This window comes from Salmo trutta, chromosome 31 (assembly GCF_901001165.1).
Source record: "Salmo trutta chromosome 31, fSalTru1.1, whole genome shotgun sequence".
Lineage (NCBI taxonomy): Eukaryota > Metazoa > Chordata > Actinopteri > Salmoniformes > Salmonidae > Salmo > Salmo trutta.
Genome location: NC_042987.1, coordinates 33128899 through 33257566, shown reverse-complemented (window position 1 = coordinate 33257566; position 128668 = coordinate 33128899). Strand labels below are relative to the sequence as shown.

Here is a 128668-nt window from a genome sequence, read left to right as displayed (position 1 = left end):
GTAAGCATTTCACTGTAAGGTCTACACCTGTATTAGGTGCACGTGACAAATAAACTTTGATTGGCTGGTTGGTCTTAGATGATCCCACAGGTGAAGAAGCCGGATGTGGAGGTCCTGGGATGGCATGGTTATATGTGGTCTGCTGCTGTGAGCCCGGTTGGATGTACGGCCAAATTCTTATGGTCAAGAAATTAACATTAAATTCTCTGGCAACAGCTCTGTTGGACATTCCTGCAGTCAGCATACCAATTGCATGCTCCCTCAAAACTTGAGATATCTGTTGCATTGTGTTGTGTGACAAAACTGCACATTTTAGGGTTGCCTTTTATTGTCCCCAGCACAAGGTGCACCTGTGTAATGATCATACTGTTTAATCAGCTTATTGATATGCCACACCTGTCAGGTGGATGGATTAACTTGGCAAAGGAGAAATGCTCACTAACAGGGAAGTAAAAATAAATAAGCTTTTTCTGCTATTGGAAATTTCGGGGATCTTTTATTTCAGCTTATGAAACATGAGACCGACACGTTACATGTTGCATTTATATTTTTGTTCAGTATGTATATAAATGTACAGTACCAGTCAAAAGTTTGAACACACCTACTCATTCAAGGGTTTTTCTTAATTTTTTCTATTTTCTACATTGTCGAATAATAGTGAAGAAACCAAAAATCTCAAATTTGGTTTCTTCACTAGGACAGATTTCCACCAGTCTAATGTTCATTGCTTGTGTTTCTTGGTCCAAGCAAGTCTCTTCTTATTATTGGTGTCCTTTAGTAATGGTTTCTTTGCAGCAATTCAACCATGAAGGCCTGATTCACGCAGTCTCCTCTGAAAAGTTGATGTTGAGATGTGTCTGTTACTTGAATTCTGTGAAGCATTTATTTGGGCTGCAATTTCTGAGGCTGATAACTCTAATGAACTTATCCTCTGCAGCAGGAATAACTCTGGGTCTTCCTTTCCTGTGGCGGTCCTCATGAGAGACAGTTTCATCATAGCGCTTGATGGTTTTTGCGATTGCACTTGAAGAAACTTTTAAAGTTCATGAAATGTTCCAGATTGACTGACCTTCAAATAAAATCAAATAAAATGTATTTATATAGCCCTTCTTACATCAGCTGATATCGCAAAGTGCTGTACAGAAACCCAGCCTAAAACCCCAAACAGCAAGCAATGCAGGTGTAGAAGCACGGTGGCTAGGAAAAACTCCCTAGAAAGGCCAAAACCTAGGAAGAAACCTAGAGAGGAACCAGGCTATGACGGGTGGCCAGTCCTCTTCTGGCTGTGTCGGGTGGAGATTATAACAGAACATGGCCAAGATGTTCAAATGTTCATAAATGACCAGCATGGTCAAATAATAATAATCAGGGTGCAACAGGTTAGCACCTCTACCGCTGTCTCTAGAGAGTTGAAAACAACAGGTCTGGGACAGGTAGCACGTCCGGTGAACAGGTCAGGGTTCCATAGCCGCAGGCAGAACAGTTGAAACTGGAGCAGCAGCACGGCCAGGTGGACTGGGGACAGCAAGGAGTCATCATGCCAGGTAGTCCTGAGGCATGGTCCTAGGGCTCAGGTCCTCCAAGAGAGAGAAAGAAAGAGAGAAAGAGAGATTAGAGAGAGCATACTTAAATTCCCACAGGACACCGGATAAGACAGGAGAAATACTCCAGATATAACAGACTAACCCTAGCCCCCTGACACATAAACTACTGCAGTATAAATACTGGAGGCTGAGACAGGAGGGGTCAGGAGACACTGTGGCCCCATCCGATGAAACCCCCGGACAGGTCCAAACAGGCAGGATATAACCCCACCCACTTTGCCAAAGCACAGCCCCCCACACCACTAGAGGGTTATCTTCAACCACCAACTTACCATCCTGAGACAAGGCTGAGTATAGCCCACAAAGATCTCCCCCACAGCACAACCCAAGGGGGGGCGCCAACCCAAACAGGAAGACCACGTCAGTGACTCAACCTACTCAAGTGACGCACCCCTCCTAGGGACGGCATGGAAAAGCACCAGTAGGCCAGTGACTCAGCCCCTGTAATAGGGTTAGAGGCAGAGAATCCCAGTGGAGAGAGGGGAACCGGCCAGGCAGAGACAGTAAGGGCGGTTCGTTGCTCCAGTGCCTTTCCGTTCACCTTCACACTCCTGGGCCAGACTACACTCAATCATAGGACCTACTAAAGAGATGAGTCTTCAATAAAGACTTAAAGGTTGAGACCGAGTCTGTGTCTCTCACATGGGTAGGCAGACCATTCCATAAAAATGGAGCTCTATAGGAGAAAGCCCTACCTCCAGCTGTTTGCTTAGAATTTCTAGGGACAATTAGGAGGCCTGTGTCTTGTGACCATAGAGTACGTGTAGGTATGTATGGCAGGACCAAATCGGAAAGATAGGCAGGAGCAAGCCCATATAATGCTTTGTAGGTTAGCAGTAAAACCTTGAAATCAACCCTTGCCTTAACAGGAAGCCAGTGTAGGGAGGCTAGCGCTGGAGTAATATGATCACATTTTTTGGTTCTAGTCAGGATTCTAGCAGCCGTATTTATGTCTTAAAGTAATGATGGACTGTCATTTCTCTGCTTATTTGAGCTGTTCTTGCCATTATATGGACTTGGTCTTTTACCAAATAGGGCTATCTTCTGTATACCACCCCTACCTTGTCACAACACAACTGACTGGCTCAAATGCATTAAAGAAAAAAATACTACAAATGAAGTTTTAACAAGGCACACCTGTTAATTGAAATGCATTCCAGGTGACTACCTCATGAAGCTGGTTGAGAGAATGCCAAGAGTGTGCAAAGCTGTCAAGGCAAAGGTTGGCTACTTTGAATAATCTTAAATATAAAATATGATTTAACACTTTTTTGGTTAGTACTTGATTCCATATGTGTTAATTTAGTGTTGAGGTCTTCACTACTATTCTACAATGTAGAAAATAGCAAAAATAAAAACCCTTGAATGAGTAGGTGTGTCCGAACGTTTGACCGGTATTGTATATATGGGTGATTTTGTGGAAAAGTTAACCTGAGCCGGTACAAAAAAAGTTGTCATTTCCAAATGAAACCATGTTCATAATTATCCTTAAAAGGCCAATTGGTTTCTCTTTTCATTGTCAGTATCCTTTTTCAGCATTATGATATCCGTAACGGTTATGGATTTGGACATTGCTGTATCATATCTTAGCTTCATTCACCAAATGTGTGCTTTTTCAGAGCTAGTCTTCAGACTCACTGAAGCAACTGCTGCTATCTTGAAAATTATGTGTTCTAGCTAAGCTTCTTGGAAAATATGCTAAAATGTGTTTCTCATACATGGCAGAACTGTTCTTTTGATAGAAAGTTGTGTTTTATCAACTAATTAGTTCAGCAATGTCCTTCTGAAATGAAAGCCCCCCCCAAATTATACTGACTTCATTCAGTGTCCAGAGAAGTGGACTGTCACTAAGTATAGGCAGTTTAATTAGCATATTTCCATTTTGAATACAAATTAAATTCTGGTCTACATTCAACTGGTAAAGTAAACTTTTCATACACAGTACGTGTACAAAACACCAGGAACACCTTCCTACTATTGAGCTGCACCCCCTTTTTGTCCTCAGAATAGCCTCAATTTGTCAGGGCATGGACTCTACAAGGTGCCGATAGCATTCCACAGGGACGCTGGCCCATGTTGACTCCAATGCTTCCCACAGATGTCAAGTTGTCTGGATGTCCTTTGGGTAGTGGACCATTCTTGATTCTCACAGGAAACTGCAGAGCGTGTGAAACCCAGCAGTTTCGCAATTCTTGACAAAAAAAAAACAGTGCGGCTGGCACCTACTACCATACCCCGTTTTAAGTCTGGTCTTGCCCATTCACCCTCTGAATGGCACACATACACAATCCATGTCTCAATGCTTAAACATCCTTCTTTAACCCGTCTCCCCTTCATTAACACTGATTGAAGGATTTAACAAGTGATCATAGACTGACCAGGTGAAAGCTATGTCATGGAAAGAGCAGGTGTTCCTGAATGTTTTGTACATTGTATACATACATTTTTTTTAAGAAAGAATTGTTTGAGACAAAAACACAAGCTCCCCCTAAAAATGACAGACAAAATAGAAAAAGACCCAGAAAATCTGAAATTTGGGGACCTTTTAATTGCCCAGTCTTCAATAAAGTCTTTACATGAAATTAACAATTAAAAAAGGTAAACTAAAGTAAAAGACAAAAACATTACATGTACAGTACAATGTGTCAGAATCTTTTCACATATATCTCTAAACAAATTGGTTTGTTTCTTATAATCGTTAGGTGCCCATCACAAACTTGTCAGGAAATGTAGACGTTGAATTAGAGCTGTTGCAGCAGTCCATTGTAAAAAAAAATATATAAAAAAAAAAGCGCCTTCCTTTACTTTTCTTTTTTTAAGTCCTCTTTCCGCCGCCACTACCTCTGCCTGAAAAACAATAACAAACGAAAGCATCTTACAAGGCTGGTAGAATTGTTGGTAGATAAAGTGGAGTAAAGAGAATACATCAAGTATCAATTGACATGTCCTCATCAGTTTGCAACTTCAATTCAACCTATATCAACCCCCCCAAAATAATCTGAACTTATCACAAGGGGCCACAGTGGCTCTTGTATCTGCTTACCCACATCCATACCCACACAAGCAGTAAGAGTTCGCCCTAGCCTTTTGGGGGCCCCAAGCAAAATTCTGTTCATGGAAAATATATTTCACAGTGGTTTAAGATGGTACAATGATTCTCTACGCTATACTTGCTAGTTTTGCATAGTGCATCTTTAATTTCCTGACATTTTGCCATGGGACGGAGAGAAATGTTCGCAGTTTTCCCCCCCATAAGATCTCTGATGATTTACATTTATGATCAATGCCCTCCCCCAGACAGTAATGCTTAACACAAGTTTAGATAGCTGGCCGCTAGACAAAATATACCATTCTGAAAATAATAAAAAAAATGACATAATAGAAAAACATCTGACACACAACCAAATTGCCCCTTATGTATTCTATCACTAACTCAACAGTAAGTTGAGACCCCGGCTAGGTTCCTCCTGGCGGAAATTGATCTACGGGCCTACAAAAGGCAGGCCGCCAGTTAACCATCCCTGACCTAGATGATCTCACCTCCTCGTCCACCCCTGAAGCCGCCACCTCTGCCTCTAAAGCCACCTCTAGCACCGGGTTTCCCTCTGAAGCGCCTGTTGAAGCCCGCTCCTTCTCCACGAGGTCCTCTTTCACCCTGGGGTTTGGCATAGACCAGGGTCACCTTGCTCCCATCAATCTGAAGGTCTGCCATGGCATCCTTGACAACCTTGCAGACCTCTGGGCTCTCAAAGTCCACAAAGCCAAACCTTAGGAAGTGGCCAACTGTGAGTATTCAAAGGACATCTGAATGTAAAAATGTGATTTGAAGGGGGTAGGTTTTCACCACATACCCTCTAGATATGCCAGTCTCCTTGTCTTTGGTGACTCGAGCTTCAATGGCACCTTCAAAGACACTTTTCAAAGTCTCCTCACTCGTCTCCTCGGCAAGATTCCTGACCATCAACGTCTTCGAAGGAACTACAAGAGAACACACACATTAAAGAAGTATGCACGATCACACAGCCAAACAACCTCAAATCATTCGCCAACCAATTCTCTGCTATGAGACGTTCATTGGGCAAGTCTAATAGTAATATTTACCAGAGTTCCCTTTGTCACCTTCTGGCCTCTTCTGGTTGAACTCTACTCTGATGGCTTTTCCACTAATCTCTTTGTTTACCGATGATTCCAGGGCTTCTTTGGCATCTTCCACACTTTCAAACTGAATGAAGGCATGACTTTTGAAAGAAAAAATGCCTAATTGTTAGAATTAAATTATTTCCAGTCAGAACATGAAATTAATCGCATGAATACTTAATAATTGAATTTAAAAAAAAAAAATGCAATTTGATGGCGTTCAACATTTTCAATAGAGCTCAACAAAGCAGATGCAGCAACAACATGCGCCTTCACTCACCCTCTTGGTTTACCATTGCTCTGTGGTATCTTGACACTGACTGCTTTGAGAAAGATTTCCTTCAGGGCATCCTCTTTTGCAGCATAAGCCAGGTTGGTCACCAGTAATTCGTTATTTGGTGTGACCTCAGCTATGGAACAGAACATGTTAACTTCATTCACTTTTCAGAGAACTATGATAAACAAAATGTCTCAACTAATCACTGAATTACAACATACTTTAATCTTGAAGATGCTAACAAGCAACATGACTAGCCATATAGCTAGCTATTGAAGTACCTTGTGCTTCTACAGTAATTTAATTCCCATTGACCTCATTTCTTTCCATCTTTACCTGGAGCTTTGATTATTTTTTGTTGTTGGCTCTTTTCTCCCAAAAAGTCAATAACGATTACACGGCCTTGGACATCAATCCCCTGCTTCTCCTCCAGCACTTTCTCAGCAATGGCCTCCGTTTTGAACTCTATGTAGGCAATTCTGTCACAACAAAATAGATGCAATAGACGTGTTTAGAACAGAATCCTGGGATAGACATAACTAGCAATTTCACGTGAATATCAAATGGACACGGCATCTCACCCTTTGCTTGGGGTGCCAATGCCTCCAGGAAACCTGATTTCGACAGCCGTGTCAAAGACTTTCTTCAAGTCCTCCTTTGTTGCTGCAAATGGGATATTCTTGACAAACAAGGTCCTGGCATCTTTAGCTGTGAGGAAAAAGACTGTCACTACATGGAAATCAATCAATTCTAGAAATGACTAATATAACAGTAGCAAGGATAACTCACTCAAGATGAGACTAGTACCTTTTTTGTCATCTACTGTGGGGTCTTTGACCTTGGCCTTGCCTAGCCTCATCTTTCGGTCCAGGATCGTCTCCCCATTCAGCTCAAGGGCTTTTGTCAAGTTTTCCTCTGTGTAAAAGTCGACATATGCAAATTTCCTATAGAATGGACAAAAACATGGGGAAGAATCTGGATCATGAAGAAATCTACAAACATTTGTAGAGGTTAAGTTTATGCAGTGCATAAAAATGCCATGTACTCACTTTGTAATGTCCACTCGAATATCCTGAAACAACAGACTATGCGATGTGAAGAAGTTTGCCAAGGCATCATTAATTTCCTCCATTTTCTTGGACGCGTTCAAGCTTCCAACAAAAAGACAAAAACCTAAAAAAAAAATAAAAAAAACAAGATGCATGATAGCACACTGAAACCATCAATCGCTCAAACAGAGAGGGTGCCATTTACTGCCGTTCACCATCGTACCATCATTAATGCACTTTGTCTTCTTCGCTGGAGAAGTCTCATCCTCTGCTTCCGCTTTTCTCTTTACTGGGGTTGCTGCAACAGCTGGAGAGAGAAATGCAGACATGTATTAAAACACTATTCCATAGATACCCGGATGAAAAATAACTAATGGGTGACATCTGGCAAATATTGGTTACAATTCCGTTCTGTTCTTTGACCTCACCCTGGACCTTAACCTTTTCCGCATCAGTAGTTGTGTCCATCTGTTCCGCTCCTGAAGCTACACAAACAATATTCATTGACATTGGAAATACCTACTGAATTTAAAAACATCGTTTTTTTGTGTTTTGCATTTAAGAAATTTCATATGAACATTATCACCATTCCAATTAGGCTACATGTTGGAATTTGATGTCATACGCCGATTTCCTGTCTACGCTTATTTACCACCCCTCAAAGCATTTGTTACCTGGGGCATCTTTGACCTTGTTCTCTTCAGGTTCTGTGGAAACGATGACCTGTGGAGTAGTGGCAGCTTCCTCCTCTGTCGATGCTGGAGAATCAGTCTGGCCCTCTGCAAGACATCATGTTGTATCAAAGGCCGATTTAATGTCATTTTAATTTTCTTTATAGCCAAAGTTACATTGGCCCACTTACCAGAGTTATTGTCCTCGCTGATCTTTCCAGTTTTCTTTTTAGAGGTCTTTAATTGGGTTGCCTATAAAACATTTTTGGGGAATGAGCATTTCAGTACATTGCAAGTCATGGTGTGGACTTTGGTGATTAGTTAATAATCGTCAATCAAACAGAACAGGCCGATACTGAGTATTCGAAATAGATACATTATAACTCATTACGTTCAACACGTGTTTCTATTAAACTGTGATACAAAGTAGCTAGTTAAACATTCAATGAACACACAGTTAGGCAGAGTAACATTGGAGTTCAGCAATAGCTACTTAACGTTAACTTAGCTAATTAGCTAGCGACAAACAATATCATTTCACGTGTGGCCATGTGAGACTAACTGCAGTGAGCCAGTTCGCCTTTAACAATAAGTATATTTTAGATGTCGTTCTTACTTTGCCTGACTTTGCCATGTTTTCTGTGTATTATTTTCTTTCTGCTAACAGTTGCTGTACAGCGAACACGACTGTTCACATGTGGGGAGCAGCGATTAAATATTTACTTTCCCGGCATGCAAGTTGACCTAACGCCCGGATATGGTTTCATATTTTCACTGGGATATTCGGGATCCTTGGAACGTCCCTACGGATATTAAGGTTAATAAGTAAGGATTGTGCTTTTGAATCAGATGTGTAGTGCTAGGGCAAAAAAACAAAACGTGCACCCCTTGGGGTCCCCAGGACCGAGTTTGGGAAAGTAAGTTTAGGGGTTAAGGGTTTTAGCTAAATAAAATAAAAGGTTTAGGGCATGTACGTCCTAAGGATTCCAGATTGCAATTACCAGTCATTTACACAGTGGTTATTTAAGGTCTCCACTAGATAGCACAGCCACAAAGCTATATCTTGACTCAAATAAGCTTTTTGGTCTTAATGTAAGATTAGGCATATGGTTAAGGTTGGTTTTAAAATGAATTTTTAATAAGATTAATTGTAGAAATATGACTCTGGTAACAACCGATATTTAAGTAACTAGCTAGCTAAATATATCAGTAGTTAGTCAATTTCACGAAGCGAACATGGTTCAGGTAGCTAATGCTATCTGGTTGTTAGCGTCTATAGCTAGCTAACGTACTTTCCAGCTTACCAACAAATAGATATCATTCACAACTGATTTGTTATTCAAAGTCCAAGTTTGATTCAAATCAAATTGTATTTCTCACATGCGCCAAATACAACAAGAAGCCCTTATTAACCAACAATGCAGTTTAAAGAAAAATACGTGTGAAGTAATAGATAATTATAGCAGAAGTAAAATAACTAACGAGGCCAAAAACACAGGTAGTGGTAAAGAGTCAATGTGCGGGGGCACAGGTTAGTTGAGGTAATATGTACATGTAGGTAGAGTTAAAGTGACTATGCATAGATAATAATAAACAGAGTAGCAGCAGCGGCGTAAAAGGGGGAGCAATGCAAATAGTCTGGGTGGCCATTTGATTAGCTGTTCAGGAGTCTTATGGCCTGGGGGTAAAAGCTGTTAAGCCTTTTGGACCTAGACTTGGTGCTCCGGTACCGCTTGCCGTGCGGTAACATAGAAAACAGTCTGACTGGGGAGTCTTCGACGATTATTAAGGCCTTTCTCCGATACCGTCTGGTGTCAGAGAAAGGCGTTAGCTAGCACTAAACAGATGCAACATTGCATTGGCGAGTTAGCCAGCTAGGCTTGCTAGCTGTATATTTAGCTCAACCTCATGAGGAAAATCGAAACCTCTAGCTGGTCAAGTGAACATTTTAAACGCGAGGCTGCTTGTATTGCTAGGTAATGTAGAGTTGGCTAGCCAAGTTGTCTTTAGCTATGTAACTTGATGCCATGTAAATTAGTGTTTGCAGCTGTGTCAACTTGGCCACAATCTCTGACTTGGTGATCCTGATGATGAAGCGAGGTAACCACACATCAGTGGATGGAGGAGGCATGGAGCAAAATAACCTTGGTGGCGCTAGGCATCTAACCATCCTTCCAGTCTATGACATTGGTTAAGGTGACTACTAACTAGCTAGCTAGTCTGCATAACATTCACTACCTATATCTGTACGTTTCTGTATGTTTTCTCTGGTTAATTGTATAGCTAAATACAAAATCTGAGCACTGTCTTTTCAGCCATTTCACTGCTAAATGGTTCCTCGTCAATTCAAGGCAGGCAATAGGTCTCGGAATGGCAAACGTGGACCCAGCCAGTCCAGCACCCCACATCAGAACGATGCTTATGCCAGACTCCTCGGCCAACATCACAGTAGAAAGTTCTGCCCAACAGCAGGGGGAAAAGAATGGGCCAAACGCACAGAGGCAGGGTCTAGCCCACAGCAACAAACATGACATACCGCTGAGAAAAAGGGACCAGGCATTTATCGAGTGCTCTGACTCAAGTGACTTCTCGCCTTCTCCTATGAAAGGTAAGGGAGGAAAAGAGGGCTCTCTGTCCTTGTACATGGACAAGTGGTGCGCTGCAGGGGGTTTCCGAAAAGCAACCACAGGTGTGCGTAGGGACACCAAAACCAGTCAGGACAGAGATGTGGAGTCCGGGGAGTAGTTGTGCTCTCTCAAACAGAGGGACTCCCAGCACGAGATGACAAAACGAAGACTACAAAGACCATGCTTCCAAAGTGCCCACAGGTAACCAAAGAACATGAGTCATGGGACGTCTCCCCCAAAAGCCGGTTTAACAGATGTTTTTTTTTTTTTAAATGAACCTTTATTTTAACTAGGCAAGTCGGTTAACTACAAATTCTTATTTACAATGACGGCCTACACCGGACGACGCTGGGCCAATTGTGTGCAGCCTTATGGGGACTCCTAATCACGGCCAGATGTGATACAGCCCAGATTCGAACCAGGGTCTCTTGCACTGAGATGCAGTGACTTAGACCGCTGCACCACTCGGAAGCCCACTCAGGATGCCGAGGAGGACCAAAGAAGACGGTGTTTGAAACGTACATGACCATGGAGGACATTTCCGGCGGCCTAAAGAGAGGAGAGCACATTCAGGTGAAGACATTCCCAAAAATAAAGATTAGTACGATGAATACTTATATCAAACCAAGGAACCACGGTAATCATATGGCTACTTGTTTACCAAAGAACACTGGCTTTCAGACAATGCTGACCAAAAGCTGTATCTATCAAAGATGATCTAAAGCGCTAGGCATCTAACCATTCTTCCAGTCTAAGAGATTGGTCAAGGTGACTACTAACAAGTTAAGCAAAGCTGTAGCATACTAATAGAAACATTTCCATCTTCTTTGCAGGGATCAAGAAGAATCAACCCCAAAAAGTATCATGAGGCTTTCATTGCAGCACCTGTGTGTGTGTACACAAACTGAGAAATACATGTTTGGTTGGACTGTGTGTGTGTCTACACAAACATGTATCTCTCTGTTTGTGTGTGTACACATTTATACATTTTTTTTTATAAGCTGGGCGGTTCCAGCCCTGAATGCTGATTGGCTGACAACCGTGGTATATCAGACCGTATGCCACAGGTATGACATTTATTTTTACTACTCCAATTACATTGGTAACCAGTTTATAATAGTAATAAGGCACCTAGGGGGTTTGTGCTATATGGCCAATGCAGTGTGTGTGTGTGTGTGTCCCTCAAGAAAGCAAGCGAACTGGATTCAAAGTGACCTTAACGGCATCTAGAGATCTGGTTGTATAAAATGTGTTGCCAGTATTTTTTTGTCTAATTTCTTTATTTTCCTCTTTCATTCCTCTTCCAGGTTGGTGGAGGAGTTCATGTTGCTGGCCAACATGCTCTTCTACAGACTACAGACACTTCACCTCGCTGCAACGCTGATGTCATCGTCCACAGGCTGGCAGACTCTGGGTGGGTGGCGAGAGGAGAGGACACTGGGCTGTGTGTGTGTTTACCCCATAGAGGACAATGGCTTTGTTGTAGAATGAGGGCAAGGAGGCAGTGTCTCTGCTGTCTTGTAGCACACAGAGAAGATTGGGTCTGTGGTGGAATAGTAATGTGTTAAAAGACCAGAGAAGATTGGGTCTGTGGTGGAATAGTAATGTGTTAAAAGACCAGAGAAGATTGGGTCTGTGGTGGAATAGTAATGTGTTAAAAGACCAGAGAAGATTGGGTCTGTGGTGGAATAGTAATGTGTTGAAAGACAAAGCTTCCCTTAGATTCCAAAACACCCTGAATCTCAGATGAGGCTTTGTTTCTCCTGGTGTTCTCTCTGAGAGATTGATTGCCTTTGATGGTGTTGTGCTGCCCTCTCTGTAAGAAAAAAGTAGTTCAAGTTGACGTGTGTGCTTGCCCGCGTGTCTTGTCTTTACAGTACATTCTCTGCCTCTTTGTGACATTGGTGTGTAGGCTGTGGTCCTCTTCTGAAGCGGAGGTGCAGAAGCAGGCGTCCCGCTGTAACGATGACGTGACTGCCTCCGAGAGAGTCCAGGAGCTCAGCTCTGAGCTGTTCTTCATCAAGGTACAACCAAGACACTGCTTAATGTTCCCACTAGAGCATGGGCACTCAACTCTTACCCTACAAGGTCCGGAGCCTGCTTATTCTGTTTTACCTGCCAAGGAATTTCATCCACCTGCTGTCCCAGTTCTAAATCACATTTTATTTGTCACATACACATCTTTAGCAGATGTTATTGTGGGTGTAGTGAAATGCTTGTGTTTCTAGCTCCAACAGTGCAGTTATATCTAACAATTTCACAACAATACACACCAATCTAAAGTAAAGGAATGGAATTAAGAATATGTAAATATTTGGACAAGCAATGTCAGAGCGGCATAGACTAAGATACAGTATATACATATGAGATGAGTAATGCAAAATATGTAAACATTAAAGTGGCCTGTGATTTCAAGTCTATGCATATAGGGCAGCAGCCTCTATTGTGCTAGTAATGGATGTTTTAACAGTCTGATGGCCTTGAGAAAGAAGCTGTTTTTCAGTCACTCGGTTCCAGCTTTGATGCACCTGTACTGACCTCGCCTTCTGGATGATAGCGGGGTAAACAGGCAATTGCTCAGGTGGTTGTTGTCCTTGATGAGCTTTTTGGCCTCCCTGTGACAATGGGTGCTGTAGGTGTCCTGGAGGGCAGGTAGTTTGCCCCCGGTGACGCATTGGGCAGACCGCACCACCCTCTGGAGAGCCCTGCGGTTGCGGGCGTTGCAGTTGCCGTACCAGGCGGTGATACAGCCTGACAGGATGCTCTCAATTGTGCATCTGTAAAAAAAATAAAAATAGTCGCCAAACCAAATTTCTTCAGCCTCCTGAGGTTGAAGAGGCACGGTTGCACCTTCACCACACTGTCTGTGTGGGTGGACCATTTCAGTTGTATGCTGAAGAACTTGGAAGATTTCCACCTTCTCCACTGTTGTCCCGTCAATGTGGATAGGGGGGTGCGCCCTCTGCTGTTTCCTGAAGTCCACGATCAGCTCCTTTGTTTTGTTGACTTTGGATGAGAGGATATTTTCCTGGCACCACACTCCCAGGGCCCTCACCACCTCCCTGCAGACTGTCATGTCATTTTTGGTAATTAAGCCAACTACTGTTGTGTCGTCAGCAAACTTGATGATTGAGTTGGAGGCGTGCGAGGCCACGTAGTCATGGGTGAACAGGGAGTACAGGAGGGGGATGAGAACGCATCATTGTGGGGTCCCAGTGTTGAGTATCAGCGACGTGGAGGTGTTGTTTCCTACCTTCACCACCTGGGGGCGGCCTGTCCAGAACCCAGTTGCACAGGGTGGGGTTCGTTCAGACCAGGGCCTCAAGCTTAATAATGAGCTTGGAGGGTACTATGGTATTGAATGTTGGGATAGGGCAGTGTGCCAAATCAAATTGCATTTGTCACATGCGCCGAATACAACAGGTGTAGAATTTACGGTGAAATGCTTACTTACAAGCCCTTAACCAACAATGCAATATTCAGAAAATACTGAAAAAAAGTAAGAGATTAATTGTTATTTTTAGAGCAGCAGGAAAATAGCGGGGCTATATACATGGGGATCCGGTACAGAATCGATGTTTGGGGACACTGGTGTCGAGGTAATATGTACATGTGGGTAGAGTTATTAAAGTTACTATGCATAGATGATAACAAAGAATAGCAGCAGTGTGGGGGGGGGGGGGGGGGGCAGGGGGGCAATGCAAATTTGCTTAGATGTTCAGGAGTCTTATGGCTTGGGGGTAGAAGCTTTTTAGAATCCTCTTGGATCTAGACTTGGTGCTCCAGTACCGCTTGTCGTGCGGTGCAGAGGGAACAGTCTATGACTAGGGTGGCTGGAGTCTTTGACAATTTTTAGAGCCTTCCTAATGACACCGCCTAGTATAGAGGTCCTGAATGGCAGCAAGCTTCCCCCCGGTGATGTACAGGGCCATGCGCACTACCCTCTGTAGTGCCTTGCGGTCGGAGGCCAAGCAGTTGCCATACCAGGCAGTGACGCAACCCGTCAGGATGCTCTCGATGGTGCAGCTGTAAAACCTTTTGAGGATCTGAGGACCCAATGCCAGCTCTTTTCAGTCTCCTGAGGGCAAATAGATTTTGCCCTCTTCATGACTGTCTTTGTGTGCTTGGACCATGTTAATTTGTTGGTGATGTGGACGCCAAGGAAGTTGTCGATGAGAATGGGGGCGTGCTCGGTCCTGCTTTTCCTGTAGTCCACAATCATCTCCTTTGTCTTGATCACGATGAGGGAGGTTGTTGTCCTTGCACCACACGGTCAGGTCTCTGGCCTCCCTATAGGCTTGTCTCATTGTTGTCGGTGATTAGGCCTACCGCTATTGTGTCATCGGGAAACTTAATGATGGTGTTGGAGTCATGCCTGGCCGTGCAGTCATGAGTGAACAGGGGTTATAGGAGGGGACTGGGCACACACCCCTGAGGGGCCCCCATGTTGAGGATCAGCGTGGTGGGAATGTTATTACCTACCCTTACCACCTAGGAGCAGCCTGTCAGGAAGTCCAGGATCCAGTTGCAGAGGGAGGTGTTTAGTCCCAGGGTCCTTCGCTTAGTGATGAGCTTTGAGGGCACTATGGTGTTGAATGCTGAGCTGTAGTCAATTAATAGCATTCTCACATAGGGGTTCCGTTTGTCCAAGTGGGAAAGGGCAGTGTGGAGTGCAATAGAGATTGCATCATCTGTGGATCTGTTGGGGCAGTATGCAAATTAGAGTGGGTCTAGGGTTTCTGGGATAATGGTGTTGATGTGAGCCATGGCCAGCATTTCAAAGCATTTCATGGCTACAGACGTGAATGCTACGGGTCGGTAGTCATTTTCGCAGGTTACCTTAGTGTTCTTGGGCATGGGGACTATGGTGGTCTGCTTGAAACATGTTGGTATTACAGACTCAGACAGGGAGAGGTTGAAAATGTCAGTGAAGACACTTGCCAGTTGGTCAGCGCAAGCTCCGAGTACATGTCCTGGTAATCCGTCTGGCCCTGTGGTCTTGTGAATGTAGACCTGTTTCTAGGTTTTACTCACATCGACTGCGGAGAACGTGATCACACAGTCGTCTGGAACAGCTCATGCTCTCATGCATGTTTCAGTGTTACTTACCTCAAAGCGAGCATAGAAGTTATTTAGCTCGTCTGGTAGGCTTGTGTCACTGGGCAGCTCTTGGCTGTGCTTCCCTTTGTAGTCTGTAATAGTTTGCAAGCCCTGCTACATCCGACGAACGTCGGAGCCAGTGTAGTACGATTTGATCTTAGTCCTGTATTGACATTTTTCTTTTCTGATGGTTTGTCGGTGGGCATAGCGGGATTTCTTATAAGCTTCCGGGTTAGTCCCGCTCCTTGAAAGCGACATCTCTACCCTTTAGCTCAGTTGCGAATGTTGCCTGTAATCCATGACTTCTGGTTGGGGTATGTACTAGAGGTCGACCGATTATGATTTTTCAACGTCGATATCGGTTATTGGAGGACCAAAAAAAGCCGATATCGATTAATCGGACGATTGTTTTATATATTTGTAATGACAATTACAACAATACTGAATTAACAATAAACACTTATATTTTAACTTAATATAATACAGAAATAAAATCTATTTAGTCTCAAATAAATAATGAAACATGCTCAATTTGGTTTAAATAATGCAAAAACAGTGTTGAAGAAAGTAAAAGTGCAGTATGTGCCATGTAAAAAAGCTAACGTTTAAGTTCCGTGCTCAGAACATATGAAAGCTGGTGGTTCAATATTCCCAGTAAATAAATATTAGGTTGCAGTTATTATAGGAATTATGACGTGTCGACTTTCTCTCTATACCATTTGTATTTCATATACCTTTGACTATTGGATGTCCTAATAGGCAATTTAGTATTGCCAGCCTAATCTCTGGAGTTATAAACAGCACTGTGATCAAGCATTTCGAAGAGCTGCTGGAAAACACAGTAAAGTTTGAATGAATTCTTACGAGCCTGCTGCTGCCTACCACCGCTCAGTCAGACTGCTATATGAAATCATAAACTAAATTATAGTATAATGAACACAGAAATACGAGCCTTTGGTCATTAATATGGTCAAATCCGGAAACTATCATTTCGAATACAAAAGGTTTATTCTTTCAGTGAAATACGGACCGTTGCGTATTTTATTGAACGGGTGGCATCCCTAAGTCTAAATATTGCTGTTACATTGCACAAACTTCAATGTTATGTCATAATTATGTACAATTCTGACAAATTAGTTTGCAACGAGCCAGGCGGCCCAAACTGTTGCATATACCCTGTGCAATGAACACAAGAGAAGTGACACAATTTCCCTAGTTAATATTGCCTGCTAACATGAATTTCTTCCAACTAAATATGCAGTTTAAAAAAATATACTTCTGTGTATTGATTTTTAAATAGGCAAAACATGTTTATGGTTAGGTACATTCGTGCAACGATTGTGCTTTTTTTGCAAATGCTCCTTTGTTAAATCATCAGCCGTTTAGCGAAGAAGGCTGTGATTCGATGATAAATTACCAGGCACCGCACTGATTATATGCAACACAGGACAAGCTAGTTAACCTAGTAATATCATTAACTATGTGTAGTTAACTAGTGATTATGTTAAGATTTATTCTTTTTTTATAAGATAAGTTTAATGCTAGCTAGCAACTTACCTTGGCTCCTTGCTACACTTGCGTATCAGGTGGTCAGCCTGCCACGCAGTTTCCTTGTGGAATGCAATATAAGCGGCCATAATTACTGATTGTTGTAAAAACTTGAATTGGCCATGCCGGTCGACCTCCAATATGTACGTACAGTCACTGTGGACAACGTCATCGATGCGCTTATTGATGAAGTCAGTGACTGATGTGGTGTACTCCTCAATCCCATCGGACGAATCCCGGAACATATTCCAGTCTGTGCTAGCAAAACAGTCCACTAGTTTAGCATCTGCTTCAAATGACCATTTGGTGCTTCCTGCTTTAATTTTTGCTTGTAAGCAGGAATCGGGAGGATAGAATCATGGTCAGATTTGCTAAATGGAGGTCGAGGGAGAGCTTTGTACGCGTCTCTGTGTGTGGAGTTAAGGTGGTCTAGAGTTTTATTTTATATTATTATTTTTCTCTGGATGCTCATTTAACATGTTGATAGAAATTAGGTAAAATGGATTTAAGTTTCCCTGCATTAAAGTCCCCGGCCAATAGGAGCGCCGCCTCTGGATGAGTGTTTTCCTGTTTGCTTATGGCGGTATACAGCTCATTGAGTGCGGTCTTAGTACCAGCATCGGTCTGTGGTGGTATGAAGACAGTTAAGAAAAAACAGATAAACTCTCTAGGTAGATAGTGTGGTCTACAGTTTACCATGAGATACTCTACCAACTGAGGCGAGCAAAACCTCGAGACTTCCTTAGATATCGTGCACCAGCTGTTGTTTACAAATATACATAGACCGCCGCCCCGTGTCTTACCAGAGGCTGCTGTTTTATCCTGCCGATACAGTGTATAACCCGCCAGCTGTATGTTATTAATGTCGTCGTTCAGCCACGACTCTGTGAAACATAAGATATTACAGTTTTTAATGTCCCGTTGGTAGGATATACATGCTTTCAGTTTGTCCCGTTTATTTTCCAGCAATTGAACATTGGCTAATAGTACGGATGGCAAAGGCAGATTACCCACTTGTTGCCTGATCCTCACAAGGCACCCCGATCTTTTTCTTTCTCCAGCGATGGACTGGTTTGAGGCCCTGTTCGGGTGTTTGGAGTATATCCTTCCCATCTGACTCATTAAAGAAAAATGATTCATCCAACTTGAGGTGTGTAATCGCTGTTCTGATGTCCAGAAGCTCTTTTCGGTCATAAGAGACAGTAGCAGCAACATTATGTACAAAATAAGTTACAAACAAAATGGCACGGTTGGTTAAGAGCCAATAAAACAGCAGCCATCCTCTCCTGCGCCATCACTGCAGTGCGATGGCGATTGCATCGTCTGGGGCTCTATTGGGGTGATAAGCAAATTGAAGTGAGTCTAGGGTGTCGGATAAGGTAGAGGTGATATGATCCTTATCTAGCCTCTCAAAGCACTTCCACGATGACAAGTGAGTGCTATGGGGCGATAGTCATTTAGTTCAGTTACCTATTGCTTTCTTGGGTACAGGACCAATGGTGGACATCTTGATGCATGTGGGGACAGTAGATTGAATATGTCCGTAAACACTCCAGCCAGCTGGTCTGCGCATGCTCTGAGGATGCAGCTAGGGGGGGCAGTGGAACTGACTTCGAGGTCCAGTTGAGTTAGAGGGTATACCAGGCCTGATTTGAAATAGTATTTGTTTTCTTTCAAATACCTTTGGCATTTGATTGAGTCTATTTATTGTTAGATGGTGATGTAGTTTTGGGACTTGTCTATTGGTTCCATCTGTTTGAAAGAAAACAAATACGATTTGAACCCAGGGCTGTTACACAAAGATCTCCAGTTAGGACTCAGCCTCTGGGGTTGCGTTCAGGGCAGTCCCAGCATTGCACTCTGCTGACTGTTATTTGCCCCCCTGCAGGAGAGTGGTCCTTTGGACTCTGGGGCCATGGTGATGGGAATTCTGGACCAGGCAGTTGACGTCCTCGTGCTGCACTACTAGTTGCAGAAACCGATCTACTACAAAGTGCGTGCCACTCAAACCAATTACAGTATTCATTTAGCCAAATTGTTATCTGGTTGTTATGCGCTGCTTGAGTCCGTTTAGGGACAAACACAACCGGTGTTCTTTGGAGCCCCTCAGGTGTATTCCCTAGGAACCATGCAGGAGAAAACGGGGCTGGGGCGGGACTTATCTGAATTTTCAATAAGAAATGCTAGTTTAAGTTGCAAAACGTTTTGCTATGGCGTGCACTTATCAATACAACCACGGTCTTGTTCATTAGGGCAGACAGTAGCAAAACTTTATTTGATAAGTTAAGATAGAACCTACATTTCTGTTTTCTTCCATGTTGTGCCTAGCGAACGCGACCCAGGTTACCATCCACGAGTGACTCCTCTCCATTGATACAACGTCAAGCTTTATAAGCTTGCTATAGTGCTACAATCTGCATGAGAAGTTCCAACAATAGTCTATAGAGCGAAGACGGATGCATGTTAGGTAAACATAGTTTAGTCAGCATTTCATAACTAAGACCTTGACAAACAGCTTGATAGCATCCAAATATCAACTATTGCAACCAATCTTAACCCTAAAATCAAATCAAAATCAAATTTTATTGGTCACATACACACATTTAGCAGATGTTATTGTGGGTGTAGTGAAATGCTTGTGTTCCTAGCTCCAACAGTGCAGTAACATCTAACAATACACTCAAATCTAATAGAACTGTTTTGTGAATACTAGGTTGAATTAAATGAGGTTCATATTCAATCTTAACCAAAAAGTAGAAAATGGAAACTGGGGAGGTACTACCCGGATAACAAACACTCATTTACGTTTTCTGTTGAACGTTTTTGCGTTCCCTCCCCGAATAAACATGACCCAGATAAATGATCAGGAAGAGATTCTCATGTTTGGGATGAACAGAATGAATGCAGAGGTGTGTAGTTGATGTGTAAAGTTGTGTTATTGTCATGTTCTTAAGGGTTTACAGGGTCTGGTGACATTCCATTTCCACAAGGGAGTTGACTAGAGCCAGCGAGCCTAGTGTATGGCAGGTAAGAAGACACGGAGGGACGCACGCAAACTACCTGCCCTCCAGGACACCTACAGCACCCGATTTCACAGGAAGGCCTTAAAGCTCATCAAGGACAACAACCACCCGAGCCACTGCCTGTTCACCCCGCTATCATCCAGAAGGTGAGGTCAGTAAAGGTGCCTTAAAGCTGGGACCGAGAGACAGAAGCTGTTTTTCAATCTCAAGGCCATCGGACTGTTAAATAGCCATCACTATCGCATTAGAGGCTGCTGCCTTCAGTATGTACACTAAAAGTTTGTGGTCACTTAGAAATTTCCGTGTTTTTGAAAGAAAAACTTTTTTTTTGTCTATTTCAAATAACATCAAATTGATCATAAATGCAGTGTAGACATTGTTAATGTTATAAATGACTATTGTAGCTGGACATGGCAGATTATTTTTTTTTAAAGGAATATCTACATAGGCGTAGAGAGGCCCATTATCAGCAAACATCACTCCTGTGTTCCAATGGCATGTTGTTGGCTAATCCACGAGTTTCAGAAGAAAGTTCTTTGTTTCTAGCCATTTTGTTCTTTGTTTCTAGCCATAGAGCCAGTAATCGAATCCACAAATGCTGATGCTCCAGATACTCAACTAGTATAAAGAAGGTCAGTTTTATTGCTCCTCTAATTCGCACAAGTTTTCAGCTGTGATAACAAAATTGCAAAAGGTTTTTGTTATGATTAATTAGCATTTTAAAATGATAAACTTGGATTAGCTAACACAACGTGCCATTGGAACACAGGAGTGATGGTTGCTGATAATGGGCCTATGTAGATATTCCATAAAAGAAATCTGCCGTTTCTAGCTACAAAAGTCATTTACAACATTAACAATGTCTACACTGTATTTCTGATCAATTTGATGTTATTTTAATGGGCCAAAAATGTTATTTTCTTTCAAAAACAAGAACATTTCTCAGTGACCCCAAACTTTTGAGTGGTAGTGTACAAAATCACTGGCCACTTTAATGTTTACATATTTTGCATTACGGATCTCATATGTAGATACTGTATTCTCTTGTACTGTATCTTAGTCTATGCTGCTCTCACATTGCTCGTCCAAATATTTATATATTCTTAATTCCATTCCTTTACTTAGATGTGTGTGTATTGTTGTGAATTTGTTATATATTACTGCACTGTTGGAGCTAGGAACACAAGTGCTTCGCTACACCCACAATAACATCTGCTAAGCACCTGTATGTGACCAATACGATTTGACAAGACTCACTGAATGATTTAGCATATTCGCTATGCTTAGTGAGATTGACGCCCCAAACAAATCCAGGAATCCCTGTCGAGGCATGTTTGTGGGCACTAGCCCACATTGAGCAGGTTCTCTTAAACAGTAGAGCGTTGAATTCCAACCCAGTGCTAAAATAGGAGCTGAAAGCAAACTGAATGTAATTATTTTATGTCCTCTAACGAAGGGTTGTCCTGTCTGTCCTTCAGGAGATCTCCATCTTCAGTCTGGCCAGCTGAGGGCAGACGGAGCTCCTATGAAATACAGCGCTGTAATCAAGAGGCCTAATGAGACATCGTCGTGGAAACTACGATAACGCACACACATCGATAAGACAGACCGAGCTCTGCTGAATAAGCTTACTTGGACAGTATTGTGCGCTTGACAACACACACGTGATCACACACGTCATTGCACATGTTCTTTTGTATTTATTAGAAAAGCCATTTTTTATTTAACTTCATGGTTTAATTACCATCGAGGAGCCAAGGCTCTGAAGTAGCACTGAAGCAGTGTTATTTAAATACGGCCTGGACCGCTTTGAAATGAACTGTGAAAGTGCCAGTACTGCAATGAATAACGTTTTATATTTAGCAGTTTTGACCCTATGTAATTTTTCGCAAAAGTATATACACAGTCGATGTGTGAAGTTAGTTTAAACCATGTTTAGTTTAAATTAAGCTCTTCTATTAATGTCGAGTTTTACAGTAACTCATCATTTCAGTCGCAATGCAATTCTTTGATTAGTGGTAGCAGTCACCTTGCAAGAACTTGTTTTTCCCCATCAATTCATAGTATGACACTCTGTCCCACTTTAAATGAAATACTTTAAAGTTTTAATAAACCCTTTTTATAATGACTATTTTAAAGCAAATTCATACAACACATAACAGGATAACATGACGCTCAGCCAAGTGCTTTGCCATGTGTATTGGGACCACAAATGTTGCGCAAATGTTTAAGTCGCCAGTAGGAAGGAATTCTTGATACCATATTCAAACTGACAAATCGAATACGTTGATATAGCAATTTTACTAACTAGTGTAACTCCCAGTCCTCAACTCCTGTTTAGTCTCTGTGCCCAGATTAGGAATTACATCTGGATTTACCTTCAACCAGTGGTGTAAAGTACTTAGGTAAAAATACTTTGAAGTACTACTTAAGTAGTTTTTTGGGGTATCTGTACTTTACTATTATATTTTGGAGTTTTTACTTCGCTACATTCCTAAAGAAAATATAATTTTTACGCTGTAGATTTTTACTGACATCCAAAAGTACTCATTACATTTTGAATGCTTAGCAGGACAGGAAAATGGTTCAATTCACGCACTTACAGTATCAAGATTACATCCTTGGTGATCCCTACTGCCTTTGATCTGGCGGCCTCACTAAGCACCAATGCTTCATTTGTAAATGTCTGAGTGTTGGCATGTGCCTCTGGTGATCTGTAAATATAACCAGACAGCACAATTTTCTTGTTTTTCTTAACATAAGGAATTTGAAATGATTTTTACTTTTGATACCAAATACTTTTTCTCAAGTAATATTTTTCTGGGTGACTTTTATGTAATTTTCTGTTAAGATATCTTTACTGTTACTCAAGTATGACAATTGGGTACTTTTTCCACCGCTGCCTTCAACTCTGGTTTCTCTTCAGTAACTAATAAACCTTTCGCCTTTCACTAAGTAATTACAATTTGGAGTCAATGAAATATAAAAACACCATGTGCAGAGCTTTCTATTTTGAGGGCTATTTTTGTGAAATATGTGATTCTATATCCTAATCTGGCCACAGACAACAGGAATTGAGGATTGGGTCTGTCAGCACAACTAAGAACCTCTTTCCTTTTTACTTGTTCAACATGTCTTCTAGACCTCGCATGTAAAGACTTCAAGCCGTTTCAGATGTAAGGGAAATATTATGGACTTGATTGTGACAATGTAGGTTTTAAACACTTTTTTTTATAGATGCGAGATGCTGCCTGCTCCATTTGTGACTTCAGTAGTGTTAGTGTACTTGCAATGCCTGCTCATGGTGATGCCAATGTATATCAGCCCAGCAACTCTTAACCATTCATGGGTTGGTGTCCTGCTGGAAGACCCACAACATTCAATAGAGACCTGTTTTTTGGACACTGGCTTGAACATTGCATGACAAAACGCCTGATAATCTGATGATTTCATGATGCCTTGCGCACATTCAAGGTCCCCAGTACCAGAGGCAGCAAAAGGAACCCCAGGGAGGTTATGATCATTGAATGCTTAATTTGGTCATCAGTGAACACAGGGCTGATCTGTATTGCCAAAGTGCTCTAGTTTTGTTTAATTGGTCCACAGAAGATTTCCCCTGGGACTTTGGCTTATTAGGTGGGTTTTTGAGAAGTTCAGTCAGGCTTTCTTGTCTCCTTCAGCAGTGGGGTCTTCCTATGCCTACCAACACTCAAAGGAAATGACACCCTCCCTACAATCAATTATGGTGGAGGTATAATAATGCTGTGTACACACACACGCACTTGTCATATGCTGCTGCTGCCCTGCTCTTTACTTTAAGCTTATCTATCCTGATGCCTAGTCACTTTACCCTGCCTTCAAGTACATATCTACCTCAAATACCTTATCTATCCTGATGCCTACTCACTTTACCCTGCCTTGAGGTCATCTGATGCAGCACTACATCACTCTCCTTGGTCAAATAGCCCTTACACAGCATGGAGGTGTGTTGGATCAGAAGGGCCTTGATGAGGGAGGGGACCAAATACCCGATGGTCACTTTGACTGAGCTCCAGAGTTCCTCTGTGGAGATGGGAGAATCTTCCAGAAGGACAACCATTCCTGTTGCACTCCACCAATCAGGCTTTTATGGTAGAGTGGCCAGATGTTTGCCAGAAGGCACCTAAAAACTCTCAAACCATGAGAAAATAGATTCTCTGGTCTGATGAAACCAAGATGGAACTCTTTGGCCTGAAGGCCAAGTGTCACGTCTGGAGAATACCTGGCACCATCCCTACGGGGAAGCTGTAGGGATGTTTTTCAGCAGCAGGGACTGGGAGACTTGTCAGGATCGAGGGAAAGATGAACGGAGCAAAGTACAGAGAGATCATTGATGAAAACCTTCTCCAGAGCACTCAGGACCTCAGACTGTGGCGAAGGTTCACCTTCCAAAAGGACAATGACCCTAAGCACACAGCCAAGACAATGCAGGAGTGGCTTCGGGACAAGTCTCTAACATTTCTAAAAACCTGTTTTTGCTTTGTCATTATGGGGTATTGTGTGTAGATTGATGAGGGTGAAAAAACGATTTAATCAATTTTAGAAAAAGGCTGTAACGTAACAAAATGTGGAAAAAGTAAACAGGTCTGAATACTTTCCGATTGCAGTGTATATACAGCATATATATTTCCTGAGCTTTCTTATATCTTCACTTCAAAACCTTTTTTATTATGCTACATTTTTTGACAGTTTTTTTTTGCCATTTATGAATGTGTTATTCAATGTGTTTCTCTGGGCTATACTAGTAAAGGACAAATTCGATATTTTATCAAAAAATGTTTTATATATTTTTTGATACCTAAAGGGGTTCTGAAATTCTAAATCATATAGCTAAATGATCCATTGTATGACCATCTTAAAACAATTCCATTTGTCAGCTTAGACGCTGTAGACACAATACAGCGGGACTGCACAGAAGGACATTCTCATCCGACTCAGAGCGGACTCTTAAAGGGACAGCGGACGATTTCAGAAGATACAGATTTTTGGACAACTCTTAAAGGACCAGCAACCTCTCCCTTGAGCAATAAACTGATTATTTGGCAACGCTGTGGTCTGGGTGAACTGGAGAGATCAAACCTAGGTGTCCTTAGTCCTAGTCTTCCTTCATACTGAGGTTCTAGCCCTCTTTTAAACACTAGGTGTTGTAGTATGGCTATTATATACTGCGACACGAGCCCTTCCCAACGATGCAGAATTCAAAACAATACAAATAAAATAGAGTTATATACAGGAAGTACCAGTACCAGATCAATGTGCAGCTATATACAGGAAGTACCAGATCAATGCGCAGCTTTATGCACAAAGTACCAGTACCAGATCAATGTGCAGCTATATACAGGGAGTACCAGATTAATGTTCAGGGGTACGAGGTAGATATGTACATGAAGGCAGGGTAAAGTGACTAGGCATCAGGATAGATAATAATAAGGTATTTGAGGTAGATATGTACATGTCAACCTAATTGAAATTGTTTGGGATGTGTTGGACTGCAGAGGAAAGGAAAAGCAGCCAAGTGCTCAGCATATGTGGGAACTCCTTCAAAGCAAAGGGTGGCTACTTTGAATAATCTCAAATGTAAAATATATTTTGTTACTGAACTTTTTGTGACTGAACATTTTGTTTCGCTTTGTTGGTGACACACTAAAATGGACGAATCAGTGTTTTCCTATGTTTGATGTGTTCACTGTTATTCTACAATGTAGAAAATAGTAAAAATAAAGAAAACCCTGGAATGAGTAGGTGTGTCCAAACTTTTGACTGGTACTGTTTATAAAACAATTATTTGACAAAATAATGAAATGGCCTTTACTACTATAGCCTATAGAAACGCATTGAATAACATATTCATAAATGGCAAAAAAGACTAGGTTTTGAGTAATAAAGGTTTTGAAGTGTCTGTCCTATATTTGCAAGATTTATAAGAAAGCTCAGGATACCCCTTATTTATGTTTGCACAAAACGACCTCCATACTTTCATTGGTTTGTACTGGTTACCTTCAGACAAGTCTCGTGACACTTGTGGGGTCGTAGAGCAAAACGCACAGTCCCCTCTTTCTATAGAGTGGTCGTAATAGTTTTGTAGGCCAAACCGTTCAAATGCTGCAGACATTTTTGTGAAATGTCTTATGGTCTGCCAAAACACAGCTGTAGCTCGGCCACATTCCACAGCAGATGTGATAGGCCGACATAGGTGGATGCGGTGGATAGAGATGCAGCCCATGCAAAAAAAAATGATATCTCTATCTTAAACTGACAGATTTTGATGGGGAGTTTTATTATGTTACTTAAGGAAAGACTCTCACGAACACGATGGTGTTCTCCGTTTTGCTCTACAAGTGTTACCTTCACCTCTGAAGATAAGCAGTACTGTTTTTAAAAAATGTATGGAAGTCAAATCAAAATCAAATGTTATTAGTCACATGCGCCGAATACAACAGGTGTAGACCTTACAGTGAAATGCTTACTTACAAGCCCCTAACCAACAATGGAGTTTACATTAAAAAAGAATAAGAAATAAAAGTATCAAGTAATTAAAGAGCAGCAGTAAAATAACAATAGTGAGACTATAGACAGGGGGGTACCGGTACAGAGTCAATGTGCGGGGGTACCGGTTAGTTGAGGTAATTGAGGTAATATGTACATGTAGGTTATTAAAGTGACTATGCAAAGATGACAACAACAGAGTGTAGCAGCGGTGTATAATGGTGTGGGGGGGGGGGCATTTGATTAGATGTTCAGTAGTCTTATAGCTTGGGGGTAGAAGCTGTTTAGAAGCCTCTTGGACCTAGACTTGGCGCACCGGTACCGATGGCCGTGCGGTAGCAGAGAGAACAGTGTATGACTAGGGTGGCTGGAGTCTTTGACAATTTTTAGGGCCTTCCTCTGACACCGCCTGGTATAGAGGTCCTGGATGGCAGGAAACTTTGCCCCAGTGATGTACTGGGTTGTACGCACTACCCTAGGAGTTTTGTGCCTACCCAAAAACGGGGTTAAATATGTGTAATGATAATGCTGTTAAATCAGCACCTTGATATGCCACACCTGTCAGGTGGATGGATTATCTTGGCAAAAAATTCTAAATCAAATAGCTAAATGATCCATGGTATGACCATCTTAAAACAATTCCATATGTTAGCTTAGTACCCCCTCCTCAACGGCTTCGACTTTTAGAGGCGATTAAGGTGTTTACTTGTCCTAATAATGCGAAAGATTGCTCAGAAAACAAGGTGTTTTAATCAGTGTATGCTCACTTCGATTTTGACCTTACACCGATTAAGGTAAGCAGAGTAAGGTGTTTACATGACTATTGCATAATCTGCCTACTGCCATAATCAGTTTAAAATCGAATTATTAGTATGCATGTAAACATACTAAATATAATTGAAATCAAGTCTAAAAAGTAGTAGATCTGTTCTCTGTGTGCCCTTTCTACGCTTCCCATTCTTAAGTTTCATTTTTGCATCTTTTACTTTCAGTTTTGTAAACCAGCTTCAAACAGCTGAAAATACAGTATTTTCGTTTTTGGAAAATATATTTCACAGCGGTTTAGATGGTACAATTGTTCACTGCACTGCACTTGCTTATTTTGTCACATAATCAGAAATTAGGCTAACTATTCACTATACTAGTTTAGCATCCAGGAAATGCTGGGGTGATTTCTGCATAGTGCATCATTAGAAAAATAATTAAAAACGATTAAAATCAATTGCCCATCTAAGCATTACCCCATGAATGAGCTCCAAGTTCCTCTGTCGTTCACACTGACTGATGATCAGTCTGATTTGATTTGACCATGCCCCATTGCTCATGTGCACACATTTATCGACCAAATCCACTGTGCTCCCCTAAAAACGACATGCAAAGATGAAAACTCTGATAAATTGGAGAAACTTCTCTGGAGATGAGCCTGATAAGATTATTCAGACTGTAACGACTAACTGGCTGACTTGTTACTGACTTATTGACTGACTAGCTGACTGGCTGGCTGACTGACTGACTGGCTGACTGTAGCGACTGGCTGACTGGCTGACTGACTGACTGGCTGACTGGCTGACTGGCTGACTGACTGACTGGCTGACTGTAGTGACTGGCTGACTGGCTGGCTAACTGGCTGGCTGACTGACTGGCTGGCTGACTGTAGCGAATGGCTGACTGACTATCTAGCTGACTGGCTGGCTGACTGTAATGACTGGCTGACTGACTGGCTGGCTGACTGTAGCGACTGGCTGACTGACTGGCTGGCTGACTAGCAACTGGCTGACTGGCTGGCTGACTGACTGGCTGACTGGCTGACTGTAGTGACTGGCTGACTGACTAACTGGCTGACTGACTGTAGCGACTGGCAGACTGACTGGCTGGCTGACTGTGACTGGCTGACTGACTGACTGGTTGGCTGTCTGTACCGATTGGCTGGCTGACTGACTGTAGCCACTGGCTGACTGACTGGCTGGCTGACTGTAGCAACTGACTGGCTGGCTGACTGACTGTAATGACTGGCTGACTGTAGCAACTGACTGGCTGGCTGACTGACTGTAATGACTGGCTGACTGGCTGGCTGACTGTAGTGACTGGCTGGCTGACTGTAGCGACTGGCTGACTGACTGACTGACTGGCTGGCTGACTGTAGCAACTGGCTGACTGGCTGGCTGGCTGGCTGGCTGGCTGACTGTAGCGACTGGCTGACTGACTAACTGGCTGACTGTAGCGACTGGCAGACTGACTGGCTGGCTGACTGTGACTGGCTGATTGGCTGACTGACTGACTGGTTGGCTGTCTGTACCAACTGGCTGGCTGACTAACTGTAGCCACTGGCTGGCTGACTGTAGCAACTGACTGTCTGGCTGACTGACTGTAATGACTGGCTGACTGACTGGCTGGCTGACTGTCGTGACTGGCTGACTGACTGGCTTGCTGACTGTGACTGGCTGACTGACTGGTAGGCTGGCTGTACCGACTAGCTGGCTGACTGACTGTAGCCACTGGCTGACTGACTGGCTGGCTGACTGTAGCAACTGACTGGCTGGCTGGCTGACTGTAGCAACTGACTGGCTGGCTGACTGACTGTAGCAACTGACTGGCTGGCTGGCTGACTGTAGCAACTGACTGACTGGCTGACTGACTGTAGCAACTGACTGACTGGCTGACTGACTGTAGCAACTGACTGGCTGGCTGACTGACTGTAGCGACTGGCTGACTGACTGACTGACTGACTGACTGACTGACTGGCTTGGTGACTTGCTGACGCTGGCTAATTGACTGTATATCTTGTTAAGGACAAGGTTCTTTATCCAGCTGATATCATTGCTATTGTCCTGTAAACATTACAGTTTACCCATACCTCACATAAACCCACGTTACAGCAAACCAAATAAGGTAATCGCAGCGAGAAGAGGCTCAGGGAGTTGTCTGTTTCATTTCCTCCTTGCATCGGCATGGTTTCCAAAAAGCAAACCAAGAAACTGATATGCCTTTACGATTTCCTTATCTGAATTGGTTACATAAACTTTGACTGTTTAGAGCTTATTTTTTCTTCTTCTAATTCCACAAGGAAATTGTCCCTTAAATCAGGACCCCATTTTTTTCGATATCATTTCTCTTTAGTGAATTAACAATGACTATTTTACAATCATGGACAAACAATACTTGTTCCAGAACAACACAGGGTTCAATTGCCAGTTTGGTATAGTTTGCTGTAGCTCGGTGAGAGAATACAAAGTGCTTTTTTGAACAGAACTTATTGTAGGAAACAAATGTCTTATTATTTTTCAGCTAATGCCTATTTGTGTGTGTGAGGTGATGCACACGTCCTATTAACTAGAGGGAATTCCTCGACTAACCATTATCAGTGTGATGCAGGTGTGGGGTCCATCTTCAAGTACTGTATAAGATTACTATCTCAGTGATTTACTGCTTTATTAAATCAAATCAAACTTTATTTGCCACATGCGCCGTATACAACAAGTGTAGACTTTACCGTGAAATGCTTACTTACAAGCCCTTAACCAACAGTGCAGTTCAAGAAGAAGAAAATATTTACCAAGTAGACTAAAATAAAAAGTAATAATAAAAAGTAACAGAATAAGAATAACGAGGCTATATACAGGGGGCACCGGTACTGAGTCAGTGTGCGGGGGTACAGGCTAGTTGAGGTCATTTGTACATGTAGGTAGGGGTGAAGTGACTATGCATAGGTAACAAAGAAACAGCGAGTAGCAGCAGTGTACAAGGGGGGGTGGGGTGAATGTAAATTGTCCGGTCGCGATTTTTATGAATTGTTCAGCCGTCTAATGGCTTGGGGGTAAAAACTGTTGAGGAGCCTTTTGGTCCTAGACTTGGCCCTCCGGTACCGCTTGCCATGCGGTAGCAGAGAAAACAGTCTATGACTTGCGTGACTGGAGTCTCTGACAATTTTATGGGCTTTCCTCTGACACCGCCTATTATATAGGTCCTGGATGGCAGGAAGCTTGGCTCCAGTGATGTGCTGGGCCGTTCACACTACCCTCTGTAGCGCCTTACGGTCATCTTACTACTATTACTGTAGTAAGATGGCATCAGGGGCAGCATGAACAGGGCGACCATGTCTACCGGCGCCATAACATCTGCTAAATATGTGTACGCAACCAATACAATTATATTTGATTTAGTATCAATACAGAAACCAGACCAGTGTCTGCTGCCGTTAACACAGGTCCAAAGAGCACTACCATAGTTGCATAAGAGCTCCCAGCTCATAAACTCTTTCTAACATGTTCTGTGATTCAATTTGTAGATTTTGATATGGATTATTTAGGTTACTGGTTAGCGTCTGGAAGCCGGCCCAGAATTGAAGGTCCAAACGCACTAGGAGAGTGAGTGGGTAGGAGCCGACTTTGCTCCGGTCTTCTTGAGCAGTGAGTCTGCAGCATGACAGATCAAAGTCAAAGTGCCATAAAGGAGATGTGTCAGGGCCAGGAGTTTCAGTCGTTTCCTCGTTCCTTGTGCTATCCTGGTAGGATTGTGTTAACGTCATCTAACAATCATATGAGACCCACATCTACTGTACAGGACTAACTAAAGAACTGGGATTTCAATGAGGACCATCACCTGAGTTGCTACGAGTAAGTTCGTCTATGTGTGTTTTTGTGGTATTTCTTGTGGAGTTATGAAATGTGGCAATAGTCATTACCCACTGGATACAAACATCAATTCAACATCTATTCCACGTTGGTTCAATGTCATTTCATTGAAATGACGTGAAAACAACATTGCTTCAACCAGTGTGTGCCCAGTGGGTAGGCTGAACGGTGTAGAGTAACGATTTGCAGTCATTTCAGCCGTCCTTCTAGAAGGCGATAAAAGGCCTTGAGTTCTGTATTGTTGGTCTTGTATAATATGTTGTTAGAATGGATGATTGTAGTTATTGAGCACCATTATCACCATATAATCACCATTGGAATCTTTTCTTTTAAAATTGAGATCACAGACATTGAGATCACAGTATCTCCCGGTTTACATTATATAATCCACAGATATTTCGTGAAAAAATGCAAGACTCGTGTCTCTCTTGTTTCTTGAATTTAGGAAATAGGAGGGTTTTATCATGGTGATGTTGAGAAAGGTAAGCTCCTCGATATGATCTATGTTGACTATTTGATCAATGTAACCCGGATGCCATCCTTTGGTTATAAAGGTTTTTGAAATAGAAAACTGTTATGTGATCAGCACTTTCATTGCCTAGTCATTCCAACTCCTTTGGACCTTAAAATGACCATAGGAGATGACTATACAGCGCAAACAAATTTGATACCGGACTAGGAATTCTCTCATGCATTACGTCTGAATGTGATCTATCTACGGTTTGGGGACAATGTCATTGCCATTCAATTCAGGAAATGGCTTGAAATGGAAAAATCCCTATTCCGGTATCAAATCTGTTTGCAATGTATCTCCTATGGTCATTGTCATGGAGTTGGGAAGACACCGTAAACAGATCTGTGCTAGAAAATACCTATGTTGAATTGTAAGCTTTAGCACACTGGCAATCTTAGATGCTCCACAAACAATTTATTAGATCTTACACAATGATCCTACGGTCACCAGTGTGATGGAGTTTCTTGCAATAGGTCTTTGCACGCTATCCTTTTTTTCAATAGAATAACACACTTTTGAATGTAAGGGTAAAATCTGCGTTCTTTCAAATGTATGATCCTGAACCACGGAGTTTCTTGCTCCCAGGGTGAGTGGGTGTGGGTGGACTCTGGTACCGAGGTGCCCATCGGAGCCCGGGTCAAAGTGACCGACACTGGACACCAGCTGCTGGTGGACGATGAAGGAAAGGTGACCGTGGTACTTCATTATACATGTATTGTATTGAATCGCATGACTCTAGTATTTTAATGTACTGCTGGTCTCAAATTAGCTCAAGATATAAATCAATCACTTTAGGGAATAATCTATCAAAGCACTATCTCATTTACAAATTACATAATTTAGAAGGTTAAAAACATTTGTTTATTATTGTCTTTTTACTGTATTTTTGCATTCTGCACTGCTCTGTTATAAAATGATGTAATGCCAAAACCAAAACTTAAAGGGACAGTTTAAAAACAAAGCTAAAGTTTTCAGACCTTCAGACCTCTAAATGTGACATTATGTAACTGAAGATGTCTAAAAAATCCAGTATTGATGTCAATCTGTGCCTAAATTTCTGTGTATTTTCCCTGTATTGTTCCCAGGAATACAAGCTCTCCCAGAAGGAGGACTCCATCAGGGTGATGCACCCCACCTCGGTAGAGGGGGTGGACGACATGATCCGCCTGGGGGACCTCAACGAGGCCGGGCTCCTCAGGAACCTCCTGGTCCGACACAGACAAGGCATTATCTATGTGAGTCCCCTGTTGTACTACACTACCCATAATGCTTGGTGTAACATAAAAGGTTTGGTCTTGATGTTCTGAATCTTTTGAAGCTAACATATTGGTGTAACCCCTCTCCGTACCAATACACCCATCACTGCTCCTACACTTGCTTGCTGTACATTCAGACCCTTTCTACGCTATGGATGTTGGACTATTTTGTTTATTTTGGAAACAAACAGAAGAAATATGAAAGATTCATGAAAGACGTTCACAGAATTATTAATGTGGTGCCCCCCCAAAAAGTGGGCTGCGCAAGCCTGAACCTTTGTTATTGTCTTGTGCACAGACCTACATAGGCTCTGTGCTGGTGGCAGTCAACCCTTACCAGGAGCTTCCTCTCTACACCGCCGACCAGGTGAGGCGGTACCATGGGCGTAGGCTGGGCGAACTACCCCCGCACGTCTTTGCCATCGCAGATACCTGCTACTTCAACATGCGCCGCCACAACCGAGACCAGTGCTGTATCATCAGGTTAGACTGGCAGCATTCCACTTGTCAGACACTCAAGTCATTCCGTTGAGAATTAGGAAACCAAAGCAGAAGTGTCACTTTTTTTTATTGTGTTTGGAATATGTTATTTTGATTTGATTTGAAGATGCTCTTTGGAGGGGTTCAGTCCTACTTTTTACATTGACATTTACACTGGATATACACCTGAAATCCAATAACTGTTTCTCTCTTTTCTCTGTCAGTGGGGAGTCGGGTGCAGGGAAGACTGAGAGTACCAAGCTCGTACTTCAGTTCCTGGCTGCAGTAAGTGGACAGCACTCCTGGATAGAGCAGCAGATACTGGAGGCTAACCCTATACTAGAAGGTAGGCTCTTTACTGATTCAAATATTTTCTCTACAGTACATCTCTCTCCCTCTCTTTCTCTCTCTCTATGTCTCTCTCTGTCTCTCTCTCTATGTCTCCCTCTGTCTCTCTCTCTCGCTCTCTCTCACACACGGATACACACATATGCACACACATACACGTCTATGAGACTGAGAGGGGTCTGTGTTTTTACACAGACACACACACTATCGTAATTGTTGTTACTCATGACAACCTTCCTATTCCTGCGTTCCCCCAGCATTTGGGAATGCCAAAACGATTCGCAACGACAACTCCAGTCGCTTTGGGAAATACGTGGAAATCTTCTTCAGCAAAGATGGTGTCATCGAAGGGGCTCGACTGGAACAGTACTTACTGGAGAAGTCTCGTGTCTGCCATCAGGTAGGGCAGCAAAGGCAGTATCTTTTAAGAACATGTAGAACATGAGGAAATGTCATAGCTAATTGCTTCATAATAGGAATTGATTCCAAAACCATCTAAACTATCTCTGGTAAACAACAGGTTTGTCTAATTTAAGATGAATTTATGTGTGTTTGTACTTGGAAGAGGACAAAATTCATTGTTGGATTTTCCAGTATCAAGGCAAAAAGGTTTAATGTCCTGAGATTTTGATATATTGATATATGTAACACTACTGTTAATTTTTACTAACCAACGATAGGCCATGGAGGAGCGGAACTACCACATATTCTACTGCATGTTAACGGGGATGACAACAGAACAGAAAAGAAATCTGTGTTTGGGAGATGCCTCTGAATTCAACTACCTCAAGAGGGTAATATCACTAGACTGCTACAACATGACCACTTACAGGTTTTCCTACTCACATTTATACATCTAGCTCATTAATACATTACGTTTTTACTGGGTACAACTAAGTAACTGTCCACTGGGCACAGGCGTCAGTTCAACATCTAGTTTTGATTTACAGTGCCTTCAGAAAGTATTCATACCCCTTCACTTATTCCACATTTTGTTGTGTTACAGCCTGAATTCAAAATTGATTAAATTGTGGTTGTTTTCCTTACCCATCTACACACAATACCCCATATTGACAAAGTGAAAACATATTTTTAGAATTTTGGGCAAATTTATTGAAAATGAAATACAGAAATATCGCATTAACATACATTTTCACACCCCTGAGTAAATATATGTTAGAATCACCTTTGGCAGTGATTACAGCTTTGTGTCTTTCTGGGTAAGTCTCAAAGAGTTTTGCACACCTGGATTGTACAATATTTGCACATTATTCTTTAAAAAAATTCTTCAAGCTTCGTCAAGTTGGTTCTTGATCATTGCAGACAGCCATTTTCAAGTCTTGCCATAGATTTTCAAACCAATTTAAGTCAAAACGTAACTAGACCACTAAGTAATATTTAATGATGTCTTGGTAAGCAACTCCAGTGTATATTTGGCCTTGTGTTTTAGGTTATTGTCCTGCTGAAAGGTGAATTTGTCTCCCGTTGTCTGTTGGAAAGCAGACTGAACCAGGTTTTCCTCTTGGATTAGCTCTATTCCATTTATTTTTATCCAACAAAAAATCCCTAGTTCTTGCCGATGACCAGCATACCCATAACATGATACAACCACAACCATGCTTGAAAATATGAAGCGTGGTAGTGATGTGGTTTGTTGGATTTGCCCCTAACACAAAGCTTTGTGTTCAGGACATGAAGTTCATTTTGTAGGTTTACTTCAGTGCTTTATTGCAAACAGGATGCATGTTTTGGAATATTTGTATTCTGTACAGGCTTCCTTCTTCTCTCTCTGTCATTTAGGTTAGTATTGTGGAGTAACTACTATGTTGTTCACAGCCATTAAACTCTGTAACTGTTTTAAAGTCACACATTGGCCTCATGGTGAAATTCCTGAGCGGTTTCCTTGCTCTGAGTTAGGATAGACGCCTGTATCTTTGTAGTGACTGTGTGTATTGATACACCATCCGAAGTGCAAATAATAATAGATTTTTTGTACGCATCTACCAATAGGTTTCCTTTGCGAGGCATTGGAAAACCTCCCTGGTTTTTGTGTTTGAATCTGTGTTTGAAATTCACTGCTCGACTGAGGGACCTTACAGTTAACTATATGTGTGGGGTACAGAGATGAGGTAGTCATTCAAACATCATGTTAAACACTATTATTGCACACAGAGAGAGTCCGTGCAACTTATCGTGTAACTTGTTAAGCACATTTTTACTCCTGAACTTATTTAGGCTTGCCATAACAAAGGGATTGAATACTTATTGACTCATGAAATGTCAGCTTTTCCTTTTTAATTAATTTGGAAACATTTCTAAAAACATAATTCCACTTTGACATTATAGGGTATTGTGTGTAGGCCAGTGACACAAAATCTCAACTTAATCCATTTTAAATGTAGGTTATAACACAACAAAATGTGAAATAAGTCAAGGGGATTGAATACTTTTTGAAGGAAACTGTATAACCTTAGACCCTGTGTTCTAAAGGGGGACTGTGTTGTTTGCGATGGACGTGACGATGCTAAGGACTACACCCGTATCCGCACGGCCCTGAAAATCCTCACCTTTACTGAGACCCACTGCTGGGCGATCCTCAAGCTGCTTTCTGCACTACTCCACCTGGGCAATGTCAGCTTTGAAGGTGGAGTCCTCTCTGGGTCTATGACCTGATGTCTGAGTGTGTTCTTGGGGAATATGACCTGGGCCTTGTCCTCACCCAATCCCCCCCAACCCAAATGGCCATATTTCTTGAGATCATAAAATACTTGAATGTTGATGTGTTTTTGTTGTTGTTATTTTTTATTTTGTAATGTGAAAGCTCTGATTGACCAAGTTTTCTTTTGTTATTTACCTTACAGCCTCCATCTTGGATAACATGGAGAGCTCTGATGTCAGTTCATCGGATCACTTTACAATTGCAGCCAAATTGCTGGAGGTAGGCATATTTTTTTTCTGGTATGTTTTTTAATAACATATTATGAATATACAGTACAGTTTACATGATATACATATATCTTCATATCTCCCTTACAGGTGCAGCCTGCGTCTCTGGGTATGAGCTTGACTTACCGCTCCTTCATGACCAACAGAGAGCGAGTGTCCAAACCCCTCAGCTCTGAACAGGCAGCCGACTGCAGGGACGCCTTCGTTAAGGTAATGATGCCACACCTGTTTGAAGGTGCCAAGGAAAGATATACAGTAGGCTATCTCCTGAAAGAAGAGGGAAGACAACATACATATTCATAAAGGCACATAATCCTTAATCTTTACTTAAGATCCGTGGGTGAATGGACTAACTCGAGTCTTCCATTGACATCAGTGCACGATTTACTTGATTGTTGAGTTAAGAGCTCTAGGTTTTGGTCCATATTCTATTCAAGAGTATGTGTGTTGTTTGTGTCATGATTTCTTCAGGCAATATATGGTAAACTATTTATCTGGATTGTTGGGAGAATCAACAGTGCCATCCATAAGACTCCCACCAATGGTCCCAAATACGTCCGTAACTCCATTGGCTTGCTGGACATCTTTGGGTTTGAGAACTTTGCCTCAAACAGGTATTCCAGTCAATATCAAATACTAATTTCCCTTGTTGTTTGTGACAGTCGACACGCAGATAGTTTAATACAGGCTTGTATGTCCTTCATGCTCTCTCCCCGATCCTGTGTAACCAACCGGTCAATAACACAAGCCTTTTCCACATGCTTTTTCACAGCTTTGAACAGCTGTGCATCAACTTTGCCAACGAGCAGCTGCAGCAGTTCTTTGTGCGTCATGTGTTCAAGCTGGAGCAGGAGGAATACACTAAGGAGGACATCGTCTGGAAGAACATCACCTTCAACGACAACACGCAAACCCTTGATCTCCTGGTTGGGAAGCCCCTCAATGTGTTGGCTCTGATCGATGAGGAGAGCCACTTTCCCAAGGTAAACTATCTCAAATTTCTCTAATAAACCATTCTGTGAAGGCAATCTGAATTGGAGAGGTTTGTGACAACCTTGAATGTTTCTTCCAGGGCACAGATGTCACCATGTTGAACAAGATGAACCAGGTTCATGCCAAGGGCAACATCTACATTCCGTCTAAGAACACCCACGATATGGAGTTTGGGATCCGCCATTTTGCTGGGGTTGTTTACTACGACTCAAGAGGTAACCAGAGAAAAAGGGATCACATAAAATATTAGTTGATTTGCTGGGACACAGGAATATGTGTTTTTTTTACTCACCATTTGATCCTGTATGTTTTTCATTCAGGATTCCTGGAGAAGAACAGAGATACTCTCAGCTCTGACATTATCAAGTTGATTGACACGACCACCAACAAGCTGCTGAGACAGATCTTTGAGGCACAGCTCAGTGCTAATGTAGTGAAGAACCCTGCCAGCAACAACAGGATCGTTATGACACCCAAGAGCTCTCTACGGGTTTGTAGCTGCTGTTATTATTTGGATTCTGAATATCCAACTCCCGTTAGCTACACTGAACAAAAATATAAAACGCAACATGCAACAATTTCAAAGATTTTACTGAGTTACAGTTCATATAAGAAAATTAGTCAATTGAAATAAATAACTTAGGCCCTAATCTATGGATTTCACATGACTAGGAATACGGATACGCATCTGTTGGTAACAGATACTTAAAAAAAGGTAGGGGCTTGGATCAGCAAAGTTGCTGGATATTGGCAGGAGTTGGAACATGCTATCGTACAGGTCGATACAGAGCATCCCAAACATGGTCAATGGGTGACATGTCTAGTGAGTACACAGGCTGGGACATTTTCAGCTTCCAGGAATTGTGTACAGATCCTTGTGACATGGGGCCATGCATTACCATGCTGAAACATGAGGAGATGGTGGCGGCTGAATGGGTCGACAATGGGCCTCAGGGTCTCGTCACGGTATCTCTGTGCATTCAAATTTCCATCTATAAAATGCAATTGTGTTCATTGTCCGTAGCTGATGCCTGCCCATACCATAACCCCACCGCCACCATGGGGCACTCTGTTCACAACATCGACATCAGCAAACCGCTCGCCCACACAACGCCCGATACAGTTAAAACCGGGATTCATCCATGAAGAACACACTTCTCCAGCATGCCAGTGGCCATCAAAGATGAGCATTTGCTCACTGAAGTCGGTTACAACGCCGAACTGCAGTCAGATCAAGACCCTGGTGAGGATGACGAGCATGCAGATGAGCTTCCCTGAGACGATTTCTGACAGTTTGTATAGAAATTCTTTGGTTGTGCAAACCCACAGTTTCATCAGCTGTCAGGGTGGCTGGTCTTAGATAATCCCGCAGGTGAAGAAGCTGGACATGGAGGTGCTGGGCTGGCGTGGTTACACGTTGTCTGTAGTTGTGAGGCCGGTTGGACGTACTGCCAAATTTTCTAAAACGACGTTGGAGGGGGCATATGGTAGACAAATGAACATTCAATTCTCTGGCATCAGCTCTGGTGGACATTCCTACAGTCAGCATACCAATTGCACGCTCCCTCAACATCTGTGGCATTATGTTGTGTGACAAAACTGCAAATGTTAGTGGCCTTTTATTGTCCCCAGCTCAAGGTATACATGTTTAACCTCTTTTGGCGCATGAACCGCTAGCGGGACACCTACGACAACATCTGGTGAAATTGCAGAGCGTGAAATTCAAATTACAAACATCGTAATATTAAACATTCATGAAAATGTGTCATACATCATTTAAAAGCTTAACTTCTTGTTAATCCAACCACGTTGTCAGATTTCAAAAAGGCTTTACGGCGAAAGTATACCATGCGATTATCTGAGGACAGCACCCGACACCAAAATACTTTTTCAACCAGCACAGGCGTCACAAAATCACAACTAGTGATTAAATAAATCACTAATCTTTGAAGATCTTCCTCTGTTTGCAATCCCAAGGGTCACAGCTACACAATGAATGGTTGTTTTGTTCAAAAAAGTCCAAAAACGTTTAAACTGACGTTTAAATCCAAAAACGTCAGTTTAGTTGGCGCCAATGATCTCAGTAATCCACTTGCTCATCATGCATACAAAGAAATCCAAAAAGTTACCAGTAAAGTTCGTCCAAACAAGTCAAACGATGTTTCTAATTAATCCTCAGGTACTCTAATATCTAAATAAATTATAATATTTACGACGGAGAATAGAATGTTCAATAGGGAAGATAAATAACGAAGAGCGCGCACCTCATTCACGTGCCAACATTACCACTTTTCTAGTGAGAGACACCTTGTAGTTCTTCAAAAAACAAACCTGAAACCCTTTCTAAAGACTGCTGACATCTAGTGGAAGCCATAGGGTCCTATCTATTTGTATTTCCCATAGGCAAGCACTGGCCTGTTAAGCAAACGGCCTGTGACCTCAAAAAAATTCTGGATGGATTTTCCTCGGGTTTTTGCCTGCCATATCAGTTCTGTTATACTCACAGACATTATTTTAACAGTTTTAGAAACTGAGTGTTTTCTATCCAATGCTACCAAGTATATGCATACCTAGCTTCTGGGCCTGAGTAACAGGCAGTTTACTTTGGGCACGTCAGTCAACCATTATTCTGGACAAAAACCAGTATGCTAATGAAGTTAATCAGCTTCTTGATATGCCACACCTGTCAGGTGGACTGGTTATCTTGGCAAAGAAGAAATGCTCACTAACAAGGATGTAAACATATTTGTGAACAACATTTGGGGGGAATTCCAGTTTCTCCACATGGCTTTCCTATATGTATGGTCACTGACAACGGTCCAAAATTCCACACAGATGACATTGTGATCTTTCTCCTCAAAGGCGGCCGAGACGGACGGCAGGAAACAGGTGTCCACGCTGAGCGGTCAGTTCCGCCAGTCCCTGGACTCCCTCATGAAGGCCCTGTCCATCTGCCAGCCACACTTTATCCGCTGCTTCAAGCCCAACGACAACAAGAAGTCCATGGTGAATAAGACAGCCATTTGTAGCACTGGGCCAGATACAACGAGACATGATTCATTGATGGTGCAATATCACAATCGGTGGAGGTCAAACTCACACAAAACAGAAAAATGTGATTAGGGAGAATGGCAGTTTCACACCATACACATTTTACAATTCCACGGAAGTCCCTTTTTTCCATCCTACAGTGCACTCCACTCTACTAAAACAAGCTTATGAATGTCTCTGTCTTCCTCAGTGTTTTGACAGAAACCTGTGCATACGTCAGCTGCGGTATTCTGGAATGATTGATACCATCAGAATCCGGAAACTGGGATATCCAATCCGTCACACATTCAAGCAGTTTCTGCAGCGGTACAGAGTGCTCCTGAAGACAACCGTCTGTGACCCCAAAACTGTAAGACATTATATAATAGGATGATGATGATGATGATGATGATGATAAAGAGGACAGCGATAATGATATTTGTTAGCATTCAAATCTCCAAAGTTGTCGTTGCTTTTAGTTTTGTGGTTATGGTTCCCAATATCCTCCTCCCTCTCCTAACCCAGGAGTCAGCATCAGCCTGCTGTATTGCCATTTGCAAGGCCGTGATCGCAGGACATGATGACTGGAAGATCGGCACGACTAAGATCTTCCTAAAGGTGCAGTTAAACCTAGATTTTTCTGTCCAAGTCAAAATGATTCTAAGCCGTAATGTGTACACCACCCAGCCGGGGAGGGGATCCAAGCCAGATGGCAAAAGAGGTATTGTAGTTGTAGTAATTTAGTTTGCTAGCCGGGAGATGCACCTGGCTCACTCCTAACTGGTGCTAGCTTCGGGGCAGGGGCTTTAGCCACTATAGACACTCGGTAGCAGCGGTGATCCGGTGCCAAGGTCCAGAGCTTACGGCAAGGATCCGGTAGTGTAGTGGATTCTAGCCGTGTTTGGGTGGTTTCCGGGTGAACAACTGAGTAGGCCGGGAGGTGGGCCTGGCTCAGGGCTTGCTTCGGTACTGGGTCACTCGGTGGCAGCTAGCTAGCTGTGAAGATCAGGAGTAATGGTCCAGGGTTTACGGCAGGAATCCGGCGTTGTAGTGGAGAAACAGTCCGATACTGGTAGGCTGGCAAGTATTATCCAGGCAAAAAAAAAGGGCTGGTATCTGTGCAGAAGGTAAAGCAGTGGCTAACAATGACTAAATAGCTTGTAGCTATTTAGCTGGTTAGCTTCTGATGGCTAGCTTCTGATGGCTAGGTGGTTCTGGCTATAAGGTCAACAACAACAAAAAAATTGCAGTTCCGTATCACATTGGGTGACGCAGGTTTCCGGAAGGTATAATTGATTTAAAAGGGAAAAGAGATTGAAAATAAAATTGAAATATATACAAAAAAGGCAGAAAAATACAAAAGTACACGAGAGGACGAACAAAACACGTCTGCACTGCTACGCCATCTTGGAAGAGCAGCCATGTTGTAACAGCAGTGAATCCCAAATGTCACTTAAAGCAATTCGAATATGTTACAATGATGTTGGTCTAGGTTTTTGAAAAGGTCCACATTAATCGTCTATAACCTGTCTCCACCCTCTTCCCTTTCAGGATGCCCATGACTCCCTACTGGAGTGGGAAAGAGAGCGAGAGCTCAACAGGAAAGCCCTCACCATCCAGAGGGTCATTCTTGGCCACAGAGACAGGTAAATGAGGAACACTGAGACACACAGCTTGGAGGGAACACAGGATAGAAAATGGCATGCGACATGTCATACCTGACACAGGGACTTCAATGTTTGGGATGTTGTAAGACATTACATAGCACACCGGCAGTGGTCACTGACATGGGTTTATCTGTTATTCTCTCTAATACCCCAATCTAAAGGTTTACCACAGAGTTACATACAGTTGTTACTATTGTTTTAATACAGTAGTTCTTACAGTCTGCTCTATTGATGTTTTGTTGAAATGTATTCCTCTTGTAGGAAGAGCTTTGTAAAGAAAAGGAGAGCCGCTGTGGTGATACAGAAGCATTGGAGAGGTTACGAAGACAAGAAACAATATAGAAAGGTAAGTCACTGGCTAAGTTTCAAGTGGCAATTAGGGAGGTCTGATGCCGAAAAAGAAAGACAATTCTTGTCTACTTTACCAATATTTTCTCCTCTTTTTGCCCAAAAATTTGTGTGAAGTTCCAGTATTTAGCTACACCACTACATGGTAAAAAAAAGTAATTAAATACTGAAAACACTACCAATATTTGAATTGAGTTCAACTACCACCAAGCTACAGCAAAATACTATTAAATTACTAGTTGAACTACAACACTGGTAAGGACTAGTTCACTGCACCACAACACTGGTAAGGAGTCAACTCAGATACACTTTTGTAGACAAACTGAGGTGATATTGATTAAATGCCCTAGCTAAGGAGTGCACATTATTGTGCTGATAGAGATTTTCTTATTTTCTTTTTTTTTATAGGCTGGATCAGCTTTTAACATATCTTTCGCTTTTCTCTCTGCTGCTCACATTTACCTTCTACAAACATCATTTATCCTCCTCTCTGTCTCGTTCAACTAGCTCCAGCGCGGCTTTCAGCGTCTGCAGTCTAAGATCCGGGGTCGTCTGTCCCGGCTGCATTACCTGAAGGAGCTGGCGGCGGCCGTCACTATGCAGTCCCAGGTGCGCGGGTACCTGGCCAGGAAGAGTTATAAGAGCAAGAGAGAAGCTGTGACTGTCCTCCAGGCACACACCAGAGGCATGCTGGCTAGGAAGACCACCAACAAGATGAGGACAGATGTGAGTTCTGACATTTGAGAAAAGTGTGTGTGTGTGTGTGTGTGTGTGTGTGTGTGTGTGTGTGTGTGTGTGTGTGTGTGTGTGTGTGTGTGTGTGTGTGTGTGTGTGTGTGTGTGTGTGTGTGTGTGTGTGTGATTGCAAGCCTGTTTTTGCATCTGTGTGCAAATTCAATATATATCTGTGTGTGTGTGTGTGTGTGTGTGTTCATGCAAGCCTGTTTTTGCACCTGTGTGCAAGTTCAATATATCTGTGTGTGTGTGTGTGTGTGTGTGTGTGTGTGTGTGTGTGTGTGTGTGTGTGTGTGTGTGTGTGTGTGTGTGTGTGTGTGTGTGTGTGTGTGTGTGTGTGTGTGTGTGTGTGTGTATGCAAGCCTGTTTTTGCACCTGTGTGCAAGTTCAATATATCTGTATGTGTGTGTTTGTGTATGTGTCTGTGTTAGGCATTCCTATCAGCCCGGGAGCGGGAGGCGAGGGAGCAGACAGCCGCAGAGCTCCAGCGGAGGCTAGAGGAGGTCCTCAGCCAATCACAACAGGCTGCTGCCGAGCCAGAGCCAGTCAGTGAGCAAGAAATGGTGGAAACCATGTTTGAATTCCTGCCCCACAAAGTGTCAGTAGGAGGGCAGGAGGGCCCGGCTCCAGAGGGCTTTGAGGTGATGCTCACAACCAATGGTGGATCTTAATGTCATATCAACATAGGTTTCCATTTGCTATAGTCTTATATGTCTTAATACCTCAGTGACGAACACTGCTAACAGAATGACCACATCCACCTAATCCTCTCTTCTCATTGAAGAAGCATTATAATATTCTACTATTCTCTCCAACTCAAAGAAAAAAGTATCTAATTGAGTATCCAACTGCACTCTCCCTATCCGTCCTCAGGACTTGGAGAGAACGCGAACAATCCCAGAGGTGACTGAGGAGAGCCGAGAGGAGAGTCAAGATGAGAGCCCAGTAGAAACCCCAGCTCCGGTAGTAGTACCAGTACCAGTACCAGTACTAGCTCGGACTGAACCAACTCCTGCACCAGCACCAGTACCAGTGGAGCTACCAGTGGTGGAGTACGATGATGAGGATGAGGAGTTCTCCTTCATCAAGTTCAGTGCTCTGCACTTCCAGGGCTCTGCTACCCACAGTCACATCACCCAGAGGCTGCGGCAGCCCCTGCTCTACCACGAGGACGAGGGGGACACACTGGTGAGAAGTCAACATCAGGCTTCTGTGTCTCTCAGAGGGATCCAAAGCAAGGACGGCATTTTTCTTCCTCTGTCACATATTCCACATTATAAACTGGGTGGTTCGAGCCCTGAGTGCTGATTGGCTGAAAGCCGTGGCATATCAGACCATATACCACGGGTATAACACAACATGTCTTTTTACTGCTCTAATTATGTTGGTAACCAGTTTATAATAGGAATAAGGCACCTCTGGGGTTTGTGGTACATGGCCAATATACCACGGCTAAGAGCTGTATCCAGGTACTCTGCGTTGCGTCGTGCGAAAGAACAGCCCTTAGCCGTAATATATTGGCCATATACCACACCCCCTCGGACCTTATTTCTGAATTCTTCTCTCCTCTTTTCTCTTTTTCTACTGTACATTCTCCTCTCCTCCTCCATTTTCCTCCTGCTGTTTTGTTTTGTTCCTCACTTCACCCCATTCTTTTCTTTTCCCTTCCATTCCCCACTTTCTCCTCTCCTCTCCTCTCCTCTCCTCTCCTCTCCTCTCCTCTCCTCTCCTCTCCTCTCCTCTCCTCTCCTCTCCTCTCCTCTCCACTCCTCTCCTCTCCTCTCCTCTCCTCTCCACTCCTCTCCTCTCCTCTCCTCTCCACTCCTCTCCGCTCCTCTCCTCTCCTCTCATCTCCATTCCGCTCCGCTCCTCTCCTCTCTGCTCCTCTCCAGGCCTGTCTGACAGTGTGGTGGATCATCTTGAGGTTCATGGGGGACATCGCTGAGCCTAAACAGATCAACCAGGAGCCCTCCACCGTCATCCAGAAGAACCTTGGCCAGAGACAGAACAGGAGGCTCAGCAATCTGGTGGGCCTGGATCAGGTACTGAACATAAGGCCTTACTAGGACTTAACCTTACATTCAACTCAGTTCAATAGGACTTTATTCATCCCTGACGAGCAATAGGAAAAATATCGCTACTCACTGATTCCCTTAATGTGATGACAATAGACACTTGTGTCATTTAATGTGTTTCTAATAGTTTCCTGTTGTACTGAGTTTTTGCTGACTGAATTCACCCACTAAACAGTTTTTCAGATGTCTAATTCGTCATATACATTTTTCCATCAGAAAATACTAAGGAAAAATAGAAAGAAAGAAGGAATGGGGAACAGAAAAGCATCGGCCATTATAGATGAGGTATGTTACATACACATTATTTTGTCCTCAGAACTAAAATGAGTCTGAATATCCATGATGTAACAACACAGGCTAATTGTCCAGATGGGATACAGTTTATGTAAAATTGATGTCAAAAGTAGATTTTTTTGTTGTTGTGCATTTTAGCTAACCCTACTCTTTTCCTAACCTTAATCTAATTCTCCTAAACTGCTAAGTCATTTCTCCTAACATGCTGCCTAAGTTGTCCTAACCTGCGACGAAAAGGCAAATAGGACATAAGCTGTAGCCGCTCCAGACTAAACCGGCTAATTGTCTCGTTGTGCTCCTCATCTCCTCCAGCCAGAGACTATGACGGAGGAGAAAGACATTCTAATTGGAGAGGGGCGCACTTTGGATCGGCCAATACCCGACCTGGAAAAACTGCACATTATTGTTGGATACGCCCTATCCAGACGAGATATAAGGTAACAAACCGAATTACAACACGTAAACAATGTTACCCAGATATTTCCCAGTTATTGATGTCTACAAAAGTAATTTGTTTGTCATCCCAAAACTGTTTCATTCAGAACTAATAAAGGATTACAGCTACAGTTGCAATGCAAATGAATTGGATCCAATCAAAACTGATACTGATAACTGATAACTTGAGCCCTGTCTGTCCATGTTTGTCCGTGTAGGGATGAGATCTATTGTCAGATCATTAAACAGCTGGTGAACAATAAGAACCAGAAGAGTTCCCTCAGAGGCTGGGTCCTCCTGTCCATCTGTCTTGGTATCTTCCCCCCAACAGAACTCCTTATGCAGGTCAGGCTAAAGTTGACATTTTTTCACCTGTGGCTGTATGTCTTGAGGCGCTGTGTTTTTACATATAGTCATACTGAATTTATGACCCAGGCCCCACTCAATCAATTACATACACTGTAATTCTATTCTATTCCACCCTATTCTATTCCACAGTATCTGGAGAGCTTCCTGCGCAGAGGGCCAAGTAGCTATGGTCCCTACTGTGCTGAGCGCCTGCGTCGCATCGTGGCCAATGGGGAGCGAGGCGAACTGCCTTGTTGGATAGAGCTTCAGGTAAGATCCATGACAGAGACATACTCATCTGGGTGCCATCTCCCATCTGACACAATGCAACAGAATTGGGGGGTAGGCCTGTCAGGACTCAAACACCCTAGCCAAAGAATCTCAAATCTCTTGACGATGTCGCTAGGTGTCGACTACTACTGCTGTTAAGCAGTATCAACACTACAGATCATGGACAGTATTCATGACAAATGTCGCGTTCAAAACAACTGGGAACTCAGAACTGGGAACTCGGAAATCTCTGACTTCCGACTTTAGTGTGTTCAAGACAACTGGGAACTCTGGGAAAAAAAATGCTCCGATTAGGAAAAATTGTTTCGAACGGTCATCCAACTCGGAATTCCAACTCTGGAACTTAGGCCTCTTTCTAGAGCTCCGACTTTCTGACTGACGTCATGATTTGACCCCGTAATTTTCTGAGTTCCCAGTTGTCTTGAAATCACCATCAGAGCAGGTTTGGTCAGACAACAATACATTGACTGATCAGAAACAGACTGGCACTCATGTTAAATGATGAGAGGTCGCATCAGAGTTATGTGAGAGACAGTTGCTAAACTACAGCTACATGCGCCAACCACTGCTAATATCCCACCTACTCCAACATATGAAATCGATTCTCTGTTTTTGCTCTGCCGACATATCTTTATGGCGGCAGGTAGCCTAGCGGTTAGAGAGGTGAGTCAGCAACCGGAGGATTTCCTGTTCGAATACTGGATCTGACAGGAAAAATCTGTCGGGAAGTGAGCTGGCAACCAGAGTGTTGCTGGTATCAAATACTAGATGCTATTGCCTACCGTTGTGCCCTTGAGCAAGGCACTTAACCCCACACAACAACTGCTCCACGGGGGCGCAGTGTGGTAGCTCCCTGTTCCAACCTGTCCAACCCCTATATGTGTCTTTTGGAAGGGTTGGGATAAATGGAAGTCAATGTTCGGTTCGACCTTGTGTACAATTGACGAATAAGGTGATCTTACAATGAATCTTATGACAGTGACTGTATTAGTAAGGAGACAGGACACCAAAACCGTATGTGTGCAGTACAGAGCAATATGGGTCCTGTAGTAAGTAGTCAATTATACTGCAAGGACTAATTATTCCCATGTCTCCACCTTCCCACATGTAGGCCGTCAAGACCAAGAAGCCTACACAAGTATCTGTGGCCCTGATGGACGGCCTTAGTGTCAGCCTGCCTGTTGACTCAGCCTGTACCTCTGCTGAGGTGTGCCAGGCTCTGGCCAAGAAAGTCAACATCAAGGATACCTACGGATTCTCTCTTTACATCGGCTTCTATGAGAAGGTGAAGGAAACCCCCAAGGGTTTTGGGGATACCTAGCCATGCAACTAAAACGAGTACATACAGATGTATGATCTTCATTTTAGCCAGTTTGTTACAGCAGGAAAACAGTCCTGCAGCAACAGGAAATGTGAATTATTATGTGGATTATAATTAATGGATATTTTTGTAGGAGTTGATGTATTTTTCGTAAGGGAAAAACGAGTCTGTAATTTCTAAGTGTATATTACAAACTCCAGAAGCTTTTTTTACAACTCAAATACACTACAAGTTTGAAATCTCCTGCATTACAGGAAAGTTCTCCTGCAACAGGGTGATCAAATGAAGGTCCTACATCTGTATTGACAAAGAAGATACATAATAAATACAACAGTGTCAATAGGTACTCTTCTTAGTCGCATGGCAAGGGGATACCTAACTGTGGTGTCCTGGGTACTTGGCATCATGCCTTTGAAGTTGCTCATTCATTGTCAGTTCAATATTGAGATTGAAAAGGGACAACATTGACTTGATAGCATTTGACTACCATTCATTAGCATCTTCACTAGCTTTCAGAAGTTGACTAACATTGACTTGCATTGACTAGCCCTGTGATATGTTTTGACTAGCTCTGGCATATTTTGACTAGCCCTGTGACATGTTTTGACTAGCTCTGGTATATTTTGACTAGCCCTGTGACATGTTTTGACTAGCTCTGGCATATTTTGACTAGCCCTGTGACATGTTTTGACTAGCTCTGGCATATTTTGACCAGCCCTGTGACATATTTTGACAAGCTCTGACATATTTTGACCAGCCATGTGACATGTTTTGACTAGCCCTGTTACATGTTTTGACTAGCTCGGACATGTTTTGACTAGGCCTGTGACATGTTTTGACTAGCCCTGACATGTTTTGACACTGTGCTTTTTTCCAGGTGTGGTCCCTGGGCAGTGGCGGGAAGCACGTGATGGACGCTATCTCGCAGTGCGAGCAGGAAGTGAGGCGGAAGGGCGAAGAGGAGCAGCACGCCTCCTGGAGACTCTACTTCCGCAAGGAGTTGTTTACGCCCTGGCACGATTCCTCGATAGATGCCGTCAGCACGGATCTCATCTACAGACAGGTCATCAGAGGCCTCAAGTCTGGGGAGTACCATTCTGAGAAGGTGCGTCGTTGTTTTTTTTGTTTTTTTTTAACCTTTATTTTGACAGGGAGTCAATGCTGAGACCAAGGTCTCTTTTCCAGATGAGCCCTGTTTAGCTCAACAATACACATCAAAATACAAGACACACATTAAACTACACATCCATATACACATTAAAATAAATGTTATTATACAATACATGAAAAGCAAAACACAATCGTAAAAAACAGTACACCGCCTAAGACTCCACCCACCCAGACAATGTGGATATCATATCACTGATGGTGACATTGTGAAAGTAGCCTCCATTACTCTCGAGGGTAGGTTGACCGTGAACCAAGCATGAATCTTAGGAGTCACAATGTCTCACTGAACTCTATGTAAGAAATCATAAAATAATAAAAATCAATTACCACTATTGTTGAAAAAAAGAAAAGATATAAAGACTGCTTATGTTTGAGGTGGAAATTCTATTAACTTAACAACTAAACTGTTATTCTTTATTAATTGGACCTAAACAGACTTTGTATTTATTTGTTGTGTCATCCAGGAGGATGACTTTGTCCAGCTGGCAGCGATGTACTACTATGTGACGTTTGGGTCTACCAACAGTGTAGAAAATGCCAAGAAGGTGGTGGGGGAATGCATCACTACTGAACTTATTGAGACCAAGTCACAAGGAAAATGGATTCAGCTGGTCACCGCAGCACATACACAGGTACTGCTACTCACTGGTGCAATAAGTAATGGCCAGACAACCTGTAGTATATTCTGTTCTAAAATTCCTGCTATTCAGTGTGCTAACCCTATCAAGTAAAGTAAAGCAAAGTAAAATAAATAATTCAAATGAAAAGTTAAGTAGAATAAAGGAAAGTTAATGCCAGACAAAATGATTCAACTAATAATGATCCTAATCATTCTCACAGGGTCCTTACATAAACAGCAGAAGGAGCACAGACAGCGTGAAGGGGGATGTGGTTGACTACGCTCGTCAGAAATGGCCCATCTTCTTCTCCAAGTTCTACGAGGTTACGCAAATGTCAGGTAAGTCTAACAGGAATATGTCCGCATAATGTACCAAGTGAAGTTGCTATCATTTTTCATGGTGAAGTTTTTAGTTGGTTTAAATCAGGCAAAATATGTATTTTATTTGTCAAAGACGATTTTATTACTAAGGTATTTGTATCCCCACAGGACCTCCTCTATCCAAAAGCAATTTTATTGTGGCCATCAACTGGAATGGGATCTCCTTTCAGGACGAGAAAGAGAAGAAGCTCCTTGAGCTGCCGTACCCAGAGGTGACTGGGGTGAACAAGTCTAGGTATGAACAGGCTATACCAAGGCCCTGTTTAAATATTTCAGAAATGCATCCCTCCTTCCTTCTTCCCTTCGAAGTGATCACTGATCTGAATTGGTTGGTTTTGAGGTAATGGAGTGATAACCTTACTCACAGCTATCCAATCACTTATAGGTCTGTTTACCTCAAGGAAACAAGGAAAAAGGATGAATTTCTTAAGTGTTCCAACAGGGCCCAGAATATATAGACAGAACCTAGTTTTATACACTGGCTGTTTATTGTTCAGTTGTCAGGTAGTGGTGGTCGTCATGGTTCACATACTCCCTCATACCGACATTCAATCCACCATCAAGTTATAACATACATTTCACATACGTTTCATATGTTCATCAGTGATGACGGCAGGATCGACAGCAGTCAGTCTGTGAGCCTGGCCACACTGAGAGGGCAGTTCCTACTGCAGTCTGTGGAGGCAGGGGAGATGGCTGACCTGATCCAGTGGTACCTGGAGGGCCTGAAGGAGCGCTCCGTCTACGCAGTGGCCCTGCAAGACGTCAACAGACAGGGTACGAATATGACAATGAATCACTTGATCACTCACCTCACAGCTGAGGTTCACTGATTTTGGATAAGTTTGTTAAGCTTTGTATCTCTGAGCTACAGAGGGTAAGTTACAGTAGATGGATGTATTTGTCAGAATCATAATACTTACTAGTATATCTACAGACACTTCATAACTGAGGTTCATCCATTTGGATGAGATGGGTGAAGGCCATGCTGCGTAGCACTGCTTAAGAGGGGTGGGTTTCTGGATGTTTTCCATAGAATTCTAATGCTGTAAATTGTAGTGGAAAACAATGTATTTGTCCCCATCAGATAACAACAGGTAGTCAGTGTTTAACAGAAAACAATATCCTAAAAGAACCCTTCATATACAGTAGGTGCTTTTGGCTGGGGATCATGCATGACCTAATACGGTTTCTCTTATATACAGTGCACGGAAAGTATTCAGACCCCTTGACTTTTTCCACATTTTGTTACAGCCTTATTCTGAAATGGATGAATTGAAAATGTTTTCCTCATCAAGCTACCACATAACGACAAAGCGAAAACAGGTTAAGACATTTTCACAAATGTATAAAAAATTCAAAAACAGAAATACCTTATTTACATAAGTATTCACAACCTTTACATTTTACATTTTTTGTCATTTAGCAGACGCTCTTATCCAGAGCGACTTACAGTAGTGAATGCATACATTTCATTTCATGCATTTTTTAAAATTAATTAATTAATTACATTTTTTTGTACTGGCCCACTGTGGGAATCAAACCCACAACCCTGGCGTTGCACACACCATGCTCTACCAACTGAGCCAGAGGGAAGCTGTGGCTCAGTTTGCTATGAGACTCGAAATTGAGCTCAGGTGCATCCTGTTTCTACAACTTGACTGGAGTCCACCTGTGGTAAATTGAATTGATTGGACATTGGACAAAAGCACACACCTGTCTATATAAGGTCCCACAGTTGACTGTGCGCGGCAGAGCAAAAACCAAGCCATGAGGTCGAAGGAATTGTCCATAGATCTCCGAGACAGGATTGTATCGAGGCACAGATGTGAGGAAGGTTACCAAAATCTTTCTGAAGCATTGAAGGTTCCCAAGGACACAGTGGCCTACATCATTCATAAATCGAAGAAGTTTGGAACCACCAAGACTCTTCCTAGAGCTGGCCGCCCGGCCTAACTGAGCAATTGGGGGAGAAGGGCCTTGGTCAGGGAGGTGACTGAGAATCCAATGATCACTCTGACCATGTGCTCCAGATTTCCTCTGTGGAGATGGGAGAAACTTCCAGAAGGACAACCATCTCTGCAGCACTCCATTAATCAGGCCTTTTTGGTAGAGTGGCCAGACGGAAGCCACTCCTCAGTAAAAGGCACATGACAACCCGCATGGAGTTTGCCAAAAGGCACCTAAAGCCTCTCAGACCATGAGAAAACAAGATTCTCTGGTCTGATGAAATGAAGATTGAGCTCTTCAGCCTGAATGCTAAGCGTCACGTCTAGAGGAAACCTGGCACCATCCCTACGGTGAAGCATGGTGGTGGCAGCATCATGCTGTGGGGATGTTTTTCAGCGGTATGGACTGGGAGACTAATAAGGATCGAGAGAAAGATGAACGGAGCAAAGTACAGAGGGATCCTTGATGAAAACCTGCTCAGAACCTCAGACTGGGGCGAAGGTTCACCTTCCAACAGGACAACGACCCCAAGCACAAAGCCAAGACAACGCAGGAGTGGCTTCGGGACAAGTCTCTGAATGTCCTTGAGTGGCCCAGCAAGAGCCCAGATTTGATCCCGATTGAACATCTCTGAAGAGACCTAAAAATAACTGTGCAGCAACGCTCCCCATCCAACCTGACAGAGCTTGAGAGGATCTGCTGAGAAGAATAGGAGAAACTCCACAGATACAGGTGTGCCAAGCATGTAGCATCATATCCAAGAAGACTCAAGGCTGTAATCGCTGCCAAAGTTGCTTCAACAAAGTACTGAATAAAGGGTCTGAATACTTATGTAAATGTGATTCATTTTTAAAAATAAACTCAGCAAATAAAAAAGAAACGTTCTCTCACTGTCAACTGTGTTTATTTTCAGCAAACTTAACATGTGTAAATATTTGTATGAACAAAACAAGACTCAACAACTGAGACATAAACTGAACAAGTTCCACAGACATGACTAACAGGAATGGATTAATGTGTCCCTGAACAAAGGGGGGGGGGGGGGGGGGTCAAAATCAAAAGTAACAGTCAGTATCTGGTGTGGCCACCAGCTGCATTAAGTACTGCAGTGCATCTCCTCCTCATGGACTGCACCAGATTTGCCAGTTCTTGCTGTGAGATGTTACCCCACTCTTCCACCAAGGCACCTGCAAGTTCCCGGACATTTCTGGGGGGAATGGCCCTAGCCCTCACCCTCCGATCCAACAGATCCCAGACGTGCTCAATGGGATTGAGATCCGGGCTCTTCGCTGGCCATGGCAGAACACTGACATTCCTGTCTTGCAGGAAATCACGCACAGAACGAACAGTATGGCTGGTGGCATTGTCATGCTGGAGGGTCATGTCAGGATGAGCCTGCAGGAAGGGTACCACATGAGGGAGGAGGATGTCTTCCTGTAACGCACAGCGCTGAGATTGCCTGCAATGACAAGAAGCTCAGTCCGATGATGCTGTGACACACCGCCCCAGATCATGTCGGACCCTCCACCTCCAAATCGATCCCGCTCCAGAGTACAGGCCTCGGTGAAGCGCTCATTCCTTCGACGATAAACGCAAATCCAACCATCACCCCTGGTGAGACAAAACCGCGACTCGTCAGTGAAGGGCACTCTTTGCCAGTCCTGTCTGGTCCAGCGACATTGTTGCCGGTGATGTCTGGTGAGGACCTGCCTTACAACAGGCCTACAAGCCCTCAGTCCAACCTCTCAGCCTATTGCGAACAGTCTGAGCACTGATGGAGGGATTGTGCGTTCCTGGTGTAACTCGGGCAGTTGTTGTTGCCATCCTGTACCTGTCCCGCAGGTGTGATGTTCAGATGTACCGATCCTGTGCAGGTGTTGTTACACGTGGTCTGCCACTGCGAGGACTATCAGCTGTCCGTTCTGTCTCCCAGTAGCGCTGTCTTAGGCGTCTCACAGTACAGACATTGCAATATATTGCCCTGGCCACATCTGCAGTCCTCATGCCTCCTTGTAGCATGCCTAAGGCACGTTCATGCAGATGAGCAGGGACCCTGGGCATCTTTCTTTTGGTGTTTTTCAGAGTTAGTAGAAAGGCCTCTAGTGTCCTAAGTTTTCATAACTGTGACCTTAATTGTCTTCCATCTGTAAGCTGTTAGTGTCTTAACGACCGTTCCGCAGGTGCATGTTCATTAATTGTTTAAGGTTCATTGAACAAGCATGGGAAACAATGTTTAAACCCTTTACAATGAAGATCTGTGAAGTTATTTGGATTTTTACAAATTATCTTTGAAAGACAGGGTCCTGAAAAAGGGACGTTTCTTTTTTACTGAGTTTACATTTGCTAAAATTTCCAAAAACCTGTTTTTGCTTTTGTTTTTGCTTTTGTTTTAATTTATTTTAGAAATAGGTTGTAACGTAACAAAATGTGGAAAAAAAGTAAAGGTCTGAAACTTTCCGAATGCACTGTACGTGGGTGACTTACTACGTGGGTGACTTACGACTTACTCTGTCTTTCTCTCTCGCTCTGTGTCTCTCTCTCTGTCTCTGTCTCTCTCTCTGTCTCTCTCTCTCTGTGTGTGTGTCTGTCTCTCTGTCTTTCTGTCTCGCTCTCTCTCGCTCACTTTCTCTCTGTGTGTCTCTCTCTCTCTCTGTGTCTCTCTGTGTGTCTCTCTGTGTCTCTCTCTCTCTCTCTCTCTCTCTCTCTCTCTCTTTGTCTCTCTCTCTCTGTGTGTGTCTGTCTCTGTCTTTCTCTCTCTCTCTCTCTCTCTCTCGCTCTCTCTCTCTTTCTCTCTCTCTCTCTCGCTCTCTCTCTGTGTTTCTCTGTGTCTCTCTCTCTCTGTGTGTCTCTCTCTCTCTGTGTCTCTCTCTCTCTCTGTCTTTTGTGTTTCTCTCTCTGTGTCTCTTGTCTCTCTCTGTCTCTCTCTCTCTGTCTCTCTCTCTGTCTCTCTCTCTCTATGTCTCTCTCGCTCTCTCTGTGTCTCTCTCTCTGTCTCTGTCTCTGTCTCTCTCTGTGTGTCTGTCTCTGTCTTTCTCTCTCGCTCTGTCTCTCTCTCGCTCGCTCGCTCACTCTCTCTCTGTCTCTCTCTGTGTGTCTCTCTCTCTCTCTGTGTCTCTCTCTCTTTCTGTGTCTCTCTCTCTCTCTGTCTCTCTCTCTCTCTCTCTCTGTTTCTCTCGTGTCTCTCTCTCTCTCTCTCTGTCTGCAGACGACCCCACGTTCCTGAGCTACAAGCGAGGGGACATGCTGGTCATCCTGAAGGATGGAGAGTACTCCCCTGACCGGGGCTGGATCAAAGGCACTAACGAGCGCACCGGGAACACTGGCGCCATCTCCACGGATACCGTCCTGATTCTGCCAACCCTTGACAAGCCCAGCAATACCACACTGGTAAGACGGTTCTAGACTCTAACAGAATGTTCTAGACTTAAAATACTTATTGAAAACTTCACTCGAATGATGTTTCAATTCATATGGTTAGAAGAATAGATCATAGAACAATAGTGTGGTCCCAGATCTGTTTGTGCTGTCTGGGACCAGGCTAATTAAACAGTGCACACATTGTACAAATCAGAGGGTGATAGGAATGGGATTATTTCTGAGATACGAACACAGTGCTAATGGGGATGTGCAGGTTAAGATTCTTTATTTTATTTATTCCCCCCCCCCCTTTTTCGTGGTATTCAATTGGTAGTTCCAGCGAAGCCGCACTGCTTCTTCTTAACCCGGAAGCCAGCCGCACCAATGTGTCGGAGGAAACATCGTACACCTGGTGACCGTGTGCATTGCGCCCGGCCTGCCTCACGAGTCGCTAGTGCACGATGGGACAAGGACATCCCTGCCGGCCAAACCCTCCCCTAACCTGGACGACGCTGTGCCAATTGTGTGCCGGCCAGCTACGACAGAGCCTGGACTCGAACCAGGATCTTTAGTGACACAGCTATCACTGTCACGAACGTGAGGAGAGACGGACCAAGGCGCAGCGTGCTCTTAGTTCCACATATTTTATTTAGTGAAACTTTAAACAAAAACAATAAACAAGCAACGAAACGTAACATATGTGGTGCAACTAGCCCACACACAAACAATATCCCACAAACACAGGTAGGTAAAATAGTTACTTAAATATGATCCCCAATTAGAGGCAACGATTACCAGCTGCCTCTAATTGGGAACCAAACCAAAACACCAACATAGAAATGTTAAACTAGAACACCCCCTCGTCACGCCCTAACCTACTACACCATAGAGAAACAAGGGCTCTCTATGGTCAGGGCGTGACAAGCACTGCGATGCAGTGCCTTCGTCATGCTAAAATTCTTATAAGCTAACAAGTGAACATGGACGCATTCCGTTACAGATAGTTGTCATTACGGGAAACAACGTAATGGAACCTTGGTGGATTTATGCCTTACACCAAACCAGTTGCAATGCTGCCCATATGTTGGGCAGACTTGTGAGCATTGTTAGACAGTGGGGCAAGACGACATCAAGTCCCTATTCTTCGAGGGATTGTGGAAGGGGAAGACTACCATCTTGTGGTCGTGTTAACATTGTGTTTTTCTTTGGTTGAACCACAAGAGTCTGCTGAATCTGAGCCCAGATCAGAGGACAGTGGCTCAGAACGCACCCGCCAGGGAAGAGGCAGTGTCCCCCGTCTCACTGAAAGAGTTTGCCTTTGACTACTTCAGGTAGATTCCACTCCCACTACTATTTCAACGACATCAATAACCATTTGAACTTTAATAATTACCACAAACATTTGTAAATTAATCATCGATTTAACAAAGGAGTATTCCAATGTGACAGTAATCTGACCAATTATCTCACTAAGTTTGCATGGTTAACAGTATATTTTCTGGTTATACTATTCTCAAGACAGCAAGTTAACCTTAGCTATTTCCTTGGTTTCCCTTAGGCAGCCTGGTAAAGAAGGGGGCCGCGGGGCGCAGGCCAGAGGCAGGGAGAAACTTTGGGCTGCCTCCAAAGAACCCATAAAACAGCCCCTACTGAAGAGTCTGGTGGGCAACACCGACCTCAGCCATCTGGCCTGCATCTCCTTCACTGATATCCTTTACTCAAATACTTTATTTGTTAAAGGGGAAGTTCAGGATTTTACAACTTGATGTTAGATGGTTCCTCGCCCTGAAGTAGTCTACGGGCCACGACAAACTTTAAACAGCCACTACAAACTTCAGTTAACTTTAGCCAACTTCAGCTACTTACAGGTTGAGAAACCATCTAACATCAAGTTATAAAATCCTGAACTTCCACTTTAATGTACGGTTGATGTTCATATTGAGGTGAACACTGGATAACAACAAGGAAGATTTCTAATAGGTGTTGAAGACACTAGGGAGGGATTACACTTGGACTTATTGTGACTGGAGACCTTTAAACGATAAATACAATTACTTTTTTTACAATGGCGTAGCAGTTACCGAATTATCCTAATAAATATGTCTCTCCAAGTGGAGTTTCCTAAACGTTTGCTATTGTCCTTAGCCTTTCCCTCACCTATTCTAAAGTACATGGGAGATTACCCTATCAAACAGGTGCGCCAGCCCATAGAGCTGACTGACCAGATCTTTGGCCCGGCCACTCAGCATGTGCCTTTACAGGATGAAGTCTACTGCCAGATCATGAGGCAGATGACCAGTAACAACAGCAGGTATGTGTGGTAATATACTGCCATGTCAGCTATTTCTCATGTATTACTAGGAAATAAGCACAGAGATGTACAGTATATGTCTGATGTTCTATTTTTAATTATATGATAATACTCTTCCCTCTCTCTCTCTCTCCCCCTCTCTCTCTACTCTCTCCCCTCTCTCTCTACTCTCTTCCCCCTCTCTCTACTCTCTTCCCCCTCTCTCTCTACTCTCTTCCCTCTCTCTCTACTCTCTTCCCCCTCTCTCTACTCTCTTCCCTCTCTCTCTACTCTCTTCCCCCCTCTACTCTCTTCCCCCTCTCTACTCTCTTCCCCCCTCTCTCTACTCTCCCCCTCTCTCTACTCTCTTCCCCCCTCTCTCTACTCTCCCCCGACCCGCTCTCTACTCTCTCTCTCCCTCGCTCTACTCTCTCTCTCCCCCTCTCTCCTCTCTCCCTCTCTCGCTCTACTCTCTTCCCCCCCTCTCGCTCTAATCTCTCTCTACTCTATTATATCCATCTCACCATCCCTCTTCCTCCCCCTCCCTCTCTCAGAATGAGTGTAGACTATGGTTGGCAGCTCCTTTGGCTGTGTACTGGCCTCTTCCCCCCCAGTCAGATCCTGCTGAAGTACACCCAGCGTTTCCTAGAGTCACGGCCCAGAGAGCCCCTGGCTGCAGACTGCCTGCAACGGCTACAAATGCTAGTCAGGTGGGGCTCCAAAGCACACTGTAGTGAATTTGGGAGGCAGTGTGAAAAGGTCTCGAACTAAATGTCCCTACAAATCCAACACCCAAGCCATGACACCAAGAAGCCTCAATCTGAATATCTTGGATGAGGTTGCTGGAGTTGTGCTGAGGACGCTACAAAATATGGTATTGAGATGTTAAATACTAAAATGAGTGGGGGGAAATTAACTCTATACTGTCCTCTTGTTGTAGTATGGAGTCCAGGAAGCTGCCTCCCCATCAGGTGGAGGTGGACGCCATTCAACAGGACAGCAACCAGATCTTCCATAAAGTCCACTTCCCTAACGACAAAACTGAGGTAGAGAGCTTCTTCTTTGCCTCATATGATCACTGATCACTATGATTATTATGATCACTGACCCTTATCCCTATTTACATTTTAGTCATTTAGCAGACGCTCTTATCCAGAGCGACTTACAGTAGTGAATGCATACACTTCATACATTTTTTTCTCTGTACTGGTCCCCCGTGGGAATCGAACCCACAACCCTGGCGTTGCAAACACCATGCTCTACCAACTGAGCCACACGGGACCTGATCCCTGATCCCTATGATCACTGACCCCCCCTATGATCACTGACCCCCCTGTGATCACTGATCCCTATGATCACTGATTCCTGATCCCTAGGATCACCGATCCCTATGATCCCTATGATCACTGATCCCTATGATCACTGATTCCTGATCCCTAGGATCACTGATCCCTATGATCCCTACAATCACTGATCCCTATGATCCCTGATCCCTATGATCCCTATGATCCCTGATCCCTATGATCACTGATCCCTATGATCCTATGGTCACTGATCCCTATGATCACTATGAAATTCTCACATCCACTTACATATGGTATCTGAACTTTTGTCACATCTGGCTGGCTAAATCTACAGAAATATAATAATACAGAAATGTTGATTAATTATGCTCATTGTCCATGTGAAATAAATTTAATGAAATAAATTAAATGTGTCAATTCTTTATTTAGCTCTTCGAGGTGACATCAACGTCTCGGATTCGTGACCTTGTTCGTAACATTGCCTACAAGCTCATTCTGGCCTCAGCTGACGGTTACAGTCTCTTCATGAAAACGCCAAACAAGGTTAAATTCAAGCTCATTTAACTGGTTTAGTTAGTCCGGGTAGTGCAAGTGAATGTATGTTTATTTTTTCTCTCTCCTTGTTGTTTTCAGGTGGTGAGCTTACAAGACCAAAACTACTTCTTTGACAGTTTGAGGGAGACGATAGACCAACCTAAGAAAACGAAGAGAGCCAGAGAGGTGAAGAAAGGAGGTAAAACAGAGGGTAAGGCACAGTACTGAATTTAACAGATAACGTTTTGAGCTTATGCTGCAACCGTTTCTTGTAGGTGGTGGCAGATTGTGGTAAATTGCGTCATTCTGGCAACAATGGCTGATACTTAAATAACGAGCCATAGAATTCTGCGGCACCCCGCAAGCTATGCTACAGTATGCCACGACTTTTAAAGGAAGAACCACTGTACAATAAAATCTAGCATCCACCATATTGTCCTTATATGTACATAGTAGCCCTAAAACAGTCAACAACATCATATAATGTAAGAAAAAGGTCAAAGTAAACTAACTCTCACCAAGTTGTCAGTGGATGAAACTGTTATGTTATGCTACACTATGCTATACTAAGCTATGCTATACTAAACTATACTATGCTATGCTATAAGGACTGATGAACATTTGTGTTTCAGGAGGTCCAGCCACCATGCCCTACCTGGTTTTATTCATGAGGAAGCTGTGGTTCAACGTGACCCCAGGAAGAGACCTGACCGCTGACCTCACTTTCCATTTCCCACAGGTCGGGCATGAAAGACACAGACAGACAGGCACACACACAGACCACTGTACATTTCTAGTAGTAGAACTTGTTTTTATTCATCATTAAAATCTCCCATTGGCATCAATGGGTAATGATTACACTAAAGAGTTACGCATCTCAACCTGTATTCAAACCGCTGTAAATAGTGAGTAAGCAGGGTGAACCCAGAACCCAGTTACTCATAACTCATACACAAACCTCTCCCCTCAGGAGTTGCCCAAGTACCTGCGTGGCTACCACAAGTGTACCAAGGAGGAAATGACCAGCCTGGCTGGCCTGCTGTTCCGGGTCAAGGTGGACACGGACAGGTCCCAGTTTGTCATGATTCCCAGGATGCTGAAGGAGCTGGTGCCAGCTGACGAGATGAAAACCATGTCCCCAGAGGACTGGAAGAAGGTAAGGAGGAGGAGGAGGAGGAGGAGGAGATAACAGACACCTATGGTACACTGTCAGTTCTTCTCATTTTATTGAGCTTTATATGATATTTGGCATACATCTCTTGCTCTCTCCATTATGAAGCAGATGGATCATTCCAATAAAGCATCATTTCTGCAATTAGAACTGCTATCATGACCTCAAGACAAGTTATTCAACCACTTCCCAAACAGTGTTCTTAGTAAATTAATAGCGCAACATTATGACAAAAATTTGGGCCAGATTTATATAACAGATATGTCAATATTTGAAAGCATACTATATATATATATATATATATATATATATATACTGCTCAAAAAAATAAAGGGAACACTTAAACAACACATCCTAGATCTGAATGAAAGAAATAATCTTATTAAATACTTTTTTCTTTACATAGTTGAATGTGCTGACAACAAAATCACACAAAAAGAATCAATGGAAATCCAATTTATCAACCCATGGAGGTCTGGATTTGGAGTCACACAAAATTAAAGTGGAAAACCACTCTACAGGCTGATCCAACTTTGATGTAATGTCCTTAAAACAAGTCAAAATGAGGCTCAGTAGTGTGTGTGGCCTCCACGTGCCTGTATGACCTCCCTACAACGCCTGGGCATGCTCCTGATGAGGTGGCGGATGGTCTCCTGAGGGATCTCCTCCCAGACCTGGACTAAAGCATCCGCCAACTCCTGGACAATCTGTGGTGTAACGTGGCGTTGGTGGATGGAGCGAGACATGATGTCCCAGATGTGCTCAATTGGATTCAGGTCTGGGGAACGGGCGGGCCAGTCCATAGCATCAATGCCTTCCTCTTGTAGGAACTGCTGACACACTCCAGCCACATGAGGTCTAGCATTGTCTTGCATTAGGAGGAACCCAGGGCCAACCGCACCAACATATGGTCTCACAAGGGGTCTGAGGATCTCATCTCGGTACCTAATGGCAGTCAGGCTACCTCTGGCGAGCACATGGAGGGCTGTGCGGCCCCCCAAAGAAATGCCATCCCACACCATGACTGACCCACCGCCAAACCGGTCATACTGGAGGATGTTGCAGGCAGCAGAACATTCTCCACGGCATCTCCAGACTCTGTCACGTCTGTCACGTGCTCAGTGTGAACCTGCTTTCATCTGTGAAGAGCACAGGGCGCCAGTGGCGAATTTGCCAATCTTGGTGTTCTCTGGCAAATGCCAAACGTCCTGCACGGTATTGGGCTGTAAGCACAACCCCCACCTGTGGACGTCGGGCCCTCATACCACCCTCATGGAGTCTGTTTCTGACCGTTTGAGCAGACACATGCACATTTGTGGCCTGTTGGAGGTCATTTTGCAGGGCTCTGGCAGTGCTTCTCCTGCTCCTCCTTGCACAAAGGCGGAGGTAGCGGTCCTGCTGCTGGGTTGTTGCCCTCCTTCGGCCTTCTCCACGTCTCCTGATGTACTGGCCTGTCTCCTGGTAGCGCCTCCATGCTCTGGACACTACGCTGACAGACACAGCAAACCTTCTTGCCACAGCTCGTATTGATGTGCCATCCTGGATGAGCTGCACTACCTGAGCCACTTGTGTTGGTTGTAGACGCCGTCTCATGCTACCACTAGAATGAAAGCACAGCCAGCGTTCAAAAGTGACCAAAACATCAGCCAGGAAGCATAGGAACTGAGAAGTAGTCTGTGGTCCCCACCTGCAGAACCACTCCTTTATTGGGGGTGTCTTGCTAATTGCCTATAATTTCCACCTGTTGTCTATTCCATTTGCACAACAGCATGTGAAATTTATTGTCAATCAGTGTTGCTTCCTAAGTGGACAGTTTGATTTCACAGAAGTGTGATTGACTTGGAGTTACATTGTGTTGTTTAAGTGTTCCCTTTATTTTTTTGAGCAGTGTATATATATACACAGTTGAAGTCGGAAGTTTACATACACTTTGGTTGGAGTCATTAAAACTCGTTTTTCAACCACTCCACAAATTTCTTGTAGCAAACTATAGTTTTGGCAAGTCGGTTAGGACATCTACTTTGTGCATGACACAAGTAATTTTTCCAACAATTGTTTACAGACAGATTATTTCACTTATAATTCACTGTATCACAAATCCAGTGGGTCAGAAGTTTACATTCACTAAGTTGACTGTGCCTTTAAACAGCTTGGAAAATTCCAGAAAATGATGTCATGGCTTTAGAAGCTTCTGATAGACTAATTTACATCATTTGAGTGAATTGGAGGTGTACCTGTGGATGTATTTCAAGGCCTACTTTCAAACTCAGTGCCTCTTTGCTTGACATCATGGGAAAATCAAAAGAAATCAGCCAAGACCTCAGAAAAGAAATTGTAGACCTCCACAAGTCTGCTTCACCCTTGGGAGCAATTTCCAAACGCCTGAAGGTATCATGTTCATCTGTACAAACAATAGTACCCAAGTGTAAACACCATGGGACCACGCAGCCGTCATTCCGCTAAGAAAGGAGACGTGTTCTGTCTCCTAGAGATGAATGTACTTTGGTGAGAAAAGTGCAAATCAATCCCAGAACAACAGCAAAAGACCTTGTAAAGATGCTGGAGAAAACAGGTACAAAAGTATCTTTATCCACAGTAAAACGAGTCCTATATCGACATAACCTGAAAGGCCTCTCAGCAAGGAAGAAGCCACTGCTCCAAACCCGCCATAAAAAAGCCAGACTACGGTTTGCAACTGCACATGGGGACAAAGATCGTACTTTTTGGAGAAATGTCCTCTGGTCTGATGAAACCAAAATAGAACTGGCTTGCAAGCTGAAGAACACTATCCCATGAAGCATGGGGGTGGCAGCATCATGTTGTGGGGGTGCTTTGCTGCAGCAGGGACTGATGCACTTCACAAAATAGATGGCATCATGAGGATGGAAAATGATGTGGATATATTGAAGCAACATCTCAAGACTTCAGTCAGGAAGTTAAAGCTTGATCGCAAATGGGTCTTCCAAATGGACAATGACCCCAAGCATACTTCCAAAGTTGTGGCAAAATGGCTTAAGGACAACAAAGTCAAGGTATTGGAGTGGCCATCACAAAGCCCTGACCTCAATCCCATTGAAAATTTGTTGGCAGAACTGAAAAAGCGTGTGCGAGCAAGGGAGGCCTACAAACCTGATTCAGTTACACCAGCTCTGTCAGGAGGAATGGGCCAAAATTCACCCAACTTATTGTGGGAAGCTTGTGGAAGGCTACCCAAAATGTTTGACCCAAGTTAAACATTTTAAAGGCAATGTTACCAAATACTAATTGAGTGTATGTACACTTCTGACCCACTGGGAATGTGATGAAAGAAATAAAATCTGAAAGAAATAATTTTCTCTACTATTACTCTGACATTTCATATTCTTAAAATAAAGTGGTGATCCTAACTAACCTAAGACAGGGATTTTTTATTAGAATTAAATGTCAGGAATTGTGAAAAACTGAGTTTAAATGTATTTGGCTAAGGTGTATGTAAACTTCCGACTTCAACTGTATATATATAGTAATAAAGAAATACCAACATTTCTGAATCTTTCTGTTTTCTTCTTCCTGTATAGCACATCATCGCCTCCTACAACAAGCAGGCCGGGATCACCATGGACGAGGCTAAAGTGGCCTTTCTAAAAGGCATCTGCCACTGGCCGACGTTCGGCTGTGCTTTCTTCGAAGTAAAGGTGCGTTAGCAGACAGCTCAAGTCGATACAAAAATAATACATACAGACACCAACCATCCCATTGGTGAATTTCTGTATGCTCTTCCTTCACAGCAAACCTCTGAACCGAGTTACCCGAGTATCATCCAGATTGCAATCAGCAAGCAAGGAGTCAACTTCATCAATCCCAAAACAAAGGTAAACATACCATTGTTTTTTTATATGATTATTTTGATTTGATCAAAATTCAGAGCATTTTACTTTAATCTATAGTACATTTACTGACAGATTGTCATATAATTATGCTGACATCAGGTGCAGTTTCCTAAAAATCTGATCGCTTACCTGTGTGCCATGGAAATTACCACCAGGGAAAGTCAAATTTAAATGAATCATTCTGTATTATCAGCAAGCTGGGGAGATACCAACAAACTTAATGCACCATAGTACACGTCGGTCGGGAGCTCTCCCAGGGCAGTCCCGTTAGTTCTCTTATATACTGCTTACACAGACAAGTTATATTTGCATGATTTACATTATTCATCATTAACATTTGGTTCCTGCATGTGACCGACCAATACTTCACGAGGCTTCTTCTCTCCAAGCTGAGACCTTGAAACTGAGATCCCTTTTGGTTCCTAGAACAATGTTCTGGGTGTACTGCCAATTGGTCTGAGGAGGTCACAGTCACCTGCACGAACCAAGATGGAGAGAGAGGAGATACTGTGTACAATACAATGCTATCTCTTCAGACAACAACATTTTCCCTCACGTTTGTTCTCCAAATGCTGCACCACAACATTAAGACAACATCAAGCTTGTATCCCACTTCTGCCACCATCAGCACTATAAAGTATTTACCTTCTCTGTTTAACCAAATATTACCTTTTGACCTTTACCTAAACCTCAGGAGTTTCTGGTCATGCACCCGTTCAACCGCATCACCAACTGGTCCAGCGGGAGCACTTACTTCCACATCACCATTGGCAACCTGGTCAAAGGGAACACTTTACTTTGTGAGACCTCATTGGTGAGTGGACATTATGTCTTTGAGGCAAAATTAAAGATGTTGCCTTCTTTAAACCAATAAATTACAATTTTGTGTAAATTGAAAGTAGTGTTTGCTGAGGGTGTACTAAATGACCTTCACAAACAGTTGCATTGTAGTGACTTATTCACAAGAGACAGAATGTGATGTGACTTTGCTTCTATGTTCATACCCCAATGACTCTTTTTGACTCTGCTCTTCAGGGTTACAAAATGGATGACCTCTTATCATCTTATGTGAACATGTACGAGATGCAGAGGCAGGCTGTGCGACCCAGAAATAACTCCATGTTCCCTACCTAATGCCTGCTGGGAAATATGGAGGACAAGGAAGATTAAATTAATTGATAGAACTAGTCATTTGATGGAGGAGTTTAATTATTATATTGCTTTTCAGTTGGTCTAAAACCTTTTGCCTAGCTTTGTAATTAAAATGCTGTATTGAATTGACACTGTGCCTTGTGTTTGTGTGTGTGTATGTGAGTAAAAAATTTCTCATAGCAATTTTGAAGACACAGTGTGAAACCCCCCAAAAATGTCATGTGTAGGCCTATATACAAACAACAAGGATGACTGAATTCAAACTAATAAAGCAATTCTGAAATATAAGATGGCAGCTCATGTTGTATGTGTGAATTGAAAGGATTATTTCAAGGAGTAGAGGGGAATGAAGAGATGGATACTTTTTGGCCAACAACAAAGCTCCCCACTGGGCACAGATGTCAATTCAATGTCTATTCCACGTTGTTTCAGTGTAATTTCATTGTAATGATGTGGAAACAACATTGATTCAACCATTGTGTGTCCAGTGGGTCTTAGACATATTAATGTTGACATGGAGGTCCCAGTAAAGCAGAGGCCAAGTGGCTAACTTTAGGGAAGTGATTGTTATTAAGAAGTGGCAGGAGATGTGGAATCAGGGGCGGACTGGCGATTGGGCAGTTCAGGCAAAAGCTATATGGGCTGATTCATTTTTGGCCCAGTGGGCCGGTCTAAATTGGGGGTTTTGCGCAAAATCATTATTTGGCTTATAATGGGGTAGGCAAAAATAATGGGTCGGTGTGGGGGCCTCAAGGGACGGAATGGGCCATTGCGTTAGAAATGCTCGGGCCGATTTCTGAACCCAGTCCGCCCCTGTGTGAAATGGAGGGAAAGGGCCTACATCTTTTTAAGATCCAGGGAAAGGCGAGGGCAGGGAGGTCCTCAGGTAGACAGAAGGGAGACCATAGTTTCTAGGCTGAGACTGGGGCATAGAAGGTTGAAGGAATACTACATTGAATATTATAGGTAGCAGTCAACTGGGAGGTGTGATTATTGGCAGGAGGTTGAGATGGTGGAACATGTCAGCAATATGGGAGGGAAAGGGAACGTTTCTGGGTAAGTTTAACAGCATTCAGGAGGCAGATATGAAAGAGATGCTTTGTAAACCACTGGAGATGTGATTAATATATTTGTAATTTGTTTTCTTGGAGATAGGTGGGCAAAGAGTTCTAGAAGCATATCAGCAAGGTCTAGATCTTCCCTGCCACTGGTCCATGCTCCAGCCCAATTAATAATGGTAAATAATGCAACATTGAATTTGTTTTCCAACTGTCAATAAAATCTGAAGAAGAAAGTAGAATTGAACATTCCTTGTGGACGAAGCAAATCCCAGCAAGCCTGAAACCAGAGGAGGCAAAGTGAGAGGATAAAAAAAAAAAAAAAAATACAGTTGAAGTCGGAAGTTTACATACACTTAGGTTGGAGTCATTAAAACTTGTTTTTCAACCACTCCACACATTTCATGTTAACAAACTATAGTTTTGGCAAGTCAGTTAGGACATCTACTTTGTGCATGACACAAGTCATTTTTCCAACAATTGTTTACAGACAGATTATTTCACTTATAATTCACTGTATCACAATTCCAGTGGGTCACAAGTTTACATACACTAAGTTGACTGTGCCTTTAAACAGCTTGGAAAACTCCAGAAAATGATGTCATGGCTTTAGAAGCTTCTGATAGGCTAATTGACATCATTTGTCACATCCTGACCAGTGAAAGAGGTCATTTGCCATAGTAGAATGGTCAGGGCATGGCAGGGGGGGTTGTTTTGTATGTATTTGGGGTTTTCTGTTTCTATGTGGGTTTGTTCTAGTTGTCATTTTCTATGTGTTGGTTTTCATGTTCAGCCGGGTATGGTTTCCAATCAGAGGCAGGTGTCTTTCGTTGTCTCTGATTGGAAGCCATACTTAGGCAGCCTGTTTTTCCTTTGGGGTTGTGGGTAGTTGTTTTCCGTTTTAGTCCTTGTACCTGAAGGGACTGTGTTGGTCGTTTTTGTTATTTTTGTCAAGTGTCATCATTAAAGAATTGTGAAAAACTGAGTTTAAATGTATTTGGCTAAGGTGTATGTAAACTTCCGACTTCAACAGTTTGTCCATGTGAGATGGTGTCTATGGGAGAGTGGAGGTCTATGGGGGAGTGGAGGTCTATGGGAGAGTGGAGGTCTATGGGGGAGTGGAGGTCTATGGGATAGTGGGGGTCTATGGGGGAGTGGAGGTCTATGGGGGAGTGGAGGTCTATGGGAGAGTGGAGGTCTATGGGGGAGTGGAGGTCTATGGGAGAGTGGAGGTCTATGGGAGAGTGGAGGTCTATGGGGGAGTGGAGGTCTATGGGGGAGTGGAGGTCAATGGGAAAGTGGAGGTCTATGGGGGAGTGGAGGTCTATGGGAGAGTGGAGGTCTATGGGGGAGTGGAGGTCTATGGGAGAGTGGAGGTCTATGGGGGAGTGGAGGTCTATGGGAGAGTGGAGGTCTATGGGGGAGTGGAGGTCTATGGGAGAGTGGAGGTCTATGGGAGAGTGGAGGTCTATGGGAGAGTGGAGGTCTATGGGAGAGTGGAGGTCTATGGGAGAGTGGAGGTCTATGGGAGAGTGGAGGTCTATGGGAGAGTGGAGGTCTATGGGGGAGTGGAGGTCTATTGGAGAGTGGAGGTCTATGGGAGAGTGGAGGTCTATGGGGGAGTGGAGGTCTATGGGAGAGTGGAGGTCTATGGGAGAGTGGAGGTCTATGGGAGAGTGGAGGTCTATGGGGGAGTGGAGGTCTATGGGAGAGTGGAGGTCTATGGGAGAGTGGAGGTCTATGGGGGAGTGGAGGTCTATGGGAGAGTGGAGGTCTATGGGGGAGTGGAGGTCTATGGGAGAGTGGAGGTCTATGGGAGAGTGGAGGTCTATGGGAGAGTGGAGGTCTATGGGAGAGTGGAGGTCTATGGGAGAGTGGAGGTCTATGGGGGAGTAGAGGTCTATGGGAGAGTGGAGGTCTATGGGAGAGTGGAGGTCTATGGGGGAGTGGAGGTCTACAGGAGATATTAGCGGTGTGTGGGTAAAATCACTGGGGAACCCCCCCACCCCACATGCACGAATACAACGTGTTGACCTTACCGTGAAATGCTTACAAGCCCTTAACCAACAATGCACTTCCAAGAAAAATAAGAGTTAAGAAAATATTTACTAAATAAACTAAAGTTAAAAAAATGTAATAACGATAATGAGGCTATATACAGGCGGTACTGGAAAAAGCAAAAGCGGAATACCAGGTGGAAAATGATCAAATCCAATCCAATTGTATTTGTCACATGCGCAGAATACTTACAGTGAAATGCTACTAGCCCTTAACCAACAATGCTTTAAGAAGTTAAGTTAAGTGTTAAGTAAAAAATAGAAAATAAAAGTAACAAATAATTAAAACAGCAGCAGTAAAATAACAATAGCGAGGCTATTTACAGGGGGTTCCGGTACAGAGTCAATGTGAGGGGGCACCGATTAGTTGAGGCAATTGAGATAATATGTACATGTAGGTAGAGTTAAAGTGACCATGCATAGCTAACAAACAGAGAGTAGCTGCAGTGTAAAAGAGGGGTCTGGGTAGCCGTTTGATTAGCTGTTCAGGAGTCTTATAGTTTGGAGTAGAAGCAGTTAAGAAGCCTTTTGGACCTAGACTTGACGCTCTGGTACCACTTGCCGTGTGGTAGCAGAGAGAGCAGTCTATGACTAGGGTGGCTGGAGTCTTTCATCATTTTTAGGGCCTTCCTCTGACACCGCCTGGTATCGAGGTCCTGTATGGCAGGAAGCTCGGTCCCAGTGATGTACTGGGCCATGCGCACTACCCTCTGTAGTGCTTTGCGGTCAGAGGCCGAGCATTTGCCATACAAGGCAGTGATGCAACCAGTCAGGAGGCTCTTGATGGTGCAGCTGTAGAACCTTTTAAGGATCTGAGGACCCATGCCAAATCTTTTCAGTGTCCTGAGGGGGAATAGGCTTTGTCGTGCCCTCTTCACAACTGTCTTAGTGTGATTGGACCATGATAGTTTGTTGGTGACGTGGACACCAAGGAACTTGAAGCTCTCAACCTGCTCCACTACAGCCCCGTCGATGAGAATGGGGGCGTGCTCGGTCCTCCTTTTCCTGTAGTCCACAATCGTATCCTTTGTCTTGATCATGTTGAGGGAGAGGTTTTTGTCCTGGCACCACATGGCCAGGTCTCTGACCTCCTCCCTATAGTGTGTCTTATCGTTGTCGGTGATCAGGCCTACCACAGTTGTGTCATCGGCAAACTTGATGATGGTGTTGGAGTCGAGCCTTGTCTTGCAGTCATGAGTGAACAGGGAGTACAGGAGGGGACTGAGCACGTACCCCTGAGGGGACCCCGTGTTGAGGATCAGCGTGGCAGATGTGTTGCTACCTACCCTCACCACCTGGGGGCGGCCTGTCAGGAAGTCCAGGATCCAGTTGCAGAGGTAGGTGTTTAGTCCCAGGGTCCTTAGGTTAGTGATGAGCTTTGAGGGCGTTATGGTGTTGAACGCTGAGCTGTAGTCAATGAATAGCATTCTCACATAGAGGTTCCTTTTGTCCAGGTGGGAAAGGGCAGTGTTAAGTACAATAGAGATTGCATCATCTGTGGATCTTTTGGGGCGGTATGTAAATTGGAGTGGGTCTAGAGTTTCTGGGATAATGGTGTTGATGTGAGCCATGGCCAGCCTTTCAAAGTACTTCATGGCTACAGACGTGAATACTACGGGTCTGTAGTCATTTAGGCATTTACCCACAAAACACAAAGACAAACACACCCCATTATATAGGACTCCCAATCAAAGGCAGCTCAACACACCTGCCTTCAATTGGGAGTCCAACCCCAATTAACTATACATAGAAAAACAAACCTAGAACCTATACCAACAACTAACACCCCACTACACCACACACAAAACCCCAAAATACAAAACAAATATACCTCTGCCACGTCCTGACCAAAATATAATACAAATAATACCTAAATATTGGTCAGGATGTGACAGTAGAATAGGTTTGTATGTCATCTACCTACTAATGTAGCCCCATTTTTGGGAAAAAAGGTTCCAAAAAGGTTCCTCGTCTGTCCCCATAGGAAAACCTTTTTTGGTTCCAGGTAGAACCCTTTTGAGTTCCATGTAGAACCCTCCAGAACCCTCTTCTACATGGAACCCAAAAGGGTTCTTCAAAGAGTTCTCCTATGGGGACAGCCAAAGAACCATTTTAAGTTCTAGATAATATATTTTTTTCCTAAGAGTGTAGTTATAGTTCTATTCTTTCTTTCAGATGGCACGTGTCCTGACGATGTGGTCACTAAAAAACCCATGGCACTTACTGTAAGAGTAGGAGTGTTAACCATGGTGTCCTGAATTACATTTCCAACCTCGCCTAGTTCCATCATGGCCACTTAATCACCCCCCTCATTCCTAATTGGCATATGTCACTCCTCACCTCCCCACCTGATAGCTGATGTGTGGTTAGCGTTCTGGCACAAATGGTTGCCGTGCGTCACCCAAGTGCGTGCTACCCATTGGTGGTAGATGAGGTGAGTTTCCCCCCCTTGCAGCACATTGAGGATCTGGAAAGGCGATATATAAATGCAATCAACACTCAATAAACTGTTTAGGAAATCGTTTTTGATCTGTGTGCAAAATTGTCTGCGTCAGCAGTTTGAAATGGCAAGTCATGCCACTAAGCATTAGGCCAGGGAATGTCAATGGCATTTGGCCAGGGAATGTCTAAAGATGTAACATACTAGATAGACCTCTGTTCCTCTCTACTCCCCTTCAGAAACTCTGCAGCTCTCTCTCCCTGTCTCTGAAAAGCTTGTTTCCCCTGGGCAGCAGTAGCACTTTGAACAGGAGTGTGGACCAGGAGGACTCAGAGCCTACACAGATTAAAGAGGCAACTCCAGACCAGTCAGGAGGAAGAGCAGGTTCAAGGGCTGGAGGCTAAAATCATTGAGTTAATATTAATTGGCTCTCCCCGAGTGAAACGTAAATATGAGCAGGAGGACCCACTTCAGTCCTTAACCAAGAGAGCGACTCTAAACCAGTTGATCTCAAACCTTTTGAATCCCACATTCAGTCTCAACATTCACTGTCATCCTCCAGATAACCTAAACAATGCCTTCAGCCAGAGCTCAGCTGTAAGCAAAGACCTAGTAGGACTTGACAGCAGCCCACCATTGGATCCCAACCTTCTATTGGATCAAAACCATAATTGGAAAAACACCATTCCAGACCCAGCACCATGTCTAAAAAGACTCACAGCTGCCTTGACTGTGGCAAATGCTTATCTCGAATTGGCCAGCTGAAGATGCACACAAGGATTCACACAGGGGAGGGAATCTATCGCTGCTGTGGCTTTGGCAAAACGTTTGCTCCGAAAGTTGACCTGCTGAGGCACGTTATTCTTGGGAAATCGTACCCCTGCCCCATTTGTGGCAAGACCTTCAAACCCAAAGGAAATCTGTCCAAGCAAATGATGAATCACACAGGGGAGAACTCGTTTAGCTGTGGTGATTGTGGAAAAAGCTTCAATCGCAAGAAAAACCTGAAAGCACATAAACGGATCCACACAGGCAAGAAACCATTTAGCTGTGGAGACAGTGGAAAAAGTTTCCGTCAGAAGAGAACCTTAACCGCGCATATATGGACACACAGGGGAGAATCCCCTTTAGCTTTGGTGACTGTGGGAAAAGTTGTAAGGACAAGGAGAACCTGACCAAAACATTTTCGGACCCAAACAGAAGTTTTGATAAAAGTTTCCATCAGAAGGGGACTTTAACCATGCTTACTGACTCACACAGAAGAGAAACAACATGGGTGCTCTGTCTGTGGTAGAAGATTCACCCAGAAAGGTGACCTACTGAAGCGTGTGAAAAACACCCACAAAGAAAAAACTACAGGAGGAACACTTAAAGAATAAAGAAGATGAGGACAAAAATATATTCTATCTAAGATGGGAATAAGAAGGCAGGATGTGGACAACACTCTTAGGAGGAAATATGGAGGGAGGCTCACTAGGAGAGAGAGCAGGGCCACAACTCCTTCAACGTTTACTTACGTGCATTGCAGCTGTCTTTTATGCTGAAACTGTTTACCAAAAAGAAGTGTGTCAAAAGACTACTTGGTTTGTTTCAATATGAAAACTAAAGGGTTTCAGGACAAAATGGCTGTTGTTTCTTGACTGTCGGAAATATACATAACCTGGAATGCGTCCCAAATGACACCCTATTCCCTATTTGCCATTTGGGACGCAACCCTGCCCATCTTCCTCAGGATTAGGGTTGTCATTCTGGTCCACAGCCAGACCTGCACATAAAACATGTATTGAAATACAAGAAAGAGTTTATTATTAACTACTATATTGGATGACATATGGAGTTCTTTTTAGCCACTGTGCTTCTGCATCTGCATTGCTTTCTCTTTGGAGTTTTAGGCTGGGTATCTGTAAAGCATTGTGTGACAACTGCTGATGCAAAAAAGGACTTTATAAAATAAACGTTATGAACCAAGCTGGTCAGAGCCACTAGGTGGCAGTACTTACCTTCAGTAGAACTACATGTCAAGGGCACAAACAGTGATGTACTATGGAGGACCATTCACGCAATGTAGAGGTATAGATTTCTCCCTTTTTTTAAATGCTTATGCTCCCTGAAAAGGTTCAATCACAGAGACTGGTGGTCATTGATTTTGGACCGCATACCTCATACTGCTGAGAGACATTACACATACTTTGCCATAAGCTAAGCTTCATTCGCTCTTGACTGAGGGATGTTTGGACAGCGTTTCACTGTGTGGAGAGGGGAAATGATGTCAGTGAGAGGTGGGTCCCAGAACAGTATGTGTGTGTGAAGGAAGGGTGGTAAACACCAGAATTTGGGCCCAAAGTAAAATAACACTTTGCTTGTGTTTACGTTGTGGGTGTGTAGTGGAAAAAAGAAGTCCAGGGAAAATACACGTTGGACCATTCTTTAGGGCCATGACTGAAGGCAAACAAGAGTTAACTTGGGGGTGTGGTTTCATGTGGGTGTTTCTTGGGTGTGTCTTTGCCATTCAATCACAACAAACAAACAAGTAGCGAGTAACTTAGTTACAGCGAGTTAAGCTAAGCTAGCTTTGCTATGGAGACAACTAAGTTTTGAAGTTGAGGACTTCTCCCCTCCTTACTGACTGCCTATTCAAGATGGTCTGCTAATTCAGGTCTATGTGTAGGCCAAAGCCTGCGTTGACCTTGTGTTTAGCCAAGCGGACAGCAGCTAGCTAGCTGGTGATAGGATAGCCAGCTGCAGCTATCTAGCTAGCTGATATTTCTGTCAAATCAGTTATGGCAAGATGGCAAGAGACAGTGTCTGGAATGTGTTTCATAAGACACTCGTTCTACAACATTTACATTTACATTTAAGTCAGTTAGCAGACGCTGTTATCCAGAGCGACTTACAAATTGGTGCATTCACCTTATGATATCCAGTGGAACAACCACTTTACAATAGTGCATCTAAATCTTTTAGGGGGGGGGGGTTAGAAGGATTACTTTATCCTATCCTAGGTATTCCTGAAAGAGGTGGGGTTTCAGGTGTCTCCGGAAGGTGGTGATTGACTCCGCTGTCCTGGCTTCGTGAGGACACCTTGCCTTGTAGCTTGTAGCTTAATTTCAACCAGTCACGTAAATACATGTTACTGTGGAAATGGTATCAACTGAGAGTTGAGTCATTCATCACTATTACACAAGATCTACACAAAACCTACTGGTCTTACTACTCGTTGTGATTTCTGTAGTAATTTCAGTAGTAATGAGTGATAAATTGGGACGTTTCACTACTGATGAACACTGCATATTTCCTACTCAAATCACTACAGAATTCTCCATCAATGACTACTGTGTAACTACTGAGCTTTTGAGTATCCACTACTTAAAATCTACACATACCTAGACAATTCCTACATGTTCACTATTGAATTACTATGTAATGCTTACACATTACTGCTGTATGCCTAATCAATCCTTATTGAATTATTACTGCCATGTGTGTGTGTGTAGTGTTGTCACTACTAACCACTACTGAATTGCTCCTGATCCTCTTTCATTTCCTACATAAACCCTTTTGAATTACTATTGAAAACGAACATATTTACTACTGTTTGCCTATTCACGTGTTATTTCCTCAAGTTTCTAACTGTAGTTATATCATCAAACAAGAAATAATAGTCTCATACAAATTTAATTGCACATTCAGTTTTTATTAAATTAATCACATATTCAATTATATAGTTACACTTTTTTGTTAATCCCTTTGACTTAACTATTTCCAGATCCTCTTTTTAGTTGCAGCCACATATCTCCATCACATAACTTTTAAGAAAATAAAGACAAGCACAAGAGACAACCAATTATAAGCCATTATCAATCATCGGCTAACACAGAAAAACATTTGATAAACAATGTTAATCTTACCAACAATGGCTTCCAGTCTTATGTCGAGGACCTCCTTGTCAAAAGGTCAAAACGCACAGGAGGTTGGTGGCACATTAATTGTCGGAGAACGGGCTTGTGGTAATGACTGGAGCGGAATGAGTGGAATGGTATCAAATGCATCAAACAAATGGTTTCCAAGTGTTTGATGCCTTTCCATTTGCTCTGTTCTGGCCATTATTATGAGCCGTTCTCCCTTTAGCAGCCTCCTGTACAAATTTGGTAAGTAGAATGGGTAAGTATACCAATATGAACATACTGTACATTTGCATACAACACACATACTTATTAGCTAGTATAACGAAAACAGAGGCTACATAGCTACATTTCAGTAGGGCTAGCAAACAGCTAGGCTCAACACAAGACTGATTTGACTAGCAATCTTTTTGGCATGGTAAAAAGTTATATTAACGGCTAATCAACAACATGAAGGTATTCATAAAACATAATTTATAAATGGTGCCTGTATAAGGACTAGTGAAGATGAGGAAAGATGGAAGATAATTACATTTGGGATCGTCAACAGTTGCTAGCTAACAACAACCAACTACTTCCTGTTTTGTCTTCTTCTGTGGTTGCGAAAAAGCTGTGTAATCTGGCTATAGTGTTGTGACTACTTAATTACTATTAACCTCAAGTAGTAAAAACTCTACCTGATTATTACTGGAAAAACTTCTGTTTTCCTACTGAACATTACAAAACTATACTTGTGTATCTTGAGTAGTGTCATGAGGGTTATGGGAAGCCCATTTTCACTACAGTAGCTATTTCCTGAGCAAGGGCAAGTACTAAACACACCTGTCTTGTCTGTAGAAGATTTCGTTTTGTGTGACCCAGTGCCTTTGGTGGGCGGGGTTTGCTCATTTTTGATCGTTCAATTGTTCCTCCTAAGAAGAGGTTTCCGCCCACTCGGGGCACCGGGCCATGCAAAGAAAACTCGCCCAGTCCTTTCCCAGAAAACACGGTGCCACTACGTGTTAATAGGCAAACGGGGGCATGAATTGATGACATAATTGTAATCCAAACCCAACCTTCATTTACCCATTGTGACACACTCACAGGTTCTAAACTCCGTTTTGAATGAGACTGGATGAGACTAACTTTATACCAAAATTATCCTGTTTAGACTATACACGAGAATAAATGTTTTGGACTCATATCGATGCCACACAGGCCGTTTTCGAAGGAATTAGTTGGGTTTTAGGGGCAGTTGCCCTTTAATAGCTTTTGGCTTTAGTAGGCTAGTAGGTGGGACGAGTTACCTCCCTGCGGCTCTAAAGTCACCATAACACATTACACCTTAATTACCCAATGTCCAAAATATGTTCTGGTTCGACAACAAGAAAAACAAATGGTGTGCGGCTACGTCAATCCATTTCTCCTTTGGGTGTTTTAGAAATCCCTATCTGCTGGAGCAAACCTGGGCTCTGAAAGTTGTTCTAGATGTCCATTAATCAATACTGGAGATGTCTGCCCTTGGGAAAGTGAGTCAATCTTCTATTAACTCAGCCCCACCAGAGCGCTGCATGGGGACTTTATTGGACACAATCTGTGTTTGGAAGATCTAAATATTACACATTCCAACTGGTTTGTGCATACATAAAACAGAGATGACTGGAAATGATATTGCTTCACAGCATTCCAACCAGCACAGAGCAGTGAGCCCATCCCTTGACAAAGGCAGTTAGCTGAAATATTCCGTATTTATTTGTGTTTGCTAATGTTTGGAATATAAATGAACAATTAAGCATGCTTTTTTCTCTCTTGGATCGCTTTCCCCTTTCAAGGATTTTACTGTACTTTCACAGCACTTCTTGTCATACAGGGATCCTTGAAAGTCGGGACAATCCTTGTCTGTCAGGGAAATTTCATTTTTATAGTTGTTTCAGTATTTAACGAAAAAAATGACATTTAGGGGATTTTCTAAGGGAAAATATTCCCCGCAGGGAAGACCCCTCATGGTCTGAAAAGTTGTCTACTTTTGATATATTTACAAACAATATTGAATTCACCATGGTTACAATTATAACCTGTCAACTCCATCTCCCTTATATACAGTAGAGTAACAATGGCGCCAGAGAAGGCTGACATTTTACGTGTCCCCAAAGATTGTGTTTTTTTGTTTGTTTATTTGCGTTTATTTTGTTTAGTTGTTCGTAACATATTTTTTTTACTTATTTTGTACATAATGTTGCTGCTACCGGCTCTTATGACCGATAATAACTTATGGACATCAGGACTGCGATTACTCACCACGGACTGGCAGAATCCTTTTTTTCCTTTTACGACTCTGACGAGCCCGACGTGAATGATATACTGCTTTCTTGGGAACAGGCCCAGATCCCCGTGATTTGCATGAAGAGGAGGCGGAAAAAAGGGCCCAGAGGGCGGACTGCCTTCTGAGAATTCGTAGGCGATCGAATAAACCCCCACTTCCATCCATTCTGCTAGCAAACGTGCAATCTTTGGAGAATAAAATAGATGACCTACGCGGAAGCTTAAGCTACCAACGGGACATTCAAAACTGTAATATCTTATGCTTCACGGAGTCGTGGCTGAACGATGACACTATCAACATACAGCTGGCTGGTTATACGCTGTATCGGCACGACAGAAAAGCGGCGTCTGGTAAGACAAGGGGCGGACGACTATGTATTTTTGTAAATAACAGCTGGTGCACGATATCTGATGAAATCTTGAGCTATTGCTCACCTGAGGTAGAGTATCTCATGATAAACTGTAGACCACACTATCTACCTAGAGAGTTTTCATCTGTATTTTTCATAGCTGAGTGTGGCACTAAGTCAGCCTTGAATGAGCTGTATTTCGCCATAAACAAACAAGAAAACGCTCACCCAGAGGCGGCGCTCCTAGTAGCCGGGGACTTTAATGCAGGGAAACTTAAATCCGTTTAAAAAATTTCTATCAGCATGTTAAATGTGCAACCAGAAGGAAAAAAAACTCTGGACCACCTTTACTCCACAGACAGAGATGCATACAAAGCTCTCCCTCGCCCTCCATTTAGCATAATTCTATCCTTCCGAATCCTGCTTACAAGCAAAAATTAAAGCAGGAAGCACCAGTGACTAGATCAATAAAAAAGTGGTCAGATGAAGCAGATGCTAAGCTACAGGACTGTTTTGCTAGCACAGACTGGAATATGTTCCGGGATTCCTCCGATGGCATTGAGGAGTACACCACATTAGTCATTAGCTTCATCAATAAGTGCATTGGTGACATCGTCCCCACAGTGACCGTACGCACATTCCCCAACCAGAAGCCATGGATTACAGGCAACATCTGCACTGAGCTAAAGGCTAGAGCCGCTGCTTTCAAGGAGCGGGACTCTAACCCGGAAGCTTATAAGAAATCCAGCTATGCCCTCCGATGAACCATCAAACAGGCAAAGCGTCAATACAGGACTAAGATCAAATCGTACTACACCGGCTCTGATGCTCGTCGGATGTGGCAGGGCTTGCAAACCATTACAGGCTAGAAAGGAAAGCACAGCCAAGTGACACGAGCCTACCAGACGAGCTAAACTACTTATATGCTAGCTTCGAGGCAAATGACACTGAAACATTCTGTTTAACACTATTAAAGATGTATCAAATTGGACCTTTGTACCAAGTTTCTATGTACAGAAGGTTTTATTTTTGTTAAAAAAATGTTGCTCAAAAAACTTGGGAGTCCAAATAAAACCACCCGCGGGCCGCCAGTTGGGGAAACACACATGTTGATTAGCTCAATGTGAAGACTGAACTCAAATGTTTTGTTTATTTTTATTTCACCTTTATTTAACCAGGTAATCCAGTTGAGAACAATTTCTCATTTACAACTGCGACCTGGCCAAGATAAAGCAAAGCAGTGCGATACAAACAACACCACAGACTTACACATGGAATAAACAAGCGTACAGTCAATAACACAATAGAAAAAAAGAAAGTCTATATACAGTGTGTGCAAATGGCGTGAGGAGGTAAGGCAATAAATAGGCCATAGTAGTGAAATAATTACAGTTTAGCAAATTAACACTGGAGTGATAGATGAGCAGATGATGATGTGCAAGTAGAAATACTGGGGTGCAAAAGAGCAGAAAAGTAAATAAAAACAATATGGAGATGAGGTAGGTAGATTGGGTGGGCTATTTACAGATGGGCTATGTACAGCAGCAGCGATCGGTTAGCAGCTCAGACAGCTGATGTTTAAAGTTAGTGAGGGAAATATGTCTCCAGCTTCAGCGATTTTTGCAATTCGTTCCAGTCATTGGCCGCAGAGAACTGGAAGGAAAGACGGCCAAAGGAGGTGTTGGCTTTGGGGACGACCAGTGAGATATACCTGCTGGAGTGCGTGCTACGGGTGTTGTTATCGTGACCAGTGAGCTGAGATAAGGCGGAGCTTTACCTAGCATAGACTTATAGATGACCTGGAGCCAGTGGGTCTGGCGACGAATATGTAGCGAGGGCCAACCGATTAGAGCATACAGGTCACAGTGGTGGGTGGTATAAGGGGCTTTGGTGACAAAACGGATGTCACTGTGATAGACTGCATCCAGTTTGCTGAGTAGAGTATTGGAAGCTATTTTGTAAATGTCATCGCCTGTAACGGTCGTCGTATGTAATGGACCAAGGCGCAGCGGGTTGAGTGCTCATTTTAACGTTTAATTGAACACTGACAAAACAAAACAAGAAAACGAACAAACAAACAAACGAACGAACAGTAATGCAGTCTACACACACAGCAATGCAAAAACAACTTCCCACAAAACACAAGTGAAAAAAGGGCTACCTAAGTATGACTCCCAATCAGCAACAACGATGTACAGCTGTTCCTGATTGAGAGCCATACCAGGCCAACAAAGAAATACACAACATAGAAAACATAGAAATACAAAACCAGAACAATACCCAAAACCCCGGAACACATAAAACAAACACCCCTCTTACATAAGGATATATCCCAACAAACCCCGAACCACATAAAACAAACACCCCCTGCCACATCCTGACCAAACTACAATAACCAATAACCCCTTATACTGGTCAGGACGTGACATTGCTGAAGTCGAGGATCGGTAGGATAGTCCGTTTTACGAGGGTATGTTTGGCGGCGTGAGTGAAGGAGGCTTTGTTGCGAAATAGGAAGCCGATACTAGATTTAATTTTGGATTGAAGATGTTTAATATGAGTCTGGAAGGAGAGTTTACAGTCTAGCCAGACACCTAGGTATTTGTACTTGTCCACAAACATCTAATATCAAGTGCCTGATTCACACCATAGGGCCGACCCAAACCATACTGTGCTGGCTCAGGTATCTTCTTTAAACATTGTTCTTTTAGCATGGTTCCAGGAACTATAATATGGTGGAGACATAACCAGGCCAGCCTAGTACAGCTTGGCTTGGCTCAGCTCGGTTTGACTTCCAAAGCTCTTCCCTTTCAATTCACTGCTCTTATATTAGTGTTTCCCATCAGTATTCTAAGCCCTCAAACTACAAAGCATCTTCTCAACTATTAGGAATGTGTTGTAAAAACAGTAAAAGGCCCAGAGAAGAAACAAATGTTACAAAAACAAAAAGTGTACAAAAATGATCTCCGTGTTTAACACAACCGATATGATCCTCTAATGACAATTGGTTGAGGTCGAAGAAGAGCATTCAAGTGGTTGAGCAACAGAAGAAGAATGTCAAAATACATTTGCCCTGACATCTCTTGACATGCTAGCCCCGTTGCGGAATTTCACCCGTGACCCCGTCAACATTACGATCTTTCTTCATCATGTAAATTCCAGGAAAGAGAACCTTTGTTGAAACATGTCAACTGCCTCTCAGAGAAACAGAAGGAATGTTGGCGGCTCCTCAAACTACTGTCAGTGCAAGGGGGAAGAAAAACTCACTCAGTCCGTAAATAAGATTGATAGCCGCTCGCATACCACCAGTTCCCATAGAATCTTTCCTGCTCCTATCAAATCAGACTGATCTTGCCATCTAATTTCCTGCATGGGCTAATATAAGGGAGGGCCCTGCCAAGTCCATGCTTGTTGAGGTGCTTTAAACATCCAACCTCTAACTATCAACCAACCCACAGTACCAAAGATTTTTTATAACTAACCCAAGATAGACCAGAGCCTGTCGTTTCTAATGGGAGCAAATTAATCATAGTTGGCAGAACAAGCAAGGACTAGCTAGTGAGAGCCAATTAGCACATTCTAGCATGTATTTGCATATTTCCGTTAGGGAACGCCTACTCTATGAAGTGTGCGTGTGCAATAACTCAATTCACTCCTTCTAAACAACGTAATTTTTTAAAACTTTGGCAAGTCTACAAAACGCAGTCGACTCTGTTTTTACAGATTCTAGTTTTGGAAACAGAAAACTGTACTGAGATCAAATGGTTCATCGATGAGAAAATGTGCAGAATGTCAGCCAAAATTCATCTAGCTCCGTCTTCTCCCACTGCTGGTCCACTTGGCTTCCTCTCATCACCATATTTGGTAGTGAGTGGAAACACCAACCCGATGCTTCACATTTATACATCTGGTGAAATATCTGGCTCATTGTTCTGTCTGTGACAGTAACATTGCCTGTGTGAAAATCAACATCATGGACAAATGGACAAATTACCTCGACTAACTTGTACCCCCGCACATTGACTCGGTACCGCTAGTCCCTGTATACAGCCTCGTTATTGTTATTTTATTGTGTTACATTTATTTCTTTTTTTAGTTTATTTGGTAAATACTTGCTTAACTCTTCCTTGAACTGCACTGTTGGTTAAGTGCTTGTAAGGAAGCATTTCACGGTGAAGTCTACACTTGTATTCGGCACATGTGACAAATAAAGTTAGATTTGATTTGAAATGCTTCTGACTTGACTTAGAGGAAATTACGGTTGGTTGCACAATTGATGAGAGTGTGTTCCTCAGTCATCCCTATGAATCAGATGAAACTGGAACTCATAGAAGTATGAACAGCTCAGGGTACATGGAGGTCAACATAAACTCATAGCCACAGCTATCAAGCAATACAACAGTCACACACTCATTACACTGTTGACCAGTGGAGGAAGGGGAAGACCATCCTACTCAGTGAATTTCATAAAAATAGTGAAACATTAAAAAAGTTATCCTTTTTAGATAAAACTAGTCTAAATATATTCACGTCACCAAATAACTGATTTAAGCACACTGTTTTGCAATGAAGGTCTACAGTAACCTCAACAACACTCTGTAGGGTAGCACCATGGTGTAGCCGGAGAACAGCTATTTTCCGTCCTCCTCTGAGTACATTGACTTCAATACAAAACCTTGGAGGCTCATGTTTCTCACCTCCTTCCATAGACTTACACAGTAATTATGACATCTTTCGGAGGACGTCTTCCAAAAGCTCTTGCATCATGAACTGACATGTTGTCCACCTAATCAAAGGATCAGATAATTAATCTAGTACTGAACGCATAAGCTACATCTAGCTAGCACTGCAGTACATACAATGTGGATAGTAGCTTAGCTAGCTAACGCAGCTAGCTAATTTAGTCTACTCAAACACCCAGCTCAAACAGAGAGGAATGTTATTTATGTTAGCTAGCTGGCTAGGGCTATCCAACACTGGAACTCTCCAAGTCAAGTTAAGTGTTCAGTTTTATAAATTTATTGCTACCGGGGCCCACCGGTGTAACTGCTAAACTGCTTGCTGTACACTGTACTGCGTGTTTGTACTGGGTTTACTAACACGTTAGTTCTAGTAGCTATGTTGACTATGATATTACTTTAGATAATATGTTTGGCCAGAGTGGCCCGCCGTTCCGGATCTGCCAGAGTGGCCCGCCGTTCCGGATCTGCCAGAGTGGCCCGCCGTGCCGGATCTGCCAGAGTGGCCCGCCAGCCGGGCGCAGCCAGGATCGCCCGCCAGCCGGGCGCAGCAAGGGTCGTCAGCCAGCCGGGCGCAGTCATCGCCACCCGCCAGCCGGGCGCAGCAAGGGACACCCGCCTGCCGGGCGCAGCAAGGGTTGCCCGCCAGCCGGGCGCAGCAAGGGTCGCCCGCCACACGGGCGCAGCCAGAGACACCCGCCAGCCGGTAGCGGCAAGAATCGCCCGCCAGTCGGGCGAGGTCTGGGGCGCCACTTAAGTGGACTACGTCAGGGATGGAGCAGAGTCCACGTCCCGCACCTGAGCCGCCTCCCATATAGGTGGGTTGGGGAGGGGGGGTGTAGCACTGTGCCGTCGTCGCCACCCTCCCTTCCCTCCCTTTTTGTTTAGGGGATTTTTCTGGTTGTTTTGGGGTTTTTCTGTGTTTTGTGTAGGTGCATTCCGGGGTCTGCACCTTTGGGGGGGGGGGTACTGTCACGTCCTGACCAGTATAGAGTATATTTGGTTATTGTAGTTTGGTCAGGACGTGGCAGAGGGTAGTTGATGTATGTATTATGGGGTTTGTCACTGGTCTATGTCTGTGTTTCTATGTCTAGTTGATTGGGGTTGGACTCTCAATTGAAGGCAGGTGTGTTGAGTTGCCTTTGATTGGGAGTCCTATATAGTAGGGTGTGTTTGTCTTTGTTTTTCATGGGTAGTTGTTTGAGAGCACTGCTTTTGTTGAGCCTGCTTTCACTGTTTCATGTCGCTAGTTGGTTTATTGTTTTCTTCCGTGGTGTTCGCATTATTTTATAAATAAATATGTTGAGCACGAAACCCGCTGCGCATTGGTCCCTTTCTCTCTACGACGACAAGCGTGACAATTCCATATATGAGAAACCCGGATAAGTTGCCGGGGATATGCTGATCTAAGACAGGAGACTGTGTCATGTAAACATCTTATCCCGTTTACTGTTGTTTTTGTAGTCAGGCTCAGTTTAACATATCATGGATATTGTGTGATGTTTTCATCTGATTGTCAAATAAATCACTTCAAAAAGTAGGTTCCCTGCGCAGTTCTATCCACCATAATAAGTCCATAATACTTTAGCCTACTATAATTAATTTACTATAATTTACTATTGGCCACTTTCAACCTTAATTTAGACATGTTTCTGCTTATTATTTCCTACATTTGGTAGGCCATATTATAATTTCTGGCATTTGTTAGGCCATTTGTTTGCCAACTATATTTAGATACATTCAGCTTCTCTTCTGTCATAACTTGTTGCCCCAGAAGACAAACAAAAGTAGTGCTCACCAGTCTTACATCGATAGAATGAATGCATTAGTAATCTAGTTAATACTGGTAAAGTTGTCTGTTTCGTTTAGGGACCGGGGAGAAAACGCAATAACTCCAAAACAGTGGAAAGATTGGTCCTGTGCAAAATTCGTGAAAGGTTATAGGCCTACAGTCAGTGTCCATATTTCATGTACTATTATATTTAACCCATATACATAAATGAGGAATATTCGGTTTATTCTTGGATACAGGGATACTCATGAGCGGGATATCAAAAGTGCATGTAAACAGCTTATCCCGAATAAGACCTTATGAGCTACTATCCGGAATACTGTTCTCCAATATGCTGTAATAGAAATAAGTCCACGCACATTAAACATGTATAATCCTCCCTAATCTTAAATAGCACCAACTGCCACCGGTGTTGATATACTTACATGTGTTGACATACTGATATGTGTAGTCTTGATACTAGTATACAATCTGAACATTTGACATCCTTGCTCACTAGAGTTAGTCAAAACTATAGCAAGGTCTGGCTGACACTGATAATGACACACACACACACACACACACACAAAGACACACAGGGCACATTGAGTCACATGAGTGAACCTGTCATTCTGCCGTACCCCAGCCATTATCTGTCATTGTCCTGTACTCAGAAATCTCATTGTGGTGTACAGACTAGCTATGACAGCTGGGTCATGTACAGTAGGGCACACCCGTAGCAAAATATTTTGTAAAAATCTGAGTTGTTATTCGACACATCCAGGTAGTATCTTCCCGTTTCACTAAATTTCTAAATGTTTTCTCCCTTCTGAACACGACCCAAGTAAAGCCAATACAGGCCAATGCGGAGCACTCTTCCCTTTCAAACCAGGGGTTGGAAGTTGGAACCGCTTCAGGGAACAGAACCTAAGACAACTACATTTTTTGAGGAACAGAATCAGAACTGGGAACAAAAGGGATCTATCTTGTTCTGGAACAGAACCATTCTTTTTAAAAGCATGGGAACCGGTTAATAATGTTCTTTTAAATTCTGTGATTTTTTTTCCAGTCCCATAAAAAACACAATGCAAAGCCCTCAATCTGTCACTCAGAAACTTATTCCAGTGTCTACCTGCCACCTGGAAATCTTTGCGTGTGTGTGCGTATGTAGGCTACCTTCCCCTACCCTTCTGAAGCATAGGCTACTGTAGCCTACAGACGCTCCAAGCGTGATTCAGAAATGGAGAGATATTTTATTAGAACAGATTAACTTTTTCAACGCTAGTTACAATATGATACAATAGTTATCCCATTTCACATTGGATTTATTAACTACCAAGAGGTAAGATGTGATTTTATTTTAATTCTGGTGCCGCTGTGCACACACAAGCTTGTTAGCTAGCTAGCTAGCTCTGGTCCAACATTAAGCCAACTCTCGGAAGTGCAAAGACATTCAAAATTCCTTCATAGAAGCTGCTCCTCCGTGGGTATAATTCTGTGGGCCTAATTCAGATAACGTATGTCGAGTCAAGCCTCCTCCACCCTCTCTCCTCCCCACCTGCAAAATTTCAGTCGCATCTCGCGCTCTACACTTATGTCTAATGCATGTAAACAACTAGGCCTATAGCTTGCCCGCTCTATAGCAAGCTGCTCTATTTGCACTGATTGGTAAAGTAATTTATTGTCGGGCTTTCAGAGTTTTAAAAATGAACAGAAAGGAACGATATAAATGATATAACGCATTTTATTTGTTCAAACCGGTTCAGAACTTTATTTTGCTTGTTGGAACAGAACAAAAAAAATAATGGTTCTGTTCCGAACAAAACGATTGGAAAATAATTTGTTACAAACCCCATTTCAAACTGAGAATAATGCACTGTAACCCCCTATCAAATGACAGAAGGCTCATATCCTTATTTAACTAGGCAAGTCAGTTAAGAACAAATTCTTATTTACAATGACGACCTACCCCCGGGCCAAAACCTCCCCTAATCTGGACAATGCTGGGCCAATTGTGCGCCGACCTATGGGACTATATAAACAGACCCGACTCAAAACTGTACTGCACATACTGTATAGGCACACACAGGGGTGGTAAAGCACTCAAAGTTACTATACAAGTAGTCTATTTTGTTGTGTGTGGAAACTTCAACCAGGATAAGTTGAGAGAACATGAGAGCTGGCCACTGGGGAATGCTGAGCCTAAACAATGCATCTCTGGCATTCATTAACTAACGAGAGCCCTCATTATCTCTCTCTTTCTTGGTTTCTCTGGAAGGAATGAATGTGTCAAGAGAAGACAGGAGGTAAAGTGAGGGAAATAAAAAGTGTAAAGAAAAGAAAACCGCCAACAGAACATTTTCAAATTCATAGTCACCAAAATATTTTTTTCAAGAATAAAAAATGTCAAAGTAACAGGAGCTATATATTATAATATTTTATTGCTTCACAACCTTCATATTGTTAGGAGTTAACAGCAATGTCTTTGCTTGAGGTCAATGCTTTATCTGTTGGACAGCTGGACATAACCATGATTGTCTGCACATAAATTACAACACACAAAAAAATAATCTTTGGCATTCTGTTCATAGTACTACATATCTAAAATAATTAGAGAAACGTCTGTATAAAATATATTAACCTGTTAGTTCAGAAAAAGGCTCACAGTAAACGAAAACCAAATGGTGTAGTTTGCAGCTTAATCAATGTGGTGAATCTGACCAGCGGATTCACCACATCAGAAAATACACATGAAGAATAATACAAAAAAAACTATTGGTGAAAAGCAATAAAACAAACTCTCCACCCTCCCCAGGTTGAGAATGGTCTCGCCGACCTCATGTTTAGAAGTCGGAATAGAAAAACCAGACTATACATTGCATACTGTATCATAACTATTTCTAAATCTGTAGAGACCAGTGGAGGCTGCTGAAGGGAGGACAGCTCATAATAATGTCTGGAACGGCGCAAACGGAATGGCATCAAACATCTGGAAACCATGCGTTTTATGTATTTTTTTCCATTCCACTCCAGTCATTACCATGACACAGTCCCCAATTAAGGTGCCACCAACCTCCTGTGGTAGAGACAGCTACTGGGGCTTAGGGAATATGGCCAAGAAAATTATGAACATTAAGATTGTTTGGCATTTTTATTCAATTATGGAGATGGGGGAGTTGTTTTCCTAACTCTGAAGAATTCCATGGCACAGGAATGTGGCCAGATTGTGGGCACATTTTTGCGCGGGGAGGGAATGCCGGTCAAAAGTCCAAAGATAAATTCTAAAGACAAGGTTATTTGGAAAAGCGTGAAGCTTTCAGTTCATATTTGGGAATAAGTTCCTGAACTCGTTGTACACAGAAAATATAAATACTTTGGCATACACTGACAGTACAGTGGGGTGTTTCCCGTTACAAAACGGAAATACTGTCCCAAGTACCTCGAAAGTTTCACAGTCTCATATACCAAGACAGCTAGCCTGCAGCCACCTGGCTAAGAGAGAAAGAGATCGAGGAAGAGCACCGCTCCCCTCTAAATGTGAAAGCCCAAGTCCTTATTCCACACATGCGCCTCTCATTCTTCAACATTCTTGTCTTCTGTCTATTTTTCAGAGAAACTCTGACCATTGGCGTAGTCAGTTGCTCTGCACAGCTTCCGAGAGTTCATTACTCTCGAGTGAATCTCTTGTCAAGGATCAAAAGTCTTCCTCAAATGAAGATTTCCACTGCCTCCGCTTCCAAGTCATCCAGGCCTCTTAATGTGTTCAAGGAGGAGGCACGATGTTGTTGCGCAGCAGCGTTGTCTTTAAAATAGAAGAGGGCAAACGTGTTAGAGGAGTGGAAACAGTGGAAAAATAAGCCACAGTTACAGTACATTATCTGAAACCAAAGAAACATGCTGACGTTTCCACATTGGGATGATCCATTCGGGTAAACGCATGCAGTCAATCCTCGGGTCTAAGTGCGACAACATAGCACATTCCGGCAGCCCACTGATGACCTCTGACCTACAGAGCCATCGCCGATTGGCTTGTTCTATGGGAGTATGGTTGGTAAATCAATGACTGCCCTGGCACAGCATGTGATGCAGTTACAGAGAATGGTTTGGGTGTTTGGCCGACTGTGTGTGTGTGTGAGTGAGAGATAGACTACTCACCAATGCTGAGCTTAGAACCAGTGGCTGGCTCCTTGGCCTTAGCTCCATCCTCTGATCCACAGCTCTGGCTGGGGTGAGCTGGGGAGGAGCACCGGAGAAGAGAGAGAGCAGTCTGGTCGTCTGACAGACTCTTACCTACAACACAGAACATGAAAGAGATCAGCCACTGGCACGCATTTCATTGATAAACAGGTGCTCTCATTCTAACCTATATCCACTTCAATGCTCATTACTATTATAATTATCTTTGACAATAACTCCTTACTTAATATTTGATTGTGCATGTATGTAGAGAACAATAGTGGCCCCTGAACAGAGCCCTGAGGGACCCCTTGAGTAATATCAATCAAATGTACCTATAAAGCCTTTTTTACATCAGCAGATGTCACAAAGTGCTATACAGAAACCCAGCCTAAAACCCCAAACAGCAAGCAATGCAGAAGCACAAGTAATAGTTAAAAAAGGTATTATGAGTTTTTTTCGTCTATGACCCTCATCCTTACTTTTGTTTATGCTGGTGCACTTGGCCGTGCTGGCAGGAGTGTACGTGGCGGCAGGCAGACAAGACCCATCCTTCTTCATCTGTTCCTGGTGCAAATGCTGGTGGAGGATATTGAGGACAGCATCCTTCTCCAGGATTTGGGTGTAGAGAGCACAGATCCTATTGACAGGAGAAATATTGAGTCAGATCTCTAATCACCGCCATCTGATGCAACAAAGTACATTAGACTTATTAGATGCATACAAAGTGTCATAACAGCAACAATACTATAAATTCTGAATAATATAGATATTTTTTTTAAATGCGTCATCTTTATACCGGTTTTCCATCTCCTGGTTTCTGTAGTCAGATACAGGCAGGTCCTCATTGAAGCTGTTGTTGGAAGAGTGGCAGGGGGAATGGTTGATGATGGTTGTGTCTCTGGAACAGAGAAAATACATTCCTTTAGGAAATGGATGCAGGTAAAAATGTAAAGTATAAAAACATATTTAGCCTACATGTTTTGAAAACGTTTTCTCCTGTATGTGCATACAGAACACAACCCTTGAGCGAGCTATCCCTTAACGTTTAACCTCTGACCCTCACCTCTGAGCGGCGGCGCTGGCGGCCACGTCCATGGCGAACTGCCTCATGGTGCTCTCCTCCAAGTATTTCTGCTCCCAGCGCACCAAGTCTGCCTCCAGGGCTAAGATACACTCCTCTCTCTCCCTCAGACGCTCGTACAGCGGGCCCACCGTCACACCCGGCGGGTGAGACTGCCTCTGCTGCGCCCTCAGGCTCTTCAGCTCTTGCTCCAGGCGTGTCCTCAACCTCATCTCCAGGCCCTCGCGCTTCTTGCAGGTGGTCTGCAGCTGAGCCAGGGCGCTCTGCAGCCGCTCCACCTTCTCCACGTAGGCCCGCTTGAGGCGCAGCTCCTCCTCCATCTGCCGTCCTCTGTACAACTGGGCCTCCAGGGCCTCCTCCAGCTTCTCCGCCCTCAGGCCCTGCTCCTCGGCGGCGTTGCGGAGCCGCTGGAGTTCACGCTCTGCACGCTCACGCTCAAACTGCTGCTCCTCGTCTGATGGGAGGAAAGAATGAGAAGAGGGGAGAAGAAGAGAAGAAATAAGAAGAAAGAGGAGAAGAGAAGGTTAGATATGGTATAGCCAAAAAGCTACAAACTGTACAACATTCACACATAGGATACATTTAGAAGATATATCAGTGAAAAGCTAGTGTTGTGTAATGGGCTGAACACGAGACATGAAAACCAGTCTTAGTCTAAGGCCACATGGAGCTATTTCGAAGGTGAAAATGAGAGCTTGGACTGTCTTAAGCCATCACACCACCATCGCTCTAACCCTGCTAATACGTCCCAGGATTCACCCATCATGGCAGATGGTCTTCATTTGCCCAAGCATTCGTGGAATGTCGAGGGGGACGAAGAGGAAGTGATGCGGGCAGCCCCTATCCCTTTAACAAGAAACATTCCTCCAACCAAGGCCGTACACCTCCAACCCTATCTCTCATCTAGCCTTGGGAAAGGCCCACTGCTTAAATAGACAACGTAAATCAACAACCCTAGGAACCTGATGTTCGTTCAACTGTATTTTGTCATTATAGTTCCCTTTCCTATAACAATACATTATAATTATTTGGTGGGTGCTTATATTTGTCCTGTTTTTTGCATATCCAAACTCCTGAGACACCCTCGGAGAGGGGAGTCAAGGTTAGGGTCAGCCATTATCAGCAGCGATGATAGAGCAATTAGGGTTAAGTGCCTTGTTCAAAGGCACATGGACCAATTCACTCATCTGCTCTGGGATTCAAACTAGCGACCTTTCAGTTACTGGCCCAACGCTCTAACCGCTATGCTACATGTGTTTACTGTTGAGGCGTTCTCACCAGATAAGCGGAGGTTATACAACTAAAATTCCTGCGTAGAGGATGTAGCTTGGCTACAGGGTGCCGTGCTATGCTCCAATCCTGTGACATGGCTGAAGGTCTAAGACTTGGAGTGGTGTGAGAGAGATGGAATGGATGACGCACTTACTTTGCTCGAGCAGTTTAGTCATGATGTGCTGGTTGTGGTCGGCAGCTTCCACTTCTTTGGCAGCGTGTGTTCTTGCATTCTCCAGGCTTTCTGTAACGCAAATATTTAAAGTTTAGGAAAATTGGAAGCATTTCTAAACCGCTATACACTTACACTAAAAGTGATTTGGGAAAAGGTTTCCATGCCTCCAGTCCCACTGTAATATAAACCATTATAATCCCCAAAATGGTTTTGGACCAGTTTTGGGGCATGAACGAAATACAAACAAGCCTGGCCAGTCAATGTCTAACAAACCAGAGAGCATGTGTTATTTGTAGTCCTTACCTCGGAGGTCTCTGTTAACGTCCTGCAGCCTCCTGATCTCATCCACCAGTTTGCTCCTCAAGGTCTGCTCCAGGCTCTCCCTCTTACAGCTGCCCTGCAGCAGAGTCTCATAGGCGTTGGATACCCTCTGGACCTCCTGCTCCAACTGAATGGACAGATAGAAGGAAGAGGGGAAAGACATTTTTGGTCAGCCATCTTGTTTGTTGGTTTAATATCTTTATATGTGTTGGAGATGGGGGGGGGGGGGGTGGGGGTGTTGGTTCAGGCGTAGAACTGTATACATGCAGTACAGCACATAAACATGTGGGCACATAAAGTTGAAGTCAGAAGTTTACATACACCTTAGCCAAATACATTTAAACTCAGTTTTTCACAATTCCTGACATTTAATCCTAGTGAAAATTCCCTGTCTTACGTCAGTTAGGATCGCCACTTTATTTTAAGAATGTGAAATGTTTGAATAATAGTAGAAAGAATGATTTTTTCAGATTTTATTTCTTTCATCACATTCCCAGTGGGTCAGAAGTTTACATACTACCAAATACTAATTGAGTGTATTGCCTTTAAATTGTTTCACTTGGGTCAAACGTTGCAGGTAGCCTTCCACAAGCTTCCCACAATAAGGTGGGTGAATTTTGGCCCATCCCTCCTGACAGAGCTGGTGTAACTGAGTCAGGTTTGTAGGCCTCCATGCTTGCACACACTTTTTCTTGTTCTGCCCACAAATTATCTATACGTTTGAGGTCAGGGCTTTGTGATGGCCACGCCAATAGCTTGACTTTGTTGTCCTTAAGCCATTTTGCCACTACTTTGGAAGTACGCTTGGGGTCATTGTCCATTTCGAAGACCCATTTGCGACCAAGATTTAACTTCCTGACTGAAGTCTTGAGATGTTGCTTCAATATATCCACATAATTTTCCTTTCTCATGACGTCATCTGTTTTGTGAAGTGCACCAGTCCTTCCTGCAGCAAAGCACCCCTACAGCATGATGCTGCCCCCCCGTGCTTCACGGTTGGGATGGTGTTCTTCGGCTTGCAAGCCTCCCCCTTTTTCCTCCAAACCTTTCAATGGTCAGTATGGCCAAACAGTTCTATTTTTGTTATATATCAGACCAGAGGACATTTCTCCAAAAAGTACAATCTTTGTTCCTATGTGCAGTTGAAAACCGTAGTCTGGCTTTTTATGGCGGTTTTGGAGCAGTGGCTTCTTCCTTGCTGAGCGGCCTTCTAGGTTGTCGATATAGGACTCGTTTTACTGTGGATATAGATACTTTTGTACCTGTTTCCTCCAGCATCTTCACAAGGTCCTTTGCTGTTGTTCTGGGATTGATTTGCACTTTTCACATCCAAATACGTTCATTTCTAGGAGACAGAACGCGTCTCCTTCCTGAGCGGTATGACGGCTGCGTGGTCCCATGGTGTTTATACTTGCGTACTATTGTTTGTACAGATGAACGTGGTACCTTCCGCGTTTGGAAATTGCTCCCAAGGATGAACCAGACTTATGGAGGTCTACAATTTTTTTTTTTAGCATATCAGAAGCTTCTAAAGCCATGATATAATTTTCTGGAATTTTCCAAGCTGTTTAAAGGCACAGTCAACTTAGTGTATGTAAACTTCTGACCCACTGGAATTGTGATACAGTGAATTATAAGTGAAATAATCTGCCTGTAAACAATTGCTGGAAAAATTACTTGGGTCATGCACAAAGTAGATGTCCTAACCGACTTGCCAAAACTATAGTTTGTTAACAAGAAATTTGTGGAGTGGTTGAAAAATTTGTTTTAATGACTTCAACCTAAGTCTATGTAAACTTCCGACTTCAACTGTATATACATATGGGCATATATATATATAAATATCCCTGGGAGCACATTCCGTACATGTGGGCACATAGTACACACACACTATACGAGTATAATCCAGAGGAATTTGAGCAAGCACCACTCCCTGTGTGTGTGTGGCTGATTTCTATCTGCATTCCTGGGAGCTAACAATCACGCTTGCCTTCCAGGTGTGGCTAGTTCACTCAAACAGAGAGAGAGATGGAGGTCTGGGCAGGTTGCCAGTGTGGAAAAGGTGTGCATGCCTGTGCCTGTGGAAACAGAAACAGGCAAAGAAGTGGAGAAGTAAAGACGCCCACCATTACAGCAGCCACTCGGGCATGTCTACTCAGGCCTGCGGCCCGACAGTCCGGGGAAACTTTCCAACCCCGCAAATTATCATTCTTTAAGGCTGAGGGAGCACGAGGGGTGGGGTGACGTAACTCCAAAGGAGACCAGCAGCAGTTTATGCATTCACCATAGAGATAGAAAGATGGATATAACCGTTTTAGCATTGACATTGCCATCGAGGGCTTCCACCATTTTAAAAGATGAGTCCTCAATCTAGCTCTATGGCATCTACCAAGATAAATGGGTGAAGTCTTATCAGTTAGTGTTGTTGCCACCATCTTGATTCATAATAGTAGACAATAACATACTGACATGGGGTTGTCAAGAGGAGTAAACAGTTCTGTTAGGAACATTTTATGAGCTGGTCAAGTAAAAAGGGTCGAAAGGAGACGAAAACAAAAGGGGTTGAAAGAGGATGACAGTTTTAAAAAAGGATGATTGACGAAAAGTGAAAATGCAGTGGGATCAAAGTACAATAGATTCCTTTCAGTTGAGACACACAGACCTGCCACCTGCCACGGCTAGCAGAATGTCTCTGTCTCAGCACTCACAGCATGTCAGCTGTGCCAGGGGTCACAAACCCATCGACTGCTGTCTGACATTCCCTGGATAGGACCGAAAATCTATGGCCTCTCTGGAACTAAAGGGCACACAAGCACATACGCACGACCCCCATCTGCAGAACAATGCAGGGAGTGTGGATACAGTAACAGCCTCTGGGCTCTATGGGGTCTCTATGTACAGCCAATGGTAGCAGCTGTTGTAATGATCTCCCATATACAGATAGGGGAGTGTGTCTGGCGTCGCTGCACAGTGCTACTTGGCTTGTGTTTCCTCCATTCCCTTCATTAAATGGCACATGTTGCGGACTTCAGTACTTTGCTATTCAGTATGGGCATGCCAACTTGAGAAGTTACGTGTTTTGTGTAACTCAAAGTTCATCATGCATTGATGACCGAGGAAAATGTGAAAAAAAAGTCTGATATAGGTCCTCCAAAACTAACATCAGTCCTTCACGCATATAACAACACAAACCATTCCAATGTCATGTCGCCATCTTCGAGATGGACTAAGAGGAGAATGGTTCTCACCTTGTGGATGCGGCAGACCTTCTCTCGGTGACCCTCCAGCTCCTGTCTCAGCCTCTCGTTCTCCAGCATCAGCAGGTCCATCTGCCTTGGCTCAGATCTGCCTGGGCCCGCATACCTGTGAGGAGGGACGTGTGTTGTTGAGTTCACTAGATATCCAAATATTTACAACTACAACGTTCTTTCGATGAGTGTGACTAACATAGCCCCTTAGCTCATAGAACCGTGGTTACGTGAGCAACCTACATTTGTTAGGCATCCTAGGAATTACAAGCACCCTATAATAGAATGAACACATCAACTCCACCCTAGGTAGGTTGGCTTCCAAAGTGTTCTCAGAAAGGCAATTGGAATTCCAACCTGCGCATGTAATGACTCACAATGCATGCTAGGAGGTTTGGAATGCAAGGCACCGATGACACATAGCCAATGACACACGGCTTGAAGCCCATTATGCATATGGCTTTGTCCACAGAAATTAACACACTATGAAATGTGTGATGGCTGTTGATTCAGGGCAATGACAATCAAACAGTGGGTACACCTTTGCATGATCTTTCTGTATGTCCAACACACACACACACACACACACAATTGCTGAAATGCCTTAGTACCTGTGCTGCTGGATCTGGAGTGACTGGTTCATGTCCCTGTACACACACTGGGGCATATAACCTTGGGACATGATGGTAACCGATGAGTATTCTGGGTGTGGGATGTGTTGGTCCTGGAGGCCTTGTGGGGGGGCGTAGTAACCCAGCTCTGGGTAGCTCTGTGAGGAGCTCTTCACTGCCTCTGACTTCGCTATGGCACAATTTCTCTCCAGAGACAGCTGCAGGAGACGCTCGCTGAGCGACCGCACGTGCCCTCGCTTTAACTCAATCAGCTCCTCCTCCGCTACGCGGTAGTTCGCATCACGCAGGAGGGTCCCCTCGCGGAGCTGCTTGTGGGGGGCCGGGGCGGGTGCCCAATGCTGAGCCAGGTATTGGGAGTGGGCCTTGGCCTGCTCGTAGGTGGGCAGCTCCTCGCCGTGGAGTTGGTAAAGCTGGTAGCTGCTCTCCGAGTGCAGGTAGTCTCCATGGTGCTCCTGGCCCTGGGGCTCCTGACGGGTGGACAGCTGGAGGAATGAGGAGTCCTCCTGTGTGAGGCTCTCCAGGGAAGAGCGGGGGCTTCCACTGGGACCCTCTTCTGCTTCGCTCCCAGGCCCTCCGCTAGGGGACCCTCCACTGCCTCCGCGCAGTGCCTGCTGCTGGATGGCCAGGAGGGTGCGGGCATCTGTGGGGTTGCCATAGCGTAGTTGTTCCTGGATGAGACGGTGCAGGACCGTGCCAGACGGCTCTTCTGTAGACGCCATGTTGGTTCCGTTGTTCGAAGCTGGTGATGAGGAGTAGACGAGGTGTTTATGGATGACCATGAACCTGGAATATGAAAAACAATGAGAATCAATAAGAATACAGGTAATAAGAACTTGCAAGTAGGCCTACACCTAAAACTGGATACTTGATCATATACAACATTAACAGGAGGCCAGTCAATCATTTGCATGATAACGCAAATGTTGTGTGGTCCTCCAAAACATTACTGTAGAATAATGTACAGACTGCAAAAAACAAGGCCTACAGGAAGAGTCAATTAAAAATCAACAATATATTCACTACTTTTGAGTGATGTCATTCCATGCATTGCCTTGTGTCAATTAATACCCTATGCGCTTCACTATTTCAATTTTAAAAACAATTATTATTACATTACTTAAATCCACAACATTATGGATAAAATGTTTGTTGTTCGTGAAAAGTTTCATAGAAGTAACTTTGCGACAAAAGGAAAACTTGCATTTGAAATTCCATTCTTACAGAGGAGCCAAGCACATAGCTCTAGAAACAGTTTTAGGAATAGGAACCAACAAGTATTCATGGTGTAGCGTACATAGAAATAATGAACTATAATAAAACTTCTGTGAACTTGTGTTTACGCACAATAGCTGAGTATTAGGCTACAATTCAAGGCTTAAATGTTACAAAGTAGCCGAAAGTGCACATTCCCCATACACACACACTTAACAATTCTTACCAGTTCACACTCGCATTCCAGCGAAACGTTTTTAAAAACTTAAAAATAGAAAATAAATTAAGCCAAAGTAATCCACAATGTTTCGTTTAAATCGTTCTCATCCTTCCACCAGGAGTTTTGTGGTCTACTCTTTTCGGAACTTGCTCAACACTGACATGGTTGTCGAGTACAGAGAGGTAATAAGTAACTGAGCAGAGACTGAAGTCGGAATGCCTGGAATGTAGAGCGCGCGAGGTCCCTCGGGGATCAAAAGCGTAAACCACACGGTTCCAATGGGGGAGGTGGAGGACGAACTGAATAACTGCAGTTCTACTCACCACCACGAGGATGGCGTGTTATGGTGTTGGAACATCAATGCTTATGCATTTGTTCCTGATCATTAACAAAACTCGGGGATTCATTAAAGAGAAATAAGCAGGCAGGAGTTACATAGGCCTAAATATGTTATAAAGATGAAAACAAGCTGACAATGTTTAAGACTTAAGTAAATATTCCTAGTTTCCTAACATCTCTCATTGTCTGTCTGATATTATACTGTTGCAGATATTGAGTGTGTAGTAATATAAATCTATAGATCTGTTTTGACACATTTCATTCAAGGGCAACTGTGCATGTAACCAACTGAGCATGTAACCATTCAGTCAATATGGCATTATAGGATTCACCTAATGAAATAGTTTATAGATTCAGGACTCTACACAACAAATCTATATTTATCTAGTGACGAGTGTAGCCATTGACTTGTGTGTGAAATGAGCATCTCAGCAGGACAGGAAGGGAAGGGAAAGTGGATAGTCAGTTGCACAACTGAATGCATTCAACTGAAATGTGTCCTCAGCATTAAACCCAACCCCTCTGAATCAGAGAGGTGCAGGGGGGGGCTGCCTGCAACCACGTCATCGGCACCTGGGGAGCAGTTAGGAGACAGAGTGGGGTGAGGAGAGGTGTATATACTGTAGGCAGCTGTGGCTTCAGTCTTCCCCGTAACCAGGACATAAAAAAGATTTGTGCCTAAAGCAATACATGATGCAGAGTGGTAGAGAATTCCAAACAGTAGCACCTGCTGGACTATGGGTTCAAATCTCAAAAACACTATATATACAAAAGTATGTGGACACCCCTTCAAATTAGTGGATTTGGCTATTTCAGCCACACCCGTTGTTGACAGGTGTATAAAACTTTCCAAAAATTTAGTTTGTCAAATTTCTGCCCTGCTTGAGCTGCCCCGGTCAACTGTATGTGCTGTTAATGTGAAGTGGAAATGTCTAGGAGCAACAAAGGTTCAACAGCGAAGTGGTAGGCCACACAAGCTGACCTAACGGGACCGCCGAGTGCTCAAGCACATAGCGCATAAAAATCATCTGTCCTTGGTTGCAACACTCACTACCAAGTTCCAAACTGCCTCTGGATGCAACTTCAGCACAGGAACTGTTCTTCGGGAACTTCATGAAATGGTTATCCAAGGCTGAGCAGCCGCACACAAGCCTAAGATCCCCATGTGCAATGCCAAGCGTCAGCTGGAGTGGTGTAAAGCTTGCCGCCATTGGACTCTGGCGATGTGGAAACGCGTTCTCTGGAGTGAGGAATCACGCTTCACCAACTGGTAGTCCGACGGACTAATCTAGGTTTGGCGGATGCCAGGAGAAAGCTACCTGCCCCAATGCATAGTGCCAACTGGAAAGTTTGGTGGAGGAGGAATAATTGTCTGGGTCTGTTTTTCATTGATCGGGCTATGCCCCTTATTTCCTGTGAAGGGAAATCTTTATGCTACAGCATACAATGACATTCTAGATGATTCTGTGCTTCTAACTTTGTGGCAACAGTTTGGGGAAGGCACTGTTTCAGCATGATAATTGATAATGCCCCGGTGCACAAAGCGAGGCCCATACAGAAATGGTTTGTCGAGATCGGTGTGGAAGAACTTGATGGGCCCTGACCTCAACCCTATTGAACACCTTTGGGATGAATTGGAATGCCAATTGCGAGCGAGGCCTAATCGCCCAACATCAGTGCCCGACCTCACTAATGCTCTTGCGTCTGAATGGAAGCAAGTCCCCACAGCAATGCTCCAACTTCTAGTGGAAAGCCTTCCCAACTCCATATTAATGCCCATGATTGAATGAGATGTTTGATGAGCAGGTGTCCACATACTGTTGGTCATGTAGTGTATGAAGGAGCAGAGGACATGTGGAATGTGAAACGGGCTTAGCATGCTTCATAAATGAACAACATTTGCCTCAAATGCCCAATGAACCAAGAACACCATTTTCAGCTCCTAAACTTTTCAAAATGCACAATAAAGGCACAATAAACCGCCATTTTGGATGGTGTTCTCTGGAGAAATTAGCCATCCCCAAAGGGGGGACAGAGACCTATATGACAGGCCATATTTGTGTCTTTGAAGACTAAAGGCCAGTTTAAGCTATTTATTGCCTATGGACCCAACGTCTATGTAAACGGATCCTATTCGTTACTTATGGACCAAACGGCTATGTAGACAGAATCTGCTTTTCAGATTGGCCCCCAAATTAGCGTAGATGTTGCATATAGCCCGAAACTAACTATGTAAACGACAAATACATACTGACCCTTCTCCTTTACTGACCCTTCAGCAACCATAAACACTGGCCAGAAGCTTCAAAGGACTACTGAAAAATCAAAACGCATAGTTAGCCAATTGTTTTGCCAACCTCTCTGCCGGTATGTGGAAACTGGCTTCAGGCACTTGTTCTGAGAAAGTTTAGTCTTTTCTTTTTACCTCTCTTGGTTAAGGTGAGGTTGGGGGAGGGAGGAAGCTGAACCAACAACTCAAGTCTCCATTATGTATTTTGAAGGAAATGTTGATTGTCGGATGAAGCTTCTGATGTTAGAATCCGGGTCTTTGGAAGCAAGGGTATTCTTGGCAACACATCAAAACCTCCCAGGCAAACCTAATAAACATTGGCATTTTCAAAATTTGGGAAGGTGAAAACAACAGTCCTACGTAATACATTCCACGACGTTGTGCCTTGCTGAATGCAGCCCACAGCTCATTACACTCCGTGTAACCCACATCCAACATCCTGATAATGCATTTCTTCTGGTGTGTGTCCCCTGGGATTCACTGTGCCTCCTTTATTAAAGCACACATTCCACATGTTTCGAGTGGTGATGGGTATTCTTAAACATACTTTTTTTTAAATGCAGCCAAGTTGTCTGGATGGCCATTTGTAATATGTTTTTTAACTAGGAAAGTCAGTTGAGAACTAATTCTTATTTACAATGACAGCCTAGGAACAGTGGGTTAACTGCCTTGTTCAGGGGCAGAACAACAAATGTTTACCGTGTCAGCTCAGGGATTTGATCTAGCGACCTTTCGGTGACTGGCCCAACGCTCTAACAACTAGGCTACCTGCCGCCCCGACGTATGTAATAGGGCCGGGCGCAAGGTCAGCAAGGTGTTAAAGGCATGTTTGAGTTTCCCCTTGAATGTGGACAGTGGTGATCAGTGGACACCCGCATTAAAAGCATTGTTTGTTTTTAACACCTCCCCAATACTTCCTCTCCCCCCCCCCGACCCTCACCTCTCTTCGTCTCCGCTGGTTAACACCAAGCCTCTGGCTATTTGCCCCCATTGTGGCAGACTTCCTGTGAACTTCCAAAGGAATGTCAAGTGGCGTTTCCCTTTGAAATAATGGACATTGAAAGGAGCCATTCCTGGTTCTAGTGGAATCCAAAATCGCTGGTCTTAAAATGTCCTGCTGTCTGTGGACTCGGGCGGGCTTCAGTTAACCAAAGTTAAAGCCCCATGGGTTGTGGGTTATACTTTGTGTTAGGATTGGGGAAGCATTGACAATATTTTTGAACAATGCCGCAAGAAAGACACAATACTTTGCTGTTATACCCAACCAAATCCCATTCTGTTTTTGGTCAAAATAAACACATAAGACATTACGTAAACTACCAGATGTAGAACTGGAGACATCCTGACACTAAAGAGGGACTGTGTCTTGTCCTGTCCCTGTTCAGCACACTATGATAAATGTCTTTCTAAATAACAGCAACACAAAAGTAATTGTGGAAGGAAGGAGCTTTCATGGAGCTGTGTGATAGACAAAGCAGGCTAGCATTACTACACTGAATGACTTATTCTAAGAGAGGGTAGGAGGAGAGGTCATCTCACTGAGGACTGGATTTCTGTCCTGAGGCTCGGAGGGGACAATGGGATAACATGGGATTGAAACTGGACATGATAGAACTGTGTAGAGGAGAGTAGAATTCTAAAGGGGTGAGATAAAATGGGATAGGATAGTGGGGTATTAAATAGTGAGGCACAGAATGGAATACCGCGTAATACGATAAGGTGGGATGGAGAGGAATGCAATTGGATAGGGTTGTATTTGGATGGGATTAATTCCTTCTATAGATAGGGATCACATAGAATGTGTTGGGGTGGTATTTTGTTCTGTTACTTCAATAACATTGTATATTCCCATGTATTCATATTTCAATACAGAAAGACTGACTTTGGCTGTTTATGTACGTTTGAATCATTCTGGGAACAGGTCTCAGATCAAGACAAGTGCGGCCTAGCCTTGTTTATTTGGTCAAAATTCCTCTATTCAATTCTGACAGGAACCTTATGAGGAAACACAGAATTATTGCTGCAATTACTACAGCACATTATTCAGCAATCTCCCGCTTGCTTCATCCACTCCAGTTGAAGGGAATTTCCAGTAAAGTTTCTAACTGACACATACAGTATCAGACAATGACTCATGGGGGCAGAATCCTTCAAGTCTGTGACTAGACCTCACTGCTGTTACAGGTGTGTGTAAAAACAACACAATTATTGGCTGGTCTACGTGTTGGAAACAACTTGAAGGCTCAATTATGCACATTTCGAACCCGTTGAAAGAATTCAAGAACCTGATGAAAGAATGTAACTAGTGTGTGTGTGTGTGTTTGTGTACTGTTGTGTGTTTGATGTAGTGTATCTGAACAGCACTCCCACTCTCTCCTGGCTTTCTGGGTCAAACTGGACTTGTGACATTTTTTTGCTGTGCCTTGATATCTGAGACACTCTTCTCATGAAAACAGTACGCAGGATGAGGATCGGTGCCGGTGGGAATGAATACAGCAACGGAAAATGAAAAAGTCTTAGGCCATTTTCCCCTTTTCCATGGGTGCTTTTGAGACACTCTTCTCGCTATGTGTTTAAGCTCTTACCCCACCGTTCCTCTCCTCCCTGTTGAAAATACAGAGAATGTCATGACATTACCTTTGTGACTTGACCGTTGCTCTTCTCCATCTGAAAACACTCCAACTAGTTGGCATCTGCTCTCACATACTACTCACATGCCACTGAGGGCAAATAGTTGAGTGTCACTGTAATCGGTGGTGTAAAGTACTTATGTAAAAATACTTTAAAGTACTAAAGCCTTTTAGGGGTAGAGGGCAATGTTCGGAAGTTCGGATGAATGACGTGCCCAAAGTAAACTGCCTGTTACTCAGGCCCAGAAGCTAGGATATGCATATAATTGGTAGCATTTGATAGAAAACACTCTGAAGTTTCTAAAACTGTTAAAATAATGTCTGTGAGTATAACAGAACTGATATGGCAGGCAAAAACCAGAGGAAAATCCATCAGGAAAATGTTTTTCTGAGGTCACAGTCCATTTCATTGCTTGTCTATGGGATATACAAATAAATAGCTCCCAGATTGCAGTTCCTATGGCTTCCACTAGATGTCAGCAGTCTTTAGAAAGGGTTTCAGGCTTGTTTTTTGAAAATGATTGAGTAGTTGTAGTTTTTCCAAGGTGTCTCTCATTAGAAATGTAGTCTTGTTGCGCGCGTGAATGAGGTGCGCGCTCTTCATTATTTATCTTCTCTATTGAACATACTATTCTCCGTCTTAAATTTGTATCATTTATTTAGATATTAGAGTACCTGAGGATTAATTAGAAACATCGTTTGACTTGTTTGGATGAACTTTACTGGTAACTTTTTTGATTTGTTTGTATGCATGTTGAGCGAGTGGATTACTGAATCAAGCGCACCAAAGAAGGACTTTATCGAACAAAACAACCTTTCATTGTGTAGCTGGGACCCTTGGGATTGCAAACAGAGGAAGATCTTCAAAGGTAAGTGATTTATTTTATCGCTATTTGTTACTTTTGTGACACCTGTGATGGTTTGGAAAAGTATTTTGGTGTAGGGCGCTGTCCTCAGATAATCGCATGGTATGCTTTCGCCGTAAAGCCTTTTTGAAATCTGACAACGCGGTTGGATTAACAAGAAGTTAAGCTTTTAAATGATGTAGGACACTTGTATGTTCATGAATGGGTAATTTGAATTTGGCGCGCTCCAGCTTCACTGGATGTTGTCAATTTTGATCCCGCTAGCGGGATCCGTGCGCTTAAGTAGTTTTTTAGGTTATCTGTAATTTACTTTACTATTTATGTTTTTGCCAACTTTTACTTTTACTTCACTACATCCCTAAAGAAAATGATGTACTTTTTACTCCATACATTTTCCCCGACACCCAAAAGTACTTGTTACATTTTGACAGGAATATGGTCCAATTCACACATTTATCAAGAGAACATCCCTGGTCATCCCCTGCCTCTGATCTGGCGGACTCACTAAACACAAATGCTTTGTTTGTAAATTTTGTCTGAGTGTTGGCTATGCATCAATAAAAAAATAGAAAATTGTGCCGTCTGTTTGAAATTTGAATTGGTTTATACTTTTACTTTTGAAACTTATGTAGATTTTAGCAATTGCATTTACTTTTGATACTTAAGTATATTTAAAACCAAATACTTTGAGACTTTTACTCAAGTAGTATTTCACTGGGTGACTTTCACTTTTACTTGATTCATATCTTTATGACAATTGAGTACTTTTCCGCCACAATTATGTTCCCTTTCCCCTCTCTCTCTCTCTTGCCTTTACTCCTTTCCTAATCTCATAAACACATTAACGGTGGCCTAGCTTCACTGTGTTTAAACTGCTCGGAACACAAAATAACTTGACGAGTTCCTAAATTCTTAAGATAATATGTTTTTTAAAGTGTTAAAACAGGTGGAAACAAATCATTAAGACAGACATGACAACAACTATGGTGAGAAATAACTGTTTGAATTCTCATAAACTTTTCAAGCAGGGTCTGCTTAGAATGTATGACATGCTGCAGCACATATTTTTCCCCATAACAGTATTTGTTCCCTGCACCTGTAGATTTTTGTTGGAAGTGCGTACACTACTTTTGAAAAAAGAAAACCTATAGTTGCCACAGGCAATCAGGCCTATGCTTTCAAGGCTTAGATCCTCAACAAGGAAATGTGTTGTGCAGCATACAGGCAAAACTATCAATGACATTGAAGAATCACCCTTTGTAAGGCTGACCTAAAGATTAAAGCAACTAAACGGAATAACAACACCTACTACACAAAATCTACAAAGTGCTTGATTGTCCATGATTTTTGTGCATAGAACTTGCAAAGTACAAGCCCATGAGGCTTTTCCTTTACAGTCACTCATCCAAAAGGTCTAAGTAAGTGAGAGACGAATGACACGGCAGTTCTGTGTCCAACCATGACATCCGTTTCTAAAACAGTCCTTAGGCCAATCAGGGCTGGAGATCATGGGAATGCCAATCATTCAGCCATGCTCGGCATGTGTGTCCCCCAGGACATAGCTATCTGCTGCCACTGCTGACTCTGCCATTGCTGACCCGGCACATTGCGGAAGATCAGTCATGTTGGCCACAGGCAGCGTGGTGGAAAGAGATAGTCCTTTATGACTGGAGAGGAGCTTTAAAAATCTGAGGGACTTTCCATTGATATATATGGCCTGGAGGGAAGTTTAGATGTGTTGGTTATTAGTGTTGGTTATTATTATGCTTAGGTGGGCTGTTACTAAGCATGGTTAGCCAAAGGGGATAGATTGTCCATATTTCTGTCATTAGTAGAGTACATTGTTAGATTTGTTTCCTGAGCATATGACTTGACTCAAAAAAACCTCTGTCTTGTACTAGAGTTTATGTCCGCACCCCATGGAAATTGAATTAGCATAATAATAAAAGACATCCCCATAAAAATATGTCTATTTAAGCTAGAGATATCTCATGGAGATAGATAGAGGACTTTATATCTGTGCCATTATAGGGTCTGTGATAGCATGGGCAGCGCCATTGATGCTACAACCCATAGGGATCCCCTCCCTGTTGACTACTTTGACTATTTTAAAATGTCAGAAGCATGGTGGAAGCCCTCAATGGCGCTGCCCATGCTAAAACTGAGTTTTGGCCATTAGAGGCTTCTATCATTCTCTATGAGATATCTATATATTTTAGTTTTTTTCCTGAGCTTTCTTATATCGATCAGATATAGGAGAGACACTTCAAAACATACTTCCTTTTGATTTATTTTCAGGAATATCAATTTTTTTCATGTATGGGCTAATAGCATTAAGGCCAAATTCAATGTTTAATAAAAAAAAAATATATATATTTTTGATACCTACAGGGGTCCTACAATTCTAAATAAAATAGCTAAATAAAATAGCTAAATGACCATCTTAAAAATTTTTAAATGTTAGCTTAGTAGAAACCCAGCCCCGGGCCATTGGACCTGAGCAAATGGGAGCCTGAAGTTGTTCCTGATTGGGCCACATGGTCGATTTGAATTTGATTGGATAATGGATATGAAATGATGTGAATGTAGTTTTGCCCCTAAGAAACATTGATGGTTCTGCTGTATTTATTTATGAAGTTTATTTGGACAGGGACAATGCTGAGAAGTGATGTTTTGCAAATCTTAACACTACAGCATACAATGAAATTCTAGACGATTCTCTGCCTCCAACTTTGTGGGAACAGTTTGGGGAAGGCCCTTTCTTGTTTCAGCATGACAATGCGCCATGCATAAAGCGAGGTCTATACAGAAATGGTTTGTCACGGTCGGTGTGGAAGAACTTGACTGGCCTGCACAGATCCCCGACTGTGAGCCAGGCCTAATCACCCAACATCAGTGTCCGACCTTACTAATGCTCTTGTGGCTGAATGGAAACAAGTCCCTGCAGCAATGTTCTGGAGGCTGTTATAGCAGCAAAGGGGGACTAACTCCATATTAATGCCCATGATTTTGAAATGAGATGTTCGGCAAGCAGGTCGAACATTAACATGCATGTTAATGGGGATATTGCTCGACATGTCAGCAGTCTCACATGAGACAGTGCATTGTTTGATGCTCAAAAAGAGGGGCATTGTCTATTTCAGACAGACAGTCTATTTTTAGACATTGGGGTAGAATGTTCTTGGAACAAACATCTATTTTGGGATTAATAAAATCTAAAATGATGTATGATGCGCAATGGAACAAACTCATTAGAATAGTTCTGAAGACAAGGAGATAAACAATGCATTTGTTCATTAACCAAGATAGATGGAGTGGGCAACAGTTGAATTTGAATTCGAGTCGAAGTTGAACTCAAGATTTCTATAGAGTTCATTGTGTTGAAGGACAACACATTTCTGATGCAGCCTGTTACAGATCAGCCTGTCAATCACATTTTATTATCAAGCTATATCCCTTATAAAGGAATTCCTTTCATCAGTTTAAAGGATTACATGCAGTTTTCTTAGTCCACTGAAAACACTTGGGTACACTTATTACACACAGTCAGTCACTTTTTATCATGTTATCGCTCATAGGAACTCTTAACTCTAAGCTCGCTCCGACTAGCTGCCACCTTCTATAAACCTACAATCTATAATATACTACGTTATATTTCATCTAGGAATTCTGTGCAGCCAACTTTACAGAGCATCAATGTCTAAGGCCCAGAGTTGGGTCCTTAAATGGGACTAGGGGCCCGGAGTTGGGCCCTTAAAGGAATACTTTGGGATTGTATCTACTTCCCCAGAGTCAGATTAACTAAAGGATACCATTTTTACATTTCTGCATCCAGTATGAAGGAAGTTAGAGGTTGTTTCGCAAGCCAATGCTAACTAGTGTTAACGCAATGACTGGAAGCCTATGGAATCTACCAGCATGCTAGCAGTTACCACAGACTTCCAGTCATTGAGCTAATGTTAGTTAGCAACTTCCTTCAAACTGCATGGAGAGACATAAAAATTGTATCCACAAGTTCAACTGACTGGGGAATTAGATAAAGGGCTCCATTGCCAAAATCCTGAAGTACCCTTTACACAGGGGTAGGGCCAGGAGTTGGGACCTTAAATGGGCATAGGGCCAGGAGTTGGGACCTTAAATGGGCATAGGGCCAGGAGTTGGGACCTTAAATGGGCATAGGGCCAGGAGTTGTTCCTAACCACCTGATCTGAAGCCAGGAACAACACTGTGCCCCAGTTTCAGTAAATCCTAAAACTTGAGAACATGGAGATGAATCCCAGTTAAGTCTCATGGTCAGGAAAACTCCTGGGCCTAGCTATGTCCCAGTCCAATTTCACAGAGACGCACAACCTCTGCTGAAGCCAGGAAGGAAGAATGCAAACAGGGACCACTTCCAAGAATCCCAGAACCACTCCGGAATGCCCAAAAGTGTCTCTCCAGGTCGGTGTTAACAGTTCCAGTCCGATGCTACCCTACAATTTCCCTTCAACCGTGTCATTATCTTGCCGTTGCTCGGGAGAGAGTTGGAGTACTTGAACATTTTCTCCTGTCTTTATTGGACGTTGTGGACGTCTCCGTATCTGACCATCTAACCCCGGAGTGCACTTAAACACAGACAGCTATGTCTGTGTCTCATACCAAGTCTCTTTTAGATGCAGTAAAAACACTATTGGGAGGAGACGTCTAGACAAGGGGCTGGGCTTTGCTGTTATGTCACATCACAAGGCTATCTTTGTCATGCCATTTATTGAAGAGTGTTCTGGGAAATTGTCAACCCAACTAATGAACATTAACTTAGCTTTACTCACAGTAATCGTATTGTTGGTTAACTTACAAATATCATGATCTGACATTCCTTCCTTGTCTTTACTGTATCAGAATAACAAAAACAGAACTCAGGATAGAGGAAGAGTGTAAACGTAATTTAGATTACCCCTAGGCTGGTGGCTGGTGGCTGGTGGCAGGTGGTGTGTGTGCGTGCTTGTGTGCCTGCGTGTGTTTGCGTGTGTCGGTACGTGCGTTCGCTCATGTGTGTGTGGTGACAGGGAATCTGCCACCAGCTCTCTATGTTCCTGCCATGTTAAAGGGGAATTGGCAGTGTTTTAACTACTTTTCAGATATGAAAAGGCTATTGTCGATGGCGCACCGGTGTATGTGGACTCCGGTCCCGGACAAGACACGTTTTTAGTAGATTTTATTTACTGCAATGTCTATTAGTTGTCCAAATGCACGGCCACTTTCTCACTCGTCATTCCCAAACATTCTATGAATTCATAAAAATGTGAAAATACTCGCTTGTCAGAAAATGTAAAGAAATGTGTCATATTCTTCCTGGGAGCGTATATGAACAGATTTGAATAAGAAAGTATTTGATCCCCTGCTGATTTTGTACATTTGCCCACTGACAAAGAAATGATCAGTCTATAATTTTAATGGTAGGTTTATTTGAACAGTGAGAGACAGAATAACAACAAAAAAATCCAGAAAAACGCATGTCAAAAATGTTATAAATTGATTTGCATTTTAATGAGGGAAATAAGTATTTGACCCCCTCTCAATCAGAAAGATTTCTGTCTCCCAGGTGTCTTTTATACAGGTAACGAGCCGAGATTAGGAGCACACTCTTAAAGGGAGTGCTCCTAATCTCAGTTTGTTACCTGTATAAAAGACACCTGTCCACAGAAGAAATCAATCAATCAGATTCCAAACTCTCCACCATGGCCAAGACCAAAGAGCTCTCCAAGGATGTCAGGGACAAGATTGTAGACCTACACAAGGCTGGAATGGGCTACAAGACCATCGCCAAGCAGCTTGGTGAGAAGGTGACAGCAGTTGGTGCGATTATTCGCAAATGGAAGAAACACAAAAGAACTGCCAATCTCCCTCGGCCTGGGGCTCCATGCAAGATCTCACCTCGTGGAGTTGCAATGATCATGAGAACGGTGAGGAATCAGCCCATAACTACACGGGAGGATCTTGTCAATGATCTCAAGGCAGCTGGGACCATAGTCACCAAGAAAACAATTGGTAACACACTACGCCGTGAAGGACTGAAATCCTGCAGTGCCCGCAAGGTCCCCCTGCTCAAGAAAACACATATACATGCCCGTCTGAAGTTTGCCAATGAACATCTGAATGATTCAGAGGACAACTGGGTGAAAGTGTTGTGGTCAGATGAGACCAAAATGGAGCTCTTTGGCATCAACTCAACTCGCCGTGTTTGGAGGAGGAGGAATGCTGCCTATGACCCCAATAACACCATCCCCACCGTCAAACATGAAGGTAGAAACATTATGCTTTGGGGGTGTTTTTCTGCTAAGGGGACAGGACAACTTCACCGCATCAAAGGGACGATGGACGGGGCCATGTACCGTCAAATCTTGGGTGAGAACCTCCTTCCCTCAGCCAGGGCATTGAAAATGGGTCGTGGATGGGTATTCCAGCATGACAATGACCCGAAACACATGGCCAAGGCAACAAAGGAGTGCCTCAAGAAGAAACACATTAAGGTCCTGGAGTGGCCTAGCCAGTCTCCAGACCTTAATCCCATAGAAAATCTGTGGAGGGAGCTGAAGGTTCGAGTTGCCAAACGTCAGCCTCAAAACCTTAATGACTTGGAGAAGATCTGCAAAGAGGAGTGGGACAAAATCCCTCCTGAGATGTGTGCAAACCTGGTAGCCAACTATAAGAAACGTCTGACCTCTGTGATTGCCAACAAGGGTTTTGCCACTAAGTACTAAGTCATGTTTTGCAGAGGGGGTCAAATACTTATTTCCCTCATTAAAATGCAAATCATTTTATAACATTTTTGACATGCGTTTTCTGGATTTTTTTGTTGTTATTCTGTCTCTCACTGTTCAAATAAACCTACCATTAAATTGATAGACTGATAATTTCTTTGTCAGTGGGCAAACGTGCAAATTCAGCAGGGGATCAAATACTTTTTTCCCTCACTTTATGTCGACTAGCTGTTGGCTAGCTAGGCTAGTTAGCTGGGCCAGCTAGTTAGCTAGGCCAGCTAGGCAAGCTAACAGGCTAAAATAACTAACTTTAGCTGGCTGGCTTGTTGGATAAGATAACTGCACATACCGGTAGCATTATTTGATTACTGGTTAGATGGCATTATGTATTTCCAAAAGTTGGATTTACTTTAATGTAGCTGTAAGGTAAGTGTTGATAGCAACTGGCTCATGCAGTGCTAACGTAATGTTAGCAGGCTGCTAGGGCTAACGTTAGCAGGCTGGTTGGCTAACAACCATGCATTATAGGAAATAGGCTGGCTTGCCCGATCCTCCATATAACGTAACACCCCGCAAAAACGTTTTCCGGCATGATTTCGGCCTTCTTCGGAATTCTAGTTTCATGTAATAACTTGAAACTTTTTAAAGTGTGGTGTAACTTTTGATGTGTATACTAATTATAAATCCATATGTTACATGTGGTTACGTTTATGCTACCTACCCATTAAGTGAAGTGTGAAAGAATCAATAGGAACAGAGTCTGGCTGGCTTGATCGACTTTTAAACACTGTTATACAATAAAGCACTATTGTAGTAGAGTAAAATACTATATCAAAGTCAGTGGCTTGAGTGTCACATTCCACAGGAAATGGAAAGTACAAAACAGAATCCCTGGGCTAGGACTGTTTATTTATTTTTATTTCACCTTTATTTAACAAGGTAGGCAAGTTGAGAACAAGTTCTCATTTACAATTGTGACCTGGCCAAGATAAAGCAAAGCAGTTTGACACATACAACAACACAGAGTTACACATGGAGTAAAACAAACCTACAGTCAATAATATAGTAGAAAAATGTACTGGATCCATGTAATAATACATGATCAATAAACTATCCATATACTAGTGTTTACATACTGTACATGTACAGTACCTGTAGGGCTCAGTTCAATCAAGTAAAATTGCATAAATATTTTCAGTACTGTAAAAACCTACTTCTAATAGTTTCGAATTCGATTTTGGCTAGGCGCCAGCCGAACTGAAGCATGCTGGCCTTATCCCCAGTAGCCTAGGCCCTAGGCTGACCCCAACCTTAACCCCAGCCCGGGCTGAACCCAACCCAGCCTAGGCTAACCCCAACCCCAGCCCAGGCTAACTCCAACCCTAACCCCAGTCCAAACCCAACCCTAACCCCAGCCCAGGCTGAACCCAACACCAGCAGCCTAGGCTAACCCCACACCTAACCCCAGCCTAGGCTGACACTAACCCTATGCCAGTTTAGGCTAACCCTAACAGTATCCCCTGTCTAGGCTGACCCTAACCCCAGATAAGGCTGAAATAAACCCCAGCCTAGTCTGACCCTAACACTAACCCCAGCCTAGTCTGACCATAACCCCAGCCTAGTCTGACCCCAGCCTAGACTGAACCCTAACACTAACCCCAGCCTAGTCTGACCATAACCCCAGCCTAGTCTGACACCAGCCTAGACTGAACCCTAACACTAACCCCAGCCTAGTCTGACCCAAGCCTAGACTGAACCCTAACACTAACCCCAGCCTAGTCTGACCATAACCCCAGCCTAGTCTGACCCCAGCCTAGACTGAATCATAACACTAACCCCAACCCAGGCTGACACTAACCCCAGCCTAATCTGACCACAGCCTAGTCTGACCCCAGCCTAGACTGAACCCTAACACTAACCCCAGCCTAGTCTGACCATAACCCCAGCCTAATCTGACCCCAGCCTAGACTAACCCTAACCATAACACTAACCCCAGCCCAGTCTGACCCCAGCCTAGGCTGACCCTAACCATAACACTAACCCCAGCCTAGTTTGACCCTAACCCCAGCCTAGACTAACCCTTATACTAATCTCAGCCTAGGCTGACCCTAACTCTAGCCCTAACCCCAGCCTAGGCTGACCCTAACCCCAACCCCAATAGCCTAGGCCCTAGGCTGACCCTAACCCTAACCTCAGCCTTGGCTGACCCTAACCCCAGCCTAGGCTAACCCTAACCCTAATCCCAACCTAGGCTGACCCTAACCCTAGCCCTAACCCCAGTTTAGGCTGACCCTAACCCTAGCCCTAACCCCAGCTTAGGCTGACCCTAACCTTAACCCCAGCCTAGGCTGACCCTAACCCTAACCCCAGTAGCCTAGGCTGGGCCCACAGGGGCAAAGACAATAAGCACAACTTCCTCTCCATAACAATAGTATTGGAAGAGAGGGGTCATGCCTGGAAGTCAAGCTCCCCTCATCCTCCTCAGATCAGTCATGGCACAACAGGAACACCCGTGTGATCTCTTCACAGCCAAATGGCTGTGCAGATCCTCTGGAATGTCCTAAAGCTGTGAAAAGAGGACGCCTAGCGTGGGAATTTCACTTATCATATTATTCCAAAGAATTCCAGGGCCATGAACGACAACACAGTGGCAGGATGTGGTGGAAGCTCTTCTTGAGAAGATGAATGAGAGATCAGCTCTGTATGTGCACACACACAGCCCCGTTTTGTCTCAACTCACAACCCAAACATGAAACAAAAATGTCAGAGAAACATTCTAGTCTTTCAAAACAGAGATGACTTAAGCATAGGGTTGAACCACAAAGATACTCAGTGGTAGAGGGAGTAGTGCAGTTTGGGCATTTGTAAAAAGTAACCTACTGTGCATTCGGAAAGTATTCAGACCTCTTGACTTTTTCCACATTTTGTTACGTTACAGCCTTAAAATTTATTAAATTGTATTTTCCTCCTCATCAATCTACACACAATACCCCATAAAGACGAGGCAAAAACAGTTTTTTAAATATTTTTGCAAATGTATAAAAAAATAAAAAATGAAATCACATTTACATAACTATTCAGACCCTTTACTCAGTACTTTGCTGTAACACCTTTGGCAGCAATTACAGCTTCAAGTCTTCTTGGGTGACACTACAAGCTTGGCACACCTGTTGTTGGGGAGTTTCTCCAATTCTTCTCCACAGATCCTCTCAAGCTCTGTCAGGTTGGAGGGGGAGCGTCACTGCACAGCTGTTTTCAGGTCTCTCCAGAGATGTTCATTCCGGTTCAAGTCCGGGCTCTGGCTGGTCCACACAAGGACATTCAGAGACTTGTCCTGAAGCCACTCCTGCGTTGTCTTGGCTGTGTGCTTAGGGTTGTTGGTTGTCCTGTTGGAAAGGGAACCTTTGCTCCAGTCTGAGGTCCTGAGCGCTCTGGAGCAGGTTTTCATCAAGAATCTCTCTGTACTTTGCTCCGCTCATCTTTCCTTCGATCCTGACAAGTCTCCCAGTCCCTGCCGCTGAAAAACATCCCCACAGCATGATGCTGCCACCACCATGCTTCAACGTAGGGATGATATTGGGCAGGTGATGAGTGGTGCCTGGTTTCCTCCAGACGTGATGCTTGGCATTGAGGCGAAAGTTTCATCAGACCAGAGAATCTTTCGGTGCCTTTTGGCAAACTCCAAGCGGGCTGTCATGTGCCTTTTACTGAGGAGTGGCTTCCATCTGGCCACTCTACCATAAAGGCCTGATTGGTGGAGTGCTGCAGAGATGGTTGTCCTTCTGGAAAGTTCTCCCATCTCCACAGATTAACTCTGGAGCTCTGTCAGAGTGACCATCGGGTTCCTGGTCACCTCCCTGACCAAGGCCCTTCTCCCCCAATTGCTCAGTTTGGCTGGGTGGCCAGCTCTAGAAAGAGTTCTTCTATTTAAGAATTAGAGGCCACTGGGTTTTTGGAGACCTTCAATGCTGCAGAAATGTTTTGGTAACCTTCCCCAGATCTGTGGCTTGAAACAATCCTGTCTTGGAGCTCTACGGACAATTCCTTCAACCTCATGGCTTGTTTTTTGCTTTGACATGCACTGTCAACTGTGGGACCTTATATCGACAGGTGTGTGCCTTTCCAAATCATGTCCAATCAATTGAATTTACCACAGGTGGACTCCAATCAAGTTGAAGAAACATCAAGGATGATCAATGGAAACAGGATGCACCTGAGCTCAATTTTGTCTCATAGCAAAGGGTCTGAATACTTATGTAAATAAGGTATGTCTGTTTTTATATTTAATACATTTGCAAATATTTCTAATTTCACTTTGTCATTATAGGGAATTGTGTGTAGATTGATAAAAGCAAAAAAGATTTAATCCATTTTAGAACAAGGCTGTAACGTAAGAAAATGTGGAAAAGTCAAGGGGTCTGAATACTTTCCGAATGCACATACAGTATGTAGATTGCTGTACGTCTCAAACCTGGCAAGCAAGGCTGACATAAACAGTAGCCTTTAATCTACAGAGAGACATAACAATGTCTAGTTCTTTGACAAATGTGGCCTGACTCTTTTGCCACCCATGACATGTACTTATGAATGATTTCAGCATAATCTATATAGGCTTTATAAAGTGTTTATGGAGGCTTTGTTATGAGAGTCCTGATAGTGAAAACATGACATAGAGGTTTGTAGAGCTGAACAGAGCCAGAGTACATCCAGGCCTGATCTTGTTCGAATACCAGATACATTAAATCCATCTGGTTCACAATGTTCACATCTCATGTTTGTTTTGGAAATGAAAGGAATGGCAACATCCCCCTACTCTGTGCCTTGGCAAGTTTCCCCCTTTCTCTCTCTCCTTCAGAGTTAGTCTATTGATGGGCCTCCTATAAAGACATTGAGTCCCGATGGTACTCTTCATTGAGAATTCTAACAAATGTTTCATGACAATTTTTACATGATGTTGGGCCTTTCACAGATTGATTGACATATGAGTGCCACCTAGAGGTGTCTTAAATGTGTTCTTCAGCTATACTTGCACACTGGAACAACAGAGCAATGTTCATAATTACAAATCAATGTTGGCACACATACATCACCATTATCATCCATCAAAGCTTTAATACTGTCAAGAAAAACAATATTGCTGCCAACTGTGAAGCGTGGTCCCGCTCAGAGTCTCCAAATATAGAGGGTTTCTTTCATGAGCCGTCGATCGTTAACGTCCACAGCACCGCATTCCCCACCCCGTCGTTCATTAACGTCCACAGCACCGTATTCCGCACCCCGTCAATCGTTAACGTCCACAGCACCGTATTCCTCACCCCGTCGTTCGTTAACGTCCACAGCACCGCAATTCCTCACCCCGTCGTTCGTTAACGTCCACAGCACCGTATTCCTCACCCCGTCGTTCGTTAACGTCCACAGCACCGCATTCTTCACCCCGTCGTTCGTTAACGTCCACAGCACCGCAATTCCTCACCCCGTCGTTCGTTAACGTCCACAGCACCGCAATTCCTCACCCCGTCGTTCGTTAACGTCCACAGCACCGCAATTCCTCACCCCGTCGTTCGTTAACGTCCACAGCACCGCATTCCTCACCCCGTCGATCGTTAACGTCCACAGCACCGGATTCCCCACCCCGTAGATCGTTAACGTCCACAGCACCGCATTCCTCACCCGTTATTTTGGGGCCTTGAGGAGCAGGTCACCGTAGCAACCAAATACTGGCGGAGGGGAAAACATCTTTCTCCTGCTTGGAAAAAGTCAATCCATCTTGGAGTTCTGCTAAACTCCTGAAAATGTACAAAAACAACATTCCAGAGCTAAGTGTCGGCCTTCAAGGAATTTGAGTTAAAAACAGAGGCATTCTCAGTGTCCGTAGCTATAAAAATTAAAACATCTGTTGTATGGGACTGTTGTGGATCCTTCCTTTAAGGATGAGAGAGAGGAGAGACTGAGAGGGACACAGAGAGAGACAACGAGACAGAGAGAAACAACGAGAGAGACAACGAGACAGAGAGAGACAACGAGAGACAACGACAGAGACAACGAGACGGAGAGACAGAGATGGCGAGAGAGAGAGAGAGACAGGTATGGCGAGAGAGAGAGAGAGACAGAGATGGCGAGAGAGAGAGACAGAGATAGAGAGAGGCGGACAAATGTCCATAACAAATGTCCAGAGCTTGGTGTATGTGCACAAGAATGCTTGTGTGTGTGCGCTTTTACGTGCGTGCGAGGGGCCTGGAAGTGAGAGGGGCCTGGAAATATTGTGGAAAGCCCACTGGAGGATCCCATCTGTGGAGCCCTGCTGAAAGAGGAACAAACACAGAACATCTTATCATTAAACAATATCTACCACAAACATATGTATTGCCTATTACAGATAAATAGTGATGGAACCGGTTTGAAATATGGGCGGTTAGAGCATTGGGCCAATAACCGAAAGGTTGCTAGTTCGAATCCCCGAACTGACAAGGTGAAAAATCAGCTCCAGGGTCGACGTTGAAAATGGCAGACCCTTGATGTGACCCCACTCTCCGAGGGTGTCTCAGGGAGAGTTGGGATATGCAAAAAACACAATTCCAATTCACACGTGTATTGTATATTGTGTGAAATAGAACAAATATAAGCACCCACCAAATTATTATAATTAGCTTGACTTAGATATTTAAATGAGATATCCACACCGCTTTTATAGGCTTTGAAGGGTTGAATCCTAACTGAGGAAAAGTGTATCCTAAATGTTTGCACAAATTTCCCATTGATTTCAAAGTAGGCTACAAAAAAGTTAAGTCACCTCTCCCACAATGAAGTCTAGTTCATACTTGTGTAGGATGGTCTCAGAGAGAGGAGCTCTGCTCCTGAGTTTTTGGAGTCTGACCAACCTGGGAGTACAGAGGTGGAGAGAAAATGACACACACACACACACACACACACACACAGGCTGAATCCAGGGGCTTCGTGTGTGTCTATTTGTTGAGCTGCCCCAGCGCCTGGTGCAGGAAGAGCAGATGGACCTCCCACTGTCAAAGACAAAGACAGAGGAATGCTGACTGATATACTGTTGACTGTTCCATTACTGGCCATTGATAGCCACTAGCTTCACACCAATTATCACTGTGATCACAAACTCTCAGTTGATGTACAGTAAAGTACATGGTTATTGTTCGAAAATATACAACGGGTGGGTCTAATCCTGAATGCTGATTTATTTAAACCTCATTGCAGCCAATGTCTTACCACCGGCTAAATCTATGACGTTAAAATGCATTTAATTGATCAGAAACATAAGATATGTGTAACAGTTGTCGTCAGGAATAGAGGACCAAAACGCAGCAGGAATGTGGATGCTCATCTTGTTATTTATTTTAAATAAAAAGAACACCAAAACGAAACGCACGAACAACAAAACAGTCTTGTCATGCTCACACAAGCAAAACAAGAAACAATCTCCCACAACACTACACCAAACAATTACCCATATATAGGACTCTCAGAGGCAACGAGAAAGCACCTGCCTCCAATTGAGAGTCCAACCCCCCATTAACCTACACATAGAAATACCACAAACCAGAAAGAACAGAGAGATACAAAACATAGACCAAAACCCAGAAATAATAAATCAAACACCCTACTACAAAAATCACCACCCCGAACCACATAAACACAATACCCTCTGCCACTTCTTGACCAAACTACAATAACAAATAACCCTTATACTGGTCAGGACGTGACAGTACCCCCCCCCCCCCCCCCCCCTAAAGGTGCAGACCCCGGATGCACCTCATAACTAAACAAAAAACCCAAAACAACAACAACAAAAAATCCCCCTAAACTAAAGGGAGGGAAGGGAGGGTGGCTGCCGTCACCGACGGCACTTGTGCTACACCCCCCCTCCCCAACCCACCTATACAGGAGGTGGTTCTGGCTCCGACCTACTGTCCTCCAGAATGCAGACAGACTTGCTCAGTCTCGGGCCGTAGGCAGACCTCTTCCGTTCCACAGTGTAGGCAGACTCATTTGATACATAGTTAATCATATTTAGTTCCGTGTCGTCAACAGACTTACTTAGTTCCGGGTTGCTGATAGACTCCCTTGGTTCCGGGTCAAAGACAGACTCACCCGGTTCCGGGTCGCAGGCAGACCCCTTCGGTTCCGGGTCGCAGGCAGACCCCTTCGGTTCCGGGTCGCAGGCAGACCCCTTCGGTTCTGGGTCGCAGGCAGACCCCTTCGGTTCCGGGTCGCAGGCAGACTCCCTCGGTTCCGGACTAGACACTGTTGCCGGATACTCTGGACTGCACACTGTTGCCGGATACTCTGGACTGCACACTGTTGCCGGATACTCTGGACTGCACACTGTTGCCGGATACTCTGGACTGCACACTGTTGCCGGATACTCTGGACTGCACACTGTTGCCGGATACTCTGGACTGCACACTGTTGCCGGATACTCTGGACTGCACACTGTTGCCGGACACTCTGGACTGCACACTGTTGCCGGATACTCTGGACTGCACACTGTTGCCGGATACTCTGGACTGCACACTGTTGCCGGATACTCTGGACTGCACACTGTTGCCGGATACTCTGGACTGCACACTGTTGCCGGATACTCTGGACTGCACACTGTTGCCGGATACTCTGGACTGCACACTATTGCCGAACTCTCGAGGCTGGGCTGACGCACTGGAAGCCTGATGCGTGGTACTGGTACTGGATGTGCCAGTCTGGGGTCACGCACCTCAGGGCTAGTGCGGGGAGCGGGAACAGGCCGAGTCAGACTGGGTTGACGCACTGGAAGCCTGATGTGTGGTGCTGGTACTGGAGGTATCAGCCTGGGAACACGCACCTCAGGGCTAGTGCGAGGAGCAGGAACAGGCTGTACTGGACTGGGCTGACTCATTGGAAGCTTGATGCGTGGTGCTGGTACTGGACGTGCCAGACTGGGGTTTCGCACTTCCGGGTCAGCACGAGAGACAGGAACTGGAAACACCGGGCCATGGAGGCGCACAGGCGGTCTTGATCTCACCTCCTGCACAACCCGTCCTGGCTGGATGGAACTAGTAGCCCTGTACGTGCGGAGTGCTGGTACAGGGCGAACTGGGCTGTGCAGGGGCCTGATGGTTGCCGTGCGTAGAGCGGGAGTAGGGTAGCCTGGTCCTAGGAGGCGTACCGGCGACCAGACGTGCTGCGCAGGCATCCTCCTACCAGGCTGGATGCCCACTCTAGCACGGCATCTGCGAGGGGCTGGAATAACTCGCACCGGACTGTGCGTGCGTATGGGCAAGATTGTGCGCACTTCAGCAAACCACGGCGCCCTCCACTCCATACGCTTCTCCATATAAACACGGGGAGCTGGCTTAGGGCTCACTCTTGGCCCAGCCAAACTACCCGTGTGCCCCCCCAAAAAAAATTATTGAGGGTGCCTCTCGTGCTCTACCTTCCTCCCAGGCAGGTTGTCACAGTGGTCCAGTAATTGTTCCCATGTCCAGTCAATCCTAGACTCCAATACCTCCAGCGACCAGGATGCCATCTCCTCCCGAGCGCGCTGCTTCCTATAGTCCAGACCGAATTTCCTTGTCTCCTTTCTCTGCTGCTTGGTCCTTTTGTGGTGGGAGATTCTGTAACGGTTGTCGTCGGGAATAGAGGACCAAAACGCAGCAGGAATGTGGATGCTCATGTTATTTATTTTAAATAAAAAGAACACCAAAACAACACGCACGAACAACAAAACAGTCTTGTCATGCTCACACAGGCAAAACAAGAAACAATCTCCCACAACACTACACCAAACAATTACCCATATATAGGACTCTCAATCAGAGGCAACGAGAAAGCACCTGCCTCCAATTGAGAGTCCAACCCCCAATTAACCTACACATAGAAATACCACAAACCAGAAAGAACAGAGAGATACAAAACATAGAACATAGACCAAAACCCGGAAATAATAAATCAAACACCCTACTACAAAAATCACCACCCCGAACCACATAAACACAATACCCTCTGCCATGTCCTGACCAAAATACAATAACAAATAACCCTTATACTGGTCAGGACGTGACAATATGACTTCATGGTTAAAACAATAATATTTAGAGGTGGGATAAGATGGATTTAAAGGTGGGATAAGATGGATAAGATGGATTTAGAGGTGGGATAAGATGGATTTAGAGGTGGGATAAGATGGATAAGATAGATTTAGAAGATGGATTTAGAGATGGTCTTACTTTGGGATGTGACAGCAGGTGTGTAGACACTGAAAACAGAGGCTCAGGGCTCCTCCACTGAGGAGGCAAACCCCACACACCTCCCTGACCCACACCACCTTACCACCTGCACACTGGAACACAGGCGTGCATGCACTCACGCACGCACGCTCACGCACACACACATGCAAACACACATGCTGTTTGTATACTACACAACATTATTCTGAAAGAGACTGATTAACAATAACAGATTGAAGAAAAATAGGGAACAGCGTAGAAAATATTAGAGGCTAAAGTTTAAAAGACAACAAAAATAAACCAATAATCATCTGATATGCAGAGACCTGGCCGCTGTTGGTCGCGTCGACGCTGGAGAGAGAGAGTGGTGGAGGACAAGGAGGAGAAGTCTAAGGTGGACTTACTGGAGCTGGTCTCTGTGAGCTGGCTCTGAGCCAAGAGATATGGCAGCAAAAATTAGAACTGCTTTATATCAATATCATACTGAGGTAGAGCTGTTATACCTCAATGTCATACTGAGGTAGAGCCATTATACCTCAACATCATACTGAAGTTGAGCTGTTATACCTCAATATCATACTGAGGTAAAGCCATTAAACCTCAATATCATACTGAGGTAAAGCCATTAAACCTCAATATCATACTGAGGTAGAGCCATTATACCTCAAGTTCGTTTTGTTCGTAAAACCTACCAGTGTTTGTTTCCCTGCTCCTGCCTGTTTTCCTGCTCCTTTCTAGTCTGTCCCGGTTTTGACCATTCTGCCTGCCCTGAACCTGAGACTGCCTGCCGTTTTGTACCTTACCCCGCCGTTCTGGATTATTGACCCCTGCCAGCCCTGACCCTGAGACCGCCTGCTGTTCTGGACTCTTTACACCCTTTCTGGAATACTGACCCCTGCCTGCCTTGACCTGTCATTTGCCTGCCACTGTGGTTGTAATAAACTCTTGTTACTTCTACACTGTCTGCATCTGGGTCTAAACGTGATAAATATCCTTCTGAGGTAAAGCTGTTATACCTCAATATCATACTGAGGTAGAGCTGTTATACCAGAATATCATACTGGGGTAGAGCAGTTATATCTCAATATCATACTGAAGTTGAGCTGTTATACCTCAATATCATACTGAGGTAGAGCCATTAAACCTCAATATCATACTGAGGTAGAGCCATTAAACCTCAATATCATACTGAAGTTAAGCTCTACTGAGGTAGAGCCGTTATACCAGAATGTCATACTGAGGTAGAGCCATTATACCTCAATATCATACTGAGGTAGAGCAGTTGTTGCTCAATATCATACTGAAGTATAACCCTAATACCTCAATATTATGCTGAGGTAGAACCGTTATACCTCAATATGATACGTTGAGGTAGAAGTAATAGCAGTGGAAGTAAATGGGTAGTTGCAATTGAAAAAAATGTAATACAAAAAAAAATACTGACCTGAACAAGTTACGTGTACAGAACTCCAGTAAGGATTCTGGTCACATACAGTATACCAAAAATACAGGGGGTGGTCCGCCCAGGTCTTACCTAGTGTGCATAGACAGATTAAATACTACAGGTTATGTATTCCCGCAGGCCTCTTGCCTAAACACTCCCAATGTGCGTTCCCCTTCCCCCCGGGGAACAAATGAAACAGAATAATTTACCAATAATGTAAGTGAACAATTTCAATAACCAAAAACACTAAGTCCTATTGGCATACACATACCTTTGAAGGAGTGGCTACAAAATAATATCAACAAAACTTTCACTGACCAACAACCAACACAAGACATTAAAATAAGCTATTTTCTCTGACAAAGGAACACTGGCTTTTTTCAAGCTGGAGAAGGAGTTGGTAATGAAGAGACAGCTGTATCCCCTGGCGAGAGGGAGGGGTCAGAACTCCAATCAGCGATGGGGCCGACCAATCAGCTGCTTCAGGAATCCAGGAAGCACACACATACAAACCCACAGCAACACAGAAACTGGGGAACATAACACTTGGTATTGTGGTCATGGGAGGGTCTGTGCAGGTCAGGTGGTAGGCCCTGGGACAGCCATCACAACAGATGGGTACACTCATCATCATTACGGTGGGCCTGTACACTGTCATCCCGTTCCCTCTCTCCGGAGCTCAACATCGCTGGTCTACTAACTTCTTTATTTCAAAAAAAGTCTGTTTAGTTGGCACCAATGATCTCAGTAATCCACTCGTTCAACATGCACACAAACGAATCCAAAAAGTTACCGGTAAAGTTCGTCCAAACAAGTCAAACGATGTTTCTAATTAATCCTCAGGTACTCTAATATCTAAATAAATGAGAATATTTAAGACGGAGAATAGTATGTTCAATAGGGAAGATAAATAACGAAGAGTGCGCACCTCATTCACTCGCCAACAAGACTACTTTTCTAATGAGAGACACCTTGGAAAAACTACAACTACTTGCAATTTTTTTTAAAACAAGCCTGAAACCCTTTCTAAAGACTGTTGACGTCTAGTGGAAGCCATAGGTACTGCAATATGGGTCCTATCTATTTGTATTTCCCATAGGCTAGCATTGAAATGGCCTGTGACCTCAAAAAATAAACATTCCTGATGGATTTTCCTCTGGTTTTTGCCTGCCATATCAGTTCTGTTATACTCACAGACATTATTTTAACAGTTTTAAAAACTTCAGAGTGTTTTCTATCCAATGCTACCAAGTATATGCATATCCTAGCTTCTGGGCCTGAGTAACAGGTAGTTTATTTTGGGCATGTCAGTCATCCGAAATTCCGAACAATAACCAGTATGCTAATGAAGTTAAAATAATTCCTAATTTGCCTGAGAAAATCACACAGTGATTGGTGGTCATAGTGAACTGATATAACAGTCTCTTACATGTACATCTGTAACCCTGGTGCTGGACTCCCCCTAGTGGTAGTCTTTAGTCTTTGCAGTCTTTGACTTGTGTTCTGCATTCTTTGACTTGTGTCCTGTTCTGTAGTCAAATCAAATCAAATCAAATTGTATTGGTCACATACACATGGTTAGCAGATGTTAATGCGAGTGTAGCGAAATGCTTGTGCTTCTACTTCCGACCGCGCAGTAATATCTAACAAGTAATCTAAGAATTTCACAACAACTACCTTATACACAAGCGAAAAGGAATGATTAAGAATATGTACATATAAATATATGGATGAGCGATGGCCGAACGGCATAGGCAAGATGCAGTAGATGGTATAGAGTACAGTATATACATATGAGATGAGTCATTTAGGGTATGTATACATTATATAAAGTGGTATTGTTTAAGTGACCAATGATACATTTATTCCATACAATTATTAATTATTAAAGTGGCTAGAGATTGAGTCTGTATGTTGGCAGCAGCCACTCGATGTTAGTGATGGCTGTTTAACAGTCTGATGGCCTTGAGATAGAAGCTGTTTTTCAGTCTCTTGGTCTCAGTTTCTCAGTCTCTCAGTCTCTCGGTCTTTGACAGTCAGGTCATCCAATGGGACAGAGGAGAAATACTCACCACCCACTTTAACGCACTTTTTGTCACTTCCTGTAGAAAGAACACATTTTAGTCCTGCTCTCCACGTTGTTATTATTTAAATTCCTGTTATGGTGAGGTAGTGTTGTATGGTTTCTGTGAGTTCACCATATCTAGCCATTGTCTGACGGATAAATTATATCTAGATTAGATTAGATCAACTTTATTATCTCACTAGGGGAAAATTATTTTGGCCATGTGCTTAAAAAGACAAAGTACATAATACATACAAATACAGAATAATACACAATAAAATTCATTTGAAAGTGCAATAGGCTACATATTTACAGTGAAAGTGGAATAGGCTACATATTTACAGTGAAAGTGGAATAGGCTACATATTGACAGTGAAAGTGGAAGAGGCTACATATTTACAGTGAAAGTGCAATACAGATTTACAGTGAAAATGCAATATGCTACATATTTACAGTGAAAGTGCAATACATATTCACAGTGAACATGCAATAGGTTACATATTTACAGTGAAAGTGCAATACAGATTTACAGTGCACTCCTATCAACTTACAATACAAGGTTTACAGTCATCAGGTTTCGGGTTGTGGTTCCAGCCTTTCTCACCAAATCCAAACACCTGTTTGATGAGGATCTCCTCTGTGGCCCCAGAGCTGACCAGCAGCTATCTGGACGACTGAGTGACCGCCCTGTGGACCGAGGTGGACACTGCCTGGACACCTGCTAAATGGTAATAACACAGTACCTCCTGTGGATATACCAATTACCCTCAGGGGTACTAGTTCCACAGGTTTAGAAACATTGCTTTAGAAGTGGGAACCTAACTGGTTGTATGCTGGTCAGGGGGGCCTGCAGTCTGGGGTAGCTGTCCTGGTTGTAGTCCTTAGCCAGGTTGGTCCAGAAGGCCTGCATGGTGGTCCTACTCTTCTCCAGGAGCCTGGAGAACAGGGAGTACATGGCTTTGTGGATCTCCCTCTGCCCTCTCTCTCCAGGGTCTCCTATGGATGGTCATAACAAAACATGTATCAGTCTTACAATGTTCCATGTAGAAAATGGTTCAGTGAAACATAGACTGATAAAGAATAAGATATTGATGATCTACAAGGTAATCTCTGCATCCAGAATCCAATCGGTCCACTAACCCATCGATTGCCATGGAGATGTCTGTGCAGAATTTCTTGAGCTGTGAACGCGATTCAGAATCCCAGAAGCCTCGACTCCGTCGTAATCATTGATTACGTGATTGAATTATTGTTGTAAGTACTTGGTTATCAGCACGAACCCTAGCTAACAAGTTTAATCAGCAATACACAAATTGAGTTAATTATTTATTTACTAAATACCTAAATAATCACACAGAATTACATATATATACACAGGATAGATCACACATTGATTACTGATCATGTCATGAAACGCCCCTAGTGGGCTAACCCAATATGACGGCTGGTTACACAAAGGAAGGGGGTTGGGTTTGGATGAAAGAGCGGGAAGACTGAGGGACAAAGAGATTGGGTCTCTATCGGTACTTGAGAAGCTATGCTACCGTAAATACAGAATCTTATGCATTCTAATAACCGCCCATTCAGAAAGGAAAATGCAAGATATATATATTTACTCTGAGCTGCGCTTCGATAGATGGATTGAAGATGGAAGACTGGTTTACCCAGCAGAGATCACCATTGTCCTTTGAAGAACATTTCTTAGTGTTGTAGAGCAGATACATTAAAGTACCCTGTCGTTATTAGGAGATTGTCTGTCCTTTCCTAGGCCACGTACGTTTACAGCTGCAGCTGATAACTCGACGTCTATGAGGTATCACTTCTTCTTTAGTGAATAATCGTTCAAAGTTCATACCAAGTTGCCATAATCAGCTTGCACTGTATTTGCTGGTCTAGTTGAAATTCACCATTCCAGCATGGTGATCGTCACCTCCACGTTGAAATTCACCCTTTTAAACGTTAGGAAAGCAGTCCTAACATTTCTGGAATTAAATGTTAATTTTGTTAGGTTGTAGTTGAAATTAGCCCTTTTAAACGTATCGGGAACGTCATCGGGAACTGAGTTTGACTTCTGTCAACGGGCTTTTGTATTGGGGGAGAGAAGGGCGTGTTTCATAGTTCTCAACCAATGTCTGTTCACTTGGTTGTGGCCACTGAGTGAGCATAGTTTACTTATGAAAACAATTCTCTCATTTGGAAGCTAAAATTACAGTTAATCTTTTCACAAATAGTTTCGTATTCAAACATTTAAATTGCACAATTCCATGTGAATCTGATAACTAGAATGTGTAGACTTTCCAAGATACAATTTATGTTGTCCTATCATCAGTAATAATGTCCCAGACACCAACTGATCTGACATCATATTCTTTATGTACCAACGGACACTTTCAACTGGTTGAGAAAGGGAAATATTGTTCCATTTCCCAACCTTTTGATGTTGCCATACTCTCTCTAAGTTAGCAAAGGGCTTTCCAACAATCCATTCTGTAGAGTGGGAAAGGTATTTATGGGGGGTCATAAACCTCACCCAACAGGGCAACGTCATGACAGTAAGGTGTTTATTAATACTTGAGTTTAAGCTAAAGATATGTTTTTTTTGTTGCATGTGCTGCATCTCAATCCACCACACCCACCTATGCCACAGAGCTACAGTGCTGTTTGTCAGATGGGAGACATCCCAAAAATGGGTCTTCTCACGAAAACGTATGTAGCATCTGAACAGTTTGGTTTTGCTCTACGACCCCCTACAAGTGCCACAGGATTCGTCGGAAGTCAGTAACGCTGATGTTCCAACTTTTGTCTGTAGCATCCGAACCATTTGGGCTACAAACTAATATGACCCCACTGTAGAAAGTGGAGACTGTCACGAACACGATGGTGTTCACGTAATTTGTCTGAAGCTAACTCATATAAATGAATGGAAGTATGGAGGCAGTTTTGTGCCAACAAAAATAAGGGGTTAAATATGTGTCAAGCTTTCTTATATCTCCTAGTTATAGGACAGACTCTTCAAAAAGTCATTCTTTATGATACATTTTTTCACTGTTTTTTTTGCCATTTATGAATGTGTTAATCAATGCATTTCTATGGACAGATTCAATATTTTATCAAATAATTTTTAAATAAAACATTTTGTATACCTAAAAGGGTCCTTAAATTAACAATCAGATACCTAAATGAGCTAAATGAGCCATGGCATGACCATCTTAAAATAATTCCATATGTAAGTTCCATATGTGGCTCAGTTGGTAGAGCATGGTGTTTGCAACGCCAGCATGGTGTGTGCAACGCCAGGGTTGTGGGTTTGATTCCCACGGGGGGCTAGTCCAAAATGAAATGTATGCATTCACTACTGTAATGTGCTCTGGATAAGCACACCTGCTAAATGACTAAAATGTTAAATGTTATAATACAAGGATCTATGTCTTTTTCATAATTTCACAGACGCTCTTTTCCGGAGCGACTTACAGGAACCTTTAAGGTTAAGTGCCTTGCTCAAGGGCACAGACAGATTTTTCCTTTAGTCTGCTTGGGGATTTGAACCAGCAAGCTTTCAGTTACTGGCCCAATGCTCCTAACTGCTGGGCTACCTGCCACCCTAATTAATAACCATTAATACATATTTTAAAAGTTGTTTGAATAACTGTCCATATATATTATGATTAATGAATGATGAGAAAGCTATTTATAAATTATTCATATACGGTTTATTGCTGGATGTTATTAAAAAGTTTTACGGAGGAGTGAAACGATTTCACAAAGAAATTAATCAAACAGCAGGACTTCCTGCACTACACACACTAACAGAGTGGTTCTCATACACACTGCAGGAGCAGACCTTCCTGTACTGGGGTGATAACTGGACGTAGAAGTATTGAGGGGACTGGAGTAAACAGGATGTACAGGGTCTAAAGAGACTTGAACTAGCTGGGAGCCACAAGTCATCATGGTTATCCTGCTGGTCCTCACACTGAAGATTGTCCTCCTCTTAGGTGAGTACATCAGACTGAATGAACACATCTCCAGTGACTCCTCTCTATAGTTGGATACATTTGGTTATAACATTTTACATTGTAACTCATTCACCAGAGTAGAATCCCCTTTTACAGTATGTGAAATGGATGCTGGGTTGTTTGTACCGTTTGTAATGAGACTGTTGGTGTGTCCTACAGCTGCTGTGTGGAGTGTGTGTGCAGCAGAGTTGATCACCGGGGAAGGATATAAGGGAGGCAAGGCAAAGATCAGATGCCCCTATAGAGAAGAGTGGAGGAGCCACCAGAAGTACCTCTGTAAAGGCAGCAAAATGGAGTGTATAACATTTTTGGGAGATAATGATATTGAGACTGAGGATGAAGAATGGACCTCTAAATGGAGATACTCCCTACATGATGACAAAGGGGTCAGAGTCTTCATTGTGACCATCACCAACATGGTGTCAGATGGTGCTGGAACATACTGGTGTGGAGTGGAACGATTTGGACTGGACCCTGAAGTGTATGGAGGTACTGTAAACCTTTGATTCTCATCCTCAAAACTTTATAACTTTCATACTCAACATTTTACTTAAAATATTCCTAATGAGGCCTCTGCTATTGGCCCGACTCCTAATTTGAGATCGCTGCACATTACTCAAGATTTTAGGCATATTTTTTATTGACTCAATGCATGAATTAAGCGATCCTCAACAAAAGGGAACACATTTCATTCTGTGCTCCGACATGTTTGTTTACAATTACAGATTGGTGTTGTGAAAACCCCAGTGAAGTGACAGGCTCTGAAGAAGTGACAGTCTCCATCCATTGTATGTATAATGAAAGAAATGAAGACAGAACAACCACACAATCGATACCCTGTCAGCAGTCCAGCTTGATATCAAGAGGAAGACTGTTCTTTAATTAGCCTGTTCTGCATTGTGAGACATATTGATCAGGACACAGTTGTCTGTGAAGTGAGAAGCTTCAGAGGACACAATAATGGAGAGGGCTGGGTGTGTCTGTGTGAGTAGAGACAACATCTTAACTTCCTATGTGTTTAAATG

The 128668-nt window shown here is 43.3% G+C and overlaps 5 protein-coding genes across 12 annotated transcripts in view; 3 read left to right on the top strand and 2 right to left on the bottom strand.

Annotated features, from left to right (window-relative positions):
- Nucleotides 1-4130: 4130 nt before the first annotated feature.
- Nucleotides 4131-8498, bottom strand: LOC115170033 (nucleolin). The gene is made up of 14 exons (XM_029726267.1): nt 8355-8498; nt 7930-7990; nt 7742-7846; nt 7496-7552; nt 7291-7374; nt 7068-7191; nt 6826-6962; nt 6600-6726; nt 6355-6497; nt 6022-6151; nt 5706-5842; nt 5456-5582; nt 5145-5371; nt 4131-4451 (listed from the first exon to the last, which is right to left on the bottom strand). Exons 1-14 carry the CDS (start codon nt 8370-8372, stop codon nt 4420-4422), a joined length of 1509 nt encoding a protein of 502 aa, XP_029582127.1. The 5' UTR covers nt 8373-8498; the 3' UTR covers nt 4131-4419.
- A 913-nt stretch (nt 8499-9411) lies between these two features.
- Nucleotides 9412-22995, top strand: LOC115170032 (DIS3-like exonuclease 2). Of its 7 annotated transcripts, none has more exons than XM_029726264.1 (7): nt 9412-9934; nt 11367-11432; nt 11673-11779; nt 12278-12389; nt 18902-19006; nt 19968-20182; nt 21515-22995. In XM_029726264.1, exons 2-5 carry the CDS (start codon nt 11424-11426, stop codon nt 18980-18982), a joined length of 309 nt encoding a protein of 102 aa, XP_029582124.1. In that variant the 5' UTR covers nt 9412-9934; nt 11367-11423; the 3' UTR covers nt 18983-19006; nt 19968-20182; nt 21515-22995. The 7 variants fall into 7 exon arrangements, 3 of the variants coding, with proteins under 3 accessions (XP_029582124.1, XP_029582125.1, XP_029582126.1); XR_003870963.1 differs by lacking the exon at nt 9412-9934 and adding an exon at nt 19342-19480 and having other exon boundaries at nt 11370-11432; nt 12243-12389; XR_003870962.1 differs by lacking the exon at nt 9412-9934 and adding an exon at nt 18075-18163 and having other exon boundaries at nt 11370-11432; nt 12243-12389.
- Nucleotides 22996-30983: 7988 nt separating this feature from the next.
- Nucleotides 30984-67350, top strand: LOC115170031 (unconventional myosin-VIIa). Its single transcript, XM_029726263.1, has 48 exons — nt 30984-31174; nt 31638-31674; nt 32292-32393; nt 32792-32941; nt 33261-33445; nt 33667-33788; nt 34048-34190; nt 34471-34584; nt 36281-36434; nt 36652-36728; nt 36827-36946; nt 37208-37350; nt 37509-37719; nt 37809-37944; nt 38050-38219; nt 40592-40735; nt 40971-41129; nt 41285-41377; nt 42311-42405; nt 42688-42772; nt 43282-43500; nt 43940-44149; nt 44382-44696; nt 45401-45550; nt 45800-45868; nt 46190-46314; nt 46531-46657; nt 46811-46930; nt 48063-48236; nt 49150-49377; nt 49907-50074; nt 50283-50400; nt 50551-50677; nt 51047-51219; nt 55598-55779; nt 56971-57080; nt 57308-57456; nt 57907-58060; nt 58594-58749; nt 58980-59085; nt 59773-59886; nt 59977-60088; nt 60510-60616; nt 60848-61033; nt 64606-64722; nt 64816-64899; nt 65612-65731; nt 65953-67350. Exons 2-48 carry the CDS (start codon nt 31657-31659, stop codon nt 66049-66051), a joined length of 6540 nt encoding a protein of 2179 aa, XP_029582123.1. The 5' UTR covers nt 30984-31174; nt 31638-31656; the 3' UTR covers nt 66052-67350.
- A 19759-nt stretch (nt 67351-87109) lies between these two features.
- Nucleotides 87110-97249, bottom strand: LOC115170030 (angiomotin-like 2a). Its single transcript, XM_029726262.1, has 10 exons — nt 97034-97249; nt 95575-96378; nt 94964-95078; nt 91698-91842; nt 91374-91463; nt 89930-90401; nt 89663-89764; nt 89346-89503; nt 88843-88977; nt 87110-88489 (listed from the first exon to the last, which is right to left on the bottom strand). The coding sequence occupies exons 2-10, from the start codon at nt 96372-96374 to the stop codon at nt 88395-88397; spliced, it is 2112 nt and encodes a 703-aa protein (XP_029582122.1). The 5' UTR covers nt 96375-96378; nt 97034-97249; the 3' UTR covers nt 87110-88394.
- Nucleotides 97250-127468: 30219 nt separating this feature from the next.
- LOC115170028 (CMRF35-like molecule 7) overlaps nt 127469-128668 on the top strand; it is a 5478-nt gene continuing 4278 nt past the window's right edge. For both annotated transcript variants that reach the window (XM_029726260.1, XM_029726259.1), the window contains exons 1-3: nt 127469-127622; nt 127803-128132; nt 128369-128431. In XM_029726260.1, coding sequence (XP_029582120.1) covers nt 127577-127622; nt 127803-128132; nt 128369-128431 — 439 coding nt within the window. In that variant the 5' untranslated portion in view covers nt 127469-127576. The remainder of the gene's footprint in view (nt 127623-127802; nt 128133-128368; nt 128432-128668) is intronic.

Excerpts from the sequence above, each read along its gene's own strand:
- LOC115170033 (XM_029726267.1), bottom strand. Across the intron at positions 7,192-7,290 it reads GACAAAGTGCATTAATGATG|GTTTTTGTCTTTTTGTTGGA; the intron begins GTACGATGGTGA and ends TTTTTTTTTTAG. Across the intron at positions 6,727-6,825 it reads CACAGTAGATGACAAAAAAG|CTAAAGATGCCAGGACCTTG; the intron begins GTACTAGTCTCA and ends TTTTCCTCACAG.
- LOC115170030 (XM_029726262.1), bottom strand. The coding sequence starts at position 96,374 with ATGGTCATCCATAAACACCTCGTCTACTCCTCATCACCAGCTTCGAAC. Across the intron at positions 91,464-91,697 it reads CGTTAACAGAGACCTCCGAG|AAAGCCTGGAGAATGCAAGA; the intron begins GTAAGGACTACA and ends TTTGCGTTACAG. Across the intron at positions 90,402-91,373 it reads GACTAAACTGCTCGAGCAAA|ACGAGGAGCAGCAGTTTGAG; the intron begins GTAAGTGCGTCA and ends TCCTCCCATCAG.
- LOC115170032 (XM_029726264.1), top strand. Across the intron at positions 11,780-12,277 it reads CACAGGCTGGCAGACTCTGG|GCTGTGGTCCTCTTCTGAAG; the intron begins GTGGGTGGCGAG and ends ATTGGTGTGTAG. Across the intron at positions 12,390-18,901 it reads CTGAGCTGTTCTTCATCAAG|GAGAGTGGTCCTTTGGACTC; the intron begins GTACAACCAAGA and ends GCCCCCCTGCAG.
- LOC115170031 (XM_029726263.1), top strand. Across the intron at positions 32,942-33,260 it reads ACAGACAAGGCATTATCTAT|ACCTACATAGGCTCTGTGCT; the intron begins GTGAGTCCCCTG and ends TCTTGTGCACAG. Across the intron at positions 65,732-65,952 it reads TACTTTGTGAGACCTCATTG|GGTTACAAAATGGATGACCT; the intron begins GTGAGTGGACAT and ends TCTGCTCTTCAG.